Source organism: Perca fluviatilis, chromosome 1 (assembly GCF_010015445.1).
Source record: "Perca fluviatilis chromosome 1, GENO_Pfluv_1.0, whole genome shotgun sequence".
NCBI classification, from domain to species: domain Eukaryota; kingdom Metazoa; phylum Chordata; class Actinopteri; order Perciformes; family Percidae; genus Perca; species Perca fluviatilis.
This window is the reverse complement of record NC_053112.1, coordinates 28,617,756-28,736,164: the sequence shown is the minus strand read 5'-3', so window position 1 is coordinate 28,736,164 and position 118,409 is coordinate 28,617,756. Positions and strand designations below refer to the sequence as shown.

The 118,409-nt window shown below is 38.6% G+C and overlaps 4 protein-coding genes and 1 long non-coding RNA gene across 8 annotated transcripts; 4 read left to right on the top strand and 1 right to left on the bottom strand.

Moving 5' to 3' along the window:
• Positions 1-27,466: 27,466 nt before the first annotated feature.
• bdh2 (3-hydroxybutyrate dehydrogenase, type 2) lies at positions 27,467-38,149 on the top strand. 2 transcript variants are annotated; one of them, XM_039801737.1, is made up of 10 exons: positions 27,467-27,578; positions 29,348-29,438; positions 30,894-30,972; positions 33,467-33,563; positions 35,408-35,516; positions 35,877-35,937; positions 36,101-36,214; positions 36,528-36,586; positions 36,746-36,838; positions 37,902-38,149. In XM_039801737.1, the coding sequence occupies exons 2-10, from the start codon at positions 29,367-29,369 to the stop codon at positions 37,953-37,955; spliced, it is 738 nt and encodes a 245-aa protein (XP_039657671.1). In that variant the 5' UTR covers positions 27,467-27,578; positions 29,348-29,366; the 3' UTR covers positions 37,956-38,149. The 2 variants fall into 2 exon arrangements, with proteins under 2 accessions (XP_039657671.1, XP_039657678.1); XM_039801744.1 differs by having other exon boundaries at positions 27,474-27,578; positions 29,351-29,438.
• Positions 38,150-38,305: 156 nt separating this feature from the next.
• On the top strand, positions 38,306-55,192 carry si:dkey-162b23.4 (sodium/hydrogen exchanger 9B2). Of its 3 annotated transcripts, none has more exons than XM_039801704.1 (13): positions 38,306-38,443; positions 39,681-39,916; positions 42,011-42,212; positions 42,551-42,721; positions 44,222-44,364; positions 44,735-44,862; positions 46,238-46,413; positions 46,833-46,939; positions 47,456-47,605; positions 47,816-47,924; positions 49,973-50,109; positions 53,236-53,419; positions 54,136-55,192. In XM_039801704.1, the coding sequence occupies exons 2-13, from the start codon at positions 39,794-39,796 to the stop codon at positions 54,195-54,197; spliced, it is 1,692 nt and encodes a 563-aa protein (XP_039657638.1). In that variant the 5' UTR covers positions 38,306-38,443; positions 39,681-39,793; the 3' UTR covers positions 54,198-55,192. The 3 variants fall into 3 exon arrangements, with proteins under 3 accessions (XP_039657638.1, XP_039657657.1, XP_039657648.1); XM_039801723.1 differs by having other exon boundaries at positions 53,236-53,423; XM_039801714.1 differs by lacking the exon at positions 38,306-38,443 and adding an exon at positions 38,792-38,906 and having other exon boundaries at positions 54,136-54,197.
• Positions 55,193-55,448: 256 nt separating this feature from the next.
• On the bottom strand, positions 55,449-60,097 carry cisd2 (CDGSH iron sulfur domain 2). The gene is made up of 3 exons (XM_039801755.1): positions 59,842-60,097; positions 57,573-57,787; positions 55,449-57,352 (listed from the first exon to the last, which is right to left on the bottom strand). Exons 1-3 carry the CDS (start codon positions 59,942-59,944, stop codon positions 57,263-57,265), a joined length of 408 nt encoding a protein of 135 aa, XP_039657689.1. The 5' UTR covers positions 59,945-60,097; the 3' UTR covers positions 55,449-57,262.
• Positions 60,098-61,081: 984 nt separating this feature from the next.
• On the top strand, positions 61,082-81,905 carry suclg1 (succinate-CoA ligase GDP/ADP-forming subunit alph). The gene is made up of 9 exons (XM_039804428.1): positions 61,082-61,150; positions 64,054-64,154; positions 67,447-67,563; positions 67,762-67,974; positions 68,589-68,646; positions 69,342-69,425; positions 72,512-72,663; positions 77,156-77,344; positions 81,477-81,905. The coding sequence occupies exons 1-9, from the start codon at positions 61,117-61,119 to the stop codon at positions 81,501-81,503; spliced, it is 975 nt and encodes a 324-aa protein (XP_039660362.1). The 5' UTR covers positions 61,082-61,116; the 3' UTR covers positions 81,504-81,905.
• Positions 81,906-107,189: 25,284 nt separating this feature from the next.
• LOC120564808 lies at positions 107,190-108,459 on the top strand. The gene is made up of 3 exons (XR_005640149.1): positions 107,190-107,237; positions 107,371-107,653; positions 107,769-108,459. It is a non-coding gene; the product is annotated as an uncharacterized LOC120564808 (long non-coding RNA).
• The last annotated feature ends 9,950 nt before the right edge of the window (positions 108,460-118,409 follow it).

Sequence of the window (118,409 nt, the reverse complement as noted above, 5' to 3'; positions counted from 1 at the left end):
TTTGGCCCACCCATGAGAGAGAGACATCATGGCTTTCAAACAACACAGAAATGGCAGATACTAAGGAAAGCTCATTGTGGGACTGGCTCTAGTGGCTGTAATTCTGCACCAAGGCTGAATTTCGGGAAAGAGACTTCAGATAAAATATTATTGGACCACTAAGGTCTATATAAGCATCTAAAGAGCACCATGTCATGGGACTTTTAATTGTATACCATACAGCATCATAGATTTGACCCTATGGAAGCAAACTGCATTCATGAAAGAGCAATCTTTTTTTTTTGGAATTACCTCTACCACATCTCATAATCCGTACATCGAAGCATTTTGATTTTGGAATTATGAGATCCTTATTTTGTTATTTCCACATACAGTACATCCATATCTACCTCTTCCCGGCTTGTTAAACATTTTACATATGCTTTTGCAAATATCTTTAAACAGGAAGGTCTTACATTTTAGCCATGATTGTTTGGGTATTAGCAGCAACAGGTTTGTTGCTGAAGAGAATTTAGGGAAAAGAAACTTTTGAATTTTAATTGATTAATTGCCAGTACTGCCTTTGAGATTAAAAATACACCAAATGTGTTTATATGTATAATTGTAAACATGAATCTGCTCAGACAGGAATTTTGTCATTTTTTTATGTTCAGTTCCTTCAACCACAGAACAACAACTCATGCTTGTTCACACTCATCACCAAAATTGAGATCAACGCAAATGTTGCAGATTATTATGATCTTTAATAAAATGTCACTGTGTGTTGTTGTCTCTGTCTTGCTATACAAAAATAGGTCAATGAACTATTCATACTGTATGAACATTGGAGAAGAGGCAGCCTAGTAGCTGACTTTAGGTAACCATAGTTGCACTAAACAAAAATAGCTTTCTTGACCTACCCAATCCACAGTTTATGGCCACAGATAACTAGATAAACAACTCTGTTATTTGGAGCATTTTTTTCAGAAATAGTGAGTGAGTGCAGACAGCATGCTAAAGGCTACACGAGCAGTTTCACTTGACTTACATTACAAAAAGTAGAGCTAACTTATTGAGCGAGGATACCAAGTTTTACAGTGAGACAGCTGTCCTTTTGTTGCTGTTCTGACAAGAACCAGACTAAATCTCAGCTGGCAAAAAGTCTACTACACTGCATGGATATGTTTCATCTCACTTCTTCCTTAAACATTAGTACAGTTGCTTTGAGAATTGTGCTCTTAGCTTCCAGATGCTCCTTGTCCTTACATATGTGCATGCAACCAGGCAACAGCCATCAAACAACCACGTTTGAGATTACTAGATTACTTATTCCTTTTTAGTTATACATCGGAAGTTATGATCAATGATCCAAAACTCATTAATAAGGATTGTTCCCAGGCAAATATCATCTATGAAACCACAAAAGTAGGTAAATGATGAAAAACACAGGTGGCAGCCTATGACGATGATGTGCAAATCTTTTATCGGTGACATTAGCCCTGTTTGGTTAGACATCTCTTTTTGTCTTTCTTGATATCAAAAGTTCATGGCTTAATTACTGGAGGTTGTAGTAGGGATCCTTGGAAATGTAAGAAACCACCAACTGAAGCTGAAGCAGATGACAAAGGCTGAGAGGGAGAGAGAGTGAATACAACAAAAGATCAAAAGACTGATAGTAACACAGCATGTTAGTATCTGAGAGTGTATTTTTTGTAAGTATAACTTGACATGGAAGAGCAGCAGGAAGATGTCCGGTGAATTTAGCTGGTTTTGCAATCTATGGTCTGAAATGTTCCTTAAAACTTCATTATAAATTCTACATTATGATGTTTTGTAAATTAAAAAAAAGAGGGGATGTTCAGACCTCATCCTTTTCAGATTCTACTTGTTAAACTAATCACAGATTCAGAGATGAAATAATAATGTCTCGAGCACATAAAGCCTAAGGTTGTTGAATTATTCATCATGGTTGTATTAAACTATTATTTTACTCTACTAAATAAGGCAATAGGTATGCAGCAGCTTGTCTCTGCTACTCAACACTGCTTTATAGTGCAGTCTGGTGTGTGGAAATGCAGGTATGTTTTACATATTTTTATTCAAATATATAATTATATAAATGTGTGCATAAGAACACAAATATACAAGAGCTTTGTGATATAGATACATCTGTTTTTGAAGAAATACGTTTAAAGGAGACTTTATTCAGATCAGTTGAATTAATTTCTGCCTACAGTAAAACCGTAACAATGGATGTGTGGGAACTACAATTGTATGTTCTATTCTCCTCACAGCAACATCAACAATTTACATACAGTATCTCAGTATCTGCCCCTGTTAAGGAATTCATTGCATTTAAGCATTCACCAACACTAAGGAGTCTCATCAAAGCCTCTGAATCTGAGGAGACAAAATGTGAAAGAAGTCTTTGATGTCAAAGATTTCTGTTCTGTCAGAAAACCTCTAGCTTATATTTTTCTCAGAATGAGGACTTATCATGCTGCTACATTATACAGCATCTTATATAATTAATTAATTAATATTAATTAATTGTGAATATGGCAGAGATTGATTTTCTTTTTGTTTATAAATGAGTTACTTCAGGTTTTGTAGTTCTTATACCAATATGTATTTTATTTGAGGTCTTATCACTGAGCTTCAACTTAAACTACTACTTGTCATTTAGGAAACTAGTGCAGTGCCCATTTAAAACGTGCCTGCTGGAACAGCTGATTGCTTGGCCTCCGGTATTGCAGCCGGTATTGGCCCTCAGATACTAACATGCTGTGTTACTATCAGTCTTTTGATCTTTTGTTGTATTCACTCTCTCTCCCTCTCAGCCTTTGTCATCTGCCTCAGCTTCAGTTGGTGGTTTCTTACATGTCCCAGGATCCCTACTACAACCTCCAGTAATTAAGCCATGATCTTTTGATAACAAGAAAGAAAAAAAAGAGATGTCTAACCAAACAGGGCTAATGTCACCGATAATAGATTTGCAGCTTTCTCGAGAAGGCTCATCCAAACAACTTCCCACTTGATGCACTTCCTTGGACATAGCCTAGTTGCATTCCCTAGCAATGCTAGGGGACTGAGTAAAAAGATGCTTGAATGAATAGCTGTGGATGCGGGGAGGGGCCCTTAGAAAATGCCTTTCTACAGGGCCCAGAATTTTGTGCTACGCCCCTGACTATCTGTCCAATCTGAGTTTTCTGTTGCATGACTAAAACAACTTTTGAACGTACACGCACATTAAAATTTTTAATTTTAATGTTCACCTTTCACTCTTTCTTCTCACAGGGATTGGCCGCAGGCTGCCAGGCCTGAGGCGGGTATTATGTATGAGTGATGTTGTGAGTGGGTTGGTCTAGCATTGTCTGCCTGCAACCACTGAAAAGGTTTTCTTGATAAATGTGTGTGTGTTCTGGTGTGGTTTGGCCTGAGATGTTTACAATTTCAGGACTTTCCATGTAAAACCAAACTGAGTGGATAAGGTGATGTAGTGAAAGATGTGAGTGTTTGTGTGAGCGTCTGGACATAACAGACCTTTCTCAGCAGCACAACATACATTTTGACTTGTCAAACACCGATGTAATAAATAACAGAAATAATAGCTTCATTCCATTTAGGTATTCCAGTTCCCGGGCCATAGTAATGCACCTAATATGAATGTGTGTCTATCTGCAACACACTGTTTGGAAAGAAGTACTTAACCTTTAAACACTGTTCGTTGCTACCCCCCTTAATTTACTGTTCGCGGTCAAATTTGACCAGACAGTTTTAACTGCTCTTATTTTAACATAAATACCATTAAAAATAACAAAAGGTATTTTTATTAGAACATTTATTGTAAAAATAACCTTATTAGAACATTAACATCTACAACATGTGTGTGTGTGTGTGTGTGTGTGTGTGTGTGTGTGTGTGTGTGTGTGTGTGTGTGTGTGTGTGTGTGTGTGGAGTGTTTCTGTGTGTGTGTGTGTGTGTGTGTGTGTGTGTGTGTGTGTGTGTGTGTGTGTGTGTGTGTGTGTGTGTGTGTGTGTGTGTGTGTGTGCATGCATGTGTGTGCAAACATTGGTGGTTCACATGCACAAGTGGCAACATGACAACATCAACTGACAACATGAACTATGTGTGTGTGTGTGTGTGTGTGTGTGTGTGTGTGTGTGTGTGTGTGTGTGTGTGTGTGTGTGTGTGTGTGTGTGTTTCTGTGTATAAGAGTGTGTGTATTATACTCTTTCCCATTCATTTCCTATGGCAGTCATTTTTGACTGTAAACAAAGTGACCAAGTTGAATAAATTACTCAAAATTCAAAGAAAGTAGTCACAATGAATTTTATGTGTTCAAATGCCTTTTGTGAAGGATATCATAAGGTCTTGAGGCAATCTGATGAAAAATGCCATATTTATGGTACAGGGAATGTGTAAGTCGGTCATTTTTGACCGGAACACTGTTAGAAGGTTGGGAGCTGTTAATGAGTTATATCCTTGTGAAGAATGTTTAAGCTCAGCGGCATCCTCTTGAGGATCCCTGTAAACACTTGATTTGAGTGTAGGAATGGTAAATAAAGACTTCATTGTGAGTTAAGTCTTACATGACGTAATAGGAGGAGGGTCAAGCTGGGATTCTACAAAGTCTAAGGTACTTCCGGAGCTACAGTATATTTTACTTAGGAAACCAAACGGGGCAGAGATTCTACGCTTAACAAGAAAAAGATTAGGGATGTGGTGAATTACATACAAAAAAAAAACTCCTTACTTGGACTGAATAAATGTTAATACATTTATGAAACAAGGTGTATACAAAAACGTGGACCCTTAAAAACTCCATTCTGAATATAGTGTTGAATCTAGTTAAAACATATTTACACCCTCTACATTACATTGCATGTCATTTAGCTGACGCTTTTATCCAAAGCGACTTACAATTGCTATATGTCAGAGGTCGCACGCCTCTGGAGCAACTAGGGGTTAAGTGTCTTGCTCAGGGACACACTGGTTGATGTATCGCAGTGGAAATCAAACCCAGGTCTCCCAAGGCATGTGTCATATCCACTGCACCATCACCACCCTCTAGATGTTAGGTCCTTCTTTTAATTACAAAAATGTTGTGTAATGTTGTAATTATTTAAAAAGTAAGTTATATTACAACAAATATAGTTGTAAAAATAACAGACGAGAGGATTTGTGGCTGGCTTGTTAAAAACACTGTAAAAATAAATCGTCTACCTAATCGTCTGTGGATTTTCCACTGTCACTGCCATGCAGTACAAGCTACAGTATTCATCATTCATTGGCCAACATTAATTATCTACTGTGGCAATCCTGTGTGTTCTTGAACAACATTCAACAGTCTATAATCTAATCTGCAGTTTATTCTAGTAAATGTATGAGCAGAGGCTTGACAGAAACACTTTTAACCAATATATGTTAAATCAATGAATGATAAGAGGTATTTACAGCAACATTCTTAACACATACAAATAGAGTTCTGCTAAACACAAGCTAAATCCACATTTCCAAACTTTGCCACATTTACAGACTTGCTGACTTTAAGCGGTGGTAGGCAGTATATTTTTTGGTGTCATTGGGCAAAAATTCCATAATAACCTTTCAGCATATTGTTACTCAAGTGGTCTGAGAGACAACCAGGCCTCTGCTCTGTACCTCCTCTTGGCTCAGTTGTCAGGCTTTAGAAAATCTATCCATGACAGGAGACTTTGGCCAATCATAGGTCATTTTAGAGAGAGAGAGAGAGAGAGCGAGAGAGAGCATTCCTATTGGCTGTTCTACACATGCAGACAGAGATGGGAGACGTGGAGCTGCAGGAAGATGTAATAAGACTGTATTTATATAGCGCTTGTCTAGTCTTAACAACCACTCAAAGCGCTTTTACATTGTACTGGAACCATTCACCATTCACACACTGGTGGCCGAGGCTGCCACACCAGGTGCTCATCAGATAAACATTCATAGCAAATTCAGGGTTTAGTGACTTGCCACATAGTACTGCAGGGCCAGGAATCAAACCACCTACCTTCCGATTGGTAGATGACCGCTCTACCACCTAAACCACAGCCACCCCTCGCACTCTTGAAATTCTGCCGTTGCAGCTTTAACGGGTGCGTTGTTGTAGGTTTACTAGTGCCAGGGGCCTCTTGACAAAGATGAACCATAGTTTATAGCAAAATAGACATATTTTTAAAGTTTCAGTTGTATACTCTGGGGTGTATTGGGGGGGGGGGGTTAAAACACACACATGCCCAAAAACAAGAGAGTCTAATCTATAACAGATATTACATGTTTCTATGTATATAACTTCTCATAGCAGTCCATGAAGGTTAAATATAATGTTAGGATTTTGCGGGTGGGACTGTGGTGGTAAATACTGTATTTCTCTGTTTTTGCTCTTGAGGGGAATTGTTGGGTCTCTATAAATTATATAGTGTGGTCTGGACCTACTCTATCTGTAAAGTGTCCTGAGATAACTTCTGTTATGATTTGACACTATGAAAAAAATTTAATTAAATTGAATTGTTCAAAGAAATTGGCTCACAGAATCATTTAAATGTGGTCTGTCTTCCATGTGTGATGCTCACTGACACACTCTGACATAGATATCAAAACTATGGCATGTTTATTTCAGGATGGCACTTGCTTGTCAATCTATCTCGGAATCAGAAATTATGATGAATTGTTGTGTCACTCAGCAGAGACAAAGCTGGTTTGGTCAGTCAGAAACCACAGGGAAATTGGATGCTTGGGTAGCTCACCTGGTAGAGAAGGCGCCCATATGCAGAGGCTCAGTCCTCAACACAGTTGCTCAGGGTTTGAGTCCGACCTGCGGCCATTTGCTGCATGTCTTCCCCCTCTCTCTCCCCCCTTTGCTGTCTACAGGCTGTCTTGTCTATTAAAGGCTAAAATGCCCAAAGAATTATCCCAAAAAAAAAGAAACCACGTTAAAATTGAAAGAACAACAGAGAGGAGCACATAAGCCAAGCTTTTAAGGTTTAATTGAAAAATAATGCATTACTTAATTATTTGTCTTTCATTTGTGTCAAGTAAATGCTGTATGACTGGCATTATGCACCGATATTGTGGTGTTAGCTTTTTAGCTATTGATATTGTAGATAACCTGAAATTAAACACATTTCCCACATATACACATATAGAATAGAGTTTAATGGAAAAGTTATAATAATTATTTCGAAGTGGGTACTGATTTATTTAGATATAGATGCATTGTTTATTTATTTATTTATTTATGTATTGCATTGTCTACTTAATTTACTTTAGGGAGATGTATTTTTATGTTCACTTAGTATTTATCTCATTTCATATTGATATATTTCATCAGTTTTTTATTTATTTTATTGTTTATTAGTTTATTAATATATAAATAATTATGAAGGCCAATCTTGTAGAACTGGAGGTGGGAATGTCAGTTGAAATGACCTGTATGAGGAGGATGAACTCTTATTTACACTTATCTTCATATGATACATTTCACAGATGTCAAGGTAAAGGATCATAACATATATTGTATCATGTTTGAGTCTTTGGCTACCTCATAGAGCCCTAATAAATAACGCTAGTCTTTAGATTCCTGACAGTTCACAGCTTGACTCCAGAGAGCTGGAGGTGTTCAGTCCACACAGTAGACACAAAGTCTCTCATGCTACATGAGGTGGGGTTGCAGGCTTTTGACTTTTACAAAACATTTAACCAACCAACCTCATGTGGCACTAGACTGTGTCCTTTTCCAGTGTTATTCAGTGTGTTGCCATTTGTTTATTCTACTGTTCAGATACTTGTTTTTTAATTTTAATCAGTTTATCTGTTTTTGATTCTGTCAAATACCACAATAAGTACCACTGAGTTCAACAAATGATTAGCCATGTTGTTTTTCTAATTAATACATAATTTCAGATGGTAGTGTGACTGATTGATTGGTTAACTGATTAATTGATTAATTGATTGGTTGATTGGTTGATTGATTGATTGATTACATGATTTCATCAGGACTCCCTCGAAAAAGAGATCTTGTATCTTGATTGGACCTTTCTGGCTAAATAAAGGATTTACAAAATAAATAAATAATCCAAACCAGATACTTAAGGGCAAATTCGGTATTGTATGTATTTATCTCTATCACACATAGCCTCTGGACTTAAACATTGGTTTTGCCCATTTAAGAAAAAGAAGATGTGTGTGATGAATACAAATACCTTTGGATATGCAATAACAGATAAAAAAAATACATTTAGGTATTTCTTCTAAGGTTTGCAGGAAAACCTTAGAAGAAAACATATGAACGAATCACAGAGTCACATAAATGCTGGAGTCCCAAATGGAGTTATAGAAAAAAAGGCTTTTGGTTAAGCAGCATTAGGGGTGAATTGCAGGAGGTACAGGGGATAAACATGAAACAGGTGTACTGCAGGAAGAGGCCGTGTCTGCTACCTACAGAGGACCAGTAGGACATAAACACACCAGTTTAAATGTTCATGTTTGAGCCAGCAGCAACACTAGCCTGAACCATGAAGACATACCATACCTGCAGCAGGGGATGATGGAGACAGGAGCCAACATACACTGTCACTGCGGTGAATTTGACCATGGACTGCTGATTGTGTTGGATGCTGGTGTTGACACAGGCACAGGTGCAGCAGGGTGCTGTGTTTAACAATGGGTGGCTTGACTTTCTCCAACGCATGAAAAAAACGTAAACATATCTCAATATAATATGATCTGTGTTGCTTTTGTAATTTAGCTTAGTTTAAGTAACTTATTCCACTCTGTTAAATGAGGTGAGAATAACAAGTTTTAAAAGGTTGACCATGTGTTAATTTTATGGCACCAGCAGGTACCAGTCATTCTACTTTATACCCTGTTTTCTTCCCCCCACAGTCCCACTTCCCTAAGCCCCTGCATCTCCATTAAGCTTTATTGCCATTCTCTACCTGTCCACTCATCCTGGCCACCTGACTCCCACATCCTTCTTCTTATTTCCCAATCACACTGTCAGTACTTTTACCAGACCCTTTTCCCCAGTCAGTTCCCATCATTGTCAGTTTTGCTTTGTCCCTTGTTTTTCAGCCATCTTTACCTGAACATGAACCTGTATCTCTTCCTGCCGCTGCCGCATTATAATCCCACTTCAGTTCTATGCAAGACCCGCCCTATGAAGCAGCTTGTTTGGTTGAGGTTAGGCATTGACCTAGAATAGTTAAGTTTAGGATTGCCAGTTGGTCAGGGGATAGGACCTGAACAAATCGGGGTCTCTTACCTTGTGCGAGCCCCCTGTTACCTCGTATTGCTATTGTATTGCCTAGAACTGCAGTGGGTTCCATAATAACGCCGGGCTGCCTGTAGGCTTATGTAGCTTAACTTCTTCAATTAATCACTGAACTACTCCTGTCTGCCTGGGCTACTTTATCTGCATTTTGATCCTAATAATGTCGACAGCTATAGCTCTGTACAGCTGGGCTTTCCTTATTGAACTGCTTCACAGCCCTGACTCCCTTATGTCCTGATTCAGAACTTTTACATTGATAAGCATAAAACCATGACATGATGTGCTTAGGGGTTAAACTGATAGATGCAGACAGCTCTGTTCACCAGCTGTCTAAGCAAAGTACTCGTCTGAAAAGGATGTGAGACAGTCCCCTAGATTGTTTATGTACAAGACTCACACCATTCATGGTCTTTTAAATAGCAAGAACTCACTCCTTATTTTTTTAAACATCAAAATTATACAGTGTTGTTTCTTCTTCAATCAAACCATTTTGGGCCAAACGTAAGTGGTACTTCTGCTAGCCTGAGAGAGAGCATCTAAAGTTAACCAACCAATTGACAAAATAAGAGTAATTAACTTACAATTTGCAGAAAACAGTTATTGTAGCGTGTGAAATCAATGGTTGCGGGTTTAATTTCTCACTTGCAAAGACAATGACAATTAAAGCTGCAAGCAGCGTTGGGTTACATCCAGTCACTGTTCCATTATTAATGTGACTAATATCGCCACTGTTCATCACACCCCCAACCGGCTCGTCAGACACCGCCTACCAAGAGCCTGGGTCTGTCCGAGGTTTCTTCCCAAGAGGGAGTTTTTCCTCGCCACTGTCGCACTGCTTGCTCTTGAGGGAATTACTGGAATTGTTGGAATTGTTGGGGCTTTGTAAATTATAGAGTGTGGTCTAGACCTACTCTATCTGTAAAGTGTCTCGAGATAACTTATGTTATGATTTGATACTATAAATAAAATTGAATTGAATTGAATTGGGCGAGCCCTCGCGCCTCTGCGTGCGGCACTTAGACACTATCACCAATGAAAAGGGAACTCCCTGCTGAGTTCAATGATACCTCACACAAGATTCTACATCTAACAGTTTATTAGCTGTGGAAGGGGGCGTGGCTAAAGCATGGGGGCGGGCCAAACCATGACCAATGAAAATGGAACTCTGTTGAGTTCAATGATACCTCACACAATAGTGTACACGAAATGGGTCATTAGTTATTAAAGGGGGCGTGGCTTAAGCATATCGCGCAGGGCAAATTGTCACCAATGAAAAGGGAACTCTATGCTAAGTTCAATGATACCTCACACAAGACTCTACCTTAAATGGGTCACCAGTTAAGAAAGGGCGTGGCTTAAACATAGGGGGCGGGGCAAACCTTGACCAATGACAAATGAATTCTCTGCTGAGTTCAATGATAGCTCACACAATCAATCAATCAATCAAAATTTATTTATAGAGCACTTTAAAATTCAAAGAGAACACAAAGTGCTTTACAGTAAAACAATAATAGAATACATAACAGCCCCAAAATACAAAACTCGCACGACTCATTTAATTTTGCTTAAAAATTTGCTTAAAAGCAAATAAAAGAATCTTAAAATGGATCCTGTGATAAATAGGCAGCCAATGCAGTGACGATAAAATGGGGGAAATATGCTCGTATTTACGTGTTCCAGTTAAAAGACGTGCAGCAGCATGACCCCCATGTACAGTGCGTTACAGTAATCCAGCCAGTGGTGACAAAGGCGTGGATTACTGTCTCAAAGTGCTGCCTAGAAAGGAATGACTTAATTTTGGCCAATTGCGTCAAATGAAAAAAACTGTCTGTCAAGCTTAAGATCGGGGTCAATTTTAACCCCTAGATTAGTGACAGTTGGCTTAATATATTGACTCAAGGAACCCAAATGAGCACCAGGGGTCCCAGCGGTGCCACCAAAAAAAAAAAACATCACTTCTGTCTTACCTTCATTAAAACTTAAAAAGTTAAGAGCCATCCAGGCCTTTATGTCATCAAGACACTTAAGTAAAGGACCAACAGTTTCATTCTTTTTTAGAGGGATATAGATCTGACTATCATCTGCATAACAGTGAAATGACATACCATGCTTCCTAAGTATGGAGCCTAGCGGAAGCAGATATATAGAGAGAAGAGAAGCGGGCCTAAAATTGAGCCCTGTGGGACCCCACAAGACAGAGAAGCAGAGGAGGACACAAAATCTCCACAGCTGACACAGAAAGTTCTACCTTCCAAATAGGATCTTAACCATTTCAGTGCAATGCCCCTAATGCCCACCCACCGCTCTAAACGAGAGATAAGGATTTCATGGTCCACTGTGTCAAAAGCAGCAGTCAGATCAAGAACCACCAGAATAACACACTTCCCAGAGTCAGTAGCTGAAAAAAATATCATTAAAAACTTTTAGAAGAGCTGATTCTGTGCTATGTAGGGTTTTAAAACCAGATTGGAAAACTTCTAGAATATTGTGCTCATCCAAGAAGGCCATTTATTGACTACAATTGTCTTTTCAAGGATTTTTGCCATAAAGGGTAGTTTAGATATAGGTCTAAAATTTGCCAGATCTGCGGGATCCAGCCCAGGTTTTTTAATTAAAGGTTTCACTACTGTATGTTTCCAAAGTTTAGGGACCACCCCTGAGGAAAGGCTACATTTAAAACTGCAAGAATAGATGGCCCTATAGTAGGAACAACCTCCTTAAAAAGTCGAGGAGAGATAATATCATTTGGGGAACCTGAGGGCTTCAAATGCCCAACAATCTTCTGTAAAACAGACAAAGTTACAGGTTCAAGCTTATCAAAAACATCAGGGCAGAGGACAGGGATTGAGGGGTCATAAGCCAAAGGTGAGATTTGAGCCCTAATGGTAGTGACCTTATCAATGAAAAAGTGAAGAAACTTTTCACATACATAATAGGAGGCATCAAAACAGACAGTTAGCGGCACATTGAGAACTGAGTCAATGGTCTTAAATAAAAAACGAGGATTGTTACAATTTGACAGAATAATTTCAGCGAAATATTTCCTTTTAGCTTCTTTCAAACTTGTCTGGTAATACCGCCAGCAATCCCTTAACATTTGCAAAGATACATGTAGTTTATCCTTTTTCCATTTGCGCTCAGCCCTGCGGCACTCACGTCTGACAACACGGGTAGAATCATTTCGCCAGGGTTCAACTTTAGTTTTAGATTGCCTAGTTTTCAATGGAGCCACAGAGTCTATAGCAGTTTGGCACGTGGAGTGGAACCATAAACTAAGCTCGTCTGCATCATTACATATAGAATTTGGTATGTCACAGTGTTGACTGAAAATAGAGGAGAACTGAGCAGCAGTGGAAGTGTTAATAATACGGCAGCGCCGTGCAGTTGCGCACGGTTTAACCGTATTACAGGCAAGCACAATCTCAAATAATACTGGCATGTGGTCAGAAAACACAGCATCACAGATCTCTAAATTATGGATACACAAGACTACATTAAACGGGTAATTAGTTATGAAAAGGGGCGTAGGTAACGCATAGGGGGGGCGGGTCAAACCATTAACAATCAAAAAGTAACTCTCTGAGTTCATTGATACCTCACACAAGGGTCTACCTTAAACGGTTCAAATATTATGAAAGGGGGCGTGGCCTGAGTAAGTGGCCGTGATTAAAGTATAGGGGGTGGCTAAGTATCACATGTAGACCACACATTATAAGTTTCATGTAAATCGGATGATGTTTGTAATATAAGGCTGATTTCCTGTTGCTACGACCAAAAGTCAATATTGGCCTGTAGATGTCCTCAGGCCTGGACTCTTGTTGATTGTGGGAAATTTCAAGCAGATATGACAATGTACACTGTAGTTACAGCCACTTTCTCGTTCATCGCTAAACACTCAAAATGGCCGCCACGCCCACTCCGCTTGACGAAAAGTTTTTCTTTTAATTACTTTTCATCGTTAAGGTGTTGGGATGGTACAGACCAAATTTGAAGTCCATCGGATAAAATCTCTAGGAGGAGTTCGTTAAAGTATAGCACCTTGACTTTTAGGCCTACTTCCTGTTGCCACTAGGGGGCGCTATGACTTGGAGCCAATATTGGCCTGTAGATGTCATCAGGAACTCTTATGAATCCTGAAAAGTTTCAAGCCAATTGGACAATGTACACTCAAGTTACACCCACTTCCTGTTTCAATGGCGAAACGCACAAAATGGCCACCCCGCCACGGCCATGCCCTATGACGAAAAGTTTTTCTTTTAATAACTTTTCATCTTTAACGTCTTATGATGGCACAGACCAAATTTGAAGTTGATCGGATGTAATCTCTAGGAGGAGTTCGTTAAAGTACGACATGTGGAAATTGACAAAATCGCACTAATTTTGAACTTTGAATTCAAAATGGCGGACTTCCTGTTGGGTTTAGGGTATGGCTCCAATTACGTTTTGTGAGTCTACGTTAAAAGCACTGCAGGGGCTCAATTTCTTTTACTTTGTAGGGGGCGCTAGCGAGCCATTGTTGTGCGCCTATTCCCAAAACCCTTAAAATACATACATTTTCACCAGGCTTGATGCGACCACCAATTTTGGTGAGTTTTTGAGTATGTTAAGCCCCTCAAAAAGGCGATTCATTTGCCGGACTAAGGAATAATAATTCCTTCAGTTTCAATAGGGCCTTCACCGCTGTCGGTGCTCGGGCCCTAATTATGTAAATTTAGAAATCAAGAATCACAATTCTTGTGTTTTGAAAATTGGAACCTTTTCAAAATACTGCAATAAAATTGATTAATCTAAAAGCCCTTATTTGTTGTCACATAGCAGTAAAACTGATTATGATGATATCCACTGCATTCCTTTTTTTGCTGAATGTGACAATGACGAAGTGTAAATGGTGCAGAGAAAATATGATGTGACGAGAACGTAAGTGCTGTTTCATCCTCTCACCTCACAGATGTTCCTCAAACATTATTTTCACAATTCTTATTTCAAACTCATCCACAGCACAACTTGCCACATTTGACATTTTGCATTTGGATCAACAATTCATCCATTTTCATGCCTGAAGAAATTAACTCACAACATGGTGCTCCTTACATTTACTCAACCTGATTAATTTGCACAAGGATGTGTTATATAACAGTATGTTAGTATGAATGCCACATATGATAAAGCTATTAAAGTTTTCACTGCTTTGTTTTCATAAATTCATTAACTGTTACATGAAGATGACATAATTTCACCCAATATTGTGTTCATGGCATTTAGCAGCTAAGCAATCAAAAGGAGTTCAACCGTGAATGCTGTATTGCAGCGACTTCTTTGTGTGGCGCCTTAGTCTCGCTTTGCCAGACCCTTCTCCAAAGCGCGCTGAAGGAGGGTCTGGCTTCTCCACTCAGCATTTGGGGATGGGAGGAAAACGTGTTCTGGTTTAATGGCATTTCTTGAAACCAATCAGAATCTTGGGCGGTGCTAAACTCCGCACAGAGTCGCTGCAAAATAGTTGTGCGAGAGAAAACTCAGATTGGACAGATAGTCAAGCTAGCTTTCTAAATTTACCATGCTGAGGAGCAGTCAACAATAGAACTCATAAATCCACCGACTTTAAAATCCCAACACAAAGAAAGTGGAAGGAAACGGAAAATACATGCATCCGGCGGAATTTCCTGCAGCACCGGAGCAATCCCGGAAGTGGAACGCGAAGGATATAGACTAGTCGCGCCCTAACCCTAACTCTTCTTTGTGTGGCATGCTTGTGATGATTGTGCAATGTTGAAAATGTAATACACCTGGATCTTATCCATCTAGGAACAATTAAAAATGCACTATATGAACATGATCTCTGCATGGCTACTGCTGGTCATATTCCCTCTTTTCTTTCTGCCATATGTTTTCAGTCTCTGTTAAAACTGGGTTGACTTTTGCCCCTTTCAGCCATGCACCTCGTTATGGAATGTCGACGTCATGTGATGGCAATCTAACATTTTCGTCACATGTCTGAACAAGCACCCAACTCACTTTTACGTTAAAATCAAGATAACAGTCTAATTCGGTTGGGCCTGCAGTCGGACGAGGTTTCCGTAACACCTCCAACACAGTGCTCACTAACAAGACCTGAATGCCATCAGATCAACATAGGTCACAGCAGCCACAGTAATACAGTAATTGCACCAGCTGTCTCCCTCCTTATATTTCCAACATTCATTCAGACCATCTCCATGGATGAAATCAAGCTCTGAATATCCAGCAAAACGCTATGCATCTATGCAAATAAGTTTTAAAATCCATTAGTGATGTGGTCTGCGCGAGAACACACTCTTCCTTTATTACCTATCATTACCCAGTACCATGTTTAAATGAAGTCAGAACAGACATTTACATAATTCAAACCTACAGAGTTAGGAAGTGGAAAGAGCTTGTTCGGCATCCCCTCATTCTTTAAAGTAAATGTTTGATTAATTTTCTTCATAGTCAGTTTTAGGTGACTCAATGTTGCACCACCCCCGCGGCTCGGATGAAACTTCCCCGATATAATTATCAGTTTAAAAGATGAACAACTGCAATAGAAAATATCAGGTTATTTAATAACAAGTTGAAGATTAAAAGACAACTATAAGTGCGTTTCCGTCCTGTTTTTATGGGCATTTTCAATTTGTGGATTTAAAAGCCTGAGCCGAAATGCCGGCAATTTAATTGTGACTCGTTGCGCCCTCGTCTTCTGCAATAGTTTATTGGCACCCAACTTTAGAATAAACATTATCTGGATGAAGCCAGCTCCTAATATTTGCATAATTGTAGTGGATGGAAGTGGGCATCATTTGCATTTTCTTTTGCCAATTTTCTTGAAATTCAATTAAAAGTTTTATTAAATTTGGATGGAAACTTGAAAGAATTGTGAGAAACAACACATCACTGAGTCATTATGTTATTTGCATGTATTAATAAGCTAAAGAATCTGCTGTTAAGTAAAAACTAACAATATAATCGGCTGCGTAAATGTATTGACTTTTAGACTCTGGATCCATTTTGAATGACTTATTAATCAGAGGTTTAAACTCAAAGCATTTGGTGCTAATTCATTTGAAGGGCTCTTATGTAGGAGATCCAACTGCGTTAACACAGGAATAAATGGATCTTATTACAACATTGGGCTCTTCCCCTTCCTCTCTCACCCCCTGTCGAGCTGCTATTAAAACAGGTTTGCTATGACAGAGCATGTTTGACCATGTTGTTCTTTATGTCTCGTAGGCACTCTTTTCCAAAACAGAGTGCAACTGAAGTCAGTTATGGGTACCAGACTGCTGTTACCCTGCAGTCGTTTGTCATGTCAGTTCTTGAAGTCATCATCCATCACACACAGACACAATCACACTTTAAATGGACCAAGAGTTTCCCTAAAGGAGATGTTCCTCAGTTTTACTTGCACACAGTTTCCATACAGCAGTGTGCAGTATCTGTTAGATAACACTTTCTGGGTTTTGTGAATTAAAGGTACAATTCCTGATTGTTCGTACAAACAAAAATAAGGTTAAAACCAGATCAGAGTAACACAAAGAACAGTTACATTTAATAGTTTTCTGATGCTGTAAAAGGCTTGTGCAAAATTAATAGTACTTTCCAGGTTAAGCTTTTTCAATGAGTTGCTGTGATTTGGTTGGTTTAATGTGGGCCTGTAATTACTGATAGCATCTAAATTGCAGTTTTATTTTAGCACCTACTGTTATGTTATTATAGTCTTTTGTATATTTGCACTCTTCCAACTACGTTTTGCGACAGGCTGCACAGCAATTTCCCTCGGGATTAATAAAAAGTTGTATCTGCGTCGTTCCAGAGGGCATGGACAAATGCTGGATTTTGGCGTTTAATTTGGAGAACTAAACTCATCACATACCTTAGTGGAGAAGAGTCAGGGGCTACTATTACAAGAGCATTTGTCAGTTCATCAACAGCAAATAAGGTACATGTATTCATATTTCTGTTAGACTTTAATATAACTGTAGATGTGAAGTGCCATGAAGAACCTGAATTTTTGTGCTTGGCTCTCCAACACGTTATTGTTGGGGGAATTTTAACAATATGATATTGTCACAAACCCTTATCTGTGGAAATTTTTTAACAGAAATAGTTTGATCAATAGACAATAGAAATACTTGTGATTTTGGAACTAAAATATTGACTGGTGTCCTTTCTCAGTCAGTCCAACATTATTCGGAATGCAGGAGAATTTTTTAACTCGACTGTCTTTGGTGTTTATCAGTATAGTTTAAATGATGGAAAGTCTGCAATGTCATTAAAAAAAAGTCAGCACAATATTTTGATCAGCTGTACAATAGATAAGATACAGCATCTTTGTAATAAAACAGCATAAGCGGCTTTTTCAACATGAAGTCATTTCCTTCTAAGAGTTTTGTGTGGTTAGAGTAACCTTATTGAATCCGAGGACTCAATTGCTTCGCTGTTGTTTTGCTCTAACCGAGTATCGGTTTGAGAGCAAGAGGTTGCCAGCTGGAGGCTGACCTTGTTGACCTTATCAGTCTCGCCCGCCTGGGCAATAGAGAATCATTCTCTCTCTCTCTGTCACCTTCATTATTAGCAGGGCTCGTGGTGCAGCTTTTGTTCGGCATAGCAAGTCAGAGAGGAGGTAGACAATGTTGCAGGGCCCAGGGGTGAACCGGGGGAAGACAAGGAGGCAATGAGCGGTGGTGAGTTGACAAGACAAAGTGTTGTGCTGAGCGAGGCACATGGAGTGTTTAAAATGAACTGGGCTATTGGTTAATTTGATGGCAGCGCTTTCATTTTCACTGTGTATCCTAATGGTGTTGAAAGAGTAGGAACACTGACCCATGAACTGGCAATCAATAAACTGAGGCTGTGTTGTTTTGTCCTCCTGGTGCTGCTGAGACTGCTGCATTGAATATGAATGAGAGTGTTTACTCTGGGAGTGGATGAGTGTTGTCAGCTCTGGAGTAGTCCGGCATCACCCGAACAGTAGCTCGAGTGATTTTACGTCATCGCTGAGAAAGAACAAGAGCAGCGTTCAAGCTTTGGAGATGTAGAGGACATACAAATTGCAAGATAATTACCTCTTCTGAAGAGTCTGTCATGTTTTTTTTTTTTAAATCCTCCGTGTCCTCCTTTATTTGACGAGATAAACGCTACCAGCAACTGCGTGGAGGAGGGGCGGGATCACCAAAGGCTTGCATCATGTGAATGCTCCGACAGTGTTGTCATTACTTAGAATTCCTCATGGGGGCAACAAAAACTACGCACTACAGCTTTAATGGAGATACATTGCTGGGACAAAGCCTGACGCGCCAGATGTCCCTCACCTCTTGCTATCTCTGCCAGTACGGTTGTGATTGGTTTGAAGAAATACAAACAAGTCAGAGCGTTTTTTTCCCCTGTCCCAGAATAGATGTAGCCAGACTGTACTGACAGCATTATTAAAGGGGTTTGTGTGCTCTTACTTACGTTTCTGCAGTGGAATTGATTGGTTTGAAGGCTGCAGTTGCCACCATTTTGCTTCTTTACAAATTCATTCTTCTTTTTTTTATCGCTGAAGAAATGGTTAAGAAAACAGCCATCCTACAAATGCAATGCATTCAGCGTGTCTTGAGGGATTTCTAAAAAGTCGCACATGCTCTTGAAACTTCTTTGAATTTGAAGATGTGCTGTTTTTTTTTTTAAGTTTTTTGGCTGTACAGGTCTAGAGCACTCACTACCAGGAGCCAGGTAAATGCATTTTAAATGACATTTTGAACAAGTGCCATAAAGTAATAGTCCATTGCAAACTGTTGCAGTGATTGTTCTAAGATCACCATCACAAGTCTTTTTCTCCTTTAAAGTGATGGGACTGCAAAAACTAAGAGAAGAGTGTCCCATACTTATGCCTAAGCACGCTACTCAGAAGGACCCCCATTCAAAGTAAAATAAGAGAAATTATGTCCACTCTCTGCTTTCCAATATCTACATTCATCACTTGACCTCAGTACCTACTTCAACAGGAGGTCTGATTAAAAGTAACTCTTTGCCTGTGACATCTTTTTTTCCGGTCTCAGACGCCTCTCTTTGCCATATTTTAAAGAATCAAATGGCCGACTAACCAGCTGATATGTTGTCAAAGGCAATCGCCATGCTGGTATAGTAAAGAGTAGAGTAAAGTAGAGTAAAGTCAGGAAATGCTGTAGTGTAATAAGTGTTGAGGGGCCTTTGACATATTTCACACATTCTCATTCTTTCACTCAATGTTGCTAGCATGGCTTGTTTGACATTTAGACAATAATTGCCACTGCTGACATGAAAACCAAATCTCTGGATGTCATCGAACTGCCCAGTGCTACTTAGCATTGGATGAGTTGGATGGTTGACACATTACTGCATGCACTCAAGATACATAGTTTCTATCTGTCTTTTATTTCATGCCATTTTATTCCACTGTTTTAAGTTTTTACCACAAAGGCATGTAAAAAGGGGAGCTTGTGACACCATACACCTGCTGTCTATTTGCAGTGCTTTGGGGCTTTGTTCTATTACCTTTTACTCACCACAGCTCAATGTCAGAGCAAACACCCATTCAGTGCCAAAGTCACAGTAGCACAGCCATTTCTAGCCTCACTCGTATTTTGGTAAGAAGATATTGTTTTAATGAGTCAACATCTACATTACACTCTAATTGCACCTGCCTTTCATTCATACAGTAGGTTCATAATATGTAAATAGTTTGATGCATATTTTCATTTAAGGAGCTCGTAGAGTAGATACAGGCAGAAACATGAAGTCAATTTTGTCATTTCAGATCAGGTAGCAGGCAGACCAAACGTACTGAGTGGCTGATGAATAGGACTGAGCATGTAGCAAACGAATACACATTTTTTATCAAGAGTGAAGACTGAACCAAAGCTAAAAAAATAAAAATAATAAACTATTTGCTAATATGTTAGACATAACATAGTAAGTTGGGGATATCAGCATCTTTCTCAGCTTGTTTATATGTTATTTTGCCCTTTAGTGGTCAATACATTTAATGAATGCAGCTTTAACATACTGTAAAATCAGATTCCAGGGAGAACAATAATTATTCAGTGAATATGTACCTGTGTAAAACACATATGTACCTATAATGGACACTGTTTTGCTTGGGTCATTTTACTCACTTTCCATTAGGGGGAGTTATAAAATATTCTTGAATAGTAAGACATATTTTTCATGAAACTGGTGCTAGTTGTGTTTCAATTAACTCTTATCTTACTGTTCTGTTTCACTTTTTTCATCTTATGTTCCAAGAACGGAAGGGAAAGGTTAGTTTGCCATCATCACTATGCAGGGATGTTTCCAAATATGGACTACTCTTCTTCCCTGGGTGCTGCCTTTAGAGTGTGATTGTCAAGTTCATTAATTAGCTAGTTAGACTTGAAATAATGCAGACTTGCCTTAAGCCTTAGTAAGTGTTGACAACAGCATTAGGAGACGAGAATTTCATGCTACTGAGGAGAAGCCCGTCTGTTGGTTGTGACAGGAATATTTAATGAAGAAACTACAATTATTTAATAACATCAAAGGGTTTTTTATAAGCAGTGCACATTTTACCAAGGACTCAAAACAAAACCTCACTGATAAATGGGCTTTGTGAATAACAATTACTGCAGGATATGGTTTCATTAATCGAATAGCTCAAATGTGAATATCAAATGTTTTTTGCTAAACTGAATGACATGAATATATTTGGTGTTAGTTAGAGACTACAAAAGACTATTGCCACTGCAGCTCTTATTGTTCTCTCAAACATGCACTCCCACACTACAGGTCTGTGCAGTTGTAGATATGCTATTCATGAGGTCCACACTAGATAAAGCTCTTTCTGACATAGTGGACAAAAAATTTAAGTTAAATATTTAAGTTTAAAGGTGAGCTTATTCCATTGTCAGACCTCTAATCTTAGCAAATATTACAAAAAGAAATAAAACAATATTGCCTTAGTGAGTAATTTGGGCCTGTTTCAACATAACTTTGTCACTGTTTTCAGAGGGGATACTCCACATTAATGCACAGCAGAAATAATGAGAGAGATGCTGCTGAACTGAATCTGAATCTGCTGTCAGTGCGCTCCAGTAGCCGTTGAGACTCGCTGATGTGAAACAAAACAACACATGAAAGCAGCCCATGAACTGTGACACATAATGAACACCCTGCAGAGAAATCCAGATGTAAGATTTCAAATTAGCTTCATGTGTTTCTTATATCTTTCAATTAAATACTAATTGATATATTCATGACCTTCTTCTCATGGTATTGCTACGTTTCACAGTATGTCCTTCTTTTTGGCCGGATGTCCGTCATCTTCCACTTCCTTTGTGTTGGAATTTTAAACTCCGGTTGATTTATGAGGACCATGGTTAACTGCTCCTCAGATCTCTGCAAGGTAAATCCAGACAGCTAGCTAGACCATCTGTCCAATCTGAGTTTTCTGTTGCACGACTAAAACAACTTTTAAATGTGCACATTTTCCACCAAAACAAGTTCCTTCCCGAGGCCATTTTTCAGCTGCACCGGGGCTCCATGCAGCGCTTAGCATGATTGTGATTGTGATTGGTTTAAAGAAATGCCAATAAACCACGGCACGTTTCTCTCCCATCCCGGAATGCTGTGTGGACTAGCCAGACCCTCCTCCGCAGCGCTGTGAAGGAAGGTCTGGCAATGCGAGACTAGGTGTGCAGGATTCTCGGTTCTCCGCGTGATTGACGAGCGTGTGTTCTGTGATTTGGGCCTCAGGCTTGAGTTTGGTAAATTAGGAAGCAATGCAGCAGTAACGTTCTAAAGCCACTGTCTCTGCGTCCGGAGCTTAGCGCTACCCAAGACGATTGTGATTGGTTCAAAGAAATGTAAACAACCCCTGACTGTTTTTTTCCTATCCAGGAGTGTATGCTCCTGTTGCCAGACATTCCTTCGCAGCACTGTGGAGATAGGTCTGGCAATGCGAGACTATTTTGGTTTGACCACGGACACAACATATTACACGATAGGTTACTTGGGTTGCATTTGAAATAATTTGAATAAATTACATTCTTTTGAAAAAGTGACAGCTCCGCAGGAAGTCACTGCAACTGGCTATTGTTTGCCAAAGTATTTACAGTACGAAACTTCCCGTAAATCAAAAATATGTCATTTATACGTCTTTATTTTTGTGTGGATTAAACTTTTACTGTGAAAACGTGCATTTTCTATAATGGCAAACGTTTCCTTTAACTTTACAACTAAAGCACTTTAGATTTAGTAAATACAAAAAAGGTGTAATTCATTAGTTTATTCCAACTAACCGCTCACAGGATTCATATAGTCACAGTCATAGTTCACTGACCTCTGGGCTGACACAGCCTATAATCCTCTTCTCTCAGTTGTCACAGAACTGGAGCAGATATGCATATGTGGTTTGAAGATAGCTTGTCAGATGGCAGTGTGTGGAAAAGATATTAAGGCCTAGAACAACAGACTGGGTTATTTATCAAAGCTGGGGATATTTTGCTGCTTTGGGCAAGTGAAATCTTTGAAGCTGGAATCAAACTCAACATTTCTCACGTTCCAAATAACCAGGCACTGCTTGAAATAAGCCTAGTGTTGACAGTGGCTATGTGGCATTTGGGTGGCAGTTTTACTGTAACAGGAGAAATAGAAACAATCAATCTTGACTCAGTGTTGTCATATCCCTACAATGATAGAATTCAACACTGGCAGATTGAAAATTGTTGATGGGAATTTCCAGCTTATCCTTCCATCTATGGCAATCAACTCTTCTTTACCTCTCTGTCCAAGGCTGCTGCTGAGTCCCTTTACAAGACACTGAGCCATCAAGCATGTTGCCTCTTACATAACCTGTTCTCTTTAACCTCATTGAACTCATCTGAAATGGAAAATGTAATGTCTATATAAGTGAAACTGAGTAAAATAGAAATAGTAAATGCTAAAAATAATAATGTGTCTATTTCAGTATGCACAATATAATTTAGAGTTAAAGTGCTTAGTATTACATACACCAACAACATTTATGTACGTATACAAGTCCAGTAATTGGGAATTATAATACCATAACATAATTACCAAATAATTACCAAAATCTAAATATTTTTCCACCTTTTGACACGGTACATTTTTGGCATTGAGCTGTGACCTAAAACTCAAGCACTATGATACCCAAGGGTTAACATGTTATGTTAAATTGTGTGTTAGCAGAGCAGTAGTCTCGAGTTGCTAGACCTATTCCACAGCGCTGAGTCAGACCTTCAGATGGGGATTTGTCAAATTTCCTTTCACAAACTAAAAAAACCTGCCGGGATACTTGAATTTTAACCCTTGAACCACCTACAGGCAATACTTGTTACAGCTGCTATTGTGTGTTATTTTTAAACTGACTAGTTTTCATATAGATTCCTTATAAACTCATACATTTCACATATGCACAATAAAGCCTTGTGGGGGGGAAACACTTTCATTTTCTCCTCCAACTCAATCAATAAGTCTTTAAAGGTTCGCTACAAATCACTTCTAATGCAGTTTCTTCATTGATTCTTTAAAATAATTAAATTGATTTTAACAAATTAATAGAAACATTTTTAAAGGGTGTTCATTACATTGTATATTGATGCTTGGGGCAGACTTTTTGAATCTATTAAGAAACAAGTCAAATGAATACTGATGATAAAATCCATGATGTCCAGCATCTCACTCAGATGAAACACATGCAGGTATATTGTGTATTGTATTAGGATAAACCTTATAACAGAAACTGTAATTTTGGCACTCACTCTAGCTTTCCATGTTATTATCCACTGATTGTCTGTTAGGTGTGTAACAGACTGGCTCCTAGTCCACTTAACTGTGGTGATGAAAAAAATTATGGTGTCCTCACTCCCCCTTGGCCTCTTTCAAGAATAGGTGTTAGGCTGGTTCAAGCCTTTGGCAAGGGGAGAATTGTTCATGCATATTTCATCATTCCACCAAACCCTGCAATCTTTCAACAGGTCACATATTATAGCCACAATTTGCTGAGTGTTTATAACCAGAAACTGACAGGAGAGCAGGAGAGATTGTGGACCATCCCTCCCCCCCCCGAAACACAAACTCTTTCAACCACTCCTCTCCTCTCTGGCCCATCAGGACCAAAACCTCACGCTGCAGGAACAGTTTCTTCACGGCTGCAGTGGGCCTCATGCCTCATCAACAAGGCCCAGGACCCCCACTGACACTTTCTGACAGACTCTTAACCCTCCAGCCACAGTCACTACTCGTAACATTAACACAGATCCTGGACTATTACCCCTGACCCTTGCACATCACCTGATCAATATTTGCACCCTGCACAAACCATACAGCCCTACCTCTTTCCCTTTCTAAAGCAGTTATATTGTACATATTTGTTTGTCTTTGTAATTGTCAGGGTGGCTGTGGCTCAGGTGGTAGAGCGATCGCCTTCAAATCGGAAGGTCGGTTGGTGTGAATGGTGAATGGTTCCTGTACTATGTAAAAGCGCTTTGAGTAGTTGTTAAGACTAGAGAAGCGCAATATAAATACTAGTCTATTTACATGATTTTTATTGCAATATATCTATTCTGTATGTATGTTCTTGACTGTAGCAGTACTTCACTTTATTGTTTATTCCCTTTTTAATATGTTTATTGTATGCACCAAATACACCAAGAGAAAACTCCTTGCAAGTAAAAGCTTACTTTGGTCATAAACCTGCTTCTGACATGACAAGGAATGGTCACATCCACAAGCTTTTGCAGTGTTTCTCGTCATTGTGGCATGGACTGGAAGGATTAATGCACACATTCATTTTCCATGCGCGTGCACCATGTTAAGCAATTGTATTTATGTGTGAGAGGTTTGCATGATGAAAAAAAGATTTAGTCCTAATCTGATTATTTAAAATTGTGCTTCAAATGTAATGGAAGTCAATAAACATAAAAAACGCATTTTTACAAATGTATGTGATTCTCATCATTATCCTAAGAAATCAAAGATTGCAGAAAGTGTGAAAATGACGGATCCTATTCAATTTAGAGCCATGCAACTCACATGTAATAGGTTAGTGACCACAGGGTGTCTTTGAAAAAGCAAAAATGTAGAGGTCATACTTCAAGGATAGGAGTGGAAAATAATTGGTATTGGGATTTATAAAATAGCAGAAGACGTACTGACTCACCAAAAGCCATTAATAATTGATTTAGATTTATAAGTGAAGGTGGCTCACTTGAGTTTAGGATAAAAAGAGAGAAAAAAAAGAGAAAGACATTGCGTTTCAAAGTTCATTCTTGACCTTTAAAATAGCATTTGAAAAAACAATTTAATCTCAAGCTCCATTGAGTCACTGTTCTGGAGCTTTGATCTTCGAGCTTTTGATCATATCTCATGATCTCCGTCAGCAGATGGAGTTTGCCCCGGTGTCATGGCAGATGTTCACATTGTAGAACTATATTGGGTTTAGAATAAGAATGTCCTGTAGCCTGGGATGGCCTCGCTGTCTCCTCCTGTCTGGCATGTGTAAGATAAGACCGGTTCAAATTTAGTGGAGCAAAAGTGCTCCTCATTTGTTTAATAAACAATTGGAACAGAATGCACCTAATAAAATCTCTTAAAGGAACAGACAATCTCTAGCGCGCAACTTCTCTATCTTCTCGGAGACAGAAAGTCTGAGTGATATCCAACCAATTGGCGGCCCACACGCAATGGCGGGAGGAGGAACCTGAAGATGAATAAAAGAATAGGGAAAAGGAAGGTCCGGTGTCAGACCCAGAAAGACTTTGTTGGTGGTTAGGGAGAGAAAGTCTCGAAGGAGCGGCTGATCCATATGCATATGAAAGATCTGTTTGCAATATCATTTTACTAAAGATTGTTATAGTTTAACTGAACGAATCCTGAGTATTCATTTCCTGGTCTGCCTTTCAACGAACACAATAAGTAAAGGGGAAACTTTGAGAAGTGATCGGTGGTTCTTAAAAGACTCTGGCTTCTGGAGCCAGAGTAGAATCGGTCGCTTTTTTTCCTATAACATTTAAAAAAACTTCCGAGCACTTTAAAGGAGCAGCGTGTAGGATTTAGAGGGATCTTTTGGCAGAAATGAAATATACAATTCATAATTAGGTTTTCATTAGTGTATAATCACCTGAAACTGAGAATGGTAAGCTTAGAATGAGCCCTTCCATGGAGCCTGCGATGTTGCGCCGCCATATTTCTGCAGTAGCCCACCCAGAGGATAGATCCTAAATCGGATCTGCTAGAATGGTCGACATAGTTAGGTTTAGGCATGGGGACTACTCCCCATGCTAGGGACTGAATAGGGTTAGGGTAAGAATACCTTTATTTTCTTTGGACTCTGTGCTGCAGGCCCTGCTTTTTCTTCGCACTCGACACAGCAATTGTCCTTCCCACATCTCAAACCAAACACTGGCTCTAGAGAGGGCCTTTCATGTTTTATGTTACCTTTAGGGCTACTGTAGGTTCTACTACACACTTGGAAAGGGAGGGGGTAAGCGGAGGTGTAATCTGCAACCTCACCTCAACCCCTACATGCCACTCAATTCTACACACTGCTCCTTTTAAGGACTTGGAGAAGTTGTCATGGAAGCTTTAACGTTTCTGATCAAACTCCATCTGCAGAGATCTTGTGCAGATTGTGATATGATGGAAATTCCCAGAACAACTAAATGTCAAACTTCAAGGTAAAGAATGAACTTCCATGTTCAAATTGTAGATGTGCACTGTAGTTTTTTCCCCCTTTTACAGTAGAACTGACTGATGATTGTCTGACTTGGATTAAAAATTGACATTTTCAGTTTACACCAGCCACCAATTATTAACCTCAATTATAACATTCTATACAAACCATCAACAATTACTGATAAAATTGGGCCCAAGAAGACCTTTGTGCAGATCTCAAAGGTCAATTTCTAGGTTTTTCCAAAGATAGTTGATTTCATTATCAAAAATGAGCTCCTGCATGTTTTTAATAGCACCGGGCCCTAGTTATAATTATAGTTGTCTCTAATATCAGCCGATGCTGCATTTATCAAAAAAAGGAGCCTCTAAGAACAGATTTTAACACAATTAAAGAGGTAGCTTAAAACTTGGTTAAATGTATTGTCGGCTAAAAAGACACTGCACAATGTAGCACCGCACTCTCTTGCTCTCAATTTCATTTTCTCAAGACAAACTGCTGTCATGCACGCTTCCTAGTATAGAACCAATAGTATTGCAAGCAGAAGGTCACATGTTGGACTGCTGCTCTGCGTTTGTGTCTGACTTGAACAGAGAACAGAGGGTGAGTTTCCAAAACGAGTTTTTCTAGGCGTGTAACGCTAGTTGATTTTTGCAATGTATAAGTGTACAAATTCCACAGTGGAGGTCGTCACAGTTTGTTTAGCTACAACCTGCCTTTTTTCCGTGCTGCGGTTATTAAGTGTAGAGTTGGTGAGTGCGTTAAAAGAACCGTGTTATGCAACGATCTGAATCAAAGAAACAGGCAAAGTATCATTCAGAATAACTCTGATCGTGCAGACTTTTTGTGCTGAAGAAAGGCAATACCATTTTCTTTGGACAAAGTAGCTCAATGCAACACCAAAACAGTCAAGTCCCCATGAAAAACATTAGGTCTACTTTTACTATTGATCGTCTTCCTTATTCTGAACTGTACGGTTAGCAATGGCTAACGTTAACGTTACAATACAGTTGGAAAGGTGCTCTAAGAAAAAAAAAGACGTTCCTTAGCGGAACTTGCCTGAGAATCATCACGTTTTAAGTTTACTTCAGTATTAAACTAATCCAGTAATAGTTGTCTGACTATTTATGGGTCCATTGTAAATAGAAACTTGTAATGGCTATTTCGGCATACTATTTATGGTGCCAATTTGTCCAAATGGGTTATTTATTAGCCTATGTCTGAGGGGGTGTGGCCACATTGCTGAAAACACCTGTGCCACTCATGGATGACGACTTACTTACATCTGCACTCTTTCAAACGGCCTTGGTGAAGTACAGCAGGCATGAAAAGTACATCGGGATTTCAAAAATAGAACCTACAAAGTCTATTTGCTTTTGAATTTGTTTTTAATAAAACAAAAAGATTTGTACCATAATGTATTAAATTGGTATAAAAAAAATAAAAGTATTGTTCAGGAATTCACGGTATCGGTACCGGTATCCGTATTGAAAGATTTTGAACGAAACCCAACACTAACAGTGATTACCCTTAATAAATAAATAAAATAAATCTGATACTACACCTTGTAATCTCTGCTATAGGTTTTTAGTACTTAGATCCAGTATTTGGATCAATACGTGTTTTGTGAACATCTTTCATTCATTACTACAAACTCACAGCTGAAATATTCTTTCATGAACACATTTGTAAATATCTAATGAATGCTCTACAGGAGATTGTTTTTATTACAATAAAGAGAGCCTTTATCGTAAAAAAATGAACCTGTTGTTAGGCATGCACCGACTCCAGATTTTTGGGGTTCGGCCGAATACCGATTCCACTGGTTAAGATTCTGCCAAATCCGAAACCGAATACCGAACCCTGCTCCTATCCTCAGTCCATTAACACAGTAAACACATTAATGAAGTAAACAACGTTGCTCAACTCGTATTCTTTTGGATGTTTTATACGCAAATGTTTTAACAGCAGCGATGTTGTGTGTTTAGGGTCCTTGCCACCACGAGACAAATCGGCATTGCAAATTGAACATGTAGCTCGACTTGAATCGACTTCTTTTGACTGAAAAGTACTGACAAACAACACTTTTTCTGCTCACAAGTTCCATTTTCACTTTCTCACAGCCCACTGCATTGAATGGTCCACCTACGTTAACACCTTCCCGTAATCAACGGTGGCGTCATTACGTCGACCAGCGTAGCGCGTGTAGTGCAAGCGTAGGGTTCGGTTCGGTGGAAAAAAATTCTAAGGTTCGGCAGAAACCAAACCCCGTCAAAAAGCCCAATATTCGTCCGACTCCTGGATTCGGTGCATCCCTGCCTGTTGTTCTCGTGCATTGTGCAATATTTTCTGTTTGTTTGTTTTGATCACAGCAGCAGTGAAAGGTGCACTATGGGTCGCCTCAATGGGAAAGTGATTGTGTTGTCAGCTGCCGCTCAGGGGATTGGACGTGCTGCAGCAATAGTAATGAGCTATAAGAACTTCTCATAGTTCCAATCAAATCACAGAGGGAATTGTTTATTGAATAGCTTGCTATAGCAGTGTATATTTTGACTTTACGTATTTCAACCAGTTTTTGTGTAATGCGAATGGAAGATTTCATCCTGTTGTACGTTATATCTTGTTACAGTCCTTTTGAAAAGGTACAAATGTAGCACTGCAAAAATAATGGTTATCCAAAACATCTTTTCTTCCAAATTATTGTTCTGCAGAAACACACACTATGTGCATACGTTTAGTAGCCTGCTTGACTTCTACTTTTTATACGAAACAGTGGAAAAAGCTAAATTCCACAAAAAATCTATAAGCTGCTGTAAAAAGATTTTTATCAATAGGCTAGATTGTGTTATAGAAACAACCATTTTCGCCTTACATGAAGATTATAGACTTTCTGTTGTATATATGTTGACAATATGCTATCACTCCACATGCATGTGCTGTAAATAACTGCTGTGATAGTGGATCTTGAGAGGATGCATACACAGGCTCATGGCAATCCTCATGCACAATCCTCTGATGATATTCTAGCAAAACGCAAATCTCATGCACACATATCCTTCTCAAGATTGGGCCATCATCAAATTCATTCCCTTCAAGTGATCTCTTTAAAACCGTGCCTTGTATCGCAGGGATTTGTGTTTTGTGTAGCGTCGAGGAATTCAAATAAAGATAGGTCTAGATAGGACTTTAAAAGGTGTATTTTGCAGATGTTGTTTGCTCCATGGTTAATGACAGTGGTGTAGTCTACGTGATACGCAGGTATACACAGTATACCCACTAAGAAAGCTCCAGGATTTCCATATACTCACTTAAAAATGCAGAATGACATGAAACAACATACTTTCCATTATATTTTTGATATATTTGGAATTGTTATGTGTTTTCTTTCGATAAAGGTATTTCCACCGTAAATTGGTGCATTGAAGTGTATCAGAATGCAGGAAATTAAGTCTTTTGATGTGTCCATTCTGGTCCATTTATCTAGTACAGTATACCCGGTAAAATATATTAGACTACACCACTGGTTAATGATGCAGTCACTCACGTGGAATGGATTTAAAGTGAGGGTTGAAAGATTAAGGTTAGAGATTCTATCATTCAATGTCTATAAAAGTGAGATGTTGGTGTCAGCCCTGTGACATTAATTATTGCCTGAAGTCAGAGCGACTGTGAATTCGGGTGGCAATTCAGATTCGATAAGAAGTAGAAAAACGGGCCTGCATCTTAATGATCCCAGCTTTTAGTTTTTTCATAGTGAAAAGCTTATTTAACAAAACAGCCATAGCCATTTTAGTTAATTTATATTTGTGTGAATCACAGGATCATTCCAAAATACTTAGAACTTGTTCTACAATACTGGGCTACAAGTTTTACACCATGACATATGCAGACATTGACTCAAGTTTTTAAACTTTGTAGGCATTTGCAAAGGAGGGCGCTCTAGTCACAGCAACGGACATCAATGGAGAGAAGCTGAAAGAGCTGGACGGCATTCCTGGTAAGATTTATTTGTGCTGGTCTGGCTGCCATCTGCTGGGTAACCAGTGTGATGCAGCCAGGATGGCCAAGGCATGCGTTGCACCTTTTTTTCAATTTTTTCACAACTTGATCTTGCATGAACCTATGTAACTTGGTAGCTTTTAACAAGATGAATTTTTTACATTTCCATAACTTTTAGTCTTGTTTGTCAACCATTTTTTAGGGCTGCAACCAATGATTATTTTCATTGTCAAATAATCTGCCTATTTTCTTTACTTTTACTATTATATAAAGATATAATAATATTATATTTTAGAAGCTGGAACCAGAGGATTATTGGCATTTTTGCTCAAGAAAAAAAATTGAATTGATTAATAATAATAGTTCATTTAATTTTCTCGTTTCAGCTCTAATGTTTTTTTTATCCAAGTTAATTTTTCAGCAGAAATGACCTACAAGTAGTTTTCTTAGACAGCATCACAAAGATGATAGATGACATGTTTTTAATGCATGGGCTATACTGTGTTGCTTTTCCTTACAGTTTAGTTATACTGTATGAGTGAATTCCTGCTCACTGGTCTTCCCAATACATTTATACTTTCCTAATAGTCAGTATACGTACAGTAGACTCATCACTACAAAACCATGCTCTCCCCATCATATCATAACCTGTATATCATATAGCACCCCTTCTCTTCTCTGATTCTCTTCATAGTCGTCAGGTTCATCTACCAACCCTTATTGAACTGGCTCAGATTTGCCTTGCACCAGCTCTTAATTATGCTGTTATAGTTTTAGACTGCCGGGGGACTTCCTTTTGACACACTGAGCTCCTCTCTCATCTCTTTCCATCTGTGTGTATCCATGTCCCAGAAATGCTTGTTACTAACTTAGCTCTGGGGAGCTTATTGGAGAGTCTTTATGTTTTTTCGCCCAGCAGTTTACCTTTGATTAGGGTGGCACCTAAATCATGGTTGCAGCTGTCGCTGTGGTCCTGCTCCGCTCCCTGCTATGCCCTGCTACACCCTGCTACGCCCTGCAATGCCCTGCTACACCCTGCAATGCCCTGCTATCCCTGCTATGCTCTGCACTGCCCTGCTATGCCCTGCTATGTCCTGCTACGCCCTGCTATGCCCTGCCATCTCCTGCTACGCCCTGCTATGTCCTGCTCTGCCCTGCTATGCCTTGCTACGTCCTGCTATGCCCTGCAGTGCCCTGCTATGCCCTGCTATACCCTGTAATGCCCTGCTATGCCATGAACTACTACAACTACTATTTCTAGTCATAGTTCCATTATCTTTATTGTGACTATTATTGCTACTGTTCATCACACCCCCAACCAGAAGTCAACAGCTGTAAGGCAAGGCAAGACAGCTTTATTTGTATAGCACATTTCAGCAACAAGGCAATTCAAAGTGCTTTACATAAAACATTAACAATTTCAATGCATTAAAAGACAAAAAATAAAATGTAAAGAGCAATTAGAAAACAATTTAAAACAATTTAAAATCATTAAAAGACAAAATAAAATAAAATTTACAGTGCAGTATAAGAATTTTAAAGAAAGAGAAAAAAATAGGTTATTTAAAGAAAAGCAACATTAAAAAGATAGGTCTTCAGCCTGGATTTAAAAGAACTGAGAGTTGCAGCGGACCTGCAGTTTTCTGGGAGTTTGTTCCAGATATGTGGAGCATAAAAACTGAATGCTTCTTCCCCCTGTTTAGTTCTGACTCTAGGAACAACAAGTAGACCTGTCCCAGACGACCTGAGAGGTCTGGGTGGCTCATAGTGTAGTAGCAGATCAGAAATGTATTTTGGCCCTAAACCGTTTAGTGATTTATAAACTAGCAAAAGTATTTTGAAATCAATTCTTTGAGGCACTGGAAGCCAGTGTAGAGACTTCAGAACTGGAGTGATGTGACTCGGGCAGCAGCGTTCTGAATCAGCTGCAGCTGTCTGATTGATTTTTTAGGGAGACCTGTAAAGAACCCGCTACAGTAGTCAAGTCTACTGAAGATAAAAGCATGGACAAGTTTTTCCAAATCCTGCTGAGACATAAGTCCTTTAACCCTTGATATATTTTTAAGGTGATAATAGGCTGATTTTGTAATTGTCTTAATGTGGCTTTTAAAATTCAGGTCTGAGTCCATGACTACACCAAGATTTCTGGGTTTGTCTGTTGTTTTTAACATTGTCGTTTGAAGCTGAGTGCTGACCTCAGCTGTAGAGCTCTTGACTGGCCAGCAGGAAATGATAGAGGTTGTCCAGCAGCCAGGTGTGAACGTGTTTGTAATTATGCAGATTTGAGGCAGTCTTGTCAGAAAAGAAGGTGATTTTGTCTATAGACTTCACTTGCTTTGTTTATTTAGGGCACTGACTGCCTCCTCTTCAGCTAGTATCTCATGCAATAATATGTTAAATACCAAAGACAAAATTCTAAATCAGAGCAAGTGTCATTAAAATAATTGGGATTTTGTCTCCACAATCAAAGCTCTTTTTCTCTTCACCAACAGGGATAAAGACCAAGATGGTGGATGTAACTAAGAAAGACCAAGTCGAAGCCCTGGCCAAGGAGCACGACCACGTAGATGTGCTGTTGAATGTTGCTGGGTATGTTTTCCCTCTTTCCTGTATGTTGTCCTGATTTACCAGAGCAGTAATACTGATTAACACGACGTGGAGCATTGACTCATCAATTAGACAAACTGTTGCACTGGGTGACATGTTCCTTCATTGCCCATTAAAATGGGCAATGTGGTTTATTTGAGTTGATCCCACATGCACCATCGTGCTGCTGAAAATATTCATTAGCACTCCAAATCCACGGCTGAAAAAAGTCCACAACAAATACACTATCTACGTCTTTGACATACTTGCTAAAAACTACAGTGCCCAGATGTTTTATATAATTCCCTAATTATATAATAAAGCCAAAAAAAACGACATTTATATACGGCACCAGTTTTTAAAGATTTACATTTTCAGTAGGGGAAGTCAGAAAGTATTGAGAGACAGACACATTTTTGGTTTTGTCTTTTCAAGGGGATTTGTTGATGATAAATATATAGAATAGCCCCTTTCTTAAACCTACATTGTGTAATTTCTTTAGTTGATTCTTAGCAAAAAAAACTTTTGTTCTTTCACAAATATGTGCTCATTCATGTGTAATTACTTCCACTGACTAATCAAAGTATTCTTGTAAGCGTAGAATCTGCCATTTAGAATCATTCAGAATACATACAAGCAAGTTGCTGGAATGCAGCCGGCATGTTGCGCCTCCATCTTTAAAATACATTAGCCAAAGAGGGACATACCTCCGCCTTTCGCCCTTTTACACTCAGTGGCACTCCACACCATGACGAATGCCAGGGGAAGATTACTCACCAGTGAAGTGAAAAAGAGAATTAAAACGACAACGCGACAGGCAAAGCAACAAGACCAAAGTTAATATTGGAGTGGCTAGAACAGCTGCGTGTAAACGATGGAGATACTAAGAGCTAATTTCGGGTTCGGCCACCGTAGCAGTTAAAACGCGATCGGAATGGGAAAGGCTAGAAAGTAATATTGAGTTGGTCATACACAATTTCACCGCTAGATGGGAGAAATTCTTACACAATGTAGCTTTAACAAAGTGCCAAAACAAAGTTTTGTCCATGAAGTCATAATTAAATTGTTAAGAATCAAAAGTAGGGAAAGTGTAAATTTAATCCAGCATAGAATAGAATTGAATACACTTTATTGTCCCCGAGGGGAAATTTGTCTTGGACACAGTGCCACATCCGTTGCTTCACAACACAAACAATATGTAACATAAAAACAGCATGGCAGGATATTGATCTTTATAGCCATTGGTTTTTGCCAAACAACACCAAGTATGGGTGAGTCGGCCCTGAAGAGCCACATGAAGTCAGCATAACACCAGGCAGTCCTTGCTGTGCTACAGCCTCTGCCTCAGTTTGAGATTTCTTCAGGCCTCAACCGATACGAACCTGTATGTAATAATTGAGCCTCAAACAGTGAAAAGTTCAAATTGGTGAATTGAATATGTACATGACTAACTATACACTGGCCAGCCTTATCTTTTGGCATGCATACTGTGTGCATAGTGATTCTACATGTTTTGCTGTCTCCACCTGCTTATCTAAAATTAAATCCCTATACCTGAAGATTTAACCTCTACTTGACCTATTTTAAATCTCCTTAACTAAGGTCTCTAAATTGACACCTTCTAAGGCTCAATAAAATGTTGAGGGGGTTAACACAGCATTTTGACCAGCATTTATTTTCTATTTAATAATTTATATGTCATATCGATCTCTAATGCTCTTCTGTTTTGATTCGGATTGACATTATGAGGTATTTTACTTCTTAGCTGAAGCTATATGTATTGATGATTACATGTAATAACCTTTGTAATACCGTGAGATCTGAGTTTACATGTCTACTGCATGCAGGTTTGTGCACCACGGCTCCATCTTGGACTGCGAAGAGGCCGACTGGGACTTCACCATGAACGTGAACGTCCGGAGCATGTACCTCATGAGCAAGGCTTTCCTACCTAAGGTGACCTTTGCCCACTTTACCAAATGCTTAACACTGTTCATCCTGTTGTTGAGAGAATGAAATAGGTGCTCTTGTAAATTGAGTGACATATGCTTTTCTTTTGTTCTCATCCTTTGTCCACTGGGATTAGCTGTATTACTCTAAGCCTGTGACATGATGGCCAGTGACTGCCCATTCACTAATCCAGCTTTAGTACCAAACTAACCAAACTATCTCAAAGGGAAATGTATTGCTTGGATCATAGCACAATTCTCATTTATTTGGTACATAAAAATAAATACAGTTGCATAATTTTACTCTTCATTTTACCAGTTATGTTCTGTTTAAATGCCACCTTCCTAAATTATTTTGTCATTCTAGATGTTGGCAAAGAAGTCAGGAAACATTATTAACATGGCATCTGTTGCATCAAGCATAAAAGGTACTTACACTTTCACAGATATATTTCAATGTAGATGATTGTAGAACAAATATGCCAAATTAAAGGGACATGAAGTCGTTGAAGTATGACCATGTTCATTGTAATCCTCTTAGCTCAGATAATTGCTCTGCGTGTGAGTGACATATGCGTTTCCTCAACACAGGTGTTGTGAACCGGTGTGTCTATAGTACCTCCAAGGCTGCAGTCATTGGGCTCACCAAATCTATAGCGGCTGATTTCATTGATCAAGGCATTCGCTGTAATTGTGTTTGTCCTGGTAAGTTTAGAACACCCTACAAAATAAAAGCATGTGTCCTTTTATTTTTCCTCGAGTATTGCTTGAGGTTACTAGCATTTTAATTGATCACAATGTACTGTAGACATCCCTGAAAACAAATTAAACAAAATTTCAGTTTGTCCCTTCAAAGCCAGTCTAAATAACTGCTGTGCAAACTCATTTGTAAACTAAATCCAATTACTGTATACCTATTTGGTCATCAAAGTCATACAATTAGTCAAAGGGTATCTACGTATATGAATTTAATAGTGTTAGAATAGAAAGTTAAGGTTTTTATTTTATATTTGCTCAGGTACTGTTGATACTCCATCACTAAGGGGTAGGATCCAGGCCCAACCTGACCCAGAACAGGTATGGTAGACTCTGATTTTCTCCAATCTTAATCTGGCAGTAATGCCTGCATTTAACAGGTACATCTTATCTTGTTTTCCACAAGAAGATATTCTGGGTATTGGAGATAATGAATGCTACAACTGTAACTCCTCTCTCTCTCTTTCTGTAACTTCTCAGGCTTATAAGGATTTCATGGCAAGACAGAAAACTGGCAGAATGTGCACAGCTGAAGAGGTAGCATACCTGTGCGTGTACCTGGCCTCAGATGAGGTGAGTGCTTGCAGATAATGAACTTTAGTCATACATATGTTATGTGGTACACTGCATCGACAGTCAGGCAGAGTTTGCATGGCCGTAGCTACACAGAGGTACATTTACTATGTATTCTAATCTATATATTTGAGGGGCTTTGCAACCTAGTGAGAGTTGACACAGACCAATAAAACTGTGTTAAAATAAATAAATAAAGGATTCACCAGAATTATATTCCTGGCAATGGGAAGAATGCATTGAAACTAAATCTAAATGCTTCAGATCCTCATGGTGGGAAATAACATTTACAGACAATATAATTGAAAATGTTTTTATTTTCACAATTTCAAGTAATCAAAAGATTTTCCAGACTTTATTTTTGGTGTCTGATAAAAAATATTTTTTAAAGGTCCAATGTGTAGGAATTTCTTCCATCTAGCGTTGAGATCGTATATCGCAATCAACTCTCTCGCACCAGGCAGTTCAAAGTACGTATAACAGCTATGGTAGCCTTCACGCTTCAAAAAAACGGTCTCTTGCTCTTTTCAATATGCTTTTTCTTTTTCTGGGCGAAGAAGAAGACTCCTGTTCTTGAAATTTGGATTTTGAATACATGTGGTCCTCCCTGTTTCCTTCTTCAAACTTGCCGGGGCCGGGAAGCTACAATACCCATTAGCAGCATTAGCAGCACCTGTGAGGTTATCATGTGACAGCAAAAACCAGAAAGGCGGAGCAGTATGTCCTGTATGTCTCTTACCGGCTAACGTATTTCAAGATGGCGCATGAATATGGAGTGTCTACCCCAGTTCATGCGAATGCAAACATAAAATTTCAAGCCAAAAGGAATACTTGGAATTGATGGTGGAGGTAAATATTCATGAAAAGAACAATTTTTTGAACAGGCAATACAGATTTTGATAATGAACAACTAAACATGTTACACACTGGACCTTTAAAGACGAGAGCTAGTTGCTTAACCCCAAAGTAAACTTTAAATATCTCAGTTATAAAGTTGTTTTTGATTTGTTTGTAGTAGTGACATTATTTCCCAGTGATCTGATGGTTCTTGGCTCCTTCGCAGTCTGCCTATGTGACTGGGACAGAGCAAATCATCGATGGAGGATGGAGACTCTGAGGAAACTGCTCATTATGACTATTTGAAGCCCAAATAAATCACACTTGCTTATTCTTTTGATCTGCGTATTATTGTTTACTGATTTTGTGGGAGACATGCCCATTTTCTAACTTGAATCTATGCTGCAAATGTGTGCAATGTCAAAATATGAATATGTTGACTGGCATTGTAATAAATGGACTTTATCACAACTACAGTGTATTATCACCTTATTATAAATCCATCAATTGTTAAATATTTTACAAAGCATTCTGTGAATGGGATTAATAATGAAATGTTTAAACATCTATTAAAAACGTATTCATAAATACCCATGAGTGGCTTTTATAATTGACCACTTCCCTCCAACCAAGCACTACTGTGCGCGGTAATTTACATGCTTGGCCATCACTAATCCGCCTCATTCCCAGCTGCTCTATCTGCCTCATGACTGCCAGGAACGCTGCACACTGAAAGTTCACACGCAACGACGGTGTTTACGACATGAGGTGAGCGTTTTTTTTTGTTGATTGACGTTACATATTTAGGGAGCCCCATCAGAGGGGTCAGGAGCGGTGTCTCTAGATAGCTGACGTGCCTGTGGAAAGTTCACTTACAGTTGGTCGGAAGCACACATAGATATATATGGGAAGCACATAGCCAGGTAACTATTACTGCCAAGGAATCCAATATTAGACAACGCTCCCCTCTTGCAGATAGATGATTAAAGCCATATGTGTCAGAATAGAAAGTCCAATTATGCTTTTGCTTTGTTTACCGATAAATAATGGACAGACGGGTCAACTGAAAGCGTCTAGTCCACGGCGGTCGCCGCTCACGTCGCGTTTACGTACAGACACAGGGACTTCAGTAACGAGATTAGGCTCAAGATGCATCGGGAAACATTCTGGCTCCATCTCCGTTGTTTTGTAAATGGCTGTCAGTGAAATGACATAATGGCTAATATTTTAAGTAAGTCACTATGATAAGGACATATGTTGGTCGTAGCGCTAGTTAGCTGCATGTATTAAGAAATAATGTTCTTGTCCGACAATGGGTCCATTGCCATGGTTTATCCTGAGGCGTGGACCTCTTCAGTAACGTAGCTAACTACCTAGCTAACGTTAATGTTACTTCAGCTACGGTTTCGTGTGTACGCCGCTGCAGCAGTACACTGAAATCACACGCCAGCACAACCCCACCTCAAACATTTCATTTGCTTAGCTAGCTAGATGGCTATGTCGACAGTTGCTAATTAACTCTAACCTACTTGCCCAAGCATCCGCTAGCTAGCTAGATGTGCCATATGGTCGAGCTGTAACGCTAAGCATTGATTAGTGTGGTCCATCTGATCGCAAGTGGATTAACGGACGTCTGTTGCCATAAACTATGGAAGCCCATTTCCGCCAATGCAATAAAAAAGATCAAAATAATAATAATAAAAAAAGAGTATCTTAAAAATGAGTTAAAAATAACTTCCATAATAAACAACGGTCAAAACAGTGTAATGTTAAAACAATTTTGTTTTAGCATTACAAAATTAAATATTGTCGCAGTATCTATATTGAGGTATTTGGTAAAAAATATGAATTGGACATCTTCACTGTAAAGCCTGTATGTCTAGAAAAAATAGGCCTGTGTGTGAGGTTAATCTTCACACCTGTACCAACACCACTGTTTTCCATTATTTATTAAGTAAACAATATTTTTGTTTTTATCTACTGATAAAACCGTGTTGGCCTGCAGTCAAAGCCTGACGTACAGAAGCAGAAGTGAAGGAACTGCCCATCAGCGGCCAACCCCACCCCTCGGCTTGATGTAATAGAGAGAGAAGTGAGTGCACCAGAAAAACTGTAGCCATGGAGGACACTAAGCCCAAGCTTGCTACCCCAGAACCCAGCCGTGCACCCAGTCCAGCACCTAGTCCAGCACCCAGTCCACTGCTGGACATCATTTCTTGTCCTGCTGCGAACCATGTGGAGGTATAGTATTTTAATAAGAATCTCTGTTCTCTGGTGTAACCTTGTTATCAATTTCTAATAAGGTTGTCAAAACTTAAAAAAAAAAAAAAAGTGTGTTTCTAAGCCAATATGTATTGGTTCTTTTTCTTCATTTACTAAATAAGAAATTTTAAGCTCCATATAAATGATTTGGTTACTGTCATGTGTCTCTGCTTCTTTGTCTCTCACTTTAGTCCGCTGTGTTGTTTTGCTTCTTCTATGTTTTAACCTACTCTTCTCTAACCTTGTCAAATTAGTTGTTTGTCTGAGATAATTTGTTCATTTGTTGCTGTAATTCTTTCTTTTTTTAAGATTATTTTTTGGGCATTTTTAGGCCTTTATTCAACAGGACAGCTGAAGACATGGAAGGGGAGAGAGGGGGGAATGACATGCAGCAAAGGGCCGTAGGTTGGAGATAGAACCTGGGCCCGCTGCGTCCAGGAGTAAACCTCTTTATATGGGCGCCCGCTCTTGTTGCTGTAATTCTAATGTGAGAATTAATGAGAATGCAGCCAGAGGCAAAGTCAAAACTTTGGTCTACTCACCTGGAAATATGACAAAGAGGGTGTTGTAGGAGTCTCAGTTATCAGCAAGTTCATATCTTTACTCTATTATTTGCCAAGAAACAGCCTGTAATCTGCTGGCATGACGTACCTCTTTGTCAACATTACCGATAGGGGACAATACTTAATAGAGCTCAACAGTCCTGCCCACAGAGGGTTCCGGAAGTAAAAATACAATGCAATTTCTCCATTGACAAATTGGAGTATAAGCCATAAAATGGTAACCGTCGACTTAAAACCAGACTGACTAAGCGATTCTATATGCTCATATAGACGCCAAAAATCATGGGGCACCAACCTTGTTTTGAGATAAACGTCTTTTATTCGCGATTTCTTGGATAAGTACTTCATTACCCACAATCCTGAACAATCCCACAGTGATGCCTCTGATTGGTGGAACTCATGCTGGTGAGGAGGGGGAGGGGGGGGGAGCTGCCTGCACGATCCGTCACAAGGATTTACGACACTGCACGAATCACGATCTGTTCCACGCTTCTGCCGTTAGCCTCCGCCGGGAAGCTAACGTTAGTTTAGCTAACAGCTAATTCGGCTAACCGCTAGCTGACAGCTTGATTCAGTCTAAAATAACGTTAACTCAAACTAAACACTGGGGAAAGCAGGCTACAGCTGATGTAACAGCTGTTATATATTTCATGTCATTTTCAGGTTTTATTTTGAGGGTCTTTTAAAGTTATTACATGCTGTCTCAGTTAGCGGTTAGCCGAATTAGCTGTTAGCTAAACTAACGTAGCTTCCGTTATTCAGTGGTGCGCGGTGGTTTATGGAATGAGTAGTTCCTTTGCTCTGAAATGACTATATGTACACAGTCTTGTACCTTTTGACTTGTTTTGGATTTTCTGTTAGTTTTTTCACTTGAAATGGTACGTTGTATGCTTATGAGTCACGTACCATCTGGTTAGCCTAAGGCATGGTCTAAAACTCTTTATGTAAGTTTTTTTTTCCAGACGTCAAGGGGAAATGAATGGGAAATTTACTTCCGGAACCCAAGGTCTCTCAGAGGAGGGGCGGGACTGTTGAGCTCTATAAGGGTTCGGCAATTAAAGATGCTACAGGAACATCTAGTCGCCTCCCTCCAGTTTTCTTATCTTTCCATAAGAAATGCATTCATATTTGTATCAGTGTGACACCGTAGTTCTGGTGCTCTGTGTAAGATGTCCCATTTATATTGACTGCTCAGCTACTTATGTAAGGCCTGGATACTAAAAAATATAATAACTGCATTGAACATTGCTCTCAGTAGTCATTTTGAAGGCATCAAAAACTATTGGAATTTTAACACTAATCTGAATTTTAATCCAGTTAGTGAAACATGACTTTATTTCTATTTATAAAAGCAATACATTACAAAAAAACTAATTTAAATTGAGTTTGTAAAGCAAACTACTTCATCATGTATTGCATTTACAGATGTGGTGTTAAGTCATCTAACAAAACATTATCCACCAGGCAAACATGACCTGTTCTTGTGCATATTCTGATCCTCCTCCTCCAGCACCTAAATGTGAACCAGATCCAGTTTGTGGTACGGCGCTGCTCTAGTCCAAATGCCACAGAAGAGACCACCTATTTTATTCCTCGAAACCCTGTGGTGGATGCTGGCACTAACACAGACCCGCCAGTGGTCTGCTGCCCCTTGCTCCACAGATTCTGCCCATGTCCACCAAGAGGCCTTCTGGCCTCTCTCATTACTAAAGGTAAGCAAGTGGGATCTCTAGTTGGCTCAGTGAGCTCCTATTCAGGAAATCTATTCCATGTCAATCCCTCCTTTCACACAGGACTGTGAAAAACTGCAAATAACATGATTATCTTGTATAGTTTGACTACTAAAGAATCAGCAATTTTGTAGATAAAGAAATGCATACATATACAGTATACAAACACAAACACACTTTTTACTTACTTTTGAAGAAGTTTGAGAGGTTAGCAAGTATAACACAACAAAAATATATGTAATAATCTCGTCATCATAAACACTATAGTGACATATGGCATGACACTATAATCTAATGTCAGTCCCATGTGTCCTCTCCAGTCCTTCTGGCAGCTGTGCTCTTTGGAGTGGTGTGGTCTATCACCGAGGAACAGTGTCTTCCAGGGGGTAACCTGTTTGGCATTACAATCCTCTTCATCTGTGCACTCATCGGTGGCAAAGTGGTGGCTCTCATCCGTCTGCCCAAACTTCCACCGTTCCCACCTCTCCTTGGTAAGGCTGAGAATTTAGTGGTTATGTTTTATGCGCTGGTGTGTTTGTACAATACTTTATTTAGTATTTACTTACACAGATGCCTCCATCAGAGTGATATTTAGGTGATACTTTTTCTGGTCTTTCCGCCCAAGCTTAAGCCAGATGGGCTACTTCAACTGTCTCCAGTTTGCTCCAGTTGCATACCAATTGTATGCCCATCTGAATATTCAAGACACATTTGATTTACATGAGTTGGCCCAATTAACATTTTTATGTTGTAAAAACTGCCAGATATTATCTACTTCTGAATCATCTACAGGTGATGTGCCTGTCCAGGGGCTTAATGTAAAAAGTATTGCACATTTTTAAGCCATTGATGTATTCATTTGGTGAATTATAACAAAGGAATCTACTGACTGAGTCATTTCACCTTTGTCATTTAGTAAAAATAGGGGTCAAATGGGAGTTCCTAATTAACTGTACAATCATGTTACTCACTTGTTCCGTTCTTAGCCGAGTACACATTAGCTGCTGGTGCACTGGATTCTGTTGGTATTTTGTAGAATTTTATTTTGCTTCCGTTTGTTGCATTGTTAGCCAACTTGTATTTTCAAGCTAAAGGGACCATTATCGTGTCAGTGATCTGCTATTTATCAAAAGATGTTGGAATCAAAAGATATATCTTGTCAGTAATTATGAAATATAAGAGATGTGAGTCTTGGTCAGGCTCTGGTTAAATAAGCCCTGTTTACCCGATGTGATGGAATACCATCTGATATTTTATTTTACATCATTAATACTGGCTTTGAATAAATCACAGCATTGATCAGGATATAGTGTAAGCATTGGCAAAGTTTAAAAAGTAATATTTTACTGCTGAATTCCTGGTGTTATGAATTTGGAAATGGAAATCATAAACCATCAGCTGGGCCCCTAACAGGATAAAATCAAGGAAGCTTGAACCACGCCTTATTCGCGAATGACATCAGAAGGTAGATTGAAGTACAACTTTGAAACAAACTCCCAAGATATATCTATGTAAACTTTATTTCCTGTGTTTTTTATGTAGAGCATTCTTGTTTACCATTTCAGTCTGTTTCTGATTACAATATTAGAAGATTTTTGTCAGTCTGAAGGCTGAAAGTAAAGTCCTCTGTCCACACTCATAACTCTAACTATTTGCTCTGCATGTATTATTTCCCTTGTTGCAGTTCATCACTGGTCTGTCTTTGTTTTTTTCACACACAATCTTCAGTAACGTGGTATAAAGGTGGTGCCATTTTGCATTTACGTAAGAATTGGCAGATTAATTGTGGATTTTTAGAGAAGGTTTGTATATTGAAACTTGAGTTATTAGTGCTATAAGGCAGTCACAGTCTTACATTGTGTCTCAGATGTCCAACTTGAGCACTGTCAGTTCAAAAAGCAACAGGTGGTCTTTATTCTTGTTCTGTATCTGTGTGAGAGACAGTCCTAAAGGATCATCTTTCCTTTACCACACCCTCTGCTGTGTTGCAGGTATGCTGCTGATGGGGTTCACGCTGAGAAACATCCCAGTTATAACAGACGGGGTGTACATTGACTTCAAATGGTCTTCGTCACTGAGGAACATCGCTCTGGCTATCATTCTGGCCAGAGCTGGTCTGGGGTTGGATCCCATGGTATGCTACGTACTCCATTTTTTCAAGCTTAGTATCTGCACAGAGACATGTTTAGATAGATATAATAAATATGTGCCAGTCTCATCTCTGTGCATAATCAGAAATCCCCCAAAAAGTATTCATTTTCCAGTGATATGAAAAAAGCACGCACATCTGAGCCTTTTATAAGATGTAACTAGGTAATGTTTTTGATTAAAAAAATAAAAACCTTAATTGGTTAGCAGCAGTGTTATTAAGTCATTTTCTCTGTCAATTTTCTGATGTTTCACTCAATTAGTTTCAACTGCTAAGCATCACTACACTAAGTACACTACTACATAAGTTAACTGTTACTGTAACAAAATCTTGAATGGTATGTCTGTGTTGTCAGGCTCTGAGGAGACTGAAATCTGTGTGCATACGTGTGGCAGCTGGGCCCTGCATTATAGAGGCTTGCACCACCGCTCTGGTGTCACACTTCCTCATGGGCTTGCCCTGGGTGTGGGGCTTCATCCTTGGGTAAGTAAAACACCACCCACTAAATCACTCCATCTCCAGTCTTTATTTTCTGCTTAATAGCAGGCTGTGTATTACCATAACAGTATGTCTAGAACAGACAGAATTAATCTATTCCTTTTTTTAATGGACCAGTAAGAATCAAAAATACATTTACCATATCAATTTCATTGCATTTTTTTTTTAATGAAATAGTTTGACAATGAGGATACAGACACGAAATGTAGGGCGAAAGAAAGGGGTGAGATATGTGACATAGGTCCCCAGAATTAATCGAACGATGGACGGTATGAGCCTTAAACACAAGGGCCCTCATTTACGAAACGAACGTACGGCAGAAAAAAAGAAAGGAAATGCAGAGGCCAGTCAGTTTCAAGTGTAGTAAATTCAGGGAACCTGGAACCTTTAAGTGCTGTTAAAGATGAAAAAATGTATCATAGACAAAAAGATAATCTTCAGGCACTCACTGGCAGAGCAAAGAGACACAACAGGGTTGGGCGACAAAAACATTGACTATAATGACAACAAGATGGATGATGGGCTTTATTTTGCTAATTTAACACTTCAAAATAAGTGCCTTCATATTTCTACCTGATCAACATTCATGTGATGTCACTCGTGTAAGAGCTTTCTAATCTGCACATATGGCCTGCTTATCAGTGGATAGGGCCAATACAAATATTGTTGTACTGCCCAACTAAAATGTACATTTTTGTGTGTGTCATTTTAGAAGAAGAAGAATTAAGAGTGTAGTAATTTTCTGTTATACCTCCGCCATGTTTTTGTCTGTCTGGCAGCAGGATTACTAAAAAACTGCTGGCCCGATTTTCATGAAACCTGGTGGAAGGGTGTAACATGGGCCATGAAAACTCATTAAATTCTGGAGCGGATCAGAATCACGGGGCAGATACACAAATTATTTTTCACTTTCAATAACATTGAAACGTCTGACCTTTTGTGCTGCATTCATGTGGTGTCCGAATAATCGGAAAAATGAGATCCCGAATGGGAAAATTCACGTGAATGCCCCCTCAAGTCGGTACGTTAGCATTGCCAGACAGGGCATGTCTTGGTGAAGGTCTGCGCTCTTTGAGTGCCCTTTAGTTCTTTTTTAACAGTGTTTGCAGAATTTGAATGATTGAACATTTCAGAATTTATTAACTAAGTCTGTGTTTGCAGCTCAGTAAGTGAATAAAAAATCATTCAATCAAATTCAGGCCCGGTACCACATCTCAGCTACAGTATAAACTACATATCATGCTGCAGGAATGCCTGCCTTTTGCAAATGTCCAAGTGCATTTGAAGGCTGATGCTTGCCAAAGTTTTCCAAAGGCAATTTTTTATTTGTTTTAAACGATCCATCTCCTCCACATTGTAGCTTCGTGCTGGGCGCTGTGTCTCCAGCAGTGGTGGTTCCCTCCATGCTGATGCTGCAGAAGGATGGTTACGGCGTGGAGCAGGGCATCCCCACCCTGCTGATGGCTGCAGGCAGCTTTGACGACATTCTTGCCATCACGGGGTTCACCACATGCTTGAGCATGGCCTTTGCCACAGGTAACCTGGGGATGTATGTGTTTGCGTGTGTGGAGAGCTGAAGGGAAATAAGAAGTGCTGACTTCAATGTTGTTTTCTTGAAATGCATCACCACCTTATCTCCAGGGGAGTGGCAGCCAGTTTATTATACTGCAGTGTAGGTCAACACTGAGAAGCATATGAAATAAGTAACTTCTGCCTGCAGTTTGTCAGAAGCTCAGCAGAGGGTGTGAGTGTGCTATTTACTGTACTCCAGGTAAAAACCTTGAATTCTTTTGTGCCAAGTCACAGTGCATTTTGTGTTTCGTGATGACTCCAGTTTACCATATTGCAGAGCCTCTGTATGGCTATGATAAACTGCATTTAAAACACATTTAGGACAGTTGAGTCAGTCTATTGTATTCTAATAATTGTAAATCTCCTCTGCTGTTCATTTTTAGGATCCACTTGGTGGAACCTCCTGAGAGGTGTGATGGAGGTGTCTGGCGGGATGGTTGCTGGGATTCTTCTAGGCTTCCTCATCCAGTACTTTCCTAGTGTTGACCAGGTGGGCCTGCCCATGCAGCGTTACAATGACATTAGCTAGTTTTACTATTGCATAGTCATCCTTACACCACTCGAGACCACAGCCTGTGTGAAACAATTTAAGAAGAACCAACAAAGGCTTGTGAAAAAAAACTTTCCACTTGAAATGATAAATGCTGAGGAACTTTGATGCGTGCACTTTGGATTCATCTAAATAATGTACACTGGAATATAATGGAAGAGATGTTTTTGTGGGTCCTGAATTGCCTCACATTACAGTTAAGACTGTGCTATCTTAACACAATCCGTGTATTTTAATAGCTTGTCAGACTCAAAAGTTGTCAAGAAATCCTTCTGTATGAATCAGTGTAGGTTAAACACAAGTAAATAACATTTTAAGATGAACCACTACTATATATAAAATGTTACGACCTACGTAATACCTGCCAACAAATGTTATATGTAGCGTTCTGTATTTATAAATGTCACTATGTTGAAAATATTCTATATTTAATCATTGACTGTCTTCTTCACCCAGAAACATTTAGTAATTAAGCGATCCTTCTTGGTGCTGGGTCTGTCTGTCTTTGCCGTGTTCGGCAGCGGTGTGGCTGGGTTTCCTGGCTCTGGAGGCCTCTGCACCCTGGTGTTGGCATTCCTGGCTGGCCTCGGCTGGGGATCAGAAAAGGTAACAACATATGCATGCCACGTTGTACATTATCCATCTTTAGGGCTGAATTTTAAGGTAAACTCGGCAGAGAAGTACATTTCGCATTACATTTTTCAAGCATACTATATACCAACGTAAAGGTTTGTACAGTAGGTTATTCATTGTCTACAGTGCTTCATGTCAAAGATAACCTTCCTTAAAATTTCTGTTTGTTTTGTTTGTCTTAAGGCACGTGTGGAGGAAGTGGTGGGGTGGGCGTGGGACGTGTTTCAGCCTCTACTCTTCGGACTAATAGGGGCAGAAATTCGAATCTCTGAGTTGGAGGGACTCACAGTTGGTGAGACAGCAACACACACACACACACACACACACACACACACACACACACACACACACACACACACACAAATAACACAGTGAAGTGGCTGTTACCACTGCGAGAGATTCAAATGTGGCTGTGTGGATGTAAATATATTTCCATAGCCAAAAAAGAGGTCCCAGTAGATTGTTATCTCTCTGTCTGTGTCCAGTAAATACTAAAACCTGAGTCCGTGTTAGCACTCATATACTTTACTTCCATAGAAGTTTCCATATGAGAGTTCCATGGGAAACAGATCTGAGATTTCTCCCAAAAAAAAAGTAATCTTATTCGAGACAGAAGAAATGGCAAACATAACATATTTTGGTGTTCTGCAAGTAGCTATAATTGAAACATGACTACACATAATTTTCTTGTAAAATGATTTCATTGAGGATGAAAACATTTCACTGTCTTCACTGTGGCGTGACTTCAGACCATCTTCTTCTTAAGGATGATTTGTTGTGTTGACATACTATATGTATTTGGAATGGAATACAATATGTTAATGCTTTGGGACACTGTGTGTGTCAAGGGAAAAAATCCACCTTGGCCCATTAAAAAAAACTGTGTGGCGCTTTTGAAAGAGATGAGCAGGTGTGGAGGGCATTTTTTAAAACCTCAGCTTGACCTTCTTAGCCTGCAGGCTGTGTGTGCTTAAAAATGTGACCATACAGAATGTAGCAGAAATTACATGAACACACCTAGGGGCGGCTGTGGCTCAGTGGTAGAGCGGTTGCCTGCCAATCGGGAGGTTGGTTGGTGTGAATGGTGAATGCCCCCGATGCTTGTACTGCAGCCTTGGGTAGTCCTGGTTCCTTGAGTAGTCGTTAAGAATAGAAAAGTTCTATATAAATACAGTCCATTACATTTACCTACTCACCCTGTACTTAAAATTGTTCTGCTGTCCAGCTCTTAGTGTTCTGACAAATGGAATATGATAAAAGTCTTCACTGAAAAAATGTGTTTCATAACTGTTACTGTACTCTTTGGTAAAATGAATTTATTTCCATGTATTTTATATTATAAAATGACTCTGAGGTGTAAGAGGAACAATGCACCCCACGCATTATATACTAGTGCTGTCAAACGATTAAAATATTTAATCGCATTAATGTCATAGTTAACTCGCAATTAATTGCACATTTTTATCTATTCTAAATGTCCCTTGATTTCTTTTTGTCCCATTATTGTTTCTCATTTTAATGCTCTTATCAACATGGAAAAGTGGATCGGCTCGCTTTGTGCTTTTGTTGCCTGGCTTTGACGAGGGGGCGGAGAATTTGCATCAGCTGTGTGCTTGGCCATCAAGTGGTATTTCAGACTGGACGTGCGGCGATGATAGCTCAGTTCACAACATCAAAACACACAGATCACTTTGGTCTTGTCAATGGAACCATTTGGCAACTTTTTAAAAGTAAACTTTCCATTCAGAATCTTATTGGCATCCATTTCGGCATCTCGCGCTCGCCATCCACTCAAAACGTAACGTTAGCCTACTACTCTTTGGCCGGCTCGCAATTCCAAATAAGTGTGTGCGCCGTGCCTGTTGTTTTGTTTCCAGTCTAGCTAGATCCGGTGTGGTGTTGTAGTTTTTTTAACGTTACTAGTTGTTGCAACAGCATGTGAAAAAAAAAAAAAGTTTGCTGGGCCAAAAAGAACGTTAATCTTGCGATAAAAAAATGTACGCTGTTAAAATGGGTTTGCGTTAACGCGTTTAACTGACAGCGCTATTATGGACATGTATTTTTTTTTAACAAAAATATATAACTCTTTACGCTCTTGGTTTAATTTCCTTGTATTTTATATTATAAAATGACTGAGGTGTAAGAAGAACATGTACCCCACGCATTATATACACAACATGCACTACTCAGCCAGCCTTTGTGTTTTTCTATTTTTCACCACTACTTGGGCTCTTCTGCCACAGCTGTTAAGAGGAAGTAATGGTGATATTACACTTTTTTTCTGTATAACCAATATACTGTAGTGTAACACCCCTGTATGACTCTTATTTTTCTGTTTAGGTCTGGGTATAGCCACTCTGCTCATTGCCCTGCTGGTTCGAATCCTGTTCACCTTTGTCTGTGTGTTGTGTGCTGGCTTTAACATGAGGGAAAAAGTGTTCATAGCCCTAGCATGGATGCCCAAAGCCACAGTGCAGGTATGTCAGCGCAAAAATATTTTGCCCTGCAAAGGCAAAACGCCGTAACATCATGTTTGGGCAAAAATGAGTTAATGTCAGTTTTGGGGTATTTGAGACCTCCTTTGTCATGTGAATAAATATCGTGAGTCAATTTGATTGTTTTAACGAGAAAATAAAGGGCTATGACAACCGTAACATCCAAAACCATACGAGAAACCACAGCAGAACGCCGTAACAGCTGTTACGGCTCTTTGCCTTTGTTCCGGGCACGCTGAAGTTGAGTTAAGGTGTTCTGACTTTGTTTAGCCAGGCATTAAAAGAGATGTTATTGTGCCGCCGTGATGTTACTGTACTCTGGCCTTGTCATACTGTCAAAGTTTGCCGCTTTTAATTGTCACCAAACCAAACATACACACGACATATCTTTCAAATAAAGTGGTGATGATTCCTATTCTGTCAGTGTCAGTGACAGCCCGGAGCTAGCTAAATTTAATCTGTGTCACGTAGCGCTAACGGTGATGCTGACACACCTCCTCACTTTGCGGAGCCTCACATCAGACGCCAAAAACAAATCATTAAATACACAGGCATCCTACCTTTCCATGCAATCCGATATAATCCATGGAAGATATAATCCATAGCAAAGCACGTCATCTGCTGTATCCACAACAATCCATACGTGTTTGAGCCATATTTCCTTCTTGCAGGTGTTCATGTCAAATCTTACACAAATCCATAAAAGCACTAAGCTACTTACTTGCTAACGTCCGCACAAGTATGCTAACCTAAATGTTATCTCAGAATTAAAAAGTAGTAATCCAAGTTGAGTTTCTTGAGCAGTTTGGTGGCCCTTAACCCTTAACCAGGGGCTGTTCTAGGATCAGACCTTTAGGGGGGCTCAGCCCCTAATGAGAATATGACACAGATACAGTGCCTTGCAAAAGTGTTAAACATTATATATTTATTGTTAAACAATAAATATACCTTTGTATTCAATTATAATTATCTTTATTGAGAAAATATTTCTTGTATTTATTCATACTGTATACTGTACTGCAAAGTAACTTATCTGTCATACTGTTCAACTGTGTTAGTGTTGCCACACTATCCTGATCACTCATCATAGCAGTAAATAGGAACAACCAAATGTCTTCTATATAATTTAAAACAAATACCATGATGACTAGACCTTGGTTAGGTGTTCTTATAATGGATGTAAGTATGGTGAACAGCAAGCAAATATTGATTATATGTCAGTTACTGCCTTTTGTCCCTTTGATGACTCCTTGTTTTGGCACATGATACAAAGCGGAGTACAGTAACTCGCCAAACAAGGGTCAAAGGTCAATTTTGAACTCAAGATTTTTGCATACAAACATTTCTTCATTGTAACAACTAGTTCTCAAATTTTGGGGAGTTCTACCAATAATACTTTTGTCTGGACAAAACAAAAACTTTAAAGTCATTTTTCTCAGTTTCACACTCTAGCGAGTTAAGGTCTTTTCTTTGCAGGGCAGTATATATATATATATATGTGTATATGTATGTATATATATGTATATATATGTATGTATATATATATATATATGTATGTATATATATATATATATGTATATATATGTATGTATATATGTATATATATGTATGTATATATATATATATATGTATGTATATATATATATATGTATGTATATATATATATATGTATATATTTTATATATATGTATATATGTATATGTATGTATATGTATATATGTGTATGTGTTATATGTATATGTATATATATGTATATATGTGACATGTATATATATATGTATATATGTATATATATATGTATATATATATGTATATATGTATGTATATATATATGTTGTATATATATATGTGTGTGATATATGTGAGAGAGTATGTGTAGACAGTATATGTGAGAGAGAGTATGTGTATGTATATACACAGACAGATGTGTGAGAAAGAGGAGAGAGAGAGAGAGAGACAGAGAGAGAGAGACAGAGAGAGAGAGAGAGTACAGAGAGAGAGAGAGAGAGACAGAGACAGGGAGAGACATGGAGAGAGAGAGACAGAGAGAGAGAGAGGAGTAGAGAGAGAGAGAGAGAGAGAGAGAGACACAAATAGAGAGAGACAGACACACAGGAGGGGACAGGAGAGCACACAGAGAGGAGGCACAGAGAGGGGAGAGAGAGACAGAGACACACACACAGAAATAGAGAGACAGAGCATATATATATATACATATATATATACACACATATATATATATATGTGTATATATATGTGTGTATATATATGTGTGTGTGTGTGTATGTATATATATATATATGTGTATATATATATATGTGTATATATATGTGTGTATATATATATATGTGTATATATATATGTGTATATATATATGTGTATATATATGTATATATATGTGTATATATATGTATATGTATGTATATGTATATGTATATATATATGTGTGTATATATATATATATGTGTGTGTATATATATATATATATATATAGTGTGTATATGTGTGTGTGTATATATATATGTGTATGTATATGTATATATACACACACACACACACACACACACACACACACACACACACGTAACCTCGAAGATCTTCAAAGGTCATTAGAAAGGAACAAGTGATGTAAATAAACAAAGCAAACATACTGATACATATATCATGAATCTTTCAGTGTCATCAAACATTAAATCCATGCTATAATCCAGTCCAAAGCAAGAATAAAAATAGGGACCCAAGTCTCAACTTGTCAAAGAGCTTTTTCAGTGTTATCGTACATTATATACCTGATGAAGATCAGACAGACCGAAACATTGTAATCAAATTAATCAAATAAATATTTCCGCAGTAAGCGAGTGCGGGAGTTCTTCTCATTATTTTCAAGTGCGGAAATATTTGTCAGCGGTGCACTTATCTTTCTAAGAGTTTTACTTCCTGCTCAGTTTAGGATTTTTCCTGTCAATAATTTTCGTAGTACATATCTGCAAATGTTTTTTCTTTTGGAAAAGTGCAGACACTGGCATTTTTTTTTTTAAATGTCGTCATCGTGATGGTAAATGTCATTTGTGAGTATAGAGGAAACACTTGTGTCCTTTTTCTCATCAGGCAGCTATAGGCTCAACAGCTTTAGACATGGCCAGGACAAAGGAGGACAAGGAGCTGCAGAAGTACGGCATGGATGTGCTGACTGTGGGTGTGCTGTCCATCCTTCTCACAGCCCCGGTCGGAGCTCTTCTCATAGGGCTCGCTGGACCTCACCTGCTACAAAAACCAAAGAACTCTGCCTGTGGTGAGTAAGTCGAACCCAGTTTATTAGCCTTTTTCTTAGGTAGGTAAAGTCCTACAGTCAACAATTCAACTCAGCTCAACACCCCTGTCGAACCTCGCTTTGCAGCTGTGCTCCAGTAGTGAATACGCTTTTCTGCAAAGCTTTTACCTTCTTTACCTTTGTGATAGATGCGTCCGCTCAGACAAGGATTTGCATACGTTGTTTACCCTGTCATTCATGCCCTCATGTCTTTTATGTCCACACAACACTGGCATTGTTGCAGTTTACAGCGTTCATACGTTTTGAAAAAACCTGGAAAAGTTATGGAATTTGAAAAATGCAAATTCCAGGCCTGGAAAGGTTTTGGAAACATAAAAAGACCCAGAAAGTTTTGGAGAAGTCATGGAATTTTTTTTAACACAGCATAATAATATTCATTTTATAGTTAAACCTCTGAGGGTAAACTTTAACACAGATTTGTATTCTTATTGTATAATGTCTGACATTTTCAGGAACACATAGTCATGGAAATTTGCCAAAAAGTCATGGAAAAGTATTGGTTAAAATGCGTATGAACCCTGAGTTTAAGTACACTGGATTAACCACTGCAACTCGTGGTTGTACGCTTTTATGTTTGTTTGTTTGTTTACTACATAATCTACATATCATGGAATCAATCTTTTACTGAGGCTTTTCAAATGACGTGTTCTCCCTCTTCTTCCTCTTAACTTTCCTAGGCACTGCAGCAGGAGGTGAAGATGAAAATGAAACTCCTGTCACCTATGAGAGCACACTCTGACATCCCCTGTCTTCATCCAGTAAGCAAGGACATTTAAAGAGACTTCCCGGGTGCTTTCACACCTTGGATATTTGAGCTCTCCTTTAGCCACCGAGTGGCTCTTATTTGTCTCTCTATCTGCCGGTCAGTTCCTGATGTTTGCCATGCTGCAGGAACACATGAATCACTCTGTTTTTATAGCCTCTGGTGGTTTCCAGGCATCAAGCTCCAAACAAATGACCCACATCCCACCGTCTGTGTCATGCTGTATGATGGTATACAAGAGGGGGTCTTGTTTCTGGTCCTAAGTTAACTTTTAATCAGCTTTTTTAGTGCGAGACATGAATATGGTTTACATGTATGGTTTTTGTAAATGTGGATATTTTTTTATCCCTGTCATATTCACTTGAATTTGACCATTTTTATGACTAAATATCAGTTAACTATTTACTGTATTTTTACTTGAACAAGTGGCTATGCTGTATTATATTTTTTTTAGAAGATTCCTTTTGAAGGGTTGCATAATTGAATGCACTAAGAGTAGCAATATTTTTATTGTTTTAAATATCAGACCACACAATTGACACACATTTAAAGGGGAACACTACCTAAATGAAGAGTTCCAATAAGTAATTGCCATGGCCTATAAAGTTCAATCAATATTTGTGAGCTACATTCTTTCAAAGCCAGAAACCAGAGAAGGAAGTCTCAAACTCAAAAGTATAAAGTGTGAAGCTGCTCCATAGACAATACATTTGAGATTGAATTAATTTTTTTATACTCAAATGAGTATAAAAAAATACTAAGAGCATTCTCCTGGATGACATCACAAATCTGAGTTCTGTAGTTTTTGGATTTGGGAGAGAGTTCATTTCTTAGACTGTAGGATATATGTATGGATTTTGAAAATGGGTGTAGTTCCCCTTTAAGTCTTGCGTTCTGCACTCAGTACAAAATCTTTACAGCTTTGTGATTATGTATTTTTGCGTGTTTTAATAAAATGTGTATTAGCTGTGTATTGGTAATGAAAAGAGTTTGCGTTGTTAAAAAATACTCCGGAAAAGATCTAAATAATAAATAATCCACAACACGTTCCTTTGGTTTATACACAATGCTGCTAAAACTCCCGTCATCTGCTACATTCACTATGTCCGCTTTCAAGTTTACGAATTCTCAACAATCATCTATATGTCCATATTCAAAACGTTCATGAAAACCCAACCTTGATCGTTTGATTGCAAGGGAAAGTCGATTTTTCACATGATTTATTAATTTTTTTTTATTACAGAAGTGTGCAGTTTAACTTAATATTTTTGATTTTAATGTGTTTACATTGCCTCATTGTGTATTGTTAGCAACTATTTATAATAAAGTAAAAGAATTGAGCATTAGTTTTTTACCAAATATTCTTTAAACAATAAATGATAAAACATACCAAGAATTGTCTCTTCTCTTTTGTGTAGCGATAGGATAATAACTTAAATTATTACTATGCAACTTATGTGTACAATTTGATTTACTGTGCATCTTATTATGTCCTTAATTCAAGTCACTGTTCCTTTAAGTTTCGGCTTCTGATCGGTTTGCTTTTCATACATACTAGCAGGGATGGCAATGTTGGTCTACCACTTTGGTTCAGACTGAAATGTATAAACAACTCTGGGTTGGATTGTCATGAAATTTGGTACAGATATCCACGGTGCCCAGAGGATGAATCCTACTCACTGACTTTTCCTCTAGCACACCCATGAAGTTCACATTTGGGGTTCCGATTTTTCTTTTTGAGACTGTATTGACTGAAGAACTGAAAATAATGCACTCCTGTAAAAATATGACCCTGCAAGTATTACTTGAAAAATTGAGTAGCAGACAATTAGAAAGTAATGTACTCTGTTACCTAACTATTCAATTCAAATGTTTTTAGCTGAAGTTGACATTAAGTGTTTTCTAGTCGTAATAGTAAAAAAAAGGGAATAAAATAGCTCTTTGCCAAAACCTTTGAGTTTAACATCCCAACTGTTCCTTTTTACAAATTAAACCCAGTGAATCAATTCAAGCCATCATTTTACAAAGGTTAATAAACACCGTCATCATGCAGATCTGACAATACAAGCCATATATGTAACAAGCATTTATGATGAATAAAGAAGTAATATTCCAGCAGCAGGTCAACTATATACACCTATTATGACAATACAGAAGCTAGAGAAAAGGGGAAAAAAAAAATGGTACAGAGCAAAAGATGTTTGCTGCAGGAGTTACTTTCTGAGGTTATAACTGGATATTACTCAATGGTGCAGTGGTTTGAAATGTTTGTAGGCAACAGAGTTGAAGACAAAATGTAAAACTCAAATGTTTAAAGGCTTTGAACAAAATACAGTTAAAGAATAACAAGTAGCCTCCCATACACACAATAACTTACAAGAGAATATCACAACCTGAAAGAGTGAGCATTATGTTGATATTTGGCACACAGACAAAAGGCTGGCTGTTAAACAATACCAAAGAATCTTCCAAAAGACATGAAGACATACAGTACTAAGTGTTACTTACGGGTTGGACTAGTATTAGGCATTTCATTTAAACAACCATTTACCTGGGGAAAAAAAAAATAAACTTAATGACCCTGATGGGTTTAGATTATTGAAAGTCATAAAGTCACCGCATCTAGGTTTCAAGTTTTCCTCACAAACTGGTCCCAATGATTTGTAATTGATTTAAAAAAAGAAAAGAAAAAACGAGTGAGACATGACTAAAATTTAAATTTACAGTCATATAAAAAGGCTTCTCCGTTGAACAACAAAAGTAAACAATGAACAAAAGCCCATAAAGAAAGAATGAATTCCAACTGCACGATGTCATTTAAGAACCTAAAATACCGTTTTCACAGAATCAGACTATGGCATTTAGTATTTTTAGTTGTATTAGGACCACTTCAAATAAAGACTGCTAATTTCTGAGCAACATAAACATGACACCAAGGTGAGACATTTATATATAAAAAAAGAAAAAGACAAAAAAAAAAACTTGGAGAAATGAAAACTAAAGACTAGGGAGGTGAGAGGAAAACTCCTTTCAGTGGCCAATTATAGTATCTTCTTTTTGAGTATGAGCGGTCCCACGTTGTCTCCAGTTAGCTCATTGTGCTTTAAGTGTGACTTGTCACAAACAGGAAACTAGAACAGGAAACAACTTAATGTTAGCTGATCAGCAAGATACTGAAACACTAAACTCCTTCTTATCCTGATTTTTTAAATAAATACATTAATTATTGGCTTCAGTAATAAAAGTATAACTTATCTAATGTAAGTAAGCCATCTGTATTTATCGTTATGTGACAAATAGAAATAACGGCCAGTTAACAAATGTTGATATCTCCATACATATAGGACTTACGGTTTTGGAGCGCCAGCAGCGACAGTAACACACGTTAGCGCTGTTCAGGTCCTCGATGTCTATCTCGTTGACCACTTTCGGGTTCTCTTTCTGGATCTTCAGGTTGATCAGGCTGTCTTTCTGCTTCTTCTTCTTAGGCAGGAATGGGCGAATTGTCAGATAGCCCAGCAGAGCCAGGATACCCAGGAGAGGCAGCAACCGGAGCCACTCGGACACTACAGATACATTACATACACATTACACATGTTAGCAAACGATAGCTACAGTATGAACACTGGCATACCGAGGTTAACTAGAGCGTAAACTGAAACCAGTGTTGGTCAAAGGTTGCAAATGTATTTGTGGTCATTGGCTCTATGAGAGGACAGGACTTGATGTGCATTTCTGGATGCTTTAAAAAAACCTGACACCTCAATTTAGGGCTGAAATGATTAGTTGATTAGTTGATTAGTTGATTAATCAATTTGTCAACTGACAAAAAAAGTATTCAAATATTTTGATTATTTTTTTATCATTTGAGTAATTTTTTTAAGCAAAAATGCTGAATATTTACTGGTTACACCTTCTCTAATGGGTCATTCCTAGTCATACATGAAGGTAAATTGAATATCTAGGTTTTGAACTGTTGGCTGAACTAAACATAGCTAAAATGTGCTTTGGGAAAACCCATCATGCCATCCACCATACATGGAGAGGACAGACAAGTGAAGCACAGCGAGGATTAACCACAGTTATGTAATTTTGCTATTAGCGATGAGATATACCCCGGCTCCTGGAACTTTTCATAATACTCTTAGTGCAATTAAAATACTTTCAGTAAAGGGATTTTGATGCCTAATGGGACATTGCTAATCCTTAATATCTTAGGAATTATATTCGACATGATATATCTTTCATCTTCTAATCTGCACTGACTGACTAAAGTGCTAATTTATGACAGAAGGCAAGAATCAGACAAAAGATCTGCACACTGTATCAAACGCTCCCAGCTATTTTAATTGTGCAACATTTCGATCTAACCGAGATCTCCATCAGGCATTGTCAAATAAATACTTTATGACAGAACACACAACTTCAGAAACAGTTGTTACTTCAGGCCACATCTTAACTTAAAGGCCAATCATAGCAAGACTTTCACAAGCCATATCAATTAGTACCAAGTACCACAATCACTAAAATCTTCCTTCTCCGTTGGGTCTCTCCTGTGTTTTTGCTTTTATGGTCTTCTCAAATACTCAGGTACTACTCAAATTGTTCTAGCTTGTCAATTGTCACAGGAACATTTCAGTAATGCAGAGCAAGCTCAGCTTTTTTCACTTTTTGGGGGGGCTATTTTTGGGCTAAATTTGATACTTTCCAAAGATCTGTCTTGGCTCAAAGGTCAAGTTGAAGTTGTTGATCTGCTTCAAGATGGACTTTTACTTTGGTTTTCTAAACCGCTGCTGTACTTAGCTCTCTTTCCTTGATTTAAACTGTGCACTTGTGCTTTAACTAGAAGCTGTGAAGACATTTTTTCAGAGTATAGTTGAGTCTTGTTGTTAAAGATTTGCAAATAAAGCAATTAATCCGCTTTTGTGTTCTCATAGGTGCAAGAGATGCCATGGGGGATTTGCTTGAAAATGACTTAAACATGGAGCTAGGCTTTAACTGATATGATTACATGAACATTTTCTAATTCGCAGGGGTCATGATAACTGTGGGCTCTAACTGATATACAATGTTCTTGAAGTAGTCTGTGTTTTGAGACTGTATGTACCCTCCAGTCTAGGACTAACTGTCCTGCCTATGCATCTCTTGATGGTATGAGCTGGTAAGGCTACATATTGTGCTCGAGGCAAACACAGCATCACATTTCTAATTGTTAGTATTAACAGGATATCACATTCACAGCAGAGGACAGGTTGAGATGTAGACACTTAGTGGTTAAGGTCATAATTCTACCAACACCAACACACAAGCAAACTTAACTGTGGAGAGTGTTGCTTGTAAACCTAATGTCATTGCTGAGTTAAAGTATTAGGTTAATGTTAGTAAACAGAACAACATAATCCAACTATGATAAAGAGTTTCAAGGGAGCCAAGCAGCACTTGAGGACAGTACACATGTTGTGTAGGTCGAACACTCCCAACTACAGCACGATTATGACTGACTTTTCTTTCGCATGCTAGCTAAAGTTAAGAGCTCCGGGCTGCAAAGTGCCCCCGATGAGTTGAGAAGTGCTGTTCTTCCCTTGACAGTCAGAAGTTCAACACCGCTGCAGTTAATTACCTGTTAACCTCGCAAAACCGCCGATCGTGTCCGGAAGCGGAAGCCTCTTAAGGTATGCTGGAAGTTGGACTTTGATTATCCTTGAAATGGATTCTAAAACCATCTTGAATCGCTCAATGTTGCAGGTTTTGTGTTTGACTTGGGTGGTTCCTGGGGCTCGTTTATGTCACTGCGTTCATATTTGAGCGCAGCTTGTCACCGGTACGTAAACTCATACGAAACAACCCGCGAGAAACAAACGAAGACGAAATGCGTTGAAGTGTTCGTGAATACACGTAAAGACGACCTGTGACGTGTGTGACCAATCATCGTTGGAGGAGTTGGTGGCTCCTGATTGGACAACTTGAATTCATTATGTCTTCAAGTGCTACTCGTAAACGTCGTTTTTTAGGAATCTAAATAAGGTTAAATAAATGAAAGGAAGAAAAGAAAAGAGAAAAAATGTCCTGAAGTTGCTGCAATTACAGTTTGACATTCAAAAATCCATAGCATTCTAAAAGGCAGACATTACTGATTTAGGTTTAAATAAAACATGTCATATATAATATAAACTTTTTTAGATAGCCTAGTTTGTGTTACTACTACATTGTATTTTAGTGAAGTATTGGTAAAAGAATATACATGCAACTTGCATCCCATGGTATGTGTCCCATGGTTACTTGCATGGTGCACGTTACCATGGGACGCATAGGCCTAATAGTGAAGTATAGATTACAATATTCCCCTGTGAAGGAGGAAAACATTTTCACAAAACGAAAAACTCAAGCAAAGCTCCAGTACCTAACAATTGTCCAGTAAGTATTATAGGCTAATTTTACACAACAGACTTAATATATTTCATTTAAATTTACAGTATGTGGTTGAAAGCTCTAGAAAAAGGTAGTAAGTGGATATTTTATCAACTAAATAACTATCTCCAACTCCATCAAATTTTTATTTTTTGCTAAGGTCAGATCATGTGGTTGATGCTCCCTCTAGTGCTGGCAAGTTTTTTTTCACGAACTCTGTAAAGAACAACACTACCCAGAATGCATTGAGAATTGAAGAAGCCGCTTATTTCGCCTGGACATTTTTACACCGGTATCTGTTTAATCTACTATATTAACAGCTCATGATTAAAACCATCAGCAGGTAAATATAAATAAAATGGGAAAGCCCAGACTTTATTATGAAACAAAAATATATTTTCAAGATTTCAAGATTTCAAGATTTGTAGTCAGCTAAGATCCGTGTGTCGGGTCCTCAGTCTCTGGTGTCATTGGTGAATGACCGAAGATGTCTCACAGCAGGTTGTTTGCCAGGCTGCTTTGTAAGTATTTTAGTAAATTCTAGTTGTAGTAACTTGAAATGTTTGACTGTTTTATTTCTGTAACCGAAGGATACTCGTTGGCTCTGTGCTGTACATAAGCTGAGCTTTGCAGGCTTGTCCAGTCTTGCACTGGCTAGCAAAGCTCCCCTTGGTTGACTGTCAGTTAGCTTCCAGGCTAGTTAGCCATATTAGCCTGCCAACCATCTGTATTGTTATTACTCACAGTTAGCAAGTCAGCTAACTAGTTAGCTTTTAGCTAACGTTTAGCTGAAATCTAACTTTAACCCGCTGCCTGCTCCCAGGCAGAGCAGGTATTGATGTTTGACCTTGCATGTCCCCTCGACTAAATGTAGCGTGTACATTGACTCTGCTCAAGTTGTTTTGGTAGAGTAGCTTATGTTATTTTTCACCCAGCAGTGATTGGAAACAGCTAAATTAGCTGTTCAGGGCAGTCTGCAGCGTGCATGTTTAACGTGTTTTTAGATATCTGACACCTACATTTGCTTTAGACGACACATCGAGTAGACTACAGTTTTCCGGATTCTTAAGATAGTTTAGTAACGTTAGCTGTCACTTTGTTGCGACATTGAGCTAGCTGAACTTTGTACAGTGTCATTGATAGCTTGTCTCTGAAAGTATACCAAAGTTCACACAGAGAGGGTTAATAATGCTAGTTTAGTCAAACGCTTGTTTTGATTGTCCATTATGTAAGACCAAAATAGGTTGTCAAATCTTTAAAAGTCGATTCACAAGTTTTACGACCATACAGAGGATCACAGGTAGTCATCAGTTATTGTTCTCTTCTTTTTGCCTTATTTTACCGTTTTAGTTCGTTACTTGCAGATATCTTTTGTTTGATTGCCTTTTCTTACAGAGTTGTACCTACTCAAGAAAGATCTAGTAACATAATGAATCGAATTAAGTAGCTTAAGGTTTCAGAACATCTGTGTGTAAGATTAGTGCACTCAACAGAGGCAAACAGTTAGTATAGTGTTCATGGGCATCACAGTGTCTTATAAGTTTATGAAGCAAACTCTCAATTAAGTCTTGTTTAATGCAAAGCAACAAGACCAAATTTAATATAGGAGTGGCTACAACAGCTGCGTGTAAACGATGGAGAGAGCTAATTTCGGGTTCGGCCACCGTAGGAGGAAGGGCTAGAAAGTAATATTCAGTTGGTCGTCATATACAATTTCACCGCTAGCTGAGCGTAGAGTAAACTTTATTTTCCATGAGGGGAAATTTGTCTTGAGCACAGTCCTAAGTCTGTTGCTTTACATAAAAAAAAATTCTTATCATGAAAAAAATCATGAAAACATCTTCAACATAAGACATTTGACATTGACAAGAAGAAAAATAAAAAAAATGAAGAAATAATTACAATAATAAATTACTTAAACCATTAATTGATCAACATTTGTGTTGAGTCATTTTTTGTTGATTGGCAATTGGATCAATCAACTATTCTTTTCAGCACTAAATACAGTAAGTCATATGTATTTGTTTATTTCATATGTTCAACCCATTTAGATGGTGATTGCAGGGTTATGTACAATTATTCTACTTTGTACTCTGTGCTTACTCACGTAAAAAATAAATTGGCCATTGTTAGCACAATACTTTATTACAAGAGTAAAACATAAAAGCAAGCAAATAAACATAATTTCTCCCTGGAAAAGTGATGCCAAGAGAAACTGCTATGATTTAATACCTATGAAATCATATTGAACACTCCGTTGAAACATCTGTCCAAACAGTCACTATGTCTGTAGTAGTTCATAGTGAGGTGTGTGTATAATATATATACACTTCTCATTATGCATATGCACATTATTACATTCCTTTTTACATTGTCTTATTCATTTGCAATACTGTCTACACAAATTTATTGTGTAATTACAGCATTCATATTTTAATTGATTATATTTTAGCCCTATATCTTAACTTGCACTATTTTTTTGTGCTCAGATTTTGCTTTTACTTGTGTATTTCTTTTAGTTGGTTATTGAGCATTAATGGAAGTGCCTGAGGCCTAGGATTTTGCCAGGATTTGCCAATGCTTCTGTTATTGTTTGTGTTCATAACCAATAAAGAACCTTGAACCTTGTTGTGTAACAACTGTGGTCTTATCAGTTGTCTCACAGTAGAATAAAACTCGACAGAGCCTCCTCACTTGCACTTTGACCCGAATGCTACTTACTACAGTATTCATAAGCCAGGGATTTGAAAGCCGCTGTCTGCAGCTGCTGGAAACAGATTTGATAATAGATGTGGGACTGAACTAAACCATACAGTAAATATGTGGGCCGGAAAGGCAAAACAACATTGACCTGAAATAATCTAAAAATTGCAGAGCTGGGTGAGATAATTCTCTGTGAGTTAGTCCCCCTGTACATTAGTCATTTAATGCAATGTCAAGCGTATTAAATGTAGTGAAGTACTATAAGTCCACTTCCAAAATAAAATATGGTTTTGAATAATGCAGTTAGCCTACCCTGCAATTTTAGCTTACAGTATAGAATAATAGCATTATCAGTAGTTCAGTAGTTGACAGATAACAGCTCCCACAGCACAAACAACAATCTCTAATTAAAAATATGAATAGGACCTCTTAGAAAACTAAGGTGCATTAAAAGTCAGCTGTCAAGTCTGAAGCTGAAATTGTAGCTCAGCAACAATAAAAGATGATTGCAGAAGCAAAGAGATTGTTGCCAAAACACTGTGATCCGAAAGCCTTATTTTACCCTTCGCTGTGAAAAGAAAGAGGGGCTTGCTGTTGAAAAGCATTGAAAATTGAAAAAAAAAAAATTGTGAAAAAGTGGATAGGAAGATTCAATTCTGTAAGATTTTGATGACTTATATTGACTTGTATTATACTGACCCTTTTCTCTTTCTCCATTCAGTGCAGCAGAGTGGAGTCAGGCACTGTTATACAGGCTCAAGAAAGAACCTCTACATCACCAAGAGCACCAAGGTCATCTGCCAAGGTTTCACAGGGAAGCAGGTCTGTACTGACGACTTGTTACAGCACCACATTTTTGTTATTATTGCTTCACATCAAATTGGGTTACTGTAATCTTGTTGTGAAATCTCAGATTATTTTTTCCACACACACACAGACACAGACACACAGACAGACACACAGACTTAAAGGTGCTCTAAGTGATGTGACGCGTTTTTTAGGCTACAACATTTTTTGTCACATACAGCAAACATCTCCCCCCTATCTGCTAGCTGCCTGTCCCCTGAACACACTGTAAAAAAAATGCGGTCTCTGTAGACAGCCCAGGCTCCCACGAACCATAACAAACAGTGTTCCAGCCAATAACAGACAAGAAGGAGCTGGTTGAGTCATGAACACGCATTGTGGAAGTAGCCTACGTGCTAACGCTTCTGCAGTGATGGCTCAACCAGCTCCTTCTTGTCTGTTATTGGCTGGAACTCTGTTTGTTATGGTTCGTGGGGCAGGTTGGCGCAGTTTGTTTTTGTTGCCGTTTGTGGAGCCTGGGCTGTTTACAGAGACCGCATTTTTTTTTAACAGTGTGTTCAGGGGACAGGCAGCTAGCGTATAGTGAGGAGATGTTTGCTGTATGTGATGAAAAATGTTGTACCCCGCGTCCCATCACTTAGAGCACCTTTAAGCCCAATTTATAGTCCTGCGTGAAATCGGCGCTGTAGGTACGTGGAGATACGGACACTAGGCCGTAGCCTGATGCGCACCTCTCAAAAAATTTAACTACACATCGTGGCAACGCAGACCGCAACAACTGTGAATGGCCCGCTTGGCCCTGGCTTGGTAGCATCGCATTCCCCCCCCCCCCGACTCATTTCACAACTGAAACATATTGCTGAGGGACTTGTTTGTCCCAGACAAACATGTAACATCTGTAAAACAGGTTTTGTATGACAGAAGTTGCATTAGTAGAACTACAATAGAGAGAACGGAAAAACAGAATTGCAGTACTAGGTCAAATAAAATAAAAAAATGAATTGTTAAAGAAAAATCAAGTATAATTTAAAGAGTTTTAGCCAAAGTGTAAAGGTCTTTACAAGACTGGATCTGACCAAATAATTAGTTTTGGTAACACTTTACTTGAAGGTATCTACATACGAGTGACATGACACTGTCATGAACGCATGAATCCTAACCTGTCATGACAAAAACCGAATGACACTTAATGACCAAAGCGTCATGTCATAAACGTTTATGACAGTGTCATGTCACTCTTATGTAGATACCTTCAAGTAAAGTGTAACCTTAGTTTTTCTTCAATTTGTAGTATTAATAATGATAATATTCATGATCAGTTAATTCTGTTGTAATGTATTTCAACTGTTATAGTAAAATTGTTGCAAGAGCTGTTTATTTCCCTTAAAGGCCTGTAACTCAGGTTTGTTCCTGTTTTTATTTCAGTTAGTTTTGGAAAAAAAGTTTTTTACTTCGACTCCAGTTTTTCCTCTGGAGACATTGTTTTAGTCAACGATAACACCTTCTACTGATTTTTCAAGAGCATGAAAAAGCTCAGGCGATTCTCTTTGAACCGTGTCCAGTCAAGGAGAATAAAAATCTTGGCAAGTGTGTTCAACAAGCCAGAAACGTGGACTTTACAGATTTATATCCCCCCCCCCCCTGTCCTTGCGCACATTACATTTTTAATCTTCCGTTTTCTCTTCAACGTAATAAAGGTTGTTAAATATAGTTCCAGTGGACACTCTGGGTAATTAGAAAGGGATGAGAAATGAAGCAAGTGCTATTGAGTGCACATTGTCGTGTCTCTATGGCTTGATAAGCAAGCAATTTTTCAAAGTTATTGTCCCAACGTTTGCGATAGTAATGACTGGCAAAAACAGCAAAGTTAGCAAAAGGTGAAGGAGTGTATCACAATTTAGGGAAAAAAAATGCTTATTCATAGCTTCTAATTCCTGTTAAAAGGCTGGTTATCATTTTTACATGAAGGTCATTTATTTGCACTTGTGGTTATGAGCCTTGGCTGCTTTATCTACATTGTTTCACCATCTCCAGTAATAATTAACAGACTACAGACTTATAGGATTTGTTCAGCAGAAAGTGAATTTAGATTGTTTTGGTGCACTCATTGTATGGGAAAGTACTGGACATGTAAGATTTTACCTCCTTGTACTCCCTTTAGTGTCGTTGCTGCTTCATCTTGTTTTTTTTTGTTTTTATTTCTAATGGGTCCTGATGGTGATATTTGTACCAAACACATAACATTAAACAGCAAGTAATAACAATTGGCTAAGATTACCAGCATCTGCATCCCTCTCTTTATATACACATATTAACATCCAGTTTCCACCTTTTCCCCTTTATTTATTCTGTATCAGCTTGTTACAGCTGGTTATTGAAGCTGTATGATCTACGACACTGAGTGAAATATTCAAACCCCAAACTGCACTTTGACAAGAATTCCAGGATCAATAACCAAACTTAAAGTTCAACCTAGCATCCATGTTTTTTTTATTTTATTTTTTTTATGGTTGCACGTGTCTTTTTATACATTATTTCCCCATATGTGTGACATATTTGGTATCTGTGGGTTTAGACAAAGTTTTGCTGCATAACCTGGGTTTATACCGACTTCTCTCCGGTGGGTTTTGGTGCTTACTGCCCTGCCAAATTTTTTCGGTCTTCACCTCTTCAAAAGTACAGTGTACACCAACCAGATGTACTGTATGTTAGAATTTGTGTTAATAATGGCAGTTATGGCAATGAAATGTGTACACTTTTTCAATGAGGATCTTCTGAGGGTTGGACAAATTAAGGAAAACTTCTCAAATGTAAAGTAATAAATTAGATGCGTTTCTGTTTGGGTTGAAGCAAATTAATCATGAATGTCTGGAATAAAATCTATCAGCTGTGGCAGCACAGCCATGACTGGTCCCCCATAGCCGACATGGAAGTAACAGTATATGAAATATTTTTTGTAAAACAGTCGGTGTTGGAGAATATCCAAAGCCACTTTTTGATTTTTTTTTTTCCTTCAAATGTTCTGCAAGGAGATTAAATTAAGCTTACATCATTATTTATTTGTCAAGAACATTTTGATTTCTTCTCAACAAATATATTTACCAGTAGCTGAATCCCCTAGAAGGTCCCAGCCATACTTCTGTATCCATCCTTTTACTCAGCCACGACACAGGTGATTAATCCTGGATGGCAGCATATTTCCTCCTTCCTCTGTCTGTAATGATATCTCAAGGTTGACGCTACAGAAAGTGGCTGTACCCCACTTCATTACACACTAATATACGTACTGACTCCTCTTTCCTTGAAGGGAACGTTTCACAGTCAGCAGTCTCTTGACTATGGCTCCCAGTTAGTTGGAGGTGTTTCCCCCGGCAAGGGCGGCAAGACACACCTCGGCCTGCCAGTCTTCAATTCAGTCAAGGAGGTATGTATACATCAGTGGTGTAAAAACTGTTTTGAAGCTAAAATATGACGTGATATGGATCTGACAGATTTGCTGCTAATATCCTGTGAAGGACTGTAAATCTTTTACAGATTTTAAAGAAACATTAGATGGCAGTATTTCATAACTTTATAATTTCCATTTTTAATGCACCACCAATACCTTTATTTCTCGCCTCAGGCAAAGGAGGGCACAGGGGCAGATGCCACTGTGATTTATGTTCCTCCTCCGTTCGCGGCAGCGGCCATCATCGAGGCCATTGATGCCGAGATCCCCTTGGTCGTGTGCATAACTGAGGGCATCCCCCAGCAGGACATGGTGAGAGTCAAACATAAGCTCCTGCGCCAGGGCAACACCCGCCTCATAGGCCCCAACTGCCCAGGAGTCATCAACGTAAGCACACACACACACACACACACACACACACACACACACACTCTCTAATGCATGTGCTTTTTATTTATTTATTTTTTAGTTGTGGCTGAGAAAGTACAATCTGCCTCTCGAGGATCCAGTAGTAATTCAGATTGAATGCATTCATATTCTGTTCCCTTAAACAGTGAATGCAAGGCAAGGAGCATTAACTTATACTGCAGTTTTCTTTTATTTCTGTTTTTGGTAGTTATAAATAATGTCACTTATTTGGGTTAAATATTTCAGGTTTTCTGGATTTTAAAGTATAGCAAGAGAAATTTAAAGTAGTTATCCTCACTTGTGGGAATTTGTGCACTGAATATGTATTGAGTTTGTTCTGGTTTATTTAAAGTGAACTTATAACGTAGGAAAAAAAATCTAAATAATAAATGAATGTTCCTTTTGAAAAAAGCTTTTCTACAGTAAAGATACATTTTAAGTTGGGAAACTGGTAATTCAACATTCCCAGTGATATTGAGCATAAGTGGTAGAAAAACACAATCATATGTCATGTAAATGTGTATGTCATAGTAAGTAGTTCTTTTTTCTTTTTCTTTTTTGATTAAAAATTAAAAAATGTGTCTTTTCTGCAGCCTGGTGAGTGCAAGATTGGGATCATGCCAGGCCACATTCACAAGAAGGGAAGAATTGGTGAGATTTTGTCAATGAAACTCAGCAAATCACACACTTCAAACTCTTTGTTGGGATCAAATGTCTGTAGCGGAGCGCTTCCTGGACTCAAAAAGTTAGCTTGAGGTGCTCTATGGATGGGATAATCATAATGTAGAAACCAATAAGGACACTCCAAGGCAGTCTCTTTTAGAAAAATACTAAGCCTTTATTTATGGCTTGGTCATCATAAATGTTGTTGGGATCTTTTAATTTATACGTGAAACTATAAGTTGCCTTTTAAATGGTTATTTTATTTAAGAAATGACTGAGGGTTCTCCAACAACAATATTTAAATGACAAACAGAAAAACTGTTCATACTAATACCTTTCTTTCCCAAATTAAACACTGTACTTAAATCGTGGATTGAACTTCTGCTGTTGACAGCTTGATAAGCAGTGTGTGCTGCTGTGGACCAGTGAACCTTTACAGGAAATGTGTTTTTACAGTAAATCGACTGCCATCATTCCCAAAGCATAGACAGAACAGCTGTTACAGAGCTGCCATCTCTTTTGTTTTTACCGTCAGGATGAAATGCTTTAGTCAATGTTGGACAGAAGATGACAGCTGCATTTTATATCATTTTTATCACCCTTGATTGGAGAAGTGTCTGGTTGTGATTTTAAAGAAAAATTAACATCCTAAAGTTTTGTGTTTTTTGTTTTATTTCTTTCAGGCATTGTGTCTAGATCGGGCACCCTGACATATGAAGCTGTGCATCAAACTACCCAAGTCGGCCTGGGCCAGTCACTCTGCATTGGTAGGTTACCATTGACCTGTGGCATATTGAATTTAAATTTAGCACACAGTAACAAAACTCTCAGTTTCATATCCAGACGATATTAAAACAAGCACTTAGCTGGGACTGAAAGAACAAATTGATCCTGATACAGTGTGTTGTTTTATGGTTTGTTGGAACACTGAGGAAACTAAATGGAGAATGATCAGCCTCTTTGTGAATGTTGGCTAGACCGAAGAGTTCAACGGCCTTCTTAATCTTTCTATACTTTCGCCTTTAACAAGTATGTTACAGGAGATGAAAACGTGCATGGACATTTTATTGAACTTCATAGGAAGGTCAATCTACTAAATTCCCCTCGCACCAAAACTCATCATACTCTTTATGCATTCCAGTGAATAGCGCAGACCCTTTGTATCGAAAAAGCACTTCGTAACTTTCTGATCATTACTTGAAATATTCCTGTCAGATCTGAACATTGAAGTTGAAGGGCAACAATGAGATTGAACAGACTGTTTGAGTGGCTCAGATGCAAGTGGAGACTTTGTCTGTCTACTTGTAGCTGGAGGTTGAAAGTCTGAATGGGTACGGGCTGTAAAATGTATGGGGAAACACTGATATAGAATAATGTTTCTTGATGTCAAAAATGAATCTCATACCCCCACCCCCACCCCAACTTAATTTATTCACTCATTTATCTTGTGAAAAGATAAATTATTTTACAAAAACTAATTTCTTTGTCCAACTTATCTACCACCAGAAAATCTATATTAAAGGGCTCGTTGGACACCAAAATGAACTGAAAAACAACTTGGCTTCATTATTATTTAGACATTTTAATTATGGAGTGTCCTCTAGCCAGACTTCATAAAGCCAGTTCTGCAACAGTATTAAATATTGTAGAGTTCATTAAGGAGGTTTATTGGTGGTTCTGCTAGTGACTTTTTAAGTCGGAGTGTGACCTAGGGGCTACAGCAAATTACGGCTAATACAATATTTAATATCACTGTCATCTTTGTTGCTAGTAATGTGCTTCTCTTTGATTATTATTCATGTAATTTTTTTGTCTTGGTGTTGCCAGGTTTTTTAATGGTTAGAATATAAATCTAGGTGACGTTTTGTCCGTAAAGATTAATGTCAGGAAGGTTTCTCCATGCTTTTATAGATCCTGGTGTAATTTCTTTTTTGTGGCAATGATTTTTGAAAATGATTCTTGGACCCTTGTGATTTAGGAACGCGTTGTAAGTCATGTTCCTTGGAACGGAAAGGTGTCATTAAATTCCCATGCAGACATACAGTAAAAGTGGAATGGGACCATTATACGTTTGTATTGTTATACGATTAAACAAACTTTTAAAGTGACTTTGATGTCAAATTAAAAAAAACGCTGCTTCTATAACCTCAGTTCAGCTTAACATTATTTATAAAATAAAGTGTGACTTATCTGCACTTTCAATAACAGATTGTTGTGTTTGAGACTCAATTTGAAACGGCTAAAATCAATATTTTTTATTTAAAGATTATTTTTTGGGGCTTTTCCCTTTATTACATAGAGACAGTGGATGGGGGATGACACGCAGCAAAGGGCAGCAGGTCGGATTCGAACCCGTGCCGCTGCACGACTCAGCCAACATGGGGTGAACACTCTTGCTGGGTGAGCTAGAGGCCGCCCCAATATTTGTAAGAGGGGTCACTTGTAGTGACAAACCTACAGGGAATTATCACCAAACGCTGTAGTTCTCCTCACCTCCATGAAGCATTTTAGCATCTTTCAGTTAATTGATTTGCTTTTCTGCAACTTCAGTTTTTGATTACATCTCACCGCTCTCAGATTGGTTTCCAGACACAGCAGGCAGCTGGTACACAATGAAAAAGCTTTTAAAAACCCACTGTACACTACTTGCACAGCACCAAAAGCCAGATTGGCAAAATTAGCAGCTACCCTAAGGCCGGTTACACACTGCACGCGTCACACGAGCGTGGCGTTTCTGTTGCGTCTCAGCTGCGTGAATTTTTCTGTGTCCTACACACCAGAAGCGTGTCTGACGCAGCACTGCTCCTGCTGCTAGGCTGATCTCGGGACATAGCGCCGACAGAATCAAACTCTGAAAAATGGGTAAGTGGACTGTCTGTTTATAACAACTTTGTGTAGCTGTAAAGAGCCTATATAGCCTATCTGATGTTGGACCGTCACTCACACACACACTACGTTGTTATCGTAGCCTATCCTACCATTTATATATAGCCTACTGATTTGATTAAAGCAAGACAACGTCGGCAGTATTGACTGCAAAATATGTTACCGAATAGTTCGTTCTGTATGACAGGTGCAATATTTGAAAATCTTTTCTCTGAAATTTTGTATTACATTTATATCTACATTGATGTCAAAACCTAGACTTTCAAACATCAAGATGTCATTTATTAATATGCATTTGTGTCTAAATGACATATAAACATATTTTCCTATTCTATTTTACCTTGGAAACGCTTCCAACACGCTCGCGTCTCGTGTGAAAAATAGGCGTCGGTTCTATTTCTAGCAAGCACGCGTCTCACCCCGGCAGTGTGTAAACTCTAACCTGTTAACATGGGAGCCGAAATATAAACGGACACCCCACGCGGCTGACACGCTCGCGCGACGCTTGCAGTGTGTAACCGGCCTAAACATTGAGAGCATTTAGCAGCTTAAAATACAGATAGTTTTGTAATTTATTATTATTCACTTTAGCATGTTTTAGCAAAAATATACATCTCTCAGTAGCAACATGTGTAAAAAGTGGAGAGAATACATTGAATAAATTAAAATGTAGTCCTTCCCAATGCCACTTCATTGTGTGTCGCTGATTATGTAAATCATGCTGAACCTAACAAGTAACATCTAATGTGCTCCCATGAAACAATTCAGGCAGGGCCAAATCGATTCGGGCGACCCCAGTGAAGAACTGTGAACAAATCTCAATCAAAAGCTGATTATCGACCATTTTATTCCGCCTGCATCTTATTCCACTCTCTGTCTGAGCAGCCAAGGGATCCTCAAGTATTCACAGGAATTATCCTTTCAGAGTCTTGAGTATACAACAGGTGTTTGCTTTGTGTCCTGCAAGGTATTGGCGGGGATCCATTCAACGGTACAAACTTCATAGATTGTCTAGAGGTGTTCCTGCAGGACCCCAAAACAGAGGGCATCATCCTTATTGGAGAAATTGGAGGCAATGCTGAGGAGAATGCTGCGGAGTACCTAAAACAGCACAACTCTGTAAGGAAATAACACACACTGCACACCCATTATTTTACCTCACTCTCCTCGTAATATCTGTTGCTACAGCGCTTCACCTCTGCAGATGTATGTGTTCGTATTAAAAATGTATCTTTTTCTGTATTAGCTCTTAGTCATTCCCTCTCAAATCTATCAGCGGTAGGGAACACTGGAAACCATCATATGTTGAGGACAAAGTGTCTTTTCTTTTTGATCACAGCCTCAGGCTGTCTCTCTCACTTTTCTATGTCTGTGTAAAGATAAAGATTGGCAGTTGGGATGGAGATATAATTCACAGGGCATGTTGTAGAAATCCCCAGTGTTGATAAGCAGTTAACCTTTTGTGTTGTCCACATGTGATAATGAGCAGTAGGGTGGTGATTGGTTTATGTAGCCAAGTGGCTGCAAACTTGTAAATAACATTTTTAACTTCACCAGGCCTGTATTTGCACTACCCTGCAGATGACCTTTTAATCTGTTCATTTTGTCTGTGTGTTTGTTTCTGAGCACGTGCACGTTCCTTGTGTGCTCTTAAACTGAGAAATGGATTTGATTTGCCCTCGGCTGCTCTAATGCATGCAAATCTCCCGCTGGCGTCTCAGGAGAATAGCGTCTCTCACTCAACAAATAAAATACAACACCCACCACCCCCTAACCCACTCCCAGAGTGTTGACAGCGAGGGACAGTTCAAATGAAACATGTGCATGAAAAAGCCCAGCAGAGCGTGGGAGTAAGCTGCAGATCTTGCGTTGAAAGTCAGTTGTGTAGAACACTGTACATAAAAGATGTACTTGGACATTAATAGTCGAGAAGAACAGAACGTGGTCTGTAGACTTTGTTTTTACTTTTGCGCAAACTTTCCTTGATTTCAATACATTTGCGTCAGCAATACACAAACCTCACATATGTGATATTTTTTATTTTTATTAATTTGAAGCACAGTGTTCTGGAAAGAAGCCAAAGTAAATATATACTACAAATTAGTGAAGGCTAGGTCTGCAATTAACAAACATTTTCATTGTCAATTAATCTGACCATTATTTTCTTGATTAGTTGTTTGGTCTACAAAATGACAGAAAAGGGTGAAAAAGTTTTTTGAAGCCTGAGAAGACATCTAAAATGTCTTGTCCACAACTCAGATATATTCCATTTACTGTCACAGAGGAGTGATGAAACTAGAAAATATTCACATTTAAGAAGCTGGAATCAGATTTTATTTTGTTTAAATTTCATAAGAAACTACTCAAACCGATTTTAATTGATTATCTACGGAAGAGGATTAGGGCCACATGTAGAAAAAAATGAATTGAGTTCTGAGTTTAAAGTCAGAACTCAAATACATTTTTCACACGTGGCCCTAATCCTCTTCCGTAATTATCAAAAGTTATCAAATAGTTGACAATTTATCGATTAATGTTTTCAATTCTAGTGAAGACCTAAATTTGATGATAGATTCAATTCAGGAGCTTGTTTATGCGATCTTTTGATTTTCTTTTTTTTTTCTTTTTTTTTTTTATATAGGTTACCCATGATATGAATTTATTGCCTTTAACTGGCAAGAGAAATCTGTCAACCTGTTGTATACTCATGCATTATGGAACACTTAGTTCTTCTTTTAGAGGACGAGTGGGGAAAGAAAAATTCTGAATTTTTTGTTTTTGCTTTATCGCCTTGTGTTGCCGTATTGATAGCTACATTACTGAAGAGCAGTCACATTGGGTTATTTAAGCCCCTGAAAACTTTAAATCTTAAATGTTTTTCTGTAACATCAGTAAACATTATTAGGTGTTATTTATAATGAGTTTATCTCTAAAAAAAAGTCAGGTATCTGCTTCATCAGCAGCAATTGGCTGCTTTCAGACCTCTGAATACATCTCTGATTTGTTAAGAAGAACATAGAATATCAGAAATTTGTTGGCAGAATTAAAAAGTTTGACCTAATCTTCCTTCATAGCTAGCTGTCCACTTAGCTACATCTATAAAGAATAGTAACTAAGAAAATGTCTACCGGTAGAGGTTATGTAATGATTTATAGAAATATCTCTAAAATTAACATATTTTTGAACTTCATAAAAAACGTTTCCATGTCTACTGAAAATGAAATGGTGGGTAGGATACATCACTCTCTACTGACTGGTTAGGACAAAGCAAAACAAAATGAACTCCCTTCCTAACAAGAAATGGGCTAACCCTAACACAAAGAGTGAATAAAGTGAAACCAAATCTGATCATCAGATCTTGGTTCAAATATTGCTGAATCCTGATTGGTCCCCATGTGAAATAAACCAAGCTTTAGCTGTGTGTTCATGTGCAGTAGGACGCCATCGCTTGTATTAAGAAGTTAACTGAGAAAATAATTGCATTTGACATTAACTTGACATATTGTGCCACACTGGACACATTAAGTTCAGACTGCTCAGTGAAATTAAAGGTCCAGTGTCACGATTGATTTGTGTCATGCAGCATTAAATATATTGAACTCCGATTTGAGAAAGACACATTAGACCAAAATGGGAAGAAGTATTGATTTCAGTATCTGTCATTGTTACGGTTGAGTTACTGCAGACTGTTTATCTACCGACACCTTAATTCTGTAAAATTCAAGAAAACAACCTTATACTTCCCACTAGACTCTGCTGTCAGGTTTTATGATCCAGGGCATATTTCAAGGTTCAGTCTTCATCAGTGTATGCGATGCTTGCCAACATAATATGGTCTTAAAAGTCACCTGTATCAAAGATCTGCCTATCATTGCATGAGTTTCACAGGCTTTCTGAAGTCAGCAATAGGTTTTACACAGAATAACCATATTGCAATTTGCTTCATGCATATCAAGTAGATTGGAGTATTTGGCATCTAAGCCACCGTAGAGGCTGACTGATTTCTTTTCTTTTTCTTTCAGTCAGCCTCTTGATTTTTAACCCAGCTTGTCTCCACTGAGCTCAGCTAAACCCCTTTGTAATTCTGCGGAAACAACACTGAGAACTAACGCAGGTTGTAGTCTGGAGAAAGGCTGAGGTTAGAAAAGTGTTTGTGAGCTCCACGTGTATGTGCACATGCCAGTTTTATTCATGCATACCTGTCATGTTTATAGGGGCGTATAATTGTCTCTGTTGGCTTTTTAAGCTTGAGTACAATTTCTCACCTAGGAGCAGTGCTGTTTTGTGTTAATAGAACAAAGCTCTCCTCCAGTCCTGTTAGCACAGAGGTGGGGGAACTACCCCGTTGGTCCCATAATTAAGGTAATATATCTGAACTGCTAACAGTGGAAGACAAAAGACAGGTAAAGTGAAAGACAGTATAACTACAGGGAGGCCTGTATGCATTGTTAGTACTTAGTAAGGGAGGCAGGGATTAATAGAGTAATTAAACCCCTTTCGTTTGAGGTAGATTTAAGACTCGATTCACATGAGGGTGGTTTGTTTATTCAGAACGTGATTTGACTTCTGAATACTGAGTGGGGTTTGGTGCTAATGTGTTTGGTGCTTACATTTTTCAACGCACAGAGCAGATGCTTGTAACATATTCAGAGCGCTTTAAAGTGATATTTCCTTTCCCTGCGTTTCCCTGTTTAACTCTGCAAGTGTCAATGTCTCATTAGCGGCGCGTTTCTGTCCAAGGTCTCAACATTTCCCTGGCTGATATACGTCCTGCTAGTCTTAATTATTAAAAGTCCTCTCCAGTTTATATTAGCGACTGCCATCTTGTTCCTGCCAGTGTCAGGTCTGAACATGGAGCTAAAATTGCAGTAGAAGAGGGCGCCTTTGAAGGAAGTCGCCGTATTGCTTTGGCTGTTGAACACGCCACATTCAGTCTCCGAAAGCAGTCTGCCAGATGAGCCACAGCTTTGTGTGTGTATGTGTACGAAGACGTCCTCTACAATTATGTTGTTATTCCTAAGTATGAAATATTAGTGCTGTACGTACACGCACGCACGCACACTCTCCATCCCTCTTGCTTATGATGTTATTGCTGAAGATGAAATATTAGCTCTCTTCACCCTGGAAATAATCTTAACTGTTGAACGTAACATCCATCAATAAGCAAGCAGCATAGACGGGCACTGAGCTAATCAGTGCCTGCATGACTAATTACCATCTCAGAAATGAGATGATATGAAATGGCAGGAGTCTGAGCCCCTATCTGGTCATACACCAACCCATGCAATTAAATGGTTTGATTGACCCTTTGTTTTAATAATGCAGACTGAGACAGAGCTGGCTGGTTAGACAAGCCTGTTATCATGGAGGCTATGTAATGGGAGGACATGGGGTGTTTAATTTCTAATGAAGGAATAAAATGCAGCTACAGAAAGCTAATTTTCTCTATTTTTATACGCCCCTCTCCCTCGTTTTGCTCCTTTCCTTCCTCCACTTTGTTGATCTGCTAACTGCACTCACATCCTCACACGTTCCCTTGAGCGTATTCTCCTGTTTTGTCCATTTCCACCTCATTTTACGGTCATGTTTTTTCTCTCTCTCCCATGTCCAGGGTGCTAATTCAAAGCCTGTGGTGTCCTTCATCGCGGGGCTAACTGCTCCTCCCGGCCGTAGGATGGGCCACGCTGGCGCCATCATCGCTGGTGGAAAGGGGGGAGCCAAAGAGAAGATTGCAGCCCTCCAGTCAGCTGGAGTTGTTGTCAGCATGTCCCCTGCCCAGCTGGGCAGCACTATTTTCAAGGTGAGTCCTTTGTTCATGCGCTGTACTATTATATACAGAGGCTTAAAGAATAGTAATCATGAACAGTGATGGTTATATAAAACGAAGTACAATTACTCGAGTACTGTATATAGGGGTGTGTGTGTTGTATTGCATTTTTATATATATATATATATATATAGTGTCCTTGGGTTTCATGAAAGGCACTATATAAATAAAAGTTATTATTATATATATATATATATATATTATTATTATTATTACTGTACTTCAGTACAATTTTTTTTACTTCAGTATTTTTATGTTATGCTGCTTCATACTTCTACTCCACTAAATTTAGAATATTGTATTTTTTTGCTCCACTACAATTCTCTGACAGCACTTTCTAGACATACACGTATAATCAGTATAGAAATTATACACATACGTGCATTGAACAGAAGTTACATACCTCTGGCGTTAAAATTGTGCTTACATGTTAATGTAAGTAATAATACTATGAATGACATGATATCACATTTTGAAAGGGACATCTGCCTAATGAGTACATTTACTTTAGATACTTTAAGCAAGTTTTTCTGATAATTTTTACATATCTCAACTTAAGCAAGATGTTAAATGGAGTTTTACTTGTAATGGAGTATTTTAATCTTGTGGTGTTATTACTTTTACACATGTTAAAGATGTGAGTCCTCTACCGATCCTCATAATGTGACATATTTACTGTTTTGTTTGGGTGTGCAGGAGGACAGAAGAGCATATTCAATTGTAAAGCTCGTTCAAAGGTTGACCAGGAAATGTATTATCATTAATAAGTAAAAAATCAAATTAGGTTATGATCCAGTTTCGCCATAAAAAAATCCCTTTTCAGACATTCACCTCATTCGGAACACATGATGGCAACTTTTACTCTTTTTATACAACTTTACTATCTATACAGATGAATAAGCAAACTAATTAGAGCTGACATAATATAAATATATTGTAATAACACCGTAATAATACTTATCTTCCGGCTTCAGAACAAAATATCTTGTGATTGTGGTCACTTTTAGCACCATTTTTCATCACTGAGCAGTTACACATGTGAGAGGGTTTACTGTAAACAGTAGATTTTTTTTTCTAGGAGAAGCAAGGTGTGCGATTGAACTTTTAATATGCCGTAAAGAGAGGCAGAAGAGAAGGGCAGAAATTAATAAACGTGTGTTGACAGTGGCTGACTTGGCGCCACTGCCTCTTTATTTCAATTTATCTCTTGAGGAAGCGCTGTTAACAAGATGTATAAAAAGTGAAAACATGTATTACACCCATTCATCATCTTATACTTTCATTACTACGGCTGGCACGACTGCGCGCGGATATAGATTTACCCACGTTTTTTTTTCCTCAAAGTTTAATTCATAATCATTGTGTGTAATGAAGAAAAACGCCCAATGTGGTTGCTCATTTTGCTGAACATTGTGTTCATACATCTCTGTTAATCTCATTGACCGCTACAATCGAAGTAATAGAAGCAAGTAGGTATGATGCTTCAGGTGTGGGCCCCCCGGCCTCAGCTGCTCGGTGTGGGGGTATCTCTTCTGCCACTCACCATGAGCCTCGACACGAGCCGTGGGAACGTGTATCTGCAGAAGTGGATCCATGCGTCATCATATTTAATTAGAGTTTATGACTCGTACAGCTACAGTGGACTGTCTTTGGTGAAAAACATGAGAAGTTGAACAAAATCACCTCCTTTTCTAGACTGTACTTTTATTCATTCATTCAGTCAGTCAGTCAGTAATGGGGCCTTCACAGTGGTACATCATCAAATTGAACAAACACTGCTGAAGATGCTTTTGTCCTCAAAGTTGCATTAGCACATCCTTGCAAACTTATCATCATAATAATTACAGATCCACACTGCCAACTCTGTATTAGGGTAGATGGGATGCCGCATGCTACTATTGCTCTGTTGAAATGATAACATTTTCACTTCTAGCAATTTGACCAAACAATATTTAAAATTTTTCTTTTTACTTAACGTGTTGTCTAATGCACACCTGGCAGACAGATACACAGGGACATGTCAACACTGTCAGCATAGAGTTTATCAGAAATAAAACGCATCCATCCTGGAGCTTTGGGACGGGGAAATGCAAAAGAAGTGATTTTTAACAAGAAGAAAAGCACCACAATAAAGATGAGGGGATAGGGGGAGAAAGATCCGTCAACAAACCAGTTCATGTCTCATACCTAAACCCTAAATATCTTCCATCACCTTAAAAGGTTTAAAGTTTAAGCTTAATTTATATTCTATGTCTTGACATATTATACTGTATAGTTTCTCAAGTATTTTATGTATGCTTTTATTACTTACTACATTTTAATTACTTAAAGCATTTTATTAATGCTGTAATTGTCTCAGGTGATCTGATTTAGCTCCCATTTTGATTGTTTTTTGCAGCCTGTGGCTCTAGTAGAAAGACTTTGTTGTTTTATAGTGTGGATTTGATGTCTCATGAACATCTGTGACTAACTATCAAGAAAATGGGATTTCAGGGCCTTTAACAATGCATTGGCAAATAGTATGTTGAAACCAAATTAAATATGCAGTGCTTACAGTGATATCCAAAAGAATTTTCAGTGCCACTGGTGCAAAGACAAGATATCAGAAAACTGTGTTTATCTCACAAGGACTTCATTTATATGCAAGGTAGAATAATTATGACATTTCACTTGTTTACAAAATACCTGGAACTCCTAATCGCAACAGCAGATAATATTCTCATATCCTGCTCAATATTCACAGTGAAGCCTGCATGCACACGTTTTCATTCAGATGTGTGCAGAGAAACTGAAGCAGGACGCATTTAATCTGTGTAATAAATTCAAAAAGTTGAAGGCTATGCACACAGACCGTATTTACGATGCCTGCACCCCTCCTACATCTGGCCCCAGGTGTGTTAAAGCGGTTGTCACTGCTAGCTTGTAAATGTCTGACTATTCTTTCACGTCATGTTTTTCTCTGCTCTCCTCAGTTTTCTCAGATGTATTTTCACCCATCCCTTTTGAGTGGCAACCTCTACTTTCCTCATTTTACTCCCCCCCCCCCCTTCCTCTTGACTTGTCAAGCGTCTGAGTCTCTCTCACACCGTCTTTTATTTTTATTTTTTTCCCCTTTCTGTTGCAAACAACTCTGCTCTTACCTTTTGTGCTATGATTCCTATCTTGTACCGTTGAGTTACTGTCTGCTACCTTGGACCATCGAAGCATCTGTCTGCTTGTGTCACGAATGCCCTCCTCCTCTTCCTTCTGTCTTGTCACTCTTTCCATCCCCTTAGTCCTTTTTTGTCATCTCATTTCCTCTACAGCTTAATTACTGAACCCTGTGCCACTCCCTTTTTTTTTCTTTTTTTTTTTTTTACCCCACCTCATCTGCAAAGCAACAATCTCCCCTCCACCTATACGCCTCCTTCCCAGAAAGTCGAGGTTAGAGAGGCCAAGGTTGTCTCTCAAGCAGAAACATTAAATATATTTCCTCCTCAAGGTGGCAGTAGACCTTCAGGTATCCACAAGCCACAGAGGAATGGGCCAACATGTGCATGAGTGCTTGTGTGTTCTGCAGACCTGATAAATGACATTTGCATTAAGTTACTTTCCCCCTGTGGAATGGAATATTCTTGGCGAACAGCATATTCTATCATCCTACGGTTTGTGTGATATTTCCCAAATTGAATATGTAAATAGCTACATCCTTTTTAATGGATAACATAATGCTTTCTCATTTGCAGTCACATGGTTGGACTGTGCTGATAAACACAACTGTAACCTCAAATAAATCAGATTTTTTTTTGCAGATGTGTAGCCTTTATCAATCAAGGAAAGTGAGCTGTTTTATTGTTGACAACTGGAACTTACTGACACGTACAGCGCTACGTGATTTGCACTCTCCAGGCTAAAACAACAGGCTCTCCAGAGCCCCAGCCGACTCTGTTTCCCCGTTTCAACGTCGGATCTGATGCACGGGATCAAAACAGAGACGGTGAATTTTGCATGAATAAATCATTCACATCTATCTCACTTCATTTCATGTTGTTTTCTTTCTTTCTTTCTTTCTTTCTTTCTTTCTTTCTTTCTTTCTTTCTTTCTTTTCTCTTGTCCACCTCTGTAGGAGTTTGAGAAGAAGAAGATGTTGTAAATTGTGCGGGAAGGCAACCAACCTTTTACCCCCTGCCCTGAAATTGAGATGGACAGCCTGATTCTGAAGGTGGATCTGCCCCACAGCATCTGTGAACCCTGATTATTTCAACTATGATGCGCACATACAGTGTTTATATTGTAATTTCTGCCATGAACTTGTACCTTGCACATAACAAAAGAATAATACTTAGTGTCCTAATGGTATCATAAAGAACTCGTTGTACACAATCTAAAAGCTTTGTAGATGTTTTTCTTCCTCCACATGTAGACAGCCGAAAGGAAAGGATGCCACGGTAACCTTGGTGATCTGTTTCGTTCTGTTATACTGCTGCTGTAAGACATATTCCATACTCATTTCACTGGCTGTCCACCTGAATAAGAAATATGTCTTGTATCATTTTCCTGTTGTGTTGTCGTTACTCTCCTTTCATACGGATGTGGTCTTAATTTTTTAGTGAGCTTGTCTGTGTCCAGATTCTTCCTTTTGCAGTTACTTGACATACGTAAGAGAACCGACAGGGAGGCTAAAGGTACCACATGTTGAGTGGACATGCTGATTACAAGCTTTTCAGTTACACACAGTAAAGAATCCAGGTGAAGCGTGAACGGGCTCAGACCGTTCCCCAACTTGTTAAATACAGACGCTTTGTCACGGCCCTCGGCGTTAGCTGTATGCACGGCCGACCGGCTATAAAAACATAGAACAGAGAAACTGTGATTACAACACACACGGGGGAGTGTGACTTCATCTCTGCTCAGGACGCCGTTACTCCACAATATCATTACATAGCAAATAGTTGTTTGCTGCTGTATTCATCTTTTGAATATCAAGTACAGCCCCTTAAGATGAAGGTGCTTTAATACCATAAATCTTAAATGTAAGAGTTTCTAAAACTTAAAATCATAGCATTGTGTTATGGTCATGCCTCTATACTGTGAAAAGACTGTTAAGTGAAAGCAGACACGATTAACCGATTAAACTATTAGTCAATCAAAAGCTTAATTGGCAACACGTTTAAACAGAGTCATCATTTTAAAGTCTGGTCACCAGCATTTCAGTTGGCAACATTTTTGCAGAAATCCATTAAAATAAAAACAACTTTGGTGACCTTTGTCAGTCCAACATGGAAGAATCTTTTGTAGGTTATTAACTGTGTTGCACAACCATTTGTATTTAACCACCTCTGTTAGAATATGAACTTCTCCTCAAAAGAGGAAGGGTTTGCAGTTCTGTGACAGGAGTTGGTGTGAAACCGGTGAAAACCGTGTGACGCGTTTATTGTCGCTTTAGCTTGCTAACTGTCATTTAGCAACATTTGTATTCCGCTTAATCCTGATAACTCCTTATTAAATGAAATGATGCACCATCCTGGAGCAAAATGCAGAAAATGGAAAGAAGCTTGGGCAGCTATTGTGACTGACTAGCGCTAACATTAGTAGTGAATTTTACTTTGCCACCTTTTCGTGTGGTTGGGCCTTTAGTCATGCGTTTCACTAGTTTCAAGTTTCTCAAATGTTATGATTTACTGCTTTTCTTAGTCTTCTGTGACACTTTTTCAACATTGTCAAATTGTGAGTAAGTTGACAATGTTGACTTTTGCTTTGGACATTTTATTTTTTAGACCATTTGCTTCATCAAGAAAATATTGGCAGATATTAGAATTAATCTTTAGTTACAGCACTACTATTGGGAATTTATAACGTGGGGCTGTTTTTCACTATTTGATCAAGCCTCTGTAATAGCCTCAGCTATTACAAATGGAGGAAAACAACAGAGACTATCCTCTAATTAATCCTCCGGTTGTATTTGAGTCCAATTTGACCTGTTTTCAAAGATTCTATAACAGAAATGGGGTTTCTTTCAACCTAATGGTCCAAAAAATAACACTGATGGACGGTTCCTTAAAACACTCTTCACAAGTCAAGGATCAGCTCACTACTTTCATTGACTTTTAGGTGTATTCAATTTTATAGCATTATCCTTACTAAACTGACAGTCTGTGATTATCCATAAACATCCTCTGATCTTATTAGTCAAAATAATTCAAATGTGATATAATTTCATATAAATGAAGTATATTCCAAAAATAAGTGTGAAACTAGAGGTAGGAAAATGTCAGTGTTCCAGAATGTTGAAAAAAACATTGATAAAGCAACAAAAACGTTTAAAATAGTGGTAAAGTAAGTGACAAAAACGTAAAGTGTTGATTAGTGGGAGGACAAGACAAGGGTTAAGACAAAGATCCCAAGTTCCACGAAGAAGCCACAGGTTAAATTAACACCTTATTACTGTACACAAGGTGAAATTTGAGTGAAGGAAAATGAAAGGGGAAGATAAGGTTACAGTTGCTTCTGCTCCTACTGAATCTTTTTAAATGAATACACTAGGAACAAAGGTGTGTAATGAAGCATATAATGCCCTACACTGGACATCTCTACAGCCTATTCTTATCTGTTCCACAGCAGTCAGCCAAGGCAGATTATTCTGTGTACACATAGTTAACAATTACTTTTTAATCTGCATTAGCGAATTAACATAATGACTGACAGTGGAACAGGAAGCCTATTTGTTTAGAGGCTCAGAAGTTTTTTCTTGTACTGAAGTTTCAAAGCTGTGTTCTGCTTTGCTTTGACTCATATATAAGAGGTAATATTTTTCTATATACAACTTTAGTGCAACTAATTGCATGTTGAAAATAAAACTTTAGCTGTGTCACCAAACTCATCCAAATGTTTAAAAACTCTTTTCATTGGTTGTGATGGTAGAAAAAAAAAAGCTGATTTGAAGCCGTTAGCTGCATCGTTGTGAAGCCAGCCACAAAAGTGAATAACTTAGTTTGCATTTAACCACAAGCAACACAAAATTTTAACATTTTAATGAGATAAAGAAAACCCATTTTACTTATCTCGTTATTGTTGATCACTGTGTTTATGTAGTTTTGAATGCAGTGCTTGATTTTGCAGGATGTATGAGATGCTCTGCACTTTGGGTGTGTGGTTTTGCCCTGTTTTATTAGCAATTGCAAAATAAACTAAGACATAAGTTTGTTCACATTGAGTTTTCAATTAATGCTTTTTTTTGCAACAAAATAACAAATTTGCATTACCATTGTTAACCTTGGACTTCACTAAAAAAACAATACCAATGTCCATAAAGAACTGGAGACCTTTAGCTGACAATTTATTCTGTCAGACCAAAGAGCTAACGTTATTCATAAACCACGAATGGCTGACCCACCCACATACTTACAGCAAAGGCCTCATTACTAAAAGAGTGCAGACCTCAGCCAAGTCAATCGTCTGAGCTAAAGAAACAGAAATATTCCACGGAGCAGACGACACTCCTAATGAACTCAGCGGGGGGACTGAGCGCACACTGCAACACCTTATGACTAATGTATGTGAGAAGTTGAGCAGTGCCAAAGTGGCCAGCATGCAAATCAGTCATTTAATTAAATGGCTGCTAATGAAACAGACAAGATAAATCTTATGTTAAGAGTTTTTTTTTTTTTTATTTATTTCCAGGCTGTGTTCAGGGATGAGTAGGAGCTAACATGCTAAGAATGGCAAGTCATTAACACTGCCATTGAAACGTAACAATAGTACACGCCTGTCCCACCTGGCAATTAGGATAATTATGTTGCTTCACCAAAATGTTGTGCGATCTGGAAGCTGTACAGCTGCAGGGCTCAATGAAGTGCTCATCCATTTAATGTCACATATTGCTCTTTTTTAGCCTGAAAGTGCCAGAGATCATTGTCAGATTGTTCTGTTGATCCCATTGACGCTACCTGATGCTGCGAAGTCTGGTTGGCACAATCTCCATTAAAGCATTGGAAAGCAGTGGTAAGGACGAGAAATAAAATCAGGGGGCTTGACAGTATCAATTTGCATGAGGCAGTATTGTTTTAATAGAACCACTGACTTGAGATTGCTTTGGGAATTGAGGGCAAGAATGAGGACAGAGGAGCGGATGTGTAGGGATCTTGGAGCGGAGCCCCATTCTTTTTTCAAGTCAGCTGTGGATTGGTTTCTTCTTCAGACAGGAAAGGTTTTATTTGTCTGGCTTATGATGATAGAAAGACACAATGCTTCATAGAGAGAGTGAGCTGCTCCTTTTACATAAATGAGGTTTTGGAAATTCATTCATATTATTGGCTCATACGAAGAGAGCTGCTTTGTGTTTAGTTTAAAAAAAAATAATTCATAAAAATAATCTTATGCCTGAGTTTTATGGGTTTTTTGGTACCGCTTTCTAACCTATGCTTTATTAGTGGTTAATAAATCAGCGGCTAATGCTTTATAAATCTGTCATAATCATCACTCGGTGTGTTTGTGCATGTTGCTTTAATGTTTTAATGTGATTTGCACTTACGATACCAAGACACATCCCTCGTGTGTGTAAACATACTTGGCAATAAAGCTTTTCTGATTCTGATTCTGATTCTGATAAGACTTTAACAATAATGAAAGGAGTAGTTTGACAAATTTGGTGAGAAGATCGATGCCACTGTCATATTTATGCGTTAAATATAAGGCTACGACCAGCAGCCGTTTAGCTTAGCTTAGCACAAAGACTGGAAACGGGGAAACAGCTAGCCTGGTTCTGTTCTTAGGTAAAAAAAACAACCATCCAGCACACTGAAGCTCACTAATACACTTTTTTTATATTGTCTCTTAGAAAGTGCATGTTGAACTATTCCTTTAGAGGAAAACTTTCGTTTAATACAGCTTGGGTTTTATTTTATTGGCTTCATTATGATAATTTCATGCTCACAAAAGGAACTTCTGAGATCTTGGAACACTGCAACATTAATAAAGGTGGGTACAATGGGGCAAAAAAACAACAAAAGTAATAGGACAATCAAACAGTGCATGCATGATGCCAGATTATCTACCATTGTCTCTGTAAGTAAAACCTAAAATAAATGCACATGCAATGTCTACTATCTACTAATGCCTCTCTGTTCAGGAAAACCGTGAATATGGCAAGAACAGTAGGTAAAAGTCTGTAAACCGTAGTGCTGGTGTGCTCACTTAAACTAATCCAGCAAAAACTGCCAGTTTGTTTACAACCTATATACCTATATTAGTTAATGGACTTGTTTTTGTCGCTGCTGGGGAGTACAGACTTATGATTTATACTTATAACTTGGCATTACATTTTAGGTACTTTTCCATAACATTAAATATTCATTACTAAATAAGCAACAAAGTAAAAAAAAAAAATTTCTTTTTGTATTACTTATTCAGAGTTCAACACTCAAAAACTATTCACAGTGACCAAACAAGCTTCCAACTGTCATCCAGCAGATTCAAGTGGTGCTCAATGCTGATTGTTGCACAGAAGTACATCACATTATCCAAATTCAGCCGAACCCACATCATCAGGGTAACAAAAAAACAGTTATATGAAATGACCAAAACTTGTATTGCTTTACAGAAAATTGTGTATGTGTGTAGGACCCCATTGCTCATAGTAAGGAGCTGATTAAATAAGTCTTTAGAGCACTTTAACGTTTGGGAAAAGGCTGCCGACAGCTAGACCCAAATCCATTTATTACCATCTTATTAACATTTACAACTGCAGACTTGATTGATAACCTTTTAACAACAATTAATGACTTATTAACATTCATAATTGCACATAACTTCTGCTAATGGCTCCTAGAACATGTGAAACCTGTGATCCTGTATTGATTAGAAAAAGTGAGAAAGCTCCGGATGGTCAACACCAGATAAAGGCAATTTTTTACAACCTATATATGTCTTTTTATATTGCCTTGTGTTTCTTTTGTCTTGTCTTAATGCCTTTTTATGTCTTATGTAAAGTATTGTGATTTGCCTTGTTGTTGACGGTGCTATGCAAAAGAACTTGCTAATGGCTAATTAATGCCTTACAACACATTTATAAAGCATAAGTCAATTATTTAAAGACGTTAGGTACAATTTATAAACCCTTTGTAAATGGTGTCCTATTAGAAAGCTGCAGTGTGGTTTTACCTCACGGTAGAGAAAAGGTGTGTAGGAGGAATGAGTGTACATATGTCTCGGTTGGTGGCCATATAATGACTGTAATGGTGAGATCACATGCTGTGTTATCATGTCCGACCAGTCGGTGCTGCAGCTCCTCATCAGGATTCCTCCCAGTGGGAATAACAGCAGTGTGGGTTAATCCCGAGGAAAGATGGGTTTTGATGTGCAGGGGTATATTTTGTGATATGAACATATAAGGGTGGCCTTTAGTTTGCTTGTCAACCACAAATGGTGTTTGCAAAATAGGAACAGGACGGACAAGAATATGAAATCTAAAAAGCAGACATAGGCTTTGACAGGACCATTACAATCCCTTTCATGTGGTCATCCACATCATTTCATGAACAATCTTCTCCCAACATTACGTCGTCCTATCGTCTTTATTCATGCCAAAATTTGTTCATTTTTGTCCTCTGGTTGTGCAAAAACACAAATACATAAGCCCTACACAGGACACCTCATGTTGTACATGTTGTAGAGATATTCTGCATAATCTTACATGCATTAAACTGAGGTTACAGAGGGATGTATAACTTCCTCTGATCCTTTAATGTTTAAAATTTACATGCTGGTTTGTTTGTCTGCAGCCAGAGGATGGATTTATCTCTTTAGGTGTCATGATTAGCAGCTCCGGGCAATGCCTTAGGATAGAGGTAGATACTGTAGAACAAGAGCCCCATTATGAAGGGCATTCATTTTCAACTTTAAAGTCATAACGAAATATAGCCTGACCCTTTCACCTGCTGTCCTCTTTAGAGCCCCTATGGACCTGCATAAATAGTCCCACTGATGTTAAAGATATTGTAACTTCTATTTCACCCAAAAAGGATTACAGAAGAGGATGATTACTGGTAAGGGCTGCCTCAAGCCGGGTATTGTCTCTTGATCGTTGTATTGATCGCGGCTGTGGCATTCCTCGGGGCACAGAGGTAGGTTTACCTGTGCTATTGATGAGAGGAAGATTGAAGAACGCTGCAGTTTGCCGCATAATGGCTTCCTAACAGCCCAGAATCTCATCAGAAAGGCAGTGATCTGCTCCTTCATCTCACTCAGTCCCTTAAAGCAGACTGTGGAGTACCTCCTCACTACTGCCTATCCATCATACCCCTAGTGAACAAAACAGATCCAGAAATGTTAAACTTCACACATTTTATGTCTCTATGTTGTGCCTTTATTAAATATATTGCCACTGCTAGGCAAAAATCCAAGAAAGAAACAACTCCTGTATAACAACACTTTGGAAAAAAAAGGCTGAGAGAGAATCTCTTGTGATTTAAAGGTCACAGGTTTGATTTCCAACAAAAGGAAGAAAACTGGAGCACTTTCATTGGCCTTAAACCCTACAGGGACTCTTATAGTATAACACCAGTGCTTGGTGAAATATACCACAGTAATAACTGACACAGCAGTCTGGTGAAATGCGTTTTACTCATGAATGCTGTCTGTGTGCTCAGGGTAAAATGGAATATACTGTACATGGCGGCAAATAATTATATAAAGTGGAGTTGTTGCCCCTCTTATTCTAGACTTTTACTGAACATATTCAACTCTTTCTCTTGTTTTGTTATAACCAAAGAGCCCAGAGACCCCCAGCGGCTCTAAAAACCCCCAAAACAGATTCACTATGTGGCAATTGGTTTGTGGTAATGTGATTACTGTAACTTTGTTTGGGAGTATGGGAATACTTTCTACTATAGCACAATAACAGCTGGCCACAAGGAGTGTCCTGCTTTTTTGTCAAAATCTAGTTATAAAGGAATAATATAGAATAGAAATATGCTTATTTTCTTTCTTGCAGGGAGTTAGATGACATGATTGATTCCACTCTCACGTCTGTACAGCAATTAGCTTATTAGCATATCAGCCAAGTATATTCATGCCCAAGGAATTAGACTACACTGCGTGTGTAAAGCGGTGGAAACTGCTAGCGCGGTTCGGTCCAAAGCTCAAAATCGGCCCACTTACTGTTTTTAAAGTTAGCTAATGAACACATATTTCATTTGTTTAATCCGTACGTGCTGTAATTGTTCACCCGTTTCGAATGTTATCACTCCATTGAGCGTTATCATTGGTTATCAGCCTCATACATATGGGTTAGAAGTGGTCTGCTACACCTACTAGGAAATTCAGAAGGCCGCCATCATCTATTCACATGGTAACGGTCGGCGTTAGCGGGGTCTGGACCCCTTGGTGTCCCCTTTTGATACTCTGGGAGTCCCATTGTGAATTCAAACAGAGCAAACATTACTTGGTTAGATTTAATAAAAATGTCGTGGTTTGGGTTAAAATACTAATCTTCTTACTATGTCATCGTACAGTGCTGCAGTCGAGCATCTAATATTGATCCAGCTTACCAATAGATACTGAGCCAACTGGGGAGAGTAGGGCCATAGTGCCTTATGATAAACAACTGATAACGCCTATTCAGTCGGCTGATAACATCCAAAGCGGGTGAACTGTTTCTTGGTAAATAACAGCAAGCCAGGAAACTTGTTGTGACAGTGAGGTTGCCAGGCAACCAGCAGAGACAATGCACAAGTACTGGACAAATTCATAAACTGTTGTTTGCCAAGACCACAAAACGTTGTTTTTACATTATTGTTTGGCGAAAATATTAATTATTGAGCTTTAGAGGTGTTGGTAACCACATTCTTTAACTTTGCAGAAAGCAGGCTAGCTGTTTCCCTCTGATTCCAGTGTTTATGCTAAGCTAACCCCCTCCATACTCCAACGTGCAGAAAAGTAAAGGTGCTATCAATCTTCCCATTTAACCAAAATGTAAAACAATTTTACATGGTAAATATCCATACATGAATTTACATGTAATCAAATTACTGCACTGCAAATCTGGCATTTTGTATTCCACAGAAATAATGTACAAAATGCACAGAGAGTGGGAGAAATGGAGGGTAATTGGTCATTTTTGCCCCAGAGTCCCTCAGCAGGTTATTGCGGCCATTGCTATAACACAACTTTTACTGTGACACCTTATTCTTGCCACACACTTCTTTATATGGGAGCAGTGTTTAAGCCTCAACACTGGAATCAAACACCAGACAAAGGTGACATTGCTTCTTATTAGCAAAATTCTGATTTTGCCAGCTTTAGACTTTCGATTTCTTTTTTATTTTTATAACACGTACGACAGCTTTGTCTCTATATTCAGACTGGTTTTGTAAGCCCTAACCTTTGACTCACAACTCACTGTGCTGAAAAATGACATACCTTTAAAATATAGCTCTTTGGATTCTTTTCTTTTGTACTTTTATTTACCTCGGGGGAATTCAACTGAGCATGCTTGCTCTTTTCCAGCTATGCCCTGCTTAACATTCATGGTACAGTCGCACACATTCATGTATGGGAGCAGCTCAGTACAGCCACAGTCTTCAACTGTTGGCCGTTGAGAGGCTCCAGTGGAGCAACTGAGTTACGTGTCTTACTCAAGGGCACCTGGACCAAAGTGGCGACAACCCCCCCAAGGCTTGACATAAAGTGTCAAAAAAAAAAAAGTCAACGTTCTCCATCCCAAAAACTGAAAATGAAAATGAATATAATTTTGAAATTCTCATAGAGGATAGGCTTGATGTTCTTGACCCCAGAAAACCTCCTCTTGAGCGATGTCTGTTTATCTATCTTTTTTTCCCCCTTTGCTCTGCATATCTGCCATGCTGGTACTGTCCCTGAGGTTTTGAGCCAAATTCTTCACAACAGCAACTGCAATAATCATCTCTATGGTAACTCATTGAAAATGCTTTGCTGCATTCGAAGCAGAGAGGACGACAAGCGAGTGCGGGAGGGGGAGAGCGACAGAGGCTCTGAGCTTTTCTTTTCATTTTCAGCTGTTTTCCAGCCATCAGTTATTCATCCATGTTTTAAGTCCACCACTCATGCTCGCTTAGGATTCCCAGATCGCATCAAAAATGGAATTGGGTGAATGCTATTTTTCCTGCCAATCCTGCTCTATAAATAAAATTGAAAAAAGAAAGTTCTGCTCTCAAAAATAATTTATTCCAATAACAGTCTGACTTCTTCGTGCAGTGCTGCCTCTGTTTATCAATAGCGGTTACAGAAAAAAATACATGTTCTGGTTTGAAATGTGTGGTCATGTTTTCGGACAGTGTATTTGCCTGCTAAATATCTCACACTAACCATAAATCAGTGAGCATGTTGTAGTCAGTTTTACATTTTGGTGTGTTTTTGAGAAATAGTGCTGTAAGTGGTTGTGCTGGAGTCACAGATGAATAATCTATGTGTCCACTAAATTCTGCTCCCATCCAGCTGGGAAATGAATACCAAACCAGCAGTGCTCAGCGAGGTGTAGGACTCAAATCCCTGGCTCTTTACTTTTATCTTTTGGTGCAAATATTTGTCTCATGAATTTCTCTGCCAACTGTTCCCAGAGATATTATATCCCAGAGATAGAGGAAGCGCAGGTTTTCCTCGACATTTATTTAAATCTTTAGTATCAGTTCAACCTCTCCTTAAAGCGCTTAGTTCAGGGAGTATTGCATTCATATGTTTGCTGTTGGAATATGTACATAGGGTTTCAGAGCTTTCTCCTGGTGTAAAATGTTTTCATCTGAGAGGAGGGCTGCCTGTGCTAGGCGTTGGTTCAACCTCTGAATGTATCACTCTGCTCAGATTAATTAGTGCTGCAGGTCGGACTTAAAGGTCATAGCTTAGGGATCAGTCAATAGGGCCATAGCAGCCTTGGGACATCGCTGGACAAATTAAATGAAAATGTAAGGATGGAGCAGAGTGATGTGAAGCTGTGTGTGTGTGTGTGTGTGTGTGTGTGTGTGTGTGTGTGTGTGTGTGTGTGTGTGTGTGTGTGTGTGTGTGTGTGTGTGTGTGTGTGTGTGTGTGTGTGTGTTTGAAGTGACTGAGGTTAGATACTGTCTGGACAGGTGAGGTTTTCCTCTGTGTTGTTATTTAAACCTATGGAAGCCCATTACTTCCAGAAAAAGAACTTACTATCTTGTGATTTTTACTTTGTATCTCATCATTGTATCTCATTTGACTAAGAGGCCATAGTTTTGACAAACAATCCCATAATTTTGACTTAAAACCCATAATTGACCATTTGCTATACCCATCCCCCGAACAGCAATTGTGTAATCATATCTCAGCACCCGTAGGCATGGCACGTCTGTCAAGCTTTGGATTTCTCCAAATCTTGAAACTTTTTGCATGGTGCTGTAGCAAGAGCAATACTAAATTTAAAGAATGGGGGTTATGTTAGAACAAAAGAACATTCTGATCTATCATTTTTCCTTTTCATACAATAAAACTAGGACCAGCTGTCTTTTACATGGATCATCAACTGCTGAGGAGGCTGATATTTTAACTGGGGCATGCAGGTTTATCGTCAGTCATTTACAAGCAAATTTTTTTAAAAAGAGTCAGTTGTAGACAGTGTTTTCAAGCGTTGATTAGCTAGCTAGCTATAGCTGATACATTCTGCTAGCTTACGTTGTTATTTCAGCTGGCAAAACTGACGGTAACCAACTAGAAATGATACACCTACCTTTTTCTACCTCTGCCTGAAATCAAAGACCTATAGCTTCAAAACTTCAAAAAGTATTACAAATTCCTAGTGGTAGATCTGCTACTCTTATGATTTTAAACTGCATATATGCTTTTCATTATTTATTTCAGCAGAAATGGGCTCCTATCCATTCAAATTTGCATTTATGGTGAAATATAACACTGCCATTATTGTCTTTTCTGTATACTGGTGTAAAACTAGGAACCGAAACTAAATGTTTTTCAGCTTCTGCTCTGCCCATGACCTGGCACTTTTAACATCATAATGATGTCTGAGAAAATGTGAGGCTGCTCCCAAGTCCCAAAGTGAATTATTATCTCTGCACCTCTTAACACTGACATCAAAAGACGACTCCTATTCCTAAAGGGTATGTCTCTTGGTCTCCGAGCCTTCTTCTTCTGTGTTTTTCCACCATTTCCTGAGAGACAACAACTTTCTCTCCCGTGTTAAAACAGTAATGACCCAGCGTGACTTGCCAGGTGTTGAATTTTTCTGGAATCCCCTCCCTGAAATGTTGCATTTACACCACAAAAGGAAAATGTGGGCATCATTTCCAGGCGTGTTACACCAAATGGGCTAATTAGGATGGCTGGCTACCACTCATACTGCGTTTTAATTTGCTTCTCACAGTGCGGAGGTTCTGTTTCACTTTACAGTTTGCTGCCTGCCAATGTGTGGAAACAGACTAAAACGCTGACATCGGATAGGGACATTAATAAGGATATCTCTTCTGCTACCCTGGACGCCCACATCTAAATAATGGCATTCAAATTGTATATACTGTGTTCTGCACAACACTCTGCTGGAGACTAATGCAATTTGAAGGCAATCAGACAGTAACTTGAGAGCAGTACTCTGATTAGATAACTACTACCATTATACAAGATTAGCTGTGCAACCCTGGACTCTTATGGTTTGCTAACATTTGTTCCATTCACCCTGCTGTAATATATTAGAACAACTAGCAGAATGCTGGCTCTCTCTTATTCCCACAGTGGAAAGGATAACAAGACGAGAAGAAGAATGTTGCAAACACCATTTAAATTGTCTTCTGCTGAATAAATGACAGCCTGCCCTGGAAGTGACATGCAGCTTCACACGTACCAGGAGGCACAAACCATTAGCAGAGTGTGAAATGGAATGATGAAGACATGTTTTGTGTTGTGGGACTCAAATTACAGTTTGAGAGAGCAGCGGACAAAAACTGGGAGGTAGAGGAGAGGTTTTCGTGTGTGGGTGTGTGAGCAATGAGCATGAATTGTGAATGAGCAAGTGTCTGAGCTGAACACTTGCATAACAATTTAGCTGAGAGAGAAATCCGGGTTGCTGAAACTGAAAAGGATGCACTGGGTTTTTGAAGACATCTTGTTCACATTAAAGGATGAGAACTTAGAGGCATCATTACGGTTTGCACATTAAGGTTGTTCATAAATTATTGAGTGTTGTTGTGAGTACCATCCTCTACATATACTCAAACATTTGAAATATCTGATATATTTTTACATCTATATTCATATTTTCTTCATGAGGCTAATTAGCGGAACTAATTTAGCAGATTACCTGTTCTCAGCAGCAGCCTGGGGAAATGATAACTGATGCAGGAGAAGTGCTGAGTGAAGTGTCGCTTACTTTATCATTCTGCTAATTAACCATTAAAGTAGCGATTATTGCTGTTTCCATTACTGTTCACTGTGTTTTATTGTTGTAAAAGAAAACATAAAGGCACAGCGAGTAGGCTTTTCCTTAAAAACTATAGACTCAAAGAAAAAAATCCCTCTCAATCATCACTTATGAACAACTAGAAGTGTGTGGCGGGAACTATATCTGCAGAGACCCTGCCCTCTGCCCGTATTTTTGCATATGGTGTTTTCCGCATGGTGTGAGGTCTGAACTATAAAAACGTAGCGACCAGATGCCAGACCGTAAGCACACATCCAAGAGGAAGCTACAAAATTGGCGGACACTGCGCCAACTAAACGCAAATATAACAAGGCGAAACGCCGAGCGGACAAAGACCGTTCCAAAAAGAGAGTGAATGCGGGGTTGGATTTCTTTGAATATTGTGTTTACAAATCGCAACCGACAAATCCTGCTCATTCTGCCTTTAAAGCATAATGAACACAGAAATGCAGTCTCTTTCTTTTAAATTCTGGTACAATAAAACATGTTCATTTGATACAAGTACAACTGCAGTAATTGTGGCATTATGAACTCATGATAGGTAAATACATTGGCTAGTCGGTAGTGTAGAACATGGATGTCTCTGCAAGCCACTGTCGCTGTATAATTAAAAACAACAGGAGCTGATGACATCTTTTAGTTTTGGTAAACTAGATGAAATACAACAGGAGCTTCTGACTGCATGTGTCTTCAAAAGCCTTCAATTTGGTCTGATCTGAGAGGTTGATGTCATCTTAGCTCTGTTGCTGTGTATAGGAAAGAGTTCCTAGGTGCTCCATTTTAATTCATGGTCGTTGAACCAGGAAGAAAAATTTTAGTTGTTTTAATTAAGTGTAAAAACTCAAAGTTCTTACAGGGATGCTCCAGCGATTTAGTAATGCACTTCCATAAAAATGCTCCTAGGAGAGAGATTTTTAATAAAGAATGGACAAAATCAAAGCAGAAGGGGTAAAGATATAATCACTTTTAGTCCCTAGTACGGGTGAAGCACCCAAAAATGCTGATTTCTACTCTTCCCATAATGCAACTTGACCCTCTCTGCCTGAAAAAGGCCCACATCTTTCAAGTTTCCTGCCTTCCTTTCTGTTATGAATTTGTAGACTCCGAGCCCGGGATAACCCTGTAAACGTAAGACTTTAGAAAGCTCCACCAGAGCCACAGAAGATGTTACACAACTGTTTTCACAAGCAAACTGAGTAAACTGATGTGTAAAATATGTTGAGTGACCCTTTAATAGCAAGTAAAAGCAAATTGGTAAACTTGTGTAACTATACATACCTCACTGTCATATCCCCTGACTTAGTCTTTTTAAGTGTTTGTTAATGTTTTTGCATCATCTGTTGTGATTGTTGAACATGAAAAGTGTGTTTTGATGTGATGCCAGTTTTCCATTTCAAGTGAACTCTGTGGTATAGACTGTGGGGGGCAGCAATACTCCTCATAGCAACAATGCTTACCAGTTACACTCCAGAATACTGCAGAAGATTGGATGATCACATGAAATGTTTAATTTTGAAGATGGACAATCAAATAGAAGATCAATCAATACATCAATTTAAAAGCAGTGTACTATGTGTTTTGGTTGAAAAGTAATCAACATAATTCAAATGAAGCTAATGACTTATAGAAAGATAGAAGACATGCCACTCATCAGTCAGTCAATCAGTTAATCAAACTATCTATCTATCTATCTATCTATCTATCTATCTATCTATCTATCTATCTATCTATCTATCTATCGATCGATCGATCTATCTATCTATCTATCTATCTATCTATCTATCTATCTATCTATCTATCTATCTATCTATCTATCTATCTATCTATCTATCTATATTTGTATTATTAAAGCAAATATCCTCTCTAACCTCGACCAAACTAACATTGGATGAACTGAATGACATGAGCTGTATTCCCTTAATGTATTACAGCACATAAATAAATGGTCAGTTGTGTACTGGGACTGTACATCTTACAGAATAATGTAAGTTCTATAAGTGGAAACATGCAGCACAACACACAACATATCAGTGTGTGTTCCAGCATGTCAGACAGCACAGAAAGCACATGTTTCCTGCTGGGCCAATTTAAATCACTTGGACACAGAATACCTGCCAGACGCTAAACTACTCACCTGAAACACATTCAGCTGGTGGCAACAACAACTCATGCATGTCGGACGGCCGCTGAAATGTCTTTATGTGTCCACTTTACCTGACCTGTCACACAGTGCATTTTTATATAGCAAGTAATCAGTTAAGTGCCTTCAACAGCATAGGAAATAAAACCTCTTTGCAACATTCAGTATGTAAGTCATATTGATTTTCCATCCCCTGCTTCTGAATATAACACAGATTCCACTATTTTTATTATTATTCAGCCTAAAGTAGCTTCTATGTAGCCTTTTTTTTATAAATATATATTTATAATTATGTTGAGCTAATACTAATAATTTTGACTAGGGGTCACATTAGATTATCTGAGGCAGTTACATAAAGTAGTAAAACTTGGCACATTATTCATGCTTTCAGCTGGCTTATTTAAGGGCACGTTTGCCATGAAGCATTAAAAATGGCACTGTGATACAGTCCGATGATCTACAGCATACACTTTTATTCTGTTTCTGTTTTGAAGCTGGTAGAGCGTGTCCTCTTTTTTCTTAGCAAATATATATAAACTTAGTTTCTTCTCCTTTACAAGCTTTGCCCTTTGGCTGGTACATAAGCGCTGCTTGAAAAAATGCTCACTCTTAAATCATTTAGCACGTTTTGTGGATCAATGATCCCTCAACTTTGGAGAGACGGCGCCTATTGGATTGATGTTTCCCAAAGCAACACTCTGAGTAAATATATCTGCATTCATTGAGCTGCCCTGCTCAATCACACTGCTTTGGCTGCAGCACTACAAGATAACTTGCACCCAGAGGGAGCTACTGGCAGACTGTAAGGCATCTTGCTGACTGCTCAAGTGCCTTTATCTGTGCATTTCCTAATGGCATAGTGCATGCACAGACTTTTATGTTAAAACAGAGATAATGTTCAAAGTGATATTTTCTTCCCTCATGACTTAATTAGTGATAATTACACCACAGAATTGAATGTGTTCAAACTTGTCCTGACTCTTCAGTCATTCTTTTAGGTTTGCTGTGACTGAAAACGTCCCACAATTGATTCCAGTTTTGTGAAACTGTGTTGTATTTGAATCTTTTATCATCTTTTTGCTCTGGCATTAGTTGGTAACCCTTCAATCATGTACGGTGAATCTTGCCTGCCAATTATTTCAAATATGCACATGATGTAATCACCTTTAAGTGTGTTGTCTATGCCATTTTAAAAGAATAAATACAAGCATTGACTCATAATCATTCTGAAGATCACTGCTTCACCTGATAAGCTCTCTCAGATTAGACGACCTCTAGACATCTACTGTATATCCTCTGCTGTGATTTGACAAGTAATCAATGGGTCCTTGTGAGGACAAAAACAATCCCAGTAGAACATTATAATGTAAACATACTTTAACTTGTTTAATAGCTCGGCTTGTTCCAAGGTGCCTGCCAAAAAGGGGTGATGCCATCGGTTTTAAATTAGCACTGGCCAGGAATGAAGCCTTTGACAGTGTTGTTTAAATCAATCAGATGGTAGATGGAAGGGATCTCATTATGGTTATGCTGATCCTAGGAATCAATCATGATCCAGGAAATGTTTCCCCAAAAAAATGTAAGTCTTCATTTTGGCCTTGCCATCCTCATCATCTGTCAGCTTTCAAACATCAGCTTAAAAACATGAATAACCAAGAATTACTCCAGTGCAGAGCACCGCTGAACGTTTGTTCTTTGTTAATTTATCTTTCTGATCTCTGAAACTGCACCAACATTTCTCAAAAGTAAATGACTAAAGCTGCTCCTTAGTCATTCAACTTGAAATATGTTCCTTTTATGAATCATTACATAAATATAAAAAGATCTTCTCAATGAGATGCTCTCCCGTGAACCCTACACTTCAGTTTACTTCCTGTACATATACAGTGTGTACTGACTACAACTTGAGTTGTCAAAAAATGTAATTAGTTGTATCGTGGCGAGACAAAGTTTAGTGCCCATGTTGCGGTTCCCAGTAAGGGCCATATGGTGTGGTGAGTGTGTGTGTGTGTGTGTGTGTGTGTGTGTGTGTGTGTGTGTGTGTGTGTGTGCGTTGTACGCGCACCCATGCATGTGTATTTTTGTGTGCCCCAATGACTGACTGTGTTTCTAAAGTTAGCAATACCAATTTTATAATTCCTTTGCCGTTTGAAACCTGCAGCGCAGTCTGTCCACATACCGGGGGGAGGACAAAATAACAGAAACACCTCACCATATAACGCAATCCAAAGCAAAAACAGCAAAAGTAACAGCCTCAAAAATAGTCTACAGAGCAAAATCAATGCAATGTCAACAAGAACAACTAATCTGTATGCTTTAAACAAGCCGCTTTTTAGATCATCTAACGGCATCTAAAAATCCCTCTGTTCACGTCTTTTTAACGTCAATTCTTTTTTTCTTCACACAACTTCGTCCATCACTTTTTGTTTGTGCAATCAACTGCAACACCTTTGAGGAGAGACTGTGCGAAAGTCAACATTTGTATGATTTATCACCCCCCTACAAGTCACTCTCTCAAATTAACACATTTTTAGTTTCAATTATTACAAATTTCAGCCCATGTAGCCTATGCTAAAATACACTATAGAATCAACATTGTGTTATTTTTTAGTGCCTCCACTGCCTCACTTGAGTGACAACTGCTAAGATACTGTAATGCACTGTCTATGGAATTGAATTCAAAATGCTTCCACACACTCCTTTTCAGATGGTTAAGTGTCATGATTACCTATAACAACAATAGCTTAAGGGGACAGCAATGGGCCACACACATTTTTACACTTTGGTTTGTGTACACAAATGAGATATAACGTGTTAAATAGTGACCTTCAGAGGAGCTGGGAGACATCTCTTATTTATCTTTGGACAGAGCATGTCTAGCTGTTTCCTCCTTTCCCATTTTTTTTATGCAAAGCTAAGCTTATTGGCTGCTGGCTGTAGCGTCATACATGAAGGGCCAGATATGTGAATGGTATCTTCTCATCTAACTCTCGGCAAGCAAAGCGAAGAAGCGTATTTCCCAAAATGTAAAACAAATCCTTTACGATGCACACGTGGTATTACTCCAATGGTACTATACTTTGCTTACATTCTGTTGTCAGCTGTCCCTTTTATTTTGACCAACCTTTGTGCATTACTACAAAGGTAAATTAGACATGGTGTAGACATGAGAAACACCAATGCCAATGTAAAATACTGAGTCCAAAATGCATGACACAAGATTACACCACGCTCCTCCCAGCCACCGAAACACACACACACACACACTGCCAACAACAGAGTACACAGTCATGCATGCGCTCATACACACAGATACACAGGGGCTTTGGGTAAAAACTAATAAAAAAGCCTGGTAGAATAGAAATGTTTTGAGCCAAATCTTTAAATTGATAAGATTAGGAGCACATCTCAGGTCATCTGGCAGGCTGTATCGCATTTTTTGGAGGCAGAGAGACTAAAAGCAGCTTCACCAAATTTTGATTTAATTCTTGGAACAACGAAAATGATCAGAGAGATCTCCGGGTGATCAACAGTAAACAAGTTAGAAATGTATTGTGCGGAAGTGCAATCTTAAAGTAAATTCAGGAGGCTTGAAAGGATCCAACTTAAAGGTCTAAGCATAGGAGTGATGTGCTTAGTGATTTATGTTGCAGTCTGTGCAGCAGCGCCACAGTCTACTGGGGGGAGACCAGAGAGGAGGGCATTTCAATAAATATAATATACGAATACGCTGGACACCGATGCATGTGCAAAGTAAAATGAGCATATTGAGCATTAGAAAGTTTTGGAACTTATATACCATACTTAGAGTTTTTATCGATTGCTAAACAACAGTGGGCACAACTGAAGCCACATGTGCAAAACTCTAACCACAGTCTGCACAGCAGCAGTTCATGTGGACCAAAGTCTAGTTTGTTTTTCATTGCTTGAACACAGTTTTCAAAACTCTACACACTTATCCCATGACTTTTACCACAACATGCACAACACTGTGGATTTACAGCACTTTGTTCAAATGCTAACACACTGCTGTCAAAACTGATAACCACACATTCAAAGCAGAATAGATTTCAGTCTGGTGCCTATCAAACACTGCTGACTACAACTTTAGCTGAAAGCCTAAGCAGGTTTCTTGTTTTAGACTAGTTAGTTAACATATATGGTATTTATATAGAGAAAGTATATAAATGTATGTATATGTATGTATACAAACATAAAATAAGAATGAAACAGTTATACACTGTACCGTGAGAGAGAAACCGGTAAAAGAGCAAAGATACCAATATGTCCAGGTAAGATGTCTGAGGTTATATACACAGCTATAAAAAAAAAATTGAAAAACACTATATCTTTACTATAGTAACACTGCGTTCTTGCTGTTTTTCAGAAAGTAATGGAGGTGAAAGCAATGGAAACACCACATTCATTTGTATTTAGAGATGATGCAGACATCCAATGTGATGAAGAAAACCTACCTATTTCCCAGTAATTCCATAAATGACTAGAGACAATGTACTAAAGCAAACTGCTGATTTCCATTCCTTCTTTTTACCTTACGTAAAAAAATTGTATATTATACAATCTATATCTTTTCTATAAAGAAACTATTGAGTAGTGTGAAGTCAGTCAAATTGTAAAAACTGTAAAGATGAATAGTTTGTAATTTCTGTATTGGTGTTTGACGCTAGTGTTTTTACTCTAGGGTCAGATGTACGTACATTTGCGAATGTAGCCTTATCAGCGCCATGGCCAACCTGCAGAAAGCGCACACTGTGATACTTCAGTTAACGTCGTATTTACTAAACCTGCAGTTCATCGGGTAATCAGCGCCTTTCTCTGCCCACTATGCCGTAAATTGCACTGTAGCAAAGTACTGGTGCTATGATACGGCTGAGTGCAGACTGCGATATTCCCACTGCTGATGCTATGACTGTTTGAAATGATCCTGATGCCAATATTTGTAATGTAGCGAGGAGTTTAACAACTGCTGGAATGGAATGTGAATGCTGAGTCGGAGATTCAATGTCATCTTTGATTTCTTCCAGTAACTGTAATATTGCATGGCTGCTTACAGTTTTTCTCAATTGCTAAAGCACAATTTCTGAAACCTTGCTCCATTTTCTGAAAACATTAAACACAAAACCTCATCTTCAAGCACTATTTACAAAACCATTGACTCCTCTCGCAAAATGAAACTTTCGCCTCAAAACAGTTTTACCTGTGTTCAAAATCAAACACTGCTCTCAAATCATAAACAAAGTGATCAAAATGATATACACTATCAAGCAGTCAAAAAATAGAAAACAAATTGTTCTCAGGGAGAAGTACATTTTTACAGTTTTTTTCAATTGCTTAAGCACAATTTTGAAAACAGGGACAGTCTTTTTCAAAACACTACACACAATTAGCACAACCACACACCCAATTAGCAGAACACCTCAGACACTTTGCAAAATGAAACACTCTTGCAAAAACTATACACTAATTTATAAAAAACATATTTTTTTACCATATGAAACACACATGTTTCATTTGACTTAATCCTGTTTGAACCAGTTACGCACTGCTGTTGCTAACCTAAAACACTTTTAGCAAGTCTACTTCTCAGTGATTAGAGTACTGTAAATGAAGTACACAGAGAAAGTGCAAATTTACAATAAGTTCACCACACACTACACAAGACCAATGCTGCAAACTGAGGAAAATATAATTTATTTCTCTCCATATACCCAAATCAGTCAACATGGAGAATCACAACAAAACATGTCCCAGTTTTCATGCTACTACAGTAGTGTGCATAACACTGTTAGCTCAGCAAACAACAGACAAACATAAAATACGGTATCCAGTACAGGTTACAATCACAAAAATACACAGAAAAATACTAGACATTATCTCTTCGCCTAGCTGGATCTGACCAGAGAATTTCATCAACATCACAGGCAAACATCCTCATTGGCAAGACAACCGTCTTGAATGTTGAATCCATCCTTGCACAGCTGCGGCGTCGACTTGGTCACAGGCGTCCTCCATGGCCTCATTGAGGGGTACCTGAGCCTGGGGCCGGAGATTGTAAACCCTCGCGTGAATATGGGCCCCCTTCCTCCTTGTCGTTCTCGACCCTCAATCCTCAAATGTCACAGGGAGGGGTATCAAAAGTGCTGATATGGTGCATACAATGAGCAGCTGATTACTGTAACTGTAGACAGATTTTCTTTTACCTGTTTCCTTGTCGAAATGTCCTCATGACAGATGCCACTGTATATCTATTAAGATTTGGCTGAATTCTTAGTCCAGCATCCCTCAGCGTCAATCCGTGGTTCACAACATGGTCCACTTGCGCAACTTTCATATGATAAATTTGGTCCTCTTCTTCTTTGAGCAAATTCTCCAGCTTCAGGTCTTCCTCTCCCTCTCCCTCTTCCTCTACCTCTACCTCTACCTCCCCCTGGCCTCTACCTCTGGGTGGGCCTCTTCCTCTTCCTCTAATGTATCAATGACATCATGATACATTTCTGTGTCAAATGCATACAAGTGTGTTTAGTGTTTTGCAAATCACTGTGTGATGTTTTGCAAAAAGTGTGAAGCTGACAATGTGCTTACAGTTGTGCAGATCTAGGCTAGTGTTTTGCTCCTTGAGTGTAATGTTTTGCTACTTGTGGGAAAGTTTTAATTTTAGTGTGTAAGCACTAAAACTTTTTTGTTTTTGTTCTTCCTCCTCCTTGTACCCCTATTTTTACAGTACTGTACCCTGCATCTCACAAACTTGTCCTTTGTCTCTGTGATACTGTAATTCTTTTTCTTTGTTGATATGAACAACCAGTCAAAATCTATTGAGCAGTCAGTACAATGTTCAGGGTTTGCTCTCTGAACTGGCTTATATTGGTTGTGTCATGTCATTTGAAACAGGTGAAATCAATTTTGAGTGGTTGTGTTCTATCAATGAGATGTGTTCTCTATTTGTATTTGATTGTTGCCACTTGTGTTGACCAGTATGGATGACATGTGCATGTGCAGAATGTGTTTTGAGAATGAGAATGTGTTTACAGTTTTGCTGAAAAGTTGAAGTGAGATCTGCAAATTGTGTTTTACCATGTTAAATGGTTTAAGGTATTGACAACAGACTGCACAATTAGCTAAATGAGCTCAGGCAACTGAGAACTTTGTTCAGCCAATGGGTTTTAGTGTTTTAGCAATTGAGAAAAACTGTAAGCTGTAACACTTAATGATTTCGTGTTCACTCAACCGAAAAAGTGTGATCCTTGTGGCAAAAATATTTTCAGCTTGTCTCCTTGGCCTATGTCTTCATCTTGCTCGGATTACTGCTGCCATTTCACCAGGAGGCATATGCGAGGAAACCCGCTTGCGGCTGGTTTACACCTGCTTTTAAGAGGTGGAGAATTTTCACCGCAAAATAGAAGCACGCTTTCACGGGCGGTTTTTGTACATACTGCGGAATACATAATAAGGCGCACTTTACGCTTCCCCTCCCATCTATTTATGGGAAATTCCCACTTTCCCCTTGACCCTCCCATGAATGCATATGCATGACACGGAAAAGCGCAATTTGCCATTTTCAGTTCCCGCGACAGGCAGTCTGTGCTTTTAAGAGTGTTAAGTGTTAAGAGTTGTGTTGCTTGGAATGAGTTTTGCAGGTGATGTGAACTGTTTCGCTCAGGTGATAGTGCAGACTGTAGTTAGAGTTTTGCACAAGTGGCTTCAGATGTGCCCACTGTCGTTAAGCAATCGAAATTTTTTTTAATGCTATCATTAAAGTCACTCAGCGTTTTCACTGCACTAACACTACTGTTCTGACATTATACGCCAGGGGGGCTTTCATATTCAGAGCCTGCATCAATTTCTCTGGATTAGACTGGAGGATGTCATCTTGCGATACACTAACCGTATCAGACTGAAGCATCCTCGGGGGAATTGTAAACTTCACCGGCTAGAATATATTATCTACTCGCCTGATGATTTACTGTGACAGGTGTTCTGTGGTCAATTCTTTGCTGTTACACTCTCAGAAAAATACTTCAAAAGTTCCTCTCACGCTCGATTGGCACAACATCCTTTGATTGAAGTTGAAGGGTGAAAGGCCACTCCTCTCTTTTGGGGCCTTGAGATATTTTTCAACTCTGAGAGAGAGAGATGGAGCACTGAAGAAGACTGATTTATAAGCTGCTGTCACTATAATTAAGTTAATAGCCAAATTAAGCAGTGAGAAGCAAATTACCACCTGACTCTGCAGTCCCCCTCATCTCTATGGAGCTTTACTGTTTTGGTTCAGTCTCTGCGCTCTCATCAACTTTATTTCCAGCCACGTGCAGCTGTTTGTTATTGAAAAAAGCTCTTTCAAACCCAATATATGCTAGCTACCCAGCACCAAACTGAAAAAAGCACTAGCTGATGAACATAGTGGAGTATTTAGCAACTAAAGAACCAGATATTGGATGGGTGGGTGGCTGAGCCTTTCCAGCCCTTCTGTCCAGCCTCCTCATCATCAGTGCATTATCTATTGTGGTTCATCCAAGGCTGAGATATAGACACCAACATAATATGACTGATAATGTCTTCATCCATTACATTTTCGGAAATGGAATTCCTCTCTGCAGTCATCAGCTACAATATGTAATATGCTTGCATGGCTTCAGCCCCCAACAGCAGCCAACAATGAGTTGTCTGCAGTTAAGTGAATTTGACGAAGCAAATCCTGAAATCTAACAGCAAAACAAGAAATTGTGATGCGGTTTCAAGACATTTTTAATACCAAAATCATAAACATGTTCACTCCAGTGTTCTCCCATTCATTTTGTCCATCCATTCATCCATCCATCCATCCTCATCTGCTTATTCGGGGTTGGGTCATGGAGGCAGCAGCACCAGCAGGGGACCCCAAACTCCCCTTTCCCAAGCATTCAATTTCAGTTTGTTGTTAATATATTCCAAGTTGTTTTTTCCAATTAATCTCCATTTACCCCCTATCTAAGCGCACTGCCTTGAAGATGGTTCCCTCACTGTCAGACACTTTCTGCATGTTTCTTCCATGTTTATTTCCTAATGAGTGTTTTTTGCTTTCCTTGCTCTCTTTTGTGATGTAATATTGGGGGTTTGTTGTCTTCATTTATCAATCCAAACATACTGACACTGTGAAGACCTTTGCGGATGCGATTAAGGGCTATTCTTAAACTTTATTTAATTTGACTTGCTGCAAACTAAACTGGTGTTGTTTAAAAAAAAAAAAAATTGGACTAGATGCAACTTTGATGATTATAATATTGGTCATTCTACATCCTCTCTCTTTCCCTTGTGCTGTTTTGTATTCCCCAGCAGATGACAGAGAAAACAGGTGCGAAGCTGAACATGGTTGGCCAACAACAGGTAAACAATCTGTTCGGGGTCCTCTCCAAGGTGTTTTGGAAAACTACCACTCTTCAAAATTGCATGTGAATACACCTGCAATTTACACAAATAATAGTCTTTAATTCCTCTTTTCTGATACTGAGCTTATTGTGGCCCTCACCTAAAACAATGCAACATTACACTTGAAGAAGGTGTTTTATGTTTTACAGTTTTTTACGATTGTTTACACACTAAAATAAAAATTTTCACACAATTTGCAAAATTCTACTCCAATGAGCAAGACACCTCCACAGATTTGCACAACATTACACACAATGTCTGCTTCACCCTTTTTGCAAAACATTACACACAGTGATTTGTAAAACTCTACACACATTTTCACACCTTAGACACAGATAAGGATTGTGAGGTTACTTCCTTGTCATTACAAAGCACCGGATTGCCAATTACCACACTAATGAACAAATTGGATAAACACATCTACCAGGTGTGGAAGCACACATGTGCTAATTTGAAAACGCAGCACTCAGGTGTGCTATAAAAGGCAGCAGGTGAGTTCACCTGTCTTCAACAAAAATGGAAGGAGTTAGAAGAAGAAGAAGAAGAAGAAGAAGAAGAAGAAGAAGAAGAAGAAGAAGAAGAAGAAGAAGAAGAAGAAGAAGAAGAAGAAGAAGAAGAAGAAGAGTGAGAATGAGAGGGGGAGCTCAAAGAGGAGATGAAGGCGGTAGAGGAAGAGGAGAAGGAGGAAGAGGAGAAAGAGGTAGAGGAAGACGCCTAGGTAGAGGAAGAGAAGAACCTGAACAAAGAAGACGAGGACCAAATTTGACTCGAGAAATCCATGCAACACTTATTGACCATGTTATCAACCATGGACTGACACTGATGGAAGCTGGACAAAGAGTTCAACCAAATCTCAACAGAAATACTGTTGCGTCAGTAATTCGGACATTTCATCGAGAAAACAGGTAAGCTAACCACACAGTATAAATTGAAACTGAAGCTTGTATAATCAATATTGTTTATTGTGACATTTGACTGTAGGCTGTCATATATTTATAAATTTATTTATTTATTTTTCTTATTTTTTTTTTTACATAGGATTGAGGGTCGAGGACACCAAGGTGGAAGGGGCCCTATGTTTACTCGTGCACAAGAGGCCGCAATTGTGAACATGGTTTTGGCCAATAATTGTATCAGGCTACGAGAAATCCAAGCCAATATCATCAATGATGACAATATTTTCAATAACATCCAACGAGTCTCTCTGTCAACATTAGGTCGATTCCTAAAGAAAAATCAAATATACATGAAGCAACTGTATCGGGTACCATTTGACAGAAATTCAGAGAGAGTGAAACATCTGCGCAATGAGTATGTGGAGGTATGCATTGTTCATCTGACTATGGTGTGGTATCATGCACTGCTCATAATGTTCTGTCACAAAAAATATACTGTGCTATAGATATTGAATAGCATCCTATTTTCTTGTGTTTCAGAGAGTCTTGCAAATGGATGCTGCTGAAATTCAACATGAAGAGGGAGAAATGTAATAGGGCACTGGGCAATCACTAATGTGCCAGGGCAACGAGGGGGTAACATCACCCTTTACGCTGCTATCACACAAAATGGGGTCCTCCACCACCATGCAAATCTGGGACCCTATAATGCAAATCTGATACTTGCATTTCTTGACCGATTGCTTGAGATTGTCACCGCATTACACCAAGTGGACCAGATGCGGTACATTGTCGTTTGGGACAATGTCCCATTCCATCGGGCTGCTCTGGTCCAGAACTGGTTCCATGATCACCCTGATTTTGAAGTTTTATATCTTCCCCCATACTCCCCCTTCCTGAATCCTATAGAAGAATTTTTTTCAGCGTGGCGTTGGAAGGTATATGACCTGCGGCCTTATGACCGTTTGCCCCTCATTCAGGCCATGGAACAGGCATGTGATCTTATTGAAGCAGCTTCAGTGCAGGGGTGGATTCGTCACACAAGGCGATTCTTCCAACGGTGCCTTGCCAATGAAGACATAGCCTGTGATGTGGATGAGATTTTATGGCCTGATCGAGCCAGACGGAGAGACGAATAGTTACAGTATTCTTGTTGCTTTTACTGTAGCTTTCTTTCATTTCTGTTTACTTTTACTTTTTCTTAAGAGTCAAAGTGTATGTACTGTAATTCATGCAGTAATTTTTATTTGTCTACAGATTTTATTTGTTTACAGTAATTGATATCATTGTTGGTTGATGACTGAAACTGATTATGGTAGAAATACTGTAAGTATTGAAATAAATACTTGAAATATTCAGTCTGCTGCATCAAGTGTTGTGCAGTGCTTGGTAAGGTTATAGTTGGCCTACAGTATTTGTGTACATTCTCCTTAGATCTCAAAACAAATCATGAATGATGTTGTGAGTTTCTCACTATTTTTGTCACCTAAATTATCTCTTACATAAGAATGTCTGGCCAAAAATCTAATTGCCTACTTTTTTTTTTTTTTACAAATGTGTTTTTTATTTATCACAGCAGTGTGAAACTGGCTGCAATAGTGTATGATCATTGACAAATGTGTTGGTTAAAATGAAAACTAATAGCATTTTTACAAATGTGTATATGTTTTGACTGAAGTGTGTATTTTTTGACTGAAGGGTTTCATTTTGCTAACAATCTAGGAATTTTGCAAATTGATTGTGGTGTTTGGATAATTGTGATTATATTTTGACAAAAAGAATCCGGTTTTCAAAATTGTGTGTAAACAATTGAAAAAAAACTAATTATTGTCAACAAATCCTATGAAAAGACCCAAATAACATTGTCATTGTGAGTACTTTCCATCTATTAAATCCTATTCATAACATCCGGTAAATACTTCAAAAAACACAGGTCATCAATATTTAATTTCATAATTTTAATTCAAAGAAAGGTTATTTCCTTAAAGAGCTGGGCACTACATTTTTTGGCAAACATTACTCAAAGGAGAAAATAGTGCATTTGCTGGGGACTATTTTCAGCTGTGGATTAACACACATTGGTGTGCAGGTCAGTGTATTAAAGCTGTGGTAGGCACTTTATTTTAGTGTTGTTGGGAAAGAATTCCATAATCTTTCAGCATATTGTAATTCAAGTGCGTGGTCTGAGAGAAAACTGGACTTCAGCACCTCCTCTTGGCTCTGTATTTAGGCTTCAGAAAATCTAGCCATCACGGGAGACTTTGGTCAATCACAAGTCATTTCAGAGAGACAGAGCATTCCTATTGGCTGTTCTGCGTATGCATTGTCCATTTGACAGAGAGAGGAGAGGGAGAGCTGCCAATTCTGGCCTTTTTTTTCATTCTACCCACAGTGCCCACAGGAACATGTCACCCAGTGCAACAACTTATGTGTTTTTAATCGTTTTTGGACAAAAATGGGGGTTTATGACACAGAAGATTATGTTAAGTTATGTCAGACAATACTTGTTAGTAGAATCAATTCATTGTTAGTTTTGAAGATTATTTACCTGCTGCATCACATTATCTTTCATTTAAGTCACATTTAATGTGCAACAGGAGAGCACACTTAGTTTATTAGGTGCATGATTTAGAGTTCCTCTAACGGCTGTACAGTACCGCTGTCTAATCACATGAAATAAATTGCTAGGCGTCAGCTAGCCATTTGGCCGGTAAGTTAATTAGACGTTAATTATAAATATTAACTTCATAGTACTTAAACATGCATATGTGGAGCAGCGATCCCAGCTGACGCGAAAATTTTCATCTCAGTTCTTCCCTATTTGCTGAAACTAGAAGATAAACATTTTAAAAATGAAAGAAGGGATTTATTTGTGGCGGTAGTGGGTGGACAGCTGATATAAGGATTATCAGCATGCTGTGTTAGGACAATAAAATGAGTAAAGATTGGTGGAAATGCGTTAACAGTTTGCAAAGGGGTCAAATATTATCACAAATTCATAGCACTACCATGACAAATGTGATAGTGTTATAAACTGTAGTGAAGCAAATATAATGAAACCAAAATAACTATGGCTTTAGATAATGAATAATTTGTAGAACTGTAGGATTATGAGCCTTAGAGAGATAGAAAAACACTTTTAAAGCTGTACTCTTGCCCCTGAGTTTGGCAAAATCCTCCTCTAACCTGCAGAGTCTTACTTTTTGTGGACAGAAAAAGAAGGAAAGAGGCAGAGGTCATTGACATTCTGCTGTTCAAATAGCCTGTGTGACATGATGTTTTGTTACATTTGTCCAGACATTACATAACACTGTGCCAGGAAATAGGTTACATGTCTTTGTTAGAATCCCAGCTGTACCACAGGGCGTTGCACAGGTGGCAATATCTCCCACCAAACTACAAATGTTATTTCTCTTTCCTCTCCAGCAATTTATTTTTATTCTCTCATGCTCGACAGTCATTTTGTTGTGGTTGCCAAACAGTGCACCACTGAGTGCTTTGAGAGACTTTACCTACTCATTATATTACAAGATGCCAGGCACATATAAAGAGAGATGTTCTCAACTGTGTGTGTGTGTGTGTGTGTGTGTGTGTGTGTGTGTGTGTGTGTGTGTGTGTGTGTGTGTGTGTGTGTGTGTGTGTGTGTGTGGGCGTGCGTGTGTGCGGTGCATTAATGGTTTTTGATATTGAGTAGAAACTATGCAGCGTAACGTAAAGAAAACCTGTGGAGAGTGTGTTGCCCGAAGAAGTGGTGTACTGTGCTGCGCATTTAAAAGATTAGAACTACTTTTATGTAGAAGTAGTAGATGTGTTAGTTTATAGTATTTTATGTAAGAAATTAACCATCTGATGATCTGTATGCAATTAATGCCACTCTTAATGACAAAAATAACATTTAACAACAAAAAGTTAATGGAATAATGACTATTCATCTAAGCAAAGAGAGAACACTCACTAAACATGACTAACAAATCAGAGAGGATGACTATGATTGATGCTGGTCAGTGTAGATTATTTGATACAGTTTGTTAAGTGAGTCAAACTGTAAGATGCTAACAGAATCCTAAATGCACACTACCATCAATCAGATTGTGTTTTGCCACAACATGCATGTGTAGTGGGGTTTGCATGTGTGCAGAACTTTAGGTATTCAGCCCTGCACTGTCTGCTCTTGAACACACCTCCCTAGTATCAAATTAGCTCCACCCAGACCAAACCCCCCTCATTAGCTGAGCTTATTTAAGGCATCTCTGCCATCATGGCTTCCTCTGGTGTTCTCTGCCTGTCAGTTGCCACATTGGACCCTCTGTACCTGCGCTGTAACATATTTCTTGGTCTACTGAGCACATGGTGTAAGGTAGGAATAACCAGCAGTAAGTTATGATGCACATTCATGGTAAACCTGTTTTTTAATGTGTAAATGTTTTCTGACTTGAAGGTTGTCCGCTGCTGTTTTGCCTTTTGTTTATTTATTTTTTTATTTTGATTCATTTAGTACGTCGTTATTAAAGTGCCACCAGGTGACACTCCCTGTTTGGTCTGCTTGTGTTTTTTATATGACCAACTGTTTTTATATCTTGTTTCCTTTTTCAGTGGAGCTAGAAGCCAGCTTGTGGCGGAGGCGAGGCACGCTAGTGTGGGTCCGCCTCCAGTTTGTAGTGATAATAGCACTTGGACACGATTTGCGCTGACATGATTTGCAGTGAACTGGTTCGCAGTGACTATGGATTGCAGTGAGCACATGTGGTGGGTAAGTTGATGCACCCCTGGAGCACACCCTGAGTTAGATTGCCTATCCACAGCTGGCCTCTGCCTATCCACAGCTGGCCCCTGCCTATCCACAGCTGGCCTCTGCCCATTTCCACTTTTCATTTTGGGAATTGTTTTAAAAAAGAATTTACCTTTTTTAAATTGTCAACATTGTAATAAACATTTCTCTTTTCCACTTAAATTTGATTATCCTAATTTGATTCACCTTTCTAACCACCCTCTTTTTAGGCACTTCCAGTCTTTAACCATTTAACTTTCAATAAATAAGTTTCTTTTTGGAACCACGTCTTTGTCTTGCTTCAGTTAACGAACCTGTGTATCTTTTGTATAACTGGGTATTAAGGTAAAGCATATTTTGGGGTGAAAGTCCCCAGGTGGCGTTGTCAGATAGTTAGATTCTGGTGGTGGTTACTCCTGTGGAGCCACCGCACCTTGCCACACATGCATGAAAACAGGCACAGCTCTTGAATAGTTACATTTTGCTAAATTAAGGAGATGTCCATGCATTAAAATTACTTCCACAGATCAATAAGTACTCAGACTCCGATATATGAATCATGTAGAACTGGAGATATTAGCTTGAAACTAAAACCCTCCAATTGACTACCTGGCAAACACTAACCTGACTTGGGAGTCTGCATCTTTGGGGTACGCTCTTGTTTTACAGTCAAGGCTCATAGGTGAAAGACAAACTCCCATATATCCAGGATGTATTCGTGACCTATATACAATAATATATAGAGCGCTTCTAGAGTAAAGCTGTTGAGTTACCTGAGAACTTCTCTATATACTCAAACTATCTTGTGTAAATAATCTGTTCCATATTAATGGGAGTCGTTTCTTGCCTGAGCCACTTCCTGCCAGCTGCTAGTCTCCTTAGCAATTCGTTTGATTCCATGTGTGTTGAAGTGTTTGGGCAAGAGACGGAGACACAACAGTAAGGAGAGAGAGAACGTCTTCCGACAACAGGGGCCTTTGAAGTTGACAGTGCCATTTAAAATAATTATGACAGGAAAGGAATGAAACATGAACATGTGGCTACATCTCAAAGACAATGGGGGATGAACCTGGATCACTTGTTTACTGGAGGGAAATCTGTCTCTCTTTCATGATTTCTATTGATCTTTCAATCAGACAAAATCACTGTAGTTGCATTGGAATCTTAATAAGTGTTTTTAGCACCCTTTGAGGCAAATGACAGTTCTCTCTTTATTGTTCACAGCTTTAAAAAAAACCTTGTTTCATGACTCTGAAAATTGCCACGTGTTTTTTTTTATTTATTCCACCCCCCAAGTAAAACAGAAGTAAGATCAATGAAAGTACCTGCTGTGAAAGTGCTGGAAGTGATAGGTGGTTATTAATATAGAGCACAGTGGGTATATACAGCATCAAAATATGTATCTAGTCAGGCACCTTATTCATATGCACACTAGATCCTGGGGCCTCATTAAATCATGTCTTCCTATTACAGAAGCAATTCCTTAACCCATGGCTGTGTCCTATCCTATCTCCTAAACCTGTTATCTTAACTTAAGAAATCCTAACTCTGTCAATTTGATTCTCCTATCGGCATTCATCCTTTCATTCCTGTATTCAGGGTTTGACTCCCCACATGGGAAAAGCATGAGGGATGTTTTAAATTTATTTTGGAGATGTTTTTTAAACTAATGTGCATTATACAAGTTTGTTAAGAAATTTGTGTGTGTGTGTCAGAGATATAGTGCTATAGATGTGAATGTAGCTGTGCAGTCTGTGTATATTTGTCGGTGAATAAATGCTACAACCCAACACAAGCCAAGTTCAACCTGCTGTTTAAAGTGAAGGAAGTTAGCCACGGAGCTAGCAACAACTTGGCTAAGGCTTACTGAATGTGGGCTGAGCTCTTAGGTGGACCAGCCATACAAACATAGCAGCAGTGCTGCTGCCATTTTTGGCAGTTATTTTAAATTTAGGGCAGGGTCTATGCCATATCAATTTAGGATTCCTAACTTGGGAAATCACTAGGTTAGGATGGTTCTGTAATCGCTAAATTCTTATCCAAAGATAAGATAGGATCTGTCCTAAATACAGATGGAAAACATGTTTCTGTAATACTAAAAATCCTAAATGCCTTCCTCAACTGAGATAAGATAGGATTTCAGACTTAGGAAGTTTCTGTAAGGAGGCCCCTGGTTACTATTAGTAAAGATCTTAGAGATTTAACACTAGAATGAGGAACAGTGATGTCACGGTGTACTCTGGAGTGCACTTTTACATCACTGCAGCCAGGGACGGACAATCTGTCCTTTCTGGAAAAGTCCAACCGATGGCTGTCGGCACAAAAAAAGTCTATTTAAAGCAATATTAACAGCCAACAACAGGAAGCGCTAATACAATTGCTTATATACTACGTGTAAAAATAAAACTGAAGAAGAGGAGTCGGCCTACACCATTAGACATGAGTTAATTTCACATCAGCAAATGCCAGGAGCAAGAAACATTATAAGCTGCCTTTATCCCTATCTTAGCGAATTGCATAGTCTGCTATCAACATGGGTATGCATCATGATTATGAAAATGATCGTGCCATTTAGTGCTGTTGAACTTAAAGTGTTTAATCATTTCTGCTAGGTTAATTTGAAACATTAAACGCGTTAGAAAGGAATCGTGGGTTGACCACGATTTCACTTGGTTGTATATGAGAGGTTCTAGTGAGCTCACTTTTGCTGCTAGGATGAAGACTATGGTATTAACTATGGTACCACTCTAAACATGCTACCAAACAGGGAAGGGGGCTAAATAATTCACCAAATGTAACCAAAAGTTTAACCAAAAAATCCTAGCTTACACCTTCTGTCTGTCTTCCATCAGAGTGCAGTTTTTCCTTGTCTTTCATATTTTTTTCATAGTTTACTATTGTGGAACTGGCAAAGACCTGGTGGTTGTTTGTGAAAGCTTCACAGACAACATTGATAGGGCCTAGTCATTTTCATCATTTCACAGCCTTAATATGAATCAAAAGTTTAATATGACATTGACAAAATATTAAATAGGTTATTCAATGCTAATAATTTAACACAAAGCAACACATGTTATATACATTTATATTTGAATAGTTATATAATAACTAACACTCTCAGTGTAGTTTTGGTCTAGGCCTACATAATATCGAATCCCCATGTTCAGGTACAGCAAGTAGCCTACTTTATCTCTGTGTGTTGTCAGTAATACTCTGTACTGTTTACAAGTTTGTGTAATTTGGGATTTCTGTAGCCAGTGACATTTCATTATTTGTATTTTATCTTCAATGCAATGTGGCATTGTAATGTAATGGCATTGTACATTTTTAGTTTTTATTTGAAGGCTGAGGCTTCATTAATAAACACAACCCCAGTTATCATCATTGGTTTTGAGATGTTACTTGCTGTGAATACCTTGTCTGATAGGCTACAGTATTGTGACATAGTATCAGGACATCCTGGCTAGTGTCTGTCGCGCACGGCTAGGAGCGAATGGCCAGATGATGGGCCTGTTTGGGAGAAAGTCCAGGGCTGTTTTTTAGCCCCAGTCCGTCCCTGACTGCAGCAAGGTGAGAGTCACTGGGTGAGACGTTAAGTGGAGGTCAGCAAAAACAAGATTTTCAGAGTGTTATAGGTGTCCTGTGGAGTTTTTGACAACTAGTTTTGTGTTATTCCACTGATCCACAGTTGTAAGTGGTAATGCGTTAAGAAACATAGAAATGCACAAGCAAATGTGGTAAAGAAGACTGCTAGCAAGGGAACATGAATGCAAACAAATGATTCTGCTTTGCCAGTGTTTTATGAGGAAGAAAATGCATTTGTTCTGTTTTTTGTTTTACTGTTTTTCAAATATCACAGTACAAAATATACAACAAACACAAACGGTTAAACATAATCCTATAAATTGTTAAATTGTGCACTCAATAAATCTGAAAGAAATGTATCTGATGCACTTACGTGTCACTGCAAATCAATAGGTTGAGCAGAAAGGTTGATTATGCTTATACTCTGATTATAATGGCCACACTAAAAGAAGGAAGGTATACTTCCTGCAAAGGTAAATTCAATATTTTCACTCTTGTTAATTAATAATTAGGTAAAGTTGTTTACAGTATTAGTAATAAGTGCTTTGCCCCACAATAATGGTGTACATATAAACATAATCAGAGATTCAAACTTCCAGTATTACAGCAGATAGATTTAACAATACTAAAATAGGACATTTAATTGACAAATTTCTTTAATTTGAAATACCACAGACAAAATAAAAAACGTCACTGAAGCTTAAATACAACTTTGGCAGTGCTTCTTACATCTGGAATATTCATCTGTATGTGTCCCTTTATGTCCCTTTCTGATTAATTATAATTACTATTTAAGCTTATCACAAAGTGTAGTCTATGTAGATTAAGCATAATAACACAACAAGGGAGCATGAAAAAAAATACCAACCTAACATTTTATCTAATTATGTTTGATTATATCCAATTATTTGAGGCAGATAATTCTTCACCACAAAAAAGAATCAATGGCTTGAAAAAAAGTGGTCTAAAACATCCTATTTTGCAAAAATTAAGGTAAAGCAAACAAATAAGATCCCGAAAGCTGCTCTGAGGAGAAATCAAGGGAAGCTAATTGAGAAAAGCAATTTATTTAGCCGATTTAAAGTTTCATAGTGAATTTAATTACCACTCAGTGAATAATTTCCTCAAGTTTTTCTCATTTCACACAACCAGGGCTGTAATTCTCAAAGTTAAACACAGTGTCATAGGTTTTTTTCTTCTAACCTTAACAAAGCTCATTATCCACTGCTTTCTCCTCCTCCTACCTCCTCTGGCTTACTTTACTTTCCTGCTCCACAGCTCATCTTGTTCACTGCAGCCAATTTAAAAGCAGCTTAATCCTGGAGAGAATACTGTTGCTGCTTCCATTTGCACTCCTGTGATTGATGTCTGGCAAGATCTAATCTAATGTGCGATGTTTGTATGATTGGCATCACACAGGTGTGCTCCTAATGCTAGTAGATGCACAAAGCACAGTTTACTTTGTGCTCACCGCCTGCTTGGAGAACATGTCAAGACTGCAAAACTAGCAAGAACTTCCTGATTGCTCTTGAAATCAGCTTGCAAATCAGGGTTTCTCTGGTTGTCCTCATCTTGCTCTATGTTTATCTTTTTTTTATCACAATGTTTGCAACAGCCTTGATTGGCCTAAGGGGTGGAGCTGTGACACGGTGTTTGCAGTTGTGAGAAAGCTAGCTCCTCTAAAAACACAACCGCTAATTACCCATGGGTCCTCTAAAGCAGTGGTTCTCAACCTTTTCAAGTTGTGACCGCCCCCCTTTCTCCCTTGACAACAAGAGAAAGAGAGCTGCAAACTGGTATATACATGCCTCCCCTGCTGATTTTGAGTGATTTATTTGTGAATTCTCTGATTAATACAGTGCCTTGCGAAAGTATTCGGCCCCCTTGAACTTTTCGACCTTTTGCCACATTTCAGGCCTCAAACATAAAGATATAAAACTGTAATTTTTTGTGAAGAATCCACAACAAGTGGGACAAAATCATGAAGTGGAACGAAATTTATTGGATATTTCAAACCTTTTAAACAAATAAAAAACTGAAATATTGGGCGTGCAAAATTATTCAGCCCCCTTAAGTTAATACTTTGTAGCGCCACCTTTTGCTGCGATTACAGCTGTAAGTCGCTTGGGGTATGTCTCTATCAGTTTTGCACATCGAGAGACTGACATTTTTGCCCATTCCTCCTTGCAAAACAGCTCGAGCTCAGTGAGGTTGGATGGAGAGCGTTTGTGAACAGCAGTTTTCAGTTCTTTCCACAGATTCTCGATTGGATTCAGGTCTGGACTTTGACTTGGCCATTCTAACACCTGGATATGTTTATTTGTGAACCATTCCATTGTAGATTTTGCTTTATGTTTTGGATCATTGTCTTGTTGGAAGACAAATCTCCATCCCAGTCTCAGGTCTTTTGCAGACTCCATCAGGTTTTCTTCCAGAATGGTCCTGTATTTGGCTCCATCCATCTTCCCATCAATTTTAACCATCTTCCCTGTCCCTGCTGAAGAAAAGCAGGCCCAAACCATGATGCTGCCACCACCATGTTTGACAGTGGGGATGGTGTGTTCAGGGTGATGAGCTGTGTTGCTTTTACGCCAAACATAACGTTTTGCATTGTTGCCAAAAAGTTCAATTTTGGTTTCATCTGACCACAGCACCTTCTTTCACATGTTTGGTGTGTCTCCCAGGTGGCTTTTGGCAAACTTTTAACGGACACTTTTTATGGATATCTTTAAGAAATGGCTTTCTTCTTGCCACTCTTCCATAAAGGCCAGATTTGTGCAGTATACGACTGATTGTTGTCCTATGGACAGAGTCTCCCACCTCAGCTG

Bases quoted from the DNA above. Each gene is read 5' to 3' on its own strand.
- bdh2 (XM_039801737.1), top strand. From the start codon at position 29,367: ATGGGTCGCCTCAATGGGAAAGTGATTGTGTTGTCAGCTGCCGCTCAG. The intron at 30,973-33,466 runs GTAAGATTTATT...CTTCACCAACAG, and splicing joins AGAGCTGGACGGCATTCCTG to GGATAAAGACCAAGATGGTG. The intron at 36,839-37,901 runs GTGAGTGCTTGC...GCTCCTTCGCAG, and splicing joins TGTACCTGGCCTCAGATGAG to TCTGCCTATGTGACTGGGAC.
- si:dkey-162b23.4 (XM_039801704.1), top strand. From the start codon at position 39,794: ATGGAGGACACTAAGCCCAAGCTTGCTACCCCAGAACCCAGCCGTGCA. The intron at 42,213-42,550 runs GTAAGCAAGTGG...TGTCCTCTCCAG, and splicing joins GGCCTCTCTCATTACTAAAG to TCCTTCTGGCAGCTGTGCTC. The intron at 44,365-44,734 runs GTATGCTACGTA...CTGTGTTGTCAG, and splicing joins GTCTGGGGTTGGATCCCATG to GCTCTGAGGAGACTGAAATC.
- cisd2 (XM_039801755.1), bottom strand. From the start codon at position 59,944: ATGGTTTTAGAATCCATTTCAAGGATAATCAAAGTCCAACTTCCAGCA. The intron at 57,788-59,841 runs GTAATTAACTGC...ATGTATCTGTAG, and splicing joins CGGTTTTGCGAGGTTAACAG to TGTCCGAGTGGCTCCGGTTG. The intron at 57,353-57,572 runs GTAAGTCCTATA...TTCCTGTTCTAG, and splicing joins GCTGCTGGCGCTCCAAAACC to TTTCCTGTTTGTGACAAGTC.
- suclg1 (XM_039804428.1), top strand. From the start codon at position 61,117: ATGTCTCACAGCAGGTTGTTTGCCAGGCTGCTTT. The intron at 61,151-64,053 runs GTAAGTATTTTA...TTCTCCATTCAG, and splicing joins GTTGTTTGCCAGGCTGCTTT to TGCAGCAGAGTGGAGTCAGG. The intron at 77,345-81,476 runs GTGAGTCCTTTG...CCACCTCTGTAG, and splicing joins TGGGCAGCACTATTTTCAAG to GAGTTTGAGAAGAAGAAGAT.